The sequence below is a fragment of the Neopelma chrysocephalum genome, unplaced genomic scaffold, assembly GCF_003984885.1.
Source record: "Neopelma chrysocephalum unplaced genomic scaffold, ASM398488v2 Primary Assembly neopelma1_68, whole genome shotgun sequence".
Taxonomy (NCBI): Eukaryota; Metazoa; Chordata; class Aves; order Passeriformes; family Pipridae; genus Neopelma; species Neopelma chrysocephalum.
The window spans coordinates 9,527,261-9,640,874 of NW_020897727.1; the positions used below are offsets into that span (position 1 = coordinate 9,527,261).

At 41.8% G+C, this 113,614-nt stretch overlaps 6 protein-coding genes across 13 annotated transcripts; 3 read left to right on the top strand and 3 right to left on the bottom strand.

The window, feature by feature from the left end:
- The first annotated feature begins 5,170 nt into the window (after positions 1-5,170).
- PKD1L2 (polycystin 1 like 2) lies at positions 5,171-44,360 on the top strand. Its single transcript, XM_027684913.1, has 43 exons — positions 5,171-6,355; positions 6,917-7,081; positions 10,192-10,377; positions 11,158-11,268; positions 11,681-11,828; positions 13,293-13,522; positions 14,180-14,584; positions 15,685-15,861; positions 16,487-16,536; positions 17,629-17,746; positions 18,334-18,541; positions 19,117-19,237; positions 19,504-19,645; positions 20,148-20,348; positions 20,562-20,707; positions 21,183-21,377; positions 22,214-22,339; positions 23,703-23,885; positions 24,866-24,990; positions 25,801-25,927; positions 26,811-26,945; positions 27,361-27,586; positions 27,879-28,072; positions 28,495-28,725; positions 28,945-29,046; positions 29,256-29,434; positions 29,750-29,896; positions 30,387-30,586; positions 30,742-30,968; positions 31,493-31,706; positions 32,639-32,840; positions 33,631-33,862; positions 34,263-34,359; positions 34,782-34,922; positions 35,614-35,799; positions 36,630-36,957; positions 37,056-37,189; positions 38,097-38,224; positions 38,556-38,716; positions 40,061-40,271; positions 41,678-41,779; positions 42,925-43,056; positions 43,870-44,360. The coding sequence occupies exons 1-43, from the start codon at positions 5,809-5,811 to the stop codon at positions 43,993-43,995; spliced, it is 7,746 nt and encodes a 2,581-aa protein (XP_027540714.1). The 5' UTR covers positions 5,171-5,808; the 3' UTR covers positions 43,996-44,360.
- Positions 44,361-44,762: 402 nt separating this feature from the next.
- GCSH (glycine cleavage system protein H) lies at positions 44,763-51,792 on the top strand. The gene is made up of 5 exons (XM_027685007.1): positions 44,763-44,905; positions 48,125-48,204; positions 49,347-49,410; positions 50,946-51,077; positions 51,663-51,792. Exons 1-5 carry the CDS (start codon positions 44,779-44,781, stop codon positions 51,758-51,760), a joined length of 501 nt encoding a protein of 166 aa, XP_027540808.1. The 5' UTR covers positions 44,763-44,778; the 3' UTR covers positions 51,761-51,792.
- LOC113968434 (protein phosphatase 1 regulatory subunit 3E-like) lies at positions 46,381-64,770 on the bottom strand. 3 transcript variants are annotated; one of them, XM_027685006.1, is made up of 3 exons: positions 61,399-64,770; positions 61,148-61,149; positions 46,381-46,393 (listed from the first exon to the last, which is right to left on the bottom strand). In XM_027685006.1, the coding sequence occupies exon 1, from the start codon at positions 64,681-64,683 to the stop codon at positions 63,301-63,303; it is 1,383 nt and encodes a 460-aa protein (XP_027540807.1). In that variant the 5' UTR covers positions 64,684-64,770; the 3' UTR covers positions 46,381-46,393; positions 61,148-61,149; positions 61,399-63,300. The 3 variants fall into 3 exon arrangements, with proteins under 3 accessions (XP_027540807.1, XP_027540806.1, XP_027540804.1); XM_027685005.1 differs by having other exon boundaries at positions 60,985-64,770; XM_027685003.1 differs by having other exon boundaries at positions 60,917-64,770.
- A 7,216-nt stretch (positions 64,771-71,986) lies between these two features.
- Positions 71,987-88,812, bottom strand: ATMIN (ATM interactor). 3 transcript variants are annotated; one of them, XR_003534531.1, is made up of 6 exons: positions 88,586-88,812; positions 83,029-83,154; positions 81,898-82,097; positions 74,157-80,973; positions 72,834-73,023; positions 71,987-72,280 (listed from the first exon to the last, which is right to left on the bottom strand). XR_003534531.1 is itself a non-coding variant. In XM_027685053.1 (4 exons), exons 1-4 carry the CDS (start codon positions 88,799-88,801, stop codon positions 79,143-79,145), a joined length of 2,373 nt encoding a protein of 790 aa, XP_027540854.1. In that variant the 5' UTR covers positions 88,802-88,812; the 3' UTR covers positions 73,572-79,142. The 3 variants fall into 3 exon arrangements, 1 of the variants encoding a protein (XP_027540854.1); XR_003534532.1 differs by having other exon boundaries at positions 71,987-72,614; XM_027685053.1 differs by lacking the exons at positions 71,987-72,280; positions 72,834-73,023 and having other exon boundaries at positions 73,572-80,973.
- Positions 88,813-90,373: 1,561 nt separating this feature from the next.
- On the bottom strand, positions 90,374-99,505 carry CENPN (centromere protein N). The gene is made up of 11 exons (XM_027685221.1): positions 99,370-99,505; positions 98,587-98,776; positions 97,442-97,487; positions 96,661-96,717; positions 96,154-96,230; positions 94,480-94,656; positions 93,682-93,783; positions 93,068-93,125; positions 92,577-92,689; positions 91,855-91,978; positions 90,374-91,555 (listed from the first exon to the last, which is right to left on the bottom strand). Exons 2-11 carry the CDS (start codon positions 98,755-98,757, stop codon positions 91,440-91,442), a joined length of 1,041 nt encoding a protein of 346 aa, XP_027541022.1. The 5' UTR covers positions 98,758-98,776; positions 99,370-99,505; the 3' UTR covers positions 90,374-91,439.
- A 153-nt stretch (positions 99,506-99,658) lies between these two features.
- CMC2 (C-X9-C motif containing 2) lies at positions 99,659-113,608 on the top strand. 4 transcript variants are annotated; one of them, XM_027685236.1, is made up of 5 exons: positions 99,771-100,018; positions 102,122-102,287; positions 105,544-105,681; positions 109,628-109,699; positions 111,623-113,608. In XM_027685236.1, exons 3-5 carry the CDS (start codon positions 105,601-105,603, stop codon positions 111,695-111,697), a joined length of 228 nt encoding a protein of 75 aa, XP_027541037.1. In that variant the 5' UTR covers positions 99,771-100,018; positions 102,122-102,287; positions 105,544-105,600; the 3' UTR covers positions 111,698-113,608. The 4 variants fall into 4 exon arrangements, with proteins under 4 accessions (XP_027541035.1, XP_027541037.1, XP_027541036.1 ...); XM_027685234.1 differs by lacking the exons at positions 99,771-100,018; positions 102,122-102,287 and adding an exon at positions 99,659-99,763; XM_027685235.1 differs by lacking the exon at positions 102,122-102,287.
- The last annotated feature ends 6 nt before the right edge of the window (positions 113,609-113,614 follow it).

Genomic DNA, 113,614 nt, shown 5'->3' on the forward strand with positions numbered 1-113,614 from the left:
AAAAATATAATGTAACTTAGTGTTAAAACTCTTTAAGTGCTTAGGCACAGAACTACTGGCCTACTCAGATTTCAACCAAGCTGAGCCTGCCTAGTGATCATAATGCCCAAATACTTAAACACTAGAGAGTAAAACAAATGAACAGCCACATAAGCTTCCTCACTGTAAGGCTTCTATAACCTTATCTGCATCTTTCAACATCCCAAGACGATTTACATGATTTAATATGTGATATTATACAGTTCAGTCGTGTGTTCTCAAGTGGGCAGAATGACAGCGTGAAGGTTGGCAGTCACTTCCAGGACTGAAGGTGTAGAAATGGGGTCACAGGCGTGTGCAGGGACAGAATTAATGTTGCTACACACTGTCCGACCTTGTAGCCTCCTGTACAACTTCAGGGGAACATAAATTATAACTTAAAAGAGTTTCTTTCTGGTTTTAGTCAAGTGGCAGCTGAGTGTAGAGGGCTTAACACAAACATGGTGAAGCTGCTGGACCTCCAGTCTTCTCATTATGGGGATTGTGAAGCTCATCTCCTTTGTAAGGTGTTGGATGTCTACTGATAAGAGATATTATTAATAAGTACTTGAAATACAGCTTTTTTCTTTCTGTTTTCATGTCCTGTAAGCTCAGAAATAGCTCACAACAAGCAGAAGAAAAATGTGTAACAAAATTAAATAAAACAAAGAAGAGGTGGAAGCTGGAATGGCTTACAAATCTTGTGGAAAAGGGAGGTTTCCAATCTTATGGAAATATGGAGAGTCAGCAGATGACACCAGTGAAAGTTGTGATGCCTGTAGACTCAGATCCAAGCAAATTCTTTTTGCCTGTCTGTGTGTCCTAGGCAAAGTTCAGTCTATTTGTATCCAGCAGTTAATGTTTTACTCAAAGAGGGCACCTTTAATGGTTTGAACAGTTCTCTAATTAAGATATTAAGGCAATGGCGCATCTAATTAGTGCCATTTAGTCAAACATGATCACAAGGACACAGGAGGTGTCATCAGGTTCTTCACGTAGTTCTGCTCCTTTCTGCTGAACTCAGGGCTAACCTTGGCCATCAATAACTCCAGCTCACTCCAGGGCAAACTTAACCCCCTTCTCCTACTAGTCAAAGTTCTGCTGTGGAAAGCAAGAACAAATGGGAACTAGCTGGGAAAGAGGTAGTTATTGAGGCATCAACTGTATGGCAGGTGAGGAAAGTCCAGAGACAGACCAAAGGCAGTACTGGATGTTTCCAAAGGGACAGTTGCTAGGAAAAGATCCTCAGGGACTTATCCAGGGGACATTTGTGCCAGAAGGTAACCATACACATCCTATAAACAGAAATTATGTCCAACCCAACAGCTCCTGAATGTAATCCTGCTTATCTTTATCTTGACCCCATCCTGCCAGGCATGAGCGTCTAATTTAATTATTGCACCCTATATGAGATAAGAATTGTTTTCCCTGTTTTTATAAACAAGATACCATCAAAATTGCAACTTGGCACTGCTCACTGGTAAGTTCAGTGTGTTGCCTCATGGAAAATTAAACAGTGGAAGCAACAACAAGGCCAAACCCTTTTCAGTCAGCAAATAACCAGGTCTCCCCATCAGGACAAGAAGCACAGGAGAGCAGCAAGGAAGGAAGGGTGATTGTGACCCACCTTCTTAAACTAATTGGCAGATGGGCATTTTTAAAGCCAGCTGAGGAGAGAGAAGGTGTAGGTCTACCCAGGGGCTTTTCTCCATCCCTTTCTGGACAGTCTGCTCAGGAGTCAGTTATTACCTATTCAGGTAATAACGTTCTTCACCCTGAAGAACTTTACCTGACACAGTAAAATGGACTACTCATGATTTTAACTCAATGATATACCTGAAAATAGTCTTTTTTCTACCTTAAAGCCAAAGCAATGTAAATCAGTTTTCCATTCTTATGTTTATGCAATTAATAGAACAAAGATATATTTCTATTCCTGATAAAATCTATACATTACATTCAGTAATACTCAGGAATGTAAAGATGGTAATATCCACTTACAGAGAGTAAATTTACTTGCTCTTCCTCAAGGCAAATGAACAACAGCCAAAATGGATGGGGGTGTGATTTATTCCTTCCCATTGGCAGCTCTTCACTTCCTTAATTCTTCAGTCCTGTACTTTCTGGCCTCTATTATGGGTTGTGGAGCTCTTCTGCAGTGCTGCAGTGCCCTTTGGAATCACAGGAGGTTCTCAGGCTGTCATGGTGCAGATAATCTGCACTAGGGTACAGAACAGGACCACCCTAGAGCCAGTGGGGGCACCATACCTGTCCCCCTTGTGTGCACACCCAGCTCTCTGGTAGCCCAGTGAAACTCCAGAACTGATTTTTCCTCAGGTCTGGGACACCGAAGTTCGGAAACAGAAACATCTTATGAGCGAGGCGTGTTGTCCTGACAGCTTCAGTTGTCGTGGAGAAATGTGCAGCTGGATTCAGAGTGCCCTGAACTGTGGAGCTATTGATTGTGTTGAACAAGAATTCAGGCTTGTACTTTTCAAAAATTGCAATTAGGCTCGATGCCTCGTTTGGGGCATGAAAGGCTGATTTGAGGAGGTGTCAAGGTAATCCTACTGCACCTACATGTGTTAGATAAGTGTTGTGTGTGCTCATCTCCCGGGTCCTAAGAATTTCGGCTTATAGCTAAACTTTCCAAATGGCATGTAAGTTATATATATAAACTTAGATTAAAAAGAAATAAATTGAGGATTAGGAGTACTTTGAGACTGGGACATCAAAACTGAGCTGGTTTTAAGGGGCTCAGTTTCAGGAGCGTTGAACAGCACCTAGAAGGCTCCTTTAGAGAATCTCAGTGTAGGCCACCATTATTTTTTTAACACCTAATAACTTTTACAGCATTGCAAAGAAAATATGCTTTGGATTTCTTTCACCTCGACAGCTTCTACTTGAAACAACAACAAAAATTTAATAAACCTCAAAGGATCCATTTGCAAACCAGGAGTAAATCATTCATCATTGTCAATTGTGATGTTTTATATAGCACAATGCTTTTCTGAAGAAACTTTCCCTCCATGGCCACCATCTGGTGCAACTCCTGAGGGCAAGTTAAGGCTGTGTAAGAGATCTGCAGGGCCCCCTAAAACACTTCTGAGAAAAAATGAAAGTCCTATTCCAACAGACTCAAGAGAGCTCACAAACAAAGGAGTCATTCAAAGCTTTATCGCAGCTTGGAGTGAGGGTGTGAAGATATTGAGAAAACTATTTAAAAAAGAAAGTCTTTCTGTTGAGGAAGAATGCAAAAGGCAGGTTTCCCACAAAAAGGTAAGTTCAAGGAGCACTGTCTACTTGACATCCAGTCATTTTTCACTTATGAGTGAAAAGGCTTTCAGAATTTTCTCTCCTCCTGAAGACCCTAATTTTGATGCCTAAAAGTGGTATTTTCTTTTCGTGTAAATGCTTCTCTCTTTCCTGTGGTAAACAGAATAAACTGACAGACTGCTCTACTGGCACTAAAATATATGAAGTCAACAAACTGCAAAAGGAGGGAAATTGTCTTTCTTCCATTCTCCATCTGCTGCAGGCAGCTGAAGAGTTACTTATAGCAACCGTAGATTAGGAAAAAAATGCACATTGCTATAGAAATTGCCAACAGTAGACTCACTTGGAGAGCTTGGCTTTATTTGTAGACGTTTCCAAACATTATTTGTTCTTTTTCAGGGCCTGTTTCAAAATCCGTCGAAGCCAGAGACAAGACTTCCATTAATTTCAATGGCTTTGGAGCAGATTCCCAGAGGACAGCCTGTGGCACCCCCAGCTCTGGCATTTTTAGCAGTATGTCCATGTAGTCACACTTCCAGTTGCAGAGAGAGAGCTGGATGATGCTAGAGAACACATTCCTCACAAAAGTGAGCCAAAGGCACCCACTGGGAATGCTCAGGCTGTGTCACTAAGCCTGATACGTTTAAGTCAAGTCTCCTCCATCACACCTGTGCTTGCAGGAACGGGCTGTGTTTCTCATATCTCGAAGGCCAAAGTGGGTGTGGGGGCTGGCTGCCAGCTTCTGCAAAGCCTGGCAAGCCAGCAGGGCCCCAGAAGAAGCAAAGACTCTGAAGAAAATGTCATGCAAATATACAGTGGCCAACTGACTGAAGAGCAGGTGCCCCCAGCTCTGCCTGCTGCAGCAGCTTGGATGTAAAACAGTGGGGTTGGGGGTTCCCAAACTGATGCCTGTGAAGTTTTGTATGTGGCCCAAAAGGGATTCCTAAATTGTAGACATTCCCAACAGAACCAGGTGATAATCATAGTTACATGGTCTCTTCCAGGAAGGGGATGGGTGTCTGGCCCAGATCCGTCAGATAATTTAATTATGGGTTGGCCTTCTCCTGAGCAGAGAAACCCAGTCAGAATATTCACATCTCAGCTCCTCCATAAGCTCTCCCTATTAATCAGTCAGAAATTCATGTGGGATCTGCTCCAATGGTTCCACAGCTGAAGTCTTGATTTGCAGGTGTGGTGAGAAAGAAAACATCCAGCACAGTGTCTATGGAGGCATCATAGTGCATTTTCTTCTCCTTTCCTCTCATCCCCCACAATTGTTCTACCCATTAAACACTTTCCCATGAACTTTATCTTGAAAACCCTCTTCATAGTCCTGCTTTATCCAGCTGAGCAAGACAGCCACGAACTGGAGGTCCAGAAAGGTCTTGGGATTGAAGACCACTCTTAAATGTTTGACTGGATGCAGTGCACATACTTGACTTTGGCAGGAAGCTTTAAAGCTGGGGCTGCACTGGCACAGTGCAGGTGTGGGCACTGCCCTCAGCTCCCCGGTGCAACAATGCAGGAGGCATTTCTGCAATGCAGGAATCCATCCAACATCTCAGATTCCTGCACCTCTGGGATGCAGGAACTGGCTCACTGATCCATGGCTAAATATAAGTGCATGTTCTTTCAGTTTTGGGTTATGGTGCCATAAATTAGTAATAATGGCATCAAATCCAATGGAGTTCATGCCAAGGGCAGGAGGATCACAATAGCTACAGATCCTTCTTTGTGCTGTGTTTCTACTGAGGCTTTGTGAACCTGATGGGTATCTTTCTTAAGGAAGCTGAGGTGCTCTTAGGGATTTCCTTCAGGCTTGCTTCCTGAAGTCCATCAGCAGCCTTTGGAATATGCACATAGGGCTCCCAAGTAGTTCTGATGATTAAGGCAATATTTTCATCTTTTCTAAATCATTATTTTAACTTCAGGTCTTCTCCTCCACCTCCCAGCAGGTATAAATACTGTAGCTCTATGAAGCTGAGCAACTTAGCTTTTAAGGGATGACAGGAGCATTTCACTTGGGGTGTGGAATTCTAAGACACAACAGTTCAAAATGAAACTTTCTTGGAACAGCTGAGATTAACCTGCATATGTGTAAACAGGTGGGCAGGATGAATACGATTCAATAATGATAGACATTGCATTAGCATCCAAAAGAAGCACCTCAAACAACAATTGTTAAAAATAAAGCAATGCAAAACCATTAAATAGTTTTAAAATTTTTAAATTGTATCTAGAGGAGCAGTATGTGTTTTCTCATCTCATAACTCCTTGCTTTGCTCACTTTCCTCATTCTCCTCTCATTCCTATTATTGTATCTCTTTGTTGTTGTTAGAAAGACCTCCAGCTTTAACGTTTGCACAATGATGCCTTTGATGGAGGAGCTTTATCTCACTTTCCCATGTGTCCAACAGCAGCATACATCAACTTTATCTTGTCTGCTCGTGAGGAAAGCAATGCTTTAATGTGTTCCCTTCAAACTGATCCCGCCTGGGATGTGACATTTGCACAATGGGTCTCACAAGGCCCTTGCAGTGGCTCAGCACCAGCACCTGTTGTGTGTCTCCTCAGACACAATCACCATTATATATTGCAAGCAACCTGTTCCACGCTCAGTTGCTGCTGCTGTGGGAAGCAGCAAAGAGGAGAAATGCTGGTGACGTGACGGGGATGACATCTCAAGCTTTTGAAGAAGGCAGCAAAAGGAGTGGTGGTGTGGTAAGCAGGACGAGGGCCACACAGGGCACTGAGCTGGGAATGTGGCTGGGGATTGCAGTTCTGGTTTCTCTTGCTGGATGCTTGGCTGGGGAGGAAGCAACTGATGATGAAGGAACCCCCTGCTCAAAGTACCAGCAAGCTTTCAACCGTTCCTGCTACGAGTTTGTGAGACTCCAGCAAACCTTTACAAGTGCCCAGAGCTGGTGTGAGAGAGGAGGAGGGCACCTTGTCTTTATTCAAAATGAGGAAACTCAAGAGTTTTTGCAAAAACATATTGCTGAGGATCAGGAGTGGTGGATAGGACTGATCTCAAACTCCTTGCAGAATGAAACTACTGACGGTAGGTGGTTTTAGAATCTCATCTTTAAATCTGTACCAGCCCGTGATGCTTTCTTAACATGGTAGAAAATGCAATCAGTCCCTCTGTAGATATCTGCTGAGAAGCCTCTGTCTTTTGTTGCTGTATCTTCAGATCTATAGTAAGATGTTTTTAATTGCCTGCTTCACTTCCCAATTGCATATTATCTCCCTTTCCACTGGGTCTTGTGGTTGTGTGAACACATGATTTATTAGATCAGCTGCTGACCCAGTGAAACAAATATGCTGGGTTAGGTCTCCAGTGGAAGAGCAGGCTGAGCCAATTCATCCCACGAGGAAGTGCTGCAAGGTCTGATGCAAGCAAAAGGGTGGAATCTTGAGGCTGGGATCACAGGACAAAGGGGCAGTGTCTCTTTTAATGATTGTATCAGGTTCAATATAAAATGTAATTGAAGATCCTTACCCAGACTAAACCACCTCTGCTTCAGTAGGAGCAGGGCTACAATCCTGCTCTGCAGGCTCTGACTCTTAATTGAATTACTGTAGAAAATAAACATTCAGGACACAATTTCTTTGTTCACAGGGTCGATGATTTGGCTGGACACTTCAAATATAAGCTACACTAACTGGTACAAGGATCAACCATCTTCCATCTCATCCACATGTGGGTACATCCTGAAGAATGCCAAGTATCAGTGGGGTGTGACTGAAAATTGCAGCCAGGAATTTGACTTCATTTGTGAGTTTGGTAAGATACACAAGAGCTGGAGCAGCAAAGTGAGTGTGCCGTGATCACAACTGGGCATAAATTGCCTTGTTGCTTTCAAAGTAGCTGGGCAATAACTTCATCAATCTTATTAAATGGAAACAAGCAAAATATAACCCCAGCAGTTGCTCTTTTTCCAGTGTGCTGTTGTAAGACCTGATCTGAAGAAGGAAGAACCCAGAAATCATTAGGAGATACAGGTGTTCAGCAACCCACTGTTGAGGTCCAGGGTGCCAGCAGAGGGCTAGTGAAGCAGAGATGGGTCTGAGAGTGAATCTCATGTGTAGCTGTCCATGACCACAGTGGACATCAGCTGGCTACTTTAAAGCATGGTTGCAAGAATAAACTCCCACATCCCCATAGCACCTGAGCGAGGTGGGACCTATATGACTGCCCTGTGAAGACATTCTTGATCATAAACACATGCCAAAATAATTTCCATTTGTAACTGAAGCAAAAATACAGCCAGGCTTTCAGAGAAACCACTCCTGGCAGCCTGGAGTGAGCAAAAGCGAGAGCGAGTTTTTCCTGTTTCTTCCTAGACCCCTCCATCAGGTAAAGTTCAAGGGCATCCCCGGGTTAAGGAACCAGACAGGAACCTGTGCTTCCTGATGGCATTTTAGTGCTCAGGCAGAAAATCTACAGACATTGTGTCCCTTAGATTGTGACTTGGAACAAACAGTCCTGGAAAGGAATGCCTGCAATATCATCCCATTCAACATATAGATATGAGGGGAATTTGTGTTCCTCGCACTTTGCACATCAGTGCTTTAAACTGTAACTAGAACTGAGGTCATAAGCACTGGAAGGATAGTCTGGCTGTGGGCTCACTAACATAAAAAGACTTTGAATCAAGTATGCAAGTACAGGTTTCCACAAGCCCTAGAAGTGCTGCTGCCCTGGTCCAGCACTCTTCTACTTCTGATATTAATACCAAGCTGTTCTGCAATAAGCAAAGCTAATAATGTTTTATTTCCTCTCCTGATTTTCTGTTCCACATCCCCTCCCTACCCTCCTCCTCAACACTCCCAGTTCACTCCCAAATCCCCAGCACGTCCCACCTCTGCAAATATTTTTCATTCCCTCAGCTCCCTCCCCTGCAGCTCTGCAGCTGCTCCAGAGCTCCAGCTGTATGGGTTGGCCAGTGGAATCCCACATCTTGGAGCAGATAAACAGGATTATAATCCCTAGTCCTAATTAGAGGCAGTGATGTAGCTCTTTCTCTTCTCCCTAGCAATTGCTTTTCATGAAATTTTAGGGTGTTTTGAGGTTTATATCAAATTTGGCTGAAGATGACTAACATTAAAAATGATTGGGGGAGAGGAAATTGGCAGACAGCACAATCCCTTAAGCTTATTTTCCTTGCAAAAACAGACTAAAATTATTTTTCCATTACAGCCACAGTAGACAACTGTCTGCTTGCAAGGAAACTATCATTTGTTACCATAGGATCTGACTTAGAGCCCATTAAATTCAAAGAGAGTTTGCATTATTGGGCAACAATATCCTACACTACATCCATCATTCCACTACACAGGAAACCAGATTGTTGAGACAATTATAGCCTTGTTTTCAGTATCTACAGCCCACGTGCATTCACACATGAGTAAAAGAGTCCTCTTTTACCAGCTTTGCATGCAAGGAATTAGATCCAATATCCCAAAGAAATGGGAAATATTTTCATTAGCTTCTCTGGGTGATAAATGTTTGGAAATTCCCACAACTTGACAGTGCCACGGTTTTTCTGTAAAATGGATGTAGTGGTACTTCACAGCTTCATACATGGCTACTGTGAGCTTGGTGCTCACCAACACTGAAATGAATAGTGGCTCCATATAGTACCAATATTTGTATTTAATCTCTCTGATGCCTGGTAACTTGTCTACTTGATCATCTGAGCTAGGAATATGTGCACAATCAACTGACCAGACAATGTTCTGTCTTCATCCTTCCTTTGCCCATCTACCCGAGCATTATTTGTGTTTCTTATTATTTAGTTCTACTATTTGGTGCTCTGTGGGTTAGCAATTTATTGTAGTAAATATGTGTGTATTGAACCAGGGTCTGTACATAGGAATGCAAATCAGGTTTTGAGCACCTTTCCATGTAAAAGTTGCTGAGACAGCAAAGACTGCAGGAAATCTTTATATAAAGTAAAGAACCAAAAAAATGCACGAGATAATAGTCTGGACTAGAATTCAACAGCAAGTTATTTTTCAAGCTTATTTAGAGAGCTCTAATCTGTAAACTGATCATGTTGCTATAGTTACAGCCAGGCTTAGCCTTAGCCTTTAAATAACAATAGCACACAATTATTGCAGTGTGCACACACTGGCACAGTTCATAGAGGGACCTGAGGGGAATGATCCAAACAGCAACTGGAGGACAACGTCTTTAAACCTGGGACAGCTGAAACAAAAACATTCTTTTGCAACACTCCCATATGGGAGCAGTCTTTCACATCCTCCTCTTCAGGGTATTAAGTATCCTGATTACTACAGGATACTAAGAATTCTGACAGATAATTAACTGTCCTAGATTAATCAAAGAATGAGGTGTATGCATTGAGAGCTATGACCTTACTCTTCCGAGCAGTCCTGCTGAATGAAGTCAGGACTGAATATCACACAGGAACAAAGGTGTCTCTGTAGCAGAAATGAGATCAGGTCCCACACTTAATATGCAAACTCTTCTCCTCAGCAATTACCTGAAGATTATGCAAATCACACACCGCCACGAGGCTCTTTTGGAAGTAAAGAGTAACTTTAAACCTTCCAGTATTGCAAGTCAAACAAATGCTAAGACTTTTCCCCAAAAAAAAGGTTGACTTTTTAGATTAAAATAGTTTTGTTTTCTGAAAATGTCCTCAATGTTTTGTTTCAGGCAGTAAAAACATAAATCTATTAATTTTGATTTTTTAAAAATAAAATTATTTATTATTTGAGTGGGGGTTTTTTTCATTTTCTTAATTTTTTAGCTTAGAAGGGAGGAAAGGAAAGAAAGAGAAACAAAAAAAGGGGACATGCAGTAGAACTGTCGCAGGATTTTTCAGAAATGCAAAAAGTTAGATTTTTTTTTTTTTTTGCTACTAGAATCTGGCCAGAGCATTGCATGTGATAATTACAATGCCACCGTGCAGTGTGGATCTGGAGAAGTTATTCAAATTGGAGAGAGCTTCTATGGACGGAAGACCCCTCATTACTGTGTGTCTGAGACTCCTCTCCAGGAGGATACAGATGAAGGCTGCAGCTGGATCAGTGTCAAAGATGAAGTAGCAGGTAATTTATGGCATTGCTTGTCAGAAACAGAGAGTATGTGCCAAAGTTCCTGGTCCCTGAAGTACTTTATCTTGTATTTCAGTGGAGTTTGTTAATGGGAAAGTGGATTATTCCTAAAATGAAGGGGATTACAGAGAACTTCTGACAGGGAGGAGGTTCCTACAGGAGGCTGGATAGAAAGGAGGGACTTTGGAGGAAGAAGAGTCTGAGAAGGGGAGGAGGAGCAAAAGGAGGGACTTTGTGAGGAGCAAAGATTCAGAGAAGGAGAGGAGGAGCAATTGGAGAACAAGGGTGTACCTGGCTCCTCTCGCTGCGTGAAGAAAGTATGTGGGCACATTACTCCCTGACAAACTCAATGGGAGATGCCAGGTTTGGCAGAGATGGGAGAGGACACATCCAGACAAACCCAACTCCAACCCAGCAGGGTTGACACCCACAGGAACACGAGGGCAGGAGGGACCTGCTGCTCCCTTCTGTGTGTGGAGCACTCAGCCCCCTGGGGCCAAGGGCTCTGCTGCTTCCCAGACTAAACAGTGACTGTGACCCATCCCTGTGGGGATTCTTTGGGCTTTTCTACCCGCTCTGACTCAGCTTTATTCCAAAAAAATGAAATGGTGCTAAGAAATACCAGGCATTAAGCAACACACTACAGCCAAAGTGATGTGGAAGTTTGTCTGGAAATCAGTGACATGGTATTGCTTCTCCTCTGCTTTTTGTTCCTCTGTTGTGACAGTCAAAGACAAAACCCACCATTTGATATAAAGCTCTCCTTCTTTCCAGGCCAGTGTCACGGTCTCCAGGCCTGCCAGGTGACAGCAGATGGCACTTTCTTTGGAGATCCTTGTCCAGCTTGGGGAAGCTATTTGTCTATTCAATACCACTGCAAGGAAGGTAAGAGGGAGGGGGCTGGCAACACCAAACCCCTGCCCTGCTTTTTGCTCTTTGCTCTGTGACCATTGATATTTATCTTAAAAATCACTGCTCCATCCTCAGGGAAGAAACTGCAATAGCAGTGACCACTAAAAATAAGCATGAAAACGTAGATTACCTGCCCTAACTGAAGGGTTTGGGTAGAATACAAAGCTTGGAAATCCAGACACATAAACCACACTGGAATAAAATTATGTCCAACAGGAATCTTGACCAGTAGGTATGGAAAAGAATCAGCTCCCTGTCACACCACCAACGCACACAAATCAACTCTGTTTTGGAGCAGGCTGGCTCTCAATGCATGAAAATGAATTGAATTATGTAAGAAATGCAGGCAAACACTGGCATGGAGTTCTGTCATTGTGTTTTACAGGTCTGCAGCTGGTTGTGACAGATTCATGTTTTGTCTTTGAAAATATCACGGTCAGTCTGAACTGGCTGCTCTCACCATACTCTGGCAACCTGTCCTGTACCATCAGCACTGGAGATGGTCACACTATCGATCCTTACTACCCTCCAACGTAAGATATATCCTTCCTGTATCATCAGACAAACACTACATTTCATTGCTTGCACTTTATTGAATGTTCCCAGTCTCATAAATGATATGTTAAAAATTATGTAGATTAATAATAGACCATAACTACAAGACACTTGGATCTGCAGAACCCTCTTTTGAAACTACTACAGAATTTTATGTCAAGCTGCCAACCACAATATTTCTTCTGTTTATTGTAACAAGTGTTTCCTAGTTCTAAGAGAATTTATTACAGATCCTAAGGCTCAAAATTACTGAAAACATGTCAGTAATTGCCAAGGAATATGCAAACATTATTTTCTTAACTTTAAAGAGTATTTTTTATAACATTTAAAATGTAACAAGGACATTCTGGACTTTTTATTTTTTTTTCATTTGCATAAAAATTCTATCTTTAGGAGATCAAACATTTTTCTGTTGGATTTAAAAATCAAATTTTGTCCAAGTGCTGGGAATGACAGAGAAGGGCTCTAGAAATTTATTTATCTACTGATGGAATCCTACTTGAGTGAACTAGGAAAACAAAGAGTACAAGAATGAAAACCAAAAAGAATTAATGTACTAGAAATAGTAAACTTCCTTTCAGAGCTACAGACACAGGCCTGTAGCTGTAAAGAACTTGAGAAAAAAATCTTTAATAGTGAGCCTTAATGTAAAATATATTTGCCAGCTGTAAGCAGAGGCTTGCTGGTTTTATGGGAAGCACTTAATTTACTAAATAGCTCACAGATATGCTCACCTGTGTTCTGTGTCCAGTCTGATACCCACTCTTACAGGAATTGCCTTTTCTGGTCTGATCTTGTCTTTGGCATGTTCTGGAAGTCCAGCTAGAGTGAAAACTGTTTCTTCATTCAAACACCTAATGAAAAATATACATTATCAGGGGTGATATGTCCTGGTCTTTGCCTTTGCTGGGTGATACCATGGTAAGAATCTAAGGAGTTCAGAGAGAAGAGTGTCAGGAATATTGCTGATTTGCCTTCCATGGTGTTTATAATTCAGGAAGGATATCCTGAGGCTCTTTGCACCATCTCCCTTTGTGTGTTAGTGATAACAGCAACCCCCACAGCCATTCATCTCCCACTGTTATCCTGACTGGAGCTGCACCAGACCCAGGAGTGAAGAGACATTTTTGCTGGCACGGGCGAGGACAGAAGCAGCTGCACCCAAAACCTGTCATCTCCCTACTTGACAGCAAAATGTCCCCACCCTTATAGATGTGCTTTGGGAATGACCACCCTGATATACAGCCCTAATAACACCATAGATGGAAGAAGGGGACAATCTTCAACCCCACAAATTCTATGCAAATAAACAAGGGATTACAGTGATTGCAGGATTGCTGAGCCAGGTCAGAAATTTGGGAATGTGACCATGTTACCACGTAGGGTGAAGGACTTCCCAGGACAGTCTTCCACAACAAGCAGCTGTTCTCTTTCTATTGCAGGCTGGTCAGCAACATCACACACAGATACTCCTCTCCTGGAGAGTTCACTGTTTTTGTGGAATGCACCACTAGCGAATGGCACGTGATGGCACAGAGGCAGGTGACTGTCCAAGATAAGATGGATCAACTGAGCATTACTGGGTGCTACAGCCAGTATGGAACTGGGAACAGCTCTCACTGCCGTGCACTGTATGGGGAGGTGTTGTGGATTCAGGTGGAACTCAATGGAGGTGAGGGTAATTTCTCTGCATAATTTCAAGGGCAGGATAAATATTATGCCACCCACGGGACAGAAGCAAGATTTTCATTATGCAAAGCAATCCTTCTTTTTAGAGAAGGCTTTCCCTCTCATTCCTGCTGCTGAATGCTCTCAGGTGCATTGGAGGGCTTCTTTCTCAGAGGTATTTCACCACGTAAAACATAAGTACAAATGATTTTTTCCTATTCACAAAACTGATAGAGCATGAGCTCTGTCAGAGCATGAACTCTAACTTTAGTCACATAAATCCACAGGATACCAGTCAGAATGTTTCTGTATTTGAAGTTAGAAATTCACAGCAATGCTTCTCTGATTGAGGGTAAGAGGATTCCACACTGAGCTGGGCACATTTGCTGGTGTACATTTCTCACTTCAAGTTTCTGGAAGCCATATTTATGCGGAAAAAATAAAATTCAGTAGTGTATGAATTCTCTTGGCTGCCCAAATAGTACCAGCAGGAAACCCATGATAGACTTCCATAAAATCACCTAAAGTGACTTTATTAAAAAAGACTGCATTGCTGCAGTTCTTGTGACTCCTGCATAAATACTGGAGTGCTGCACAAAGCAGCTGGAATTGGTTGGCCTATTACACAAGCTGTGAGAAATGTCGGTGTGTGTTTTTGCAGGCAATGGAGTGACCTACATTATGTCAGCAGATAACATAACCCTGGCTGAATCCAGTGCAAAGGAAGGAATTGCCCCTCATAACCTGACACTGGACAGTGCCTCTCAAGAGCTGCTAGGCCCAGGGATACATCAGCTGGAAATCCGAGCATCCAGCAACACGACAGCGTCAGAGATCTCCCAGACTTTTGCTGTTCACTTAGTTGAGCCAATCTCTGGGCTTCAGGCTGCACTGGCTTCCCACACTCTGCAGCTGGGGGAGAATTTGGAGGTGAATGTCTCTGTGTCTCATGGTGCCCCAGATGAGGTGACATTTGAGGTGATGGGATCCAACGGAACTCACTCTCACACGGAAGATGGTCCTCGTGGGGAACCTCAGACATACGTGGTTCCTGTGCCCTCAGAAGGTACAGCACTGACACCTCCTGTGCTTCCCAAACACTCACAGCTGAGTTCACAGAAAGACTCACAGCATCCTGGGCTGGGGGACAAACATGTACAGCTGAATTTGGTGGCTTTTCTGACTGCTAAACTTGGTGTGCAGAGCAGTGTGAGCAGCACGGTTGTAGTGACTTGTAAGGGAGCTAAAAACTTTGACCTGACAAATGGGCCTCCCCCTGAGACTGAAAGCAAGGCTTCACCTGAGCCTTGCAATGGAAAAAACACAGTAAAAAGACATAGGGTTTATTTTTTTATGACACAATCTGATTCAAGTACAAATGAGGACATTTTCCTGAATCACAAAGTGTTTTCCTCCTGTTTGTTCATATGTATGACATTTCAAGTTTAGACTCCTCTGCATTTTACACTGAAGTAATTAACCATCTGAGGAGTTCTCAGTAGAGATGATAAACAAAAGGGGAGCTTTTCTGTGTGCCCATTTCTAACACGTAGTTTTTGTTGGACTCAATTATGAATAAGCTTTTAAGTAATATTTTCTTTCCATTACTAAGCAATCAAGGCCTTTAGAATGTGAAATTAAGGAGTTTGTACTAAGGAGTTAATTCAGTGGCAGAAGATAAAAAAATTCCATCCTCCAGTGAACTATTCCAATCCTATGCCAAGGCTGGAACAGTAGAAGCTAATTATAATTTCATTTGATGTTTTAAAATTATTCAATATTAAAAGTTTTATTAGGTCTTCCTGTACCCATCTGAACATCTCATTCTTTGAGGCAGAAATTTTCAAATGAGGCAGCTGCTCTCTCAAGATGCCTGAACTCCTTTGGACTTCAATATTTTTACACCTCTAGTTTACTGTGTGATAATACAAACAGCTGGCAAAGAACAGCATGGCAAGGGCTAGGACAGAGGCAGATGGCTTATCAGAAGTTGAGATAAAGAGGAATATTCCTTGAAAAACCTTCCAGTAGAGGACACCTATTAGAAAAACCCCTGAAAACTCTTAACAGAAAAGAATAGGATTTTCTATACAAATGGGATGTTATTCCCCAAACCTGATAGACTGGTCCCACTGCTACTCTTAACTGGCCATTTGTCTTCTCTAGGTATTTTCCTAGTGAAAGTGGTGGCCAAGAATGCCTTCTCAAACATGACTCTGGATCTTGGATTCATCACTGTGTTGGCAAACACTTCCCATAAAAAAGGTAATGGCATTAATCTGACAGTGCTGGTTTTGACCACACTTTTTGCAATCAGAGCCCTTAATGGAATATTTATGGTTTGCATCTAGTAATTGCTTTCCTTCCAGCAACAGTGCTGAAAACTTTTGTGGAGGCTTCTTCCTGATGAAGGCAGATTCCCTGACTTTGAAGTAGTCATAAATTAGCATCACCCTTTATATGCTACACATTGCTCATTTGCTGTTTGTCCTAGAAATAATTAGGGGAGTTTATGGCTCAGGACACAGCTTTGAAACCAGAAAATATTTGCATCACAGCAGTCTCATAATTGCTGTCAGTAAATGCTTCTGGATGGCTCATCCTTACACTTAACAAAATCAGATTATACCAGGAATAAAGTAACCCTAGTTCTAATTGTATTGAAATTTCCCAGTGCTTCCCCCCAATTTTTCTTTGTACATCAATGAAACTCCATCACCTTCTGTGAATATATTTTGATTTACACCATTATGTTTGAAGAATCGGGATCATCTTCTTTACAGTCTGTGATGAGCTTGTTGTTACAATTTTACCTATTTAACTTGACTGCTCTAGAGTCTGATTCTTACAGCCCTGTCTTTCACACTGTCAGTAGTCAAACCCTGTGGATTTAAGTCATATTCACTGAGGATGTCTGAAAGCTTTACAGGTAGCACTAAAATATTCTGCTCTTTTTGGCATTAAACAGATTCTGCTAAGGAAGAAGGCAGCTACAAAACAAATATCCAAAAGGGAAATGTAAGTATTATTGAAGGATCTTTCTTTAAAATTGAAATACATATAAATTTTTCTTACCATTGAAAGTGCTGCATAAGGCATTGGAGAGAAGTATTCATGCCTTAGTAGATTAGGGACTAGGTGTTCTGTGCCCCAAATGGTTTAACACAAAACCTACACCAAAAGTCTTGGAGGCAAATGTGTTTGCAGGCATTCAATCTACAATTCATAAAAAAATATTAGAGAAAATGAACTTTTCCCAGCAATTCAGTTTTGGAAGCTGAAATTTGTTTAGATTAATTTTTAATTAATCTACTTGGATATTGCAAACCTCTCCCTGAAGGGTGATCCCTCAAGCAGAATTTAATATATTTTTATATTGTTTCCAAGTGTTTTCCACTTCTATATTGGAATATATAAATTACTTTGCAATGAAAAAAAATCCAGTTTATGGCAAACTAAGAAGTTAAGGATACATCAATCGCTAGCAGCTGTCCAAATTGAAAGAATAAAAATGCCAGATAGAATATTTTATCATCTTAGAGGTCTAGTTTGTAACTCTGGCAGACAGACATCTGCTACAGGAGATATGATGCTTCACAAGAAGGCACCATGCTTTACAGATTGCCTGTAGGAATATATTGCATCAGAGGAATATAAATCTAATTCTAAACCAAGTTTATTACAGTTTGTTGCCCAGAAAGACAAACTCAGCTACCTCCCTCTTCTCTTTATCTGTAGCTGTAATGTATCCAGTTCAGATAAAAGAGAGATGTACTAGAAGGTGCACCAGAAAACAAGTGGTTGTCCAAGGGTTAGAAGTCTTGCTCCAGATGTCAAGAATTAATAGGAATTAGTTTCCTGGGACCTGCCCTCCCAAGCCATTTCTGCATTCAGGAGAATTTTGCCACACGATTTGTCTGTGCCATCTGTTTCTGTTCCCACAGCTTCTACTTCCACACTACCTCTGATCAGGGAAAGACCATTTAAACTACAGATCTGCATCCAGTCATTTGGGGTCTAAACTTTCAGTTCTTCTTCATTATAAAGAAGCAAGGTTTGTGTGTGTTTACACACGCTCCTGTCCTAACTGATACATTTATTATTATTTAGGATCACAAAAGAGAACCCAAAATCTACATTAAACCAAGTCGCCACGTGGATCCTTTCACAACTGTTACACTTGGCTGGCCAGACAACAACAGTAATTCCAGTTTTCTCTGGTCCTGTGGTATGTGACTTTCCTGAACTTTTTTCACCAACTTCTATTTGATGAGTAACAAACTCACTGTCGTGAAAATCTGACTGAGGGATAGTTTGTTTTCTGGCTTTAAAGTTTGCCACTCACTGTACATGAAGAATGTCCTTGTACCTTACCCTGGTGTTAACACCAAACTGGTCATGGTATCTAATATGGCATGATACTCAGCTTTGCCTTCTCCCAAAGGTTTCAATTTTTCAAGGTCTGCCTTCTCTAAGCTTTCACCCTCATAGTCAAGGATTAGACCCAAGTGATTTACATGGTTAGGCATTTGCAAGGTACATGTGTCTCAATAAAACAGCAATAATTAGTATTAAACATGATGCAAAAACATTTCTGGCTGAAAATTGGATTCAGGACATCTGTGTTCTGTCCCCATAATTATCCTTGACCTCATACATTACTTTGAAGAAGTCAGCCTATACTCTGAACCCAGATTACCAACTCTTTAAATTGGGTTCAGGAAACTTTTTTTGTTCTATCAAGCTCTTTAAAACCCATGGCAGGAAAGTCCTTTATAAGGGACTATTCTAATTATAAGGGAAATGTTTGTGCAGGAGCTTGCTGGCCTGCATGGAATGAATGTGTGCTGCAACAGATAATCCTAACTAACCAATCTGAGGTGCAAATCCCACCTTCCTGCCTTCCTCCTCCGAAATCGGCGGTGACTGTCAGGATTACAGTCCGAAACCACGGCAGTGAAGAGAGGCAGGACGAGCAGTGTCTCTATGTGACTGCAAAACAAGAACTGCAACTGCAAATCAGGTCTGTTTTTAAACCCCAGTATTCACTGGTGAATGTGATTACTGCACAAATACAGTGCAAGGCCACAGTTACCAATAATAGTGATGATAAAGTGATAATGTACTTTTAGAGTCATAGAATCACAGAATGGTTTGAGTTGGAAGGGATTTTAAAGATCATCTTGTTCCACCTCTCTGGCATGGGCAGGGACACCTTCCACTAGACCAGGTTGCTCCAAGCTCCATCCAACCTGGCCTTGAACACATCCATGGATGGGACAGCCACAGCTTCTCTGGGCAACCTGTGCCAGGGCCTCACTGCCCTTATGGTAAAGAAAACTTATTGTTGTAAATCCATTTACAGCTGTAAAAATACTGTCTTGCTGAGTTTTCCAGTCCACATTTCTGAACATAATCCTTTTATTAAGTGAGTAATATTCTTCCCAAAACACTTTGACCCCCCAACATCCTTTCAGTGTTGGAGATTTCCATATGCAAACCTCATTGAAACTATGGGCATAAATGCCATATGTCTGACATTTCTACTAGACATCTCATACAGTTCCTACATGTAACTCCCCTCTTACTTCCTTGCAGGTGTGAGGCAAACTGCAAACCAGTGAATATTAGCAATGAAGTTGTTTTGAGTGTCTCTGGACAGAAGGACTCCCAGGCCATACATTATAACTGGTATTTGGATAACACATCCCAAATCAAGGTGAGAGCACCAGATTGGTCAGAAATACTGCACACACAAAGATAAATGTCCACCCCGAGGGAAAGCCACAGAGGGAAACTTTGTCAAGTGGACGCTTTGAAAATATGAGTGAAGATTGAGAAAGAGTGTGCCTGGTTTGGGAAGGGTTATAATGAAGGGCACCAAACTGCCACCCTGCTCCTGATAAATCACAACAGAAAGCACAGCAAAGAGCCTTTTTGCTGTCCAGAAAACTGCCATGTTTTCTTTTCTGTCTGATTTTCCAGTCTACAACCCTCCCTCTGGCCTGTGCCCTGACTGGTTTCCGGCAGAACTCTTTGAATTTGCTTCAAAGCAACACATCCGTGTTGAGAATGAACAGCTCCTTCTTGCAGACACAGGGAGAAGCTTTTCAGATTAAAGTAACAGGTAGGGACAAGCAGGGTTTTAGGGCTTTTCAGACTCCTTTGAGATAATCTCTGCCGTCATGACATCACACTGACGTTACACACACATAGTCTCGCTGACAAACATGAAGGGAAATTAGTCCACAGGTTGAAAGCTGTTACTTTATATATATGGGTTCTTTAAAATAATGCAGAGATGAGTTTTTTCTGGGCTGTTGCACAGCAGGACAGAATCAGTTATCTTACTCCAAACTGTCAATAACTTTCTTAAGGTTCATCCAAAATGAAGCTGTATTAACACTTGATCAAATAACACAGCTTTGCTTTATAATGCAAGCATTACCATATTTTTAATAGTTCTTTTCCTCTTATGGTTTGTTCAGTAGCAGGATTTCATTCCTAATTAGGCCCAGCCTGATGTTTGTGGTGCCTGGAGGAGCAGCACCGTTGCTCAGTAGGCACAGTGAGTGCCCGGTGCTGCTGGGGCACGATCATTGCTGACGTTCTGCTCCCTCCGCTCCCAGCAGTGACTCAGCGCCGCTACGGAGAGGGGATGTACCTTGTGAGCACCGTGCCCCCGCCCGGCATCCCCGGCTGTGCCGTGTCTCCCGAGCAGGGATCCGTGCTCACCACCTTCAGAATCTCCTGCAGCGCTCCCGGCGCGGTGGGTTCATCCCAACCCAGTCCCAACAGGCAGCTCACGTACTGCTTCTACCTGAAACCAAGTAAGTCCCCAGGGGAACTGTTTGGCTCCTGCACGGTTCCAGCAAGCTCTGCTGCTTCACCAGCAAAAGCAAAGGTGTAACCTGCCCTCTCCATGGGGAGACTGACCCCGAGTCAGCCAGGCCTGCCCAGAGCAAGGCCAGATTCCCCTGTTTGCAGAGAGCAGGAGGTGTCTGGCTGCTGTCTGGTAGGTCACCCCCTCTTTCCTCTTTCAGATTCTCTCCTGGACTGCAGCCCGGATCCTGAACTCTTCCCAGTCTATCTTCCACTTGGAGAAGAGGAAAATAATTTTATTGTACATGTGACAATCACTGTTAGCAACAGCTTTGGTGATACAGTTCAAACGAATGCTTCAGTGAAGGTACATGGTGGAATTACTTTTTTCAAGAACTCTCAAGATGATACCTAACCCATGATTCACTTTTGGAGCTTGTTCCTATTTTTGACATATCACTTCCTTCTGAATGTGCCATAATCATCATTTTCCTATCTAACAAAGACTATTCTCTGTGTGCTCAAGGTAGTCAAAAGTATCTTCCACTGTCCTTTTTCTAGGACAGAAGTTTAAAAGATGATCTCTTTGGACATTGGGCAGTATAAGATGTATTTGGTGAATCTGAAGTTACTCTGTAGGCCCCAAAAAACTCCTGCTTCTTCCCCAGTGCCCCAGGAAGAAAATCCTTATCAGGCCATTAAAAATAAAACATTTAAAACTGGGAACATGAGGTTTTATGTCCCACTGTGGCTAGGCTGTCATCAAGATGATCGTGGAAGCTGTTCCAAGGTAATTATCACAGTGTTGGCAATGTTGAGAGCATATCTGATTTCTTCATCAGGTTGGACCTGCAGATGGGATGGATGGGAACCTGACCCTGCAGGGCATGGTGTCTGAGAAGGCAAACACCATCCTAAAAGATGGGAACAACAGCATGAGCCTTTTCCAGCTGTACAAATCAGTGACATCTGTCCTTAACCAGCAGACCCAAGAGGAAAGCTTTAACATGTCTTTGCAGACAAATACACGAAAAGAGGTCAGCCAGACACTTGTTTTCTTCCAGTACAATGTCATATAATGGACTCTTCATATTCTTTGACAACTCTTAAGTAATAAAAAGCTCACATATCACCACCTGAAATCAATGGAGGTTTCAAGTTTCTAGCATCTGTCTCAGTGTTTGGCACAGCTTTCAGCTATTTTCACTATTTGCCTATATAAATAATTTGTCTTACCACCCACCAGTAAAACAATTAATTCTCAATTGTTATTGCATTAATTTAAAGTAGTTAACTTAAATCCAATTTTCCACAAGCAATTTCAATATCATTAAAATGGCCTCTCCTGTGGGATAAATACCCTATCCAATTTTCCCCAAAAGCACTAGATAGCAGGTAATTTTCTCTTGCCCATTTCAGCTACCAGTTGACATTTCAGTTGTAAGCTGATATTTGTACAGTGCTTTGAGTGCCTCAGATGAGAAGATCGAGAGAAATGTGATGTATCCTTCAATTATGATTCATTATTTGAATAACATCAATCACACATGGCTCTGCTTTCTCTGCAAGTGGCATTTACACAGTCATTCACATACATTAGTACAAATTCTCACAAGTAACTCTCCGTGCTCTTAATGGATGTGAAGCATATGAATTCTCTGTGCTGGGAGGTAACATAAAACTCATGATTATACAATTACTAAGGCAAGTGGCATCTTGTCACTAGGCCTAATATCAGTTCAAATGATCCTTGTTGTGGAGTCTTACTCTACTTCATAATTTACAGCAAGCCTGGCTGTCAATATATAGCACTACTTGCACAGTCCTAATTAGTATCTTGTTCCTTTGCCTAATTATCCCTTTTCATCCCAAGCTCCGAGGGCTGATGCTGACAACTCTCTCTGCTGTTAATGTAACATCAATGCAGGCTGCTCTTAAGATGTCAGAGGTGTTGAAAGAAATCACTTACAGGAGTGAAGAGCTGTCTGTCTCAGCACAGGTAAGACCCAATTCATCTTCCATCTCCTCACACTAACAGCAGAGACTCTGCTGCATCCCACTGACCTTGGAGGAGATTCAGTGCCTTACAGTTTTCTGTTCTTACCCATATTTTCAACTCTACCAGCATGTGTATTTTGACCAGGAGGGAATATATTTTGCTGTTTAGAGTAAGTAAATTCCACTCTCAGATGTTGTCTCAGCAACCTCTGCAATCCAGGCTATGACCATTATATTTATCATATATTTTTTAGATAGAAACCTTAACTTTTAGTCAGAAACATGTTAGGATGTATGCTTTATCTTGTAAAGCACTTTTAGAACATTAAAGAAAAACTGTCCAGGAGGGGTTTTTCTAGAATTTCCCGCATTCATTTGTCCCTGATCCAGGCACTGCCCAAAATGCACCCAGTCAGTGAGGCAGGAACAGGGCAGCACCCAGAGCAACTGGGCACAAATGTGCAGATGGGTCTCACAAAAGTATCTCTTGAATCTTATCTGGCAACATGACATTATTAGTTGATGATGCTATTTATGCTTAAGGTGTGAGCAATGGGAGGACAGAACAAACTGTCACTAGGGAAGTTTCCCAAACATGCAGGCAATAAAAAGAGCTATTCTGATTTCTGATCTATTGTAGGGTTGGAGCCAGGCAACGGCTTGGGAGCATTTCAGCAGTATGTGGTTGACTTTGGCAAGACAAGAGCATAGCTCAGGTTCAGCCCTCACCCTGCAGTGAGGCTGCTTGGAGTTTGCAGGCTGTGGGAATGGATGTGTCCAAGCTTGCAATGAACTTGCCTGGCTCCCTCACCATCCTGGGCTAAAAGCTGGCCACTGCTTTCACACTGACAAAGCAACCACTGGCTGCATTCAGGCACAAAATAAAAATTGTACAACTCATTCTGCTTTGGCACTTAGCACAAGGCCAAGGGTATCACTTGCTGGCAACTCAATAGGGTTTGTGGGAACTAAGATTGAAACACGGCTGTGCTTGGCAATATGGTGGTATTTTTTAGACAGACCACCCAAAAGTATAATTTACTACATTACTGTCCATCCTAGCAGTATCCTTCCCCAGTGTTTGACGGACAAGCTTCCTTCAGATTTTTTTTTTACAGATGAAATCTGTAGAAACAGGCTGCATTTCTCAGGTCTGTATTTCATTTTAGTATAGCATCTAGTACATCATCTTTATTAGCATCGGAGGTATTACCCCAGCACAAATAATTAGAGTAAAAACAGCCTTAGCCAGTAATAGTGCCATGAGATTGCTGCTGTTGCAATATTCAGTAAATGACAGAAGTGTCTTCCCTGTCAGTTGTGGTACCAGCACATCTAAACTGCTGCCTGTGTTTTTCATGCAGGTGGAAGCCAGCAACACTCTGAAAGATGTCAGTGCTTCCTTGCTTGCTGTAAACCCAGAGGACAGCAGAGATGATCAGAACTTAAAGGAAGCAGCCAACCATCTATTTAATGCAGTCAGCAATGTCCTGAAAGCTTCTGTAGAAATCAGAGCTGCAAACTCTTCGGTGCCAGAGGCAGAACAGGTAATTTTGGCTTGGCCCAGTTTGTACTGGACTGTGTGTGAACATGTTTGCTTTTGAGAGGAGCTCTGCTGCCTCTTGTGTTTTTAAATTGGCACTGGGAAGGGTTCATTGAGACACCATGAGGGACTTCAATATGAGAAAAAACATCTCCACAGTTAGACCTGTTACACTGAACGTTTGCTAACAAAGGGGATAGAAGCCTCTTAAGATTTGTTACATTTAAAGCTGGACAGGACAGGGCACTGGAGCATCAGTGTATGACCTCTAATGGATGACAAGCACGTGAAGATTTTTTTTCAGCTTTGGTTCTATCCCCTCTTTTGCCCCTTAACTCAAGGAAGCCACAGGTATTCAATATTCATGATTGCCACCACTGGAATCAACTCTGGGTCCTGCTTTCACTTTTCCAGAAAGCCCACTCTGATGCAACATGTTTATTTTGTCCTACCCTTTCCTATCTAGATGTGAATTGATCTGAGTGCTTCCTGGGCTGAACATACTGTAATTTCATCACTGCAAGGGAATAGGGCATGAAATAAATCTAACCTGAGAGAAAAGGTTATAAACTGGTCAAGCTCCCCCAAGATAACACACTACTAACACACAATTGATACGTAATTAGGTCTTGCTTTTCCAAGTACCTAAACACTAAAGTGTGCGGCTAAAGAGCATTAATGCACAGAAGTGCACAAATATATTGATTTATGTCATGTTTGTAGTGCTTCAAACATCAATGTGTAGAAGTTATAAATAATAAAATATAAAAGTAAAATCTGTAAGACATTTATTTGCTGTCTGCAGTGTTTCAACTGAGAAACTGAATTGCTGATAGAATAACTTTTTCTGAGATTAAGAAGCACATCACCAAGTTTGTCAGCTTTGGAAGACCCTGAAATTTAAAGGAAGCAAAGACAAATGATGTGCAGCTTGATGATTCCAACTACCTTTGCTGCAATTTTCCTCCTCTAATCCTTTCCCAGATTTCGGTGTCACACCAGCTCCTGAGTACAGTGGAAAATCTCCAGAGTGCCCTCCTGTTTGGGAAAGCCCCAGATGATGAACCCACAGTGCTCACCACTCCTTCTGCCACAATGTACATGCACAGGTAACAGCTGCAGTGTCTTCCCCCAAGGCTCCTGAGAGTTAATCAAATTTGCTCCAAGTATTAATTCCACTGTGCTTAAATGGAAGCACCCAACTAAATATTGTAGCATAATGCCAACTTCAACAGTGCAATGAGGCTTCATTACTGCCTGATAGTGAGAACAGCTTGGGTTCCAGTAACATCACCTTAGAATTTCTCATGCTGTGTCTTCTTTAACCAGCAGAGATTTTACTACTATTTCCTGGGAGAGGCAGTAGTCACCTACCTTTGAAATGATGTAGAAAACTCATGTCATGCCAGTTAAGGGTTTCTTTTCTTTTCTGACATGTTATATAGAACTTTAACCAGCTTGGCAGAAGCAAATGTAATTCTGAGGAGCCTGACAAGCATTCTCCATTTCCAATAATCATCTCTAAATTGTTCCCCAAGAGCTTGGTTTTCATCCACCTCACACTGTGCATTCAAACCAAGAGCATGTTCACACAGAAACCACGTATGTCTCTCACAGAAGCACACCTTGGGCACAAATTCCTCTCCAGATATGCCAATTCCACCCCTTTTTTGATGATTCCATGGTAGTGTTATGTGCAGTACTACGTCAGGGACAGATCATTTTACAAAGTATTTACTGGCAGAGTTGGAAATAGTTTTGCAACTAAGATATACTTGTGAAAAGAGAAAGCTTTTTCTCTAGTTATGAAGTCCATGTTATTAATGTTTGGTCTTTTTTTGATTTTTTTCCCTTTATTTTCTATTTCTTTTCTTATTTCTGTTTAATCTGCTTTGTTGTGTCCAACCCTAACTGGACAGATTACAAACAGAAAACATGGATGGCACATCCATTAACATCTCCAATTCCAGCTCTGCCAGCTTTACTCTCCCACCTGCTTCCTCTCTGAGTGTTTCAGGACTTGATGATGAAACAGTGGATATAAGGGCAAGTAAACAGCTTTTATCTGACTCAGTCTGATATTCAACTTACACTCCCAACATAATGGTTTTAGAATATTTTCTCCTTTTAAAATGAGCACACAAGTCATCCCTCCTGTCATGACAATAATTTGAAATATTTTTGGTCAAAGAAATCTTCATTTATCTTAATTGCATGAGGTTGTTTCAGCAAGCTAAGGAGGACTGAAAGCTGAACTTCCCCATCCCATCATCCCCTCACATACACTTACATGGCCAGAGAAGGCAATGGAATGAATCAATACCTATACATCTATTTGCTGTTTGTTTACATCTTATGCTCTGAGGAGGATGGAACGGCTGAGGCCATGTCACATTCAAACTAAAGTGCAGCAGCCCTCCTTCATCCCAGCTAGAAACACACGAGGCACTCAGATCCTGCAGGAGACAAATGTCCTGTAATAACACATCCCCTATTCTGAATTAGGACATGGTGGTTTTTTCCCCTCAGAACAATAGATAGCATGTAATTGTCATATTTTTATAATAAATTTTCTAAAGGCCTCTCTGCTTGATTTGACCCTCTCAGGAGAACTCCATAATACCTGCAATAATTTTTTTTTTCATTGCATCTTTTCCAACTCTGCTAAAAAAGGGTTACAGAGTATGGAAAAAGGAAAGATTGTTGAACACGTCAGTTTTCAGAATCAAAATCACTTTCAAGGTTTGTGTTGATCGACCTTAGGGATAAGGTAGATTCTTATTTAGATCTAAATGCAGACAAATCTTCTTGAAAGTTGAGTCCTGTTTGGGTCTGAGCTCAACCTTTCACTCTTCAGCAATTTAGCATAGGAGTATAATGAAATATTGACAATATCTCAGTTGTCTGATTGTTAATGTTTTGCTAACAGATGGTGAGCTTTGCTGTGAGCCCCTTTTTCTCCAGTGACACCAGTTTTGACATCAGTGGAACAGTGGGGGGTCTAAGTCTTACTGGTCTGGATGGCTTGATCATACCAGTCAGCAACCTCAAAGAGAACATTGAAGTAAATCCACTATTTTCTATCCCTCTCCCTCTTTTCCCATTTTTTCCTTTCTCCATTAATGAACTGTAATTTGTGTTATCATCTTCTGTAAGGTGAAAACAAATGCTGCAGTGTTGATTACCTTAGATAATGGGATGATGTTGTCTGCATTTGTGATGAGGGGATTTGTGTGATGTGATGAATGAAATAACAAATATTTCTGTCTTTTCTTAAAAAGGAGGTATCTTATCCTTCATTTAAATGGATGTGAGAATGAATGTTTTCAGAGGTTAGCTGACATTAGCAAGAAAATTACTTTGAAGCTGGTATTTTTGCTTTCCTGATGTTATGAACAAAGATAATCTAGCACGTGGTTGCATGCTAGGAGCAAAGTGCTTTGCTGTATTTAAACCTCTATCTTTCTGTTTAAAAACAGATCATGTTACCAAGGCTTTCATCGACTCAGGAAGATAAGATTCTGTTGAATCTGGGCAATTACAGCACTTTCCAAGTCAATGTTACCTCAGAAAACACATCTATAGTGATCCACCTGGAATCTGAACACGACATTCCACTAATACTCTACCTGGGGTACGGTTATCACCCAAATGAGACTAATTATGATATGAAAAAACATCTGTTCTCTAAGAAAGCTGCTGGAGGTAAGATAATGTTTAGTGACCCATGAACTTGCAGAGTGAGCCTTGCCCATGGGTTCAGGTGTCCAGCTGGAAAGAAACCTCTCACAGGAGTTTCAGTCTGTCGTGCTTCAGGGTTCCAGTCTCTAGTGCACAGTGTTCACCAACAGGAGCAAAGAGTGGGCTGCTTTGAATGATGAGTTGCTAAGAATTATTTCATACCTGTTTCTTTGGTTTATTTATTATATGCAATAGAGCTGCATACTTCTGAATTAGCATTTCTCCATGCATTGAAACTAAAATGTTTCTCTTCAAGGTGAGACAAACACCTGGGTTCTTAGCCCGGAAGAACTCATTTTTGGAGAAGGAACCTACTATTTCATGGTTTTGCAAGATATGGGAATGGATTCCAAAGTCTATGCTGGGCTAACTATAGGTGTCACTTGCTTTGCATCCCGCTGTGTATTTTGGGATGAGCGCCAGGGGAGCTGGAACAGCTATGGATGTCATGTAAGTCGAGCAAAACAAAACAGTGTTTCTGTTACACACTTCAAAGCCAGCCCTTATAACCACCACCTTGCAGTAAAATGAGAGCACTGAACTTGCACCTCAAAACAAGATCATTCTGAGATGTTTTAATAAACTGAAGAAGTTTAGTCATACTGAACTAAGCTTCAAATGACATTTCCATTTCTATTTCTTGGGATGAACTTCCAAGAAGAAATGAAAAATTTTGACAAGGCCAAATGCTATAATGCTTGTTACTGGCTACATATTAATGTTCCTTATTGGAATTTGAACTATTCTTTTGTGTACAGCAGTTCTCTGCACTAACTCACCAATCTCAGCACTATCTTTTCATTTGCTTGGTAAGTCATCTAATACTTTAAAGCCAAATGTTTTATCAGGATTCTTTTTTTTGTGGGTTTCAGGTAGGACCAAAAACAAATCCTAGAAGCACACAGTGCCTGTGCAATCATCTGACTTTCTTTGGGAGCTCCTTCCTTGTCATTCCCAATGCCATAGATGTCAGCAAAACTGCACAGCTATTTGGTACATTTGTGGACAATCCCGTGGTGGTGACAACTGTAGGATGCATCTTTCTGATTTATGTGCTTGTAGTTATTTGGGCTCGAAGGAAAGACATCCAGGATGATGCCAAAGTAAGTCTTCAGCTAATAAAGACAATGTATTTAGGCCAATTCCCACCATGCCAAGGCTGTGTTAATAGGAAGTCTTTAACTTATTCTACTCCCTTCCCTGTAACTCTGTTTACTGGGAAGTAAACGTTGTTCACAGGATGACAAATTCCTGCTCACAGCTTTCAGGAATCCACGCTTCCAGACCAGCTGACACACTGCTTGTGTTGTGTTGCTCTGCAGGTGAAAATCACAGTCCTGGAAGACAATGACCCCTTTGCTCAGTATCGGTACCTGGTGACAGTTTTTACAGGACACCGCCGTGGTGCAGCCACAACCTCCAAGGTATTCATGGCACTGTGAGGGGAAACAGTTTGTGCACCCATTTAGGGAACTGCATGAACAATGGAGTGCCTGAGGCTGTTAAACAGGACAGCTCAAATGCACCATCTAAGCCAGAAAGTCCTTAGGTTTGATGGAAGCTGGAGGAATATGCCAGAGGAATAATTGTACGTAGGACCGGGATGTCTTCATTGTGCCATCTTATTTTCCAGGTGACTCTCACCCTCTATGGAATGGAAGGAGAGAGTGAGCCCCACCATCTAATTGATCCTGATACACCTGTGTTTGAACGTGGAGGAGTGGATGTTTTCCTTCTCTGTACCTTCTTCCCTCTTGGGGAACTGCAGAGTATTAGACTGTGGCATGATAACTCAGGGGACAGCCCGTCCTGGTAAGTGGAGATCTGAAGATTCACAAATTTTTCTTTATAATGATAACAGTTTTCTAGCTCTTGAGAATTATCCTTCCTAAAGTTCTAGAAAGAAGTGTTAGTTTCTCATTTTTGCAGGTGAATAGGTCAAATCATAATCTAAACTGCAGGACCAGGAGTGCTTCCCATATCCCATGTCCAGTACAGGATGGGATGTGTTCTGTGCCTTACAGTTTAGACACACCCTAAGAAGCCAAAGGCCAGAGTTTGTCCTCCATAAGTGCTGTCCAGTTCTGAATTTCACATGTGATTGTGCCATGTATGTTTTTCCAACAGGTATGTGAATCGAGTGTTAGTCCATGATCTGGCATGGGATCAGAAATGGTACTTCCTCTGTAACTCCTGGCTAGCCATTGATATTGGAGAATGTGTCCTAGATAAAGTGTTCCCAGTAGCTACAGAACGGGACATGAAGCAGTTCAGGTACCTTCTATTTTATGCACGTTTTTAATCTTGATAGCAATCAATCTAGAAGAGCAAGCATGAAAAAGAAAGACCAAACCCCCAGACAAAAATGAAAACAAGGAATGTCTTTCCAGTGCTCTGAAAGGGCTCTGAACAAGGAAAAGAGGAAGGATACAGTAATACCACACTGGAAATATTGGTGTTTAAGAAGGATAGCCTGACAAGACCTACAGAAACCCAAGCATCTTCTCTTATGTGTAATTTCCTTAACAATTTAAATAGAAACTGCTCATGGTTCACTTTCCCTCCATGGTGTGGCCAAAAGGAAAGGATATAAGTAGCTATGACCACTCTGTGCAAATCAAACCACAATATTTGGTAATTTCTCACCGTTATTATTCCTTCTGACAGTACCTGCAAGCATGATCAGGTCAGGACACTGAACTACAGTTTTAGTCTTTCCTCTCCTTTCTAAGCATCCATTTGATTTCCCTCTCCTCCTTTCCAGCAATCTGTTTTTCATGAAGACCTCCAGGGATTTCCAGGACGGGCACATCTGGTACTCGGTTTTCAGCCGCTCCCCACGAAGCTCCTTCACGCGCGCCCAGCGCGTGTCGTGTTGCTTCTCCCTGCTGCTGTGCACCATGCTGACCAGCATCATGTTCTGGGGTGTGCCAAAGGACCCAGCCGAGCAGAAAATGGATCTGGGTAACAAACCTCACCATTGCTTGGGCAGGGAAATAGAGAGGCAGCAGAATGTAGAAGCAGGAGAGTTGAACAAATGGGCTTTTTCACAAGATAAACCTGATGGTTTATTTTTCCTGGGGTTGTTTTTCCTCCTCCCCTCTGTTTGACCTTGACAGGTAAGATCGAGTTCACATGGCAGGAAGTGATGATTGGCTTTGAGAGCTCCCTCCTCATGTTCCCCATCAACCTGCTCATTGTGCAGATCTTCAGGAACACACGACCCCGGCCAGCCAAGGAGGGGGGACAGAGGAAGCCGGGGAAGAATGGCCGAGTGTCCCCAAGCGTACCCCTCACCTCAGAGGTCACCCAGGCTGCCTCGCTCACTCCAGAGGCTGTGACAAAGGCAAGTCCCTGCGAGTCCTGCACTGCCCTCTGGTGCCACGCACAACCAGCTTCCCTGGCTCCACAGCACAAACGTTCCCTACCAGATGCCCTTCAGCCAGTCTGAAGAGAAAAGCCAATTGCCACGGGTGCAAAGCTCTCATTTGCCCACCTAAATGCCATCCACAACTTTGTTAAGAGCTGCCTCTGTACGTCCCAGCCCTTGCACAATTACTGTGCAACCAAATCACTGTGTTCAGGGGTAAAGGAAACACTAAGCAAGACAGTGAAGATTAAAGGTATCATAGACCCAACCTTTCTCAGCTTAGGTCCCCAGGCAGGTAAGCTGTCCTTTTGAACCCTGAAAGCTGTCTTGCTGAACTCACTGAAATCTGCTCATCACATCCAGCAGTGTAAGATGTGCTATTCTTATCCATTCTGGAGACTTTAGCAATTGGTGCAGCTCCCAGCCAGTGGTGCTGTCAGATCACATCAGCTTAAGCCACTGCAGCCAGAGTCACTGCTGTGTTGCTCTGTCTTTCCTAGGATATAAGAAGAATTGCCAACTCACTCTTGAAAGTCCTGAAGACTCCACCTCTCACCTCAGCATCAGATCTTGGAAAAGCAACAAACATCAACTCCCTTCTGTCATTGGTTGAGGACATCATCTGCCAGCAGAACAGAGCTGGGCAAGGGTTTTATGACGGGAGCAAAAAGGATGGCCCTGTAATTGTCACTTTAGGTTCTATGGATATGCAAGGTACACAACAGACTGTGAAATGCCCTCTGAAGCCTTTGCAGTGCAAATGATGACAGCACTGGATGGGATGACCCAAGCTCTTCTTACATTCTGACACAGAGGCAATTGCAGAATTACAGAGCAGCTGAGGTTAGAAGGGATCTCTGGATCCCACCACTCTGCTCAGAGCAGGGTCAGCTGGGGAAGGATTGCCCAAGATCAGATCCAGTCAGAGTTTGAATGATTCCAAGGGCAGAGATTCAGCAAATTCTCTGATCAACCTACTCCAGTGTCCAACAGTCCTCACAATACTCTCCTGTTCAGAAAGAATTTCCTGTGTTTTAATTTGTGCCCATTGCCTCTTGTCCTTTCACTGTGCACAACGGAGCGCCCAACTGAGTAAAGACAACTGTGAAATCTCTATTTCTTACACTGTAGAATTAAATATTTGCTACCAGTCTGACTTGGGAGCAGGATCAGTATCTACCAGCACAAAGACTCATGAATATCAGTTGTTTCACAGTTTTTTAACCTGTCTTTTTTTTTCCTCTTGGTCTTGTGCTGTTGTTCCTTTCAGTTTGACTCTCAACTCAGGCATTTATTTATCTTCAATTAAACAAGAATATATGAGTAAACAATCTAACTGATTTCATTGATACTCATAGTTGTCTTTTCCAATGAGTCTACCAATTGCACAGGGAAACTATGAACAAATTAACAGTTGATCTGATCTGACTTCTCTATTAAGGTTTTAGGACCTGTTTAACTAATTCCAGCAGAAGAGTATTAAGCTCTAGTACTAAAGCTGGTTTTACACACCCCTTGACATGTTGCTCTTCACTTTGTCACATTCATAATCCTTAGCTCCAGTTCTACTACCCTTTGTACTGAACAGTATTTTAATCTGGACATAGTTTTTCTCAATAGGTAAATAAATAATTCTTCGCCTGCAGAAAAAACAAGAAGCCCAAGTCCAGGGAAGAGAATTTGTGAGCGACTGAAATACAGTGATTACAATTACTGCTTGTACACACAACTCCAGCATGTGGAGATGGAGCTGGAATTACTGGGGCCCCATAAATTCCAGCTGCCTCAGAGTTACACACAAGCTGTTCATCAGGTTCAGCACATGAAGAACCTCCTGGAGCCCCGAATGTGCTCGTCAGCATCCATCAGTGAGGGGTAACCTGGTTCTCATCTCACTCTCAGTATAAGTAAATTCATGAATTCAAAATTGGTCAGGATGACAGAGCCCAAATAATTACTGCTTAATATGTGCTAGATGACTATTATTATAGCTGTAAAAATAAGTCTTACTATTATACCATTGTAGAAAAGAAATTTCCACGCACTGTGAACTGCACACAAAGGCAATAATGACAGATCATTGCTCTTTGTTATTTTGGCCTCCAAAATGGGAAGTTACAACACAATGCCACATGATAGTAAAGGGCTGGGATAATCACCAAGCTCCAAAGCCACAGAAGTCTCTTTAAATGTATGGATAAAGAAAAATTAATAAGCAGACAAAAATAGTGCAGTGAAATATGATAATTAAATTGGAAGAATCGAAAACAATTGCTCTAATTATCTCTCTGGCCTTTATGCTGATCACAAGAGACACATCCAGCAGCTTAAATACACTCATGGTTTTCTTTGTCAATAATTCTACTGGAGGTTCAATTATGCATAAACTGGGGAGTAAATAAGTCCATCATATTTATTTGGATTTTAGCTGATCTCTGCACACTTCCTCGCATTTTTGCTACCCATACTTTTTGCTATCCATATATCCTACATAACTGCATTAGTTAAAAGAAGTCAGAATATTTTGATTGAGGTTTTAAATCATAAGATGTTGCCTGTTCCCAGTGAACTTGATGGTTGTGATTTTGGCTCCTGTTCCACCACAGACTGATATTTTCTCTTCTGGTTGACTCTCAAGGTGGTCCCTTACTCCAAACTTCTCCGGTGATGACAAGAAGAGTGTTTCTTCCAAAGGACTGCCCTGGTGGTTTGTGTTCATCGGGTGGTTCCTGGTGGCAGCCACCAGTGGTGTGTCCGGGTTCTTTACCATGCTCTATGGGCTGCACTACGGCAAGGAGAACTCCATCAAGTGGCTGATCTCCATGGTCATCTCCTTCTTGGAAAGTCTTTTCATCACACAGCCCTTAAAGGTGAGATCCTCAGAAATACAACCACTGGGCAAGATCAACTCATCTATTACCATAGCAGGAAGACAGTGTAGCACGTTCTAAAGAACCACAGGATCTAAGATATAAAATGAGAAGCCTTTGCCCTTAACACAAGGTGGTTTGTAGAGTTCTGTTGTCTTTTGCTGACATTAACTCCATTAGTTTCATCTCCATTTTTTCATCAGGGTTTAATAGGAGATGAGGTTTCTGAGCAGGGAAGATGCGTCACCGTGCACTGTTCTCTTGTTTAAGGGCTTCAGCTGCAGGAGCTCAACAGTCAGAGAGCAGTTGTTCTCTGCAGTGCCTGGATCCAAAGGGATCAGTGGCCTGCACTTCTTTATATGAAATGGGCATATGGTGACTTATAGCTGATTCTTTCCAGGTGCTGGGATTTGCTGCTTTTTTTGCTCTGGTTCTGAAGAAGGTGGAACATGAGGATGTAGAAAACCCAGCTATTGATGGGCCTTTATCTGCACCAGGTAAGTGCCGGTAAAGTGAGATATTATTAAAGAAAGTGCAGCATTCTCAAGCTTCTGGAGTGCTTTATGCATAAATGTGTGACTCAGCTCAGCTGAGAACTTCACTGGTTATCTTTACATACCTGAATCTTAGCTGTCAATGTCAGCAGAAATCACTTAATCCACAGGCATTATGACTACCTGCCTACCCATCAGCATTCCCAAGATCAAGTGGAAGTGAAAACAAACCTAAATAACTGGTTTTGTGTCAGCTGCAGAAAAAAATAAAGACCACTGTACGTATAGGTTGGATAAATCCTGCAGAACTGTTTCCTAAGGGAAAGCAATAAATAGAAATGTTTCCTTTGAACGTCCAAAGAAACAAAAAGCAGGACATGGATGATCTGTTTACTAATCCCAGGGTTTACTGCTCTCCCTCTCAGGTGATTCACACCCTGTCTTTGGAGCCCGAAGGGACAGCAGAAGCAACATTTACCGGCCACCTCCTGCAGCTGATGTGGAAAAAATGAAAATCAGCTGCATGAAGGAGCAGAAAGCATTTGCCCTCATCCGAGAAATCCTGGGTATCCATGCCTAGATTCTCTTGCTTTATTCAGTAGTACTCATCAGTGCTTTTACAGCAGTGAAAATATTGTTCTCTTGGGTGACAAAGTTTTGGCATATCTTCAGCTTTCTGCCAGCCATTGTGATGTAGAGACAGGCTGTTCTGTGGCAGCTGGAGCTGCAAGGAGGTGGAAATGTCAGCTGGAGGTAGACGTGTGGCTAAGTCTTGATTTTATGGTAAAGAAACATGTCAGAGACACATAAAAGGTTAAAATAAAAATAGGAAGGATGGAATGAGGAGGTCAACAGTAAAATGAAGCTGAAGTCAAAGAGCAGAGGGAGGACATCTTTCTAAAAGCAGTGGTATCTATATAGATAATGATTTATACTCTTGTTTTACTTCCTCTGAAATCAATGGGAAAATTACCTCAACTTCACTGGGAACAAAGTTAGACTACTCATTTTATTTAGAGCTGTTGAACTGCTGTTCAGCCTTCCCACTTGTTTTCTTGACTGCTGCTCACATTCCAGCTGTGAAACAGTTAAACTGCAGCAGGTTGTGCACATTCACCAGCACTGGTCACTCAGAGTCTACAAAGCACCTCCTTGGCCTGATGGGTGCTGACAGCAGTAACCATTCCTGCAGTGTATTTTGAACAGCATTGTTAATTCAGATCTCACATGTGCTGTCTCTTCCTGTTTTTTTCCCAGCCTATATTGGGTTTTTATGGATGCTGTTACTGGTTGCCTATGGGCAGAGAGATCCCAATTCCTACTATTTGAACAAACACATTGAGGAAAGCTTTACAGCTGGATTCCACGATGTCTACAGTTACCAGGATTTCTTCACGTGGGCAAACACAACCTTACTCAAAAACCTGTACGGATCATATAAAGGTGCAGAGTCACATTGTTTCCCATCAGCTTGCCAGATTCTGAAGCATAATCTTTTATACATATCCCTAACTTTTACATGCATATTTGAATGGAGAAAGAGATGTGAGAGTACAAGGCTAGCATGAATTCTTATAATATGAATACCCTCACAGCTTGATCACAGGTCAAATGTGCCCTGATATTTTCCTTGTATTTTATATAAACCAGAAGATCTGCACTATAATGCTACATTTTTCACATTTTACATTAGGTACTGCAGATGTTCAGATTTATGCCTCAGTTCTACTCAAGCTTCTTTCCATAACCCAGAAAAGAGAATGGCAGACAGGTGGCACCATAAAGCTTTTCTCAGGAGAGTTGTTTGCATCAGGGCTTGGGTCAATGTGAAGGCAAATTATGCAATATCACCGTGTTCTCTCTATGTAGCCACATGCAGAAAAATCTGACCCATTTTCCAGCTCACATTTAAGGGTAAATACTGAAATACATTAGCAGAGTTGTTCTTTGGCCATGACAGGCCACACGAACACTGCATAAAGCTACTCTGCTGTGGGAGTCAAAGTGAGTCACTTTTCTCCCTCCAGCCTCATTTTCCTTCTGTATAAAATACAGATGGGTAGTGATACTGAACTCTGGTTTTATGAATGTTCTTTAAGAACTCAGTTCCAATCAACATAAGGGTTTCATTTCCATGACTATTTTGCTTACAGTGTTTCTGAGAAAAGAATATATGGCAAAATATTAAGGCATCAGTGAATCATAAATGAAATGAAGAAATATTATTTGTTCTGTCATGTTGCCAGTGCTGCTCTTTTCCATCTCCTGTTTAGGATTCATTACAGATGGCAATTCCAAGCTGGTGGGGAGTGCTCGAATTCGCCAAGTAAGAGTGAAAGGAGACACCTGCCCTATTTCTCCCAAACTCCAGCATGTAGTTGAGGAATGCCACGCTCCATACTCCCTACAGACAGAAGATACAGCAGTTTATGGGGAACACTGGAATACTTCGGTCTTTGATAACTCCTCTGAGCTGAGCTCAGCGTGGCAGTATCAGAGTCAGTCCAAACTGAGAGGGCAGCCCAGCTGGGGTAAACTGGCCACCTACAGTGGAGGGGGATACGTGATTCACCTGGGAACCGATCCTGGGAATGCCTCCAGGTACCACTTGTATTCCTGTAAGTTATCAGTGTCTCCTCCCTGTGATACTGTCTCTATCCTGGATGAGTTGGATCACTGGCTTTACATTGTTTTGGCAGAATTCTCCAATACCTTTTCAACAATGTCTGGCTGGACACCTTCACCAGAGCAGTGTTTGTTGAATTTACAGTCTACAATGCCAATGTGAACCTGTTCTGCATTATAAGCCTGATGTTTGAGAGCAATGCTTTGGGTGAGTACATTTTTTAAGTTACACATTTGTGAAGAGAGCAAGCAGTGCACCTATAGAAGGTGGATTTACATGTTGTCAGTGTTTTCCTAGTTCTTTATTCAGTAAACAGAAGGGTTTTAATAAATCTAATCATGGCAGAATCAATGCAAATTATATAAATCATTAAGGAAAAATGCAGCATCACAGTAATACTGACCAAAATGGAATATCTTATGTTTGCTTATGCTGTGGTCATCTGCTGATGAAGGAAACATGGCACTGAAACTTAACCTCCAGAATTTATACAAGAACAAGAAAAAATTATGTTTCCTAATCTCTTCAGCTAATCAATACAATATTAAGACAAAAAGTACAAATAACAGTCTGTCTTCTTTGTTCCAGATGACTTCCAGTATATTGCTGTGTAATCATATAATACATAACCTGGATACAACAAAGAGAATAGAGAAACCATATTCTGGTTTAAAGGCCATAAAAAAAAAAAACATTTGGTCTGGGAGCAGCCTCCCTCAGGTCTGGCCCGGTGCTGGAAAATGCCAAAACTGACTGCAAAACTGAGCTCACGTTCCTTTTAGAATGAGATTCAGCTTTACATCTCCAAGTCCTCCTGCTACAGTCCTGCATTTGCAGTCCAATCCAAACCTGCTGGGATTAGTGTTGTGCTATGACACAAGACAGCACCAGCACTCTGAAAGCCATCGACTGCCTGAAATGCCTGTTTGAGGAAAATGTCAAAGAACACTTACAAGGCTACATAATCCAGTCTAAATCTCAGTTTGATGGTTGGAGTCAGGCTCACATTGATGTGAAAGCAAGTACAGAAGTCTGACTGGTGAACTGAGTGTTGGAATGAGAACAGAGAGGTGTGACTATCAGAGCCCTGAGGTGACCCCTGTTTGTGTTTTAGGTGCCTTCTTCACCAGTGCAGAGCTGCAGAGTGTCCGGCTTTACCCCTACACCAACAGCCTCCACATCTTTGTGGTTGCAGCAGAAGGGATTTATTTCCTCTTTATTGTGTACTACATGATAGTACAGGTGAGCTCAGTGGAAAGTTCAGCATCACCTTGTGTCTGAGGTGGATTTCATTCACGAAAACTTTGTGACTGTACTTGATTTCAGAAGCACTGATGTTGCTACACCAATGAAAGATTAAATCCCATACAGTATCAGTATAAAATAATGGGAAGGCAACACTTGATTTGGCTGGAATGCTTCTTTTGAGAAAGATAATGAGAAATTAGTGCAAGCTGTAGTTTTGTTGATGCACAGTAGTCTGTTTTATTGCAGAGGGGATTGCCCTAATCTTTAGAGGTATTATATGATCTGGAGTCATGAGACTGAGACAGTAAAACTCCTCTTTTCACAGGGGAAGCTGATGAAGAGTCTGAGATGGAGATATTTCCACAGCAAGTGGAATCTCCTGGAGATGGCCATTATATTGATTAGCTGGAGTGCTCTGTCAGTGTTTGTGAAGAGGACAATCCTTGGGACCCGAGACATCAGTTACTACCAGGAACACAAAGAGAAGTATGTACTAATGCTATTTCATGCATCCTTTATTGTTGCTACTTATGCAGAAATAAATCTATTTTTCCCCTTCCAGACAGCAGCTTGTCTGTGCTAGAAACTGCTATCCTATATGGGTATATTCATGAAGCCTGTAAGTGTTTCAGGGCTTAGATTTGTGTCAGCAATAGGATTTTCTTCTGATACCTCTCTAATAAAATCCAGCAGACTTGAGCACTAAGTTTCCCTTTCTAGCTGCTAATTTCCTGTCTGCATCACCCTCTTTTGAACCAACAAGCCTTTCTGCTACAGGACCTCCACCCAGAAAGCACATAATCTGCCTTGTTCTTTGTTGTAAAAAGCCATTGGTTACAGGACAATAATGGCTTATTTAGTACAGAATGGGAAATTATAACATCTGTTAAAATACAGTCACACAGGAAAGAAGTGACAGGGTCACAGGATGATTTAGGAAGGAAAGGATCTCTGAAGGCTTCTGTTCCAACCCCCTCTTTTGGTGTTAGATCAGGTTGCTCGGGGTCTTGTTTGCTTGAGTTTTGAGTATCTCCAAGGACAGAGGTTCCACAGCCTCTCTGGAGCCCTGTCCCAGTGCTGAACTACTCTCATTGTAGAGGAAAAAACCCTGTTTTTTCCATGTCCATCTGGAATTCCTCTTGCTGCAGCTTGTGGCTATTACCTCTTGTCATTTCATTGTGCACCTCCAGGAAGTGTCTTACTGCACCCTCTCCATAACCACTGACTATACAGCTGGAGGCAGCAACTGGAGGCCTCCTTAGCTTTCTTTGCTCCAGACTGAACAAACCAAACTCCCACACCCTTCTCTCCTGTGTCCTGTGCCCCCACTGCCAACCATCTCAGTGCCCTTCATTGGACTCAAAGGCTCCTGGCACTGGGGAGCCCAAAACTGGGCTCAGAATCCCAGATGCAGCCTCACATATGCTGACAGAGCAGAAAGAACAAGCACTTCTTTAACCTGACAGCTACATTCTTGCTAATGCAGCACTCGTTTATCACACAGGAATATGTCATGTGCTCCATTTGTGCACACAACTCATAAAAGCTGCATTAGCTGCCTTTAAACTATGACTTGATAAAAATAAGCAGCATTTAGGCTACAGCTAAAATGCTGTAAAAAATCATTAAAAAAACCCAACTCTGCCCTGCACAACTGAGCTTTTTGTGTGTGCACAGCAGGAAGTACAGGTGGGAAGACTCCAGCAGGAACTCATTAGGTCTCCAGTGAAACCAGGACAGAGTCACTGGCCTTTCCAACACACCCATTTATATGCTCTTCAAAGGACTCTGTGTGCATGGCCTGTTACACATTTCCCTTTCCTCCAACAGCTCTGTGAGCTTCAGTGAGACAGCGAGAGCTGATGCAGTTCTTGGTTACCTGATCGCGTTCCTGGTGCTCCTCTCCACAGTGAAACTGTGGCACCTCCTCAGGCTCAACCCTAAGCTAAACATGATCACCTCAACACTGAGGAGGGCATGGGGTGACATCTCTGGATTCATCACTGTGATTGCAATCATGTTCCTTGCCTATTCCATTGCTGTGAGTACCCCTGTGCTTTCTGTTGTCTGCAGGCTGCACCCAGGGACTGTCAGGTTAAATGATTTATTTCTGGATGCTGAAAGCAACACGGCTTTGCCTTGTACAGTGGAATAAAGCTGTCTGTCCAAATCTTAGGTTAGCAGCTTGTATGTGTGAAAGAGAAGTTAAAATACCCACTCGTCTGTTCTTTGTAAACCAAAATTTAGTAAAAAATAAATGCTGAGATGAAAAAAAAAAGGATTATCTACGTGTAATAGATATGACAAAGAACAAAGTACAGGAAAAATAATTTATGCAGAAATAAATCTATTTTCCCCCTTTCCAGACAGCAGCTTCTCTGTGCTAGGAACTGCTATCCTATTTGGGTATAAAATTATTATGTGGAGAGTGCAGCAAGTGTCATTTTCTGTTTGGTTAGTTTATAAGTGGGAAATAATTATTTTTCTGTCTATTGCAGGAATACTTATTATACAAATACAATTATATTTTCATCCTAATGGGGTTAAATAATTCTTGGACTGCAACTATTTATGTACATTTGTTGTTTAACTGAGATGTTTTGTGTAAATCTTCTGGCAGGGCAATTCGGGAAATTCAGCAAATTAATTCCAGAGTCACTAAAAAAGTAGAAACCATCTGAGCCAAATCCAAGTTGTCCATAAAGGACAGTCCTGTGACAAACAGGACCTGCTGCAGACTCACACTGCCTGATTTCATGTCCCTCATCCCTCCCTCCAGCGCTGACACTCAGGCAACTGAGTAGATTTAGGCACTGGTGTGGTCACAAACTTACCAGGTAAAATAAGTGATCAGATCAGTTCCATGACCCAGCCTGCTGTCCCATCATGAGAGTGATGAAGCTGGGAAAGAAAGAAGCAGAGGGATGAGAAAAAGGTGAGCCCGCAGCAGCCTTCATTTAAATCAGACACAGCAGGCCCACAAGGTATAAATGAACAAATCAGCATCTTGGTTACTGAGGGCAAACAAGGAGGTTGCCTGTTTGGAAGGATCTGTGTTTGTGCCTATGAATTATTTGGACAGGGATAAATTTGCTCCTTGAAGATGAGCTAAATTACTTTCATGATTTTTGTCATGTATTTGCAGATTTTTTCACATATCTAGTGGCAAGCTGAGCCGATATAAAACATTCTCATATCCATGATAAAAGGTCTTAAAGCTAAACACACTCAGAAAGTGTGAATCCAGTTTTAGCTCTAGGTTAGGCTTCTTCTGTGACCTCATCTCATGTTTCCCCTGCTTGTAAATAAAAGAAAAACCCAAACCACAAAAAGCTTCATGGCTCTAATGACAAGCTGGGAGGGTTTTCTCTGAATACAGAAGTCACCAGCTGATTTTGCAGCAAGGACTCTGATCATGACACAAGATGTGACTTCTGTCCTCTGCAGGCAAACCTGATATTTGGCTGGAAGCTCTGCTCTTACAAAACTCTCTTTGATTCAGCAGAGACCATGGTCAGTCTTCAGCTGGGAATTTTCAACTATGAAGAGGTACCACTTTTAATTTTGGGAAGTTTATCACCATACAATTAGCATCTCAGCTACCAAATATGCTTTGACCCAGCAAATAGAAATACTTGCAATTAGTGTTAAACATTAATATAATTTTGCAAGCTCCACGGCTTCCTAAAGCAGCTGCCTTTTCTCATCAAGGAAAAGGCACCAAGTGAAATCTCTCTCACATCCCATTTTGACCATGAGGAGACTCATAATGAACCTTTCATTGAGAAACCTGCCCACATTTCAACTAGAGAGATGTTACTAATTCATTACAGAAAGTTTGGAGCAATTTCCTTAGAAAGCTAAAGACAGAAATGTGAGTGATGCCTTGTGTTTGTTCTGAACAAACCCTCCAGCTTCCCAAGAAAGGCAAGAGGAACTTTGTGCTACATTTGTTTTTATTGCTCTCGACTTTTTCACTAAGTTCTTTCAAATACTGCAATTTCCTTTGAACACTCTTTTTGTGGAGCAAGCTAGTTCTTGGACATCTCTGACTGTGAAGTCCTCCTTGGTGGATGTTTTTAGACCATGGGTCCAATAGGATATGGGTGGCTTTGAAGATCAGTAACTGGGCACAAAGTTTTTCACCTCTACATCCCACTCATGTTAATCATGGAAATATGTTCCTGTGTTGTAGCTTACTTAAAAATTAGGGGTTTGGATTTTTCACAACCCTTGGTTTGTAAGTGTCTAAGCACGTCTGACTGGGCTTCTCTGTAAAACATACAATAAAATAAAATAAATGCATAAAGAGATTTCATGTGTACTTTGAAAGCTGAGGTGTGAGGGAGCTTCAGTTGTTCTGTGGATAAACAGATCTCCAGGCTTCTCAACTGTCATGTGAAAGTTTCATACCATTACAATCAAATTCAAATATTTAAAAAACCCCAAAGATTGTCCATCTTATATATATACACATATATATATAATATTCTATCATATTTTTACTATATCATATTAACACATGACAGTGGCTAAAGGAGAAAATGTATATATATGTATAATACATATGGTATAATTGATTAGGCACAGGATTTTCAGAAAGACAAACTTTTTGGGTCTTAACTGCTTGTATGTGTGGATGTCTGTTTGTGGTTACAATCACAACATGATGTCTTACCTTATGAATTGTACAGGTCTTGGACTACAATCCAATTTTAGGCTCCTTCTTAATTGGATCCTGCATCGTTTTTATGACATTTGTGGTACTGAATCTGTTCATTTCGGTGATTCTGGTTGCTTTTAGTGAGGAGCAGAAGCACTACCAGGTGTGTCCATCTAAACTCTCCTGTTTTTAATATTTATTGTTCAGTGCTTACTCATGATTTAAGTATTCAACCACGGATGAAAACCATGTAAATTCAATCCAACTCTTAAGAAGTCAACATTTGCTGAGAAAGCACACTTCAGATTTTCCAGATTGACACTGTCTTTTCCTGGCCAGACAACTTGCTGTTCAGATGCAGTACGGGATCTGATTTGTAGCCTTCTCTTCACATACTAAACCCAGCAAAAAGTCTTAGGCTTGTGCTGGGCTATTTTGAAATCAGTGCCAAAACTGCTACTGAAGTGCATGAGGACTTTCCAGCTCCTTTCAAAACTCTCATTGTGAGTGCCTGACCCATTCAAGCTATTGATAACATGGTGTGAAATCCAGCTTAGTACTCCAGTGCTAATGCCCAGAATTCCTCTATGTTTTAAAAAAAGTCAAAGGAGATGAAAACAAAGGATGTGGTTGGTAGAAAACGAGAGATATTCAGTTTTTCTCATTTACTTCATCTAGAAACGGTGGGTGGCTCATTGTACATACCACTGGCTGCATAGGAGCTGGCAAGTGAACTCCAGGCTCCTGTAGAAAGATTTCCATGGGCTTTGACAGAGCCAAAATTTCTGTGGTGCCCATGCTCATCTGGGGCTTTTGTCTGGATAAAAATATTGGCAAGTTTTGCTTTGGCAGTCACTCATGCCTTGCTGGGAATGAAAAGTTGGCTTATTTCAACTCAAGCAGAGATTTTGTCTTGCAACTGAATCCACTTCTGGTCTGTGCATCCGAGTAACTTTGCTGCTTGTTGTTATTTCAGGCTTCAGAAGAAGAGGAGATTGTTGATCTGATGCTAATGAAACTCTTCAGTTTCTTCGGGATTAAATGCAAGAAGGAAGAGAAGCCAGTCACTGACGGGCAGCTGGAGCAACCTGTCAGCGAGTGAACGACCACCACATTGAAAAGTCACTTTGCTTGTGGTCATAATATTTACTTGTTCGCTATCAGCTGCAGTGGTTAGGGTTAGGTTAGGTTTTAGGCTTAGGTTATCGCAGCTTCTCACTAGAACGGGCTTACCCAAGGGAATGGCGTGAAGCTGTGACAGGGGAGGTTTAGGTTGGATATAAAGAAAAGGTTAAAGAGGGTGGTCGGGCACTGAACAGGCTCCCAGGACAGTGCTCGTGGTCCCAAGCCTGAGGGAGTTCAAGGAGCCTTTGGACAATGCTCTCAGGCACATAGTGGGATTCTTGGGGGTGCCCTGTGCAGGGCCAGGAGCTGGACTTGGATCATCCGTGTGGGTCCCTCCAAACTGAGAATATTTCGTCGTTCTGGGAGAATGACGCGGTGTCCACCAGCGAGCCGTTCTCAGCGTGTTATTTTGGAGTAACAGCTAAGAAGTAACGCTAAACCTAAGCCGAAACGTCCCACGTGCACTTGCTGTAGATTCGACATCTGTATTTATTTAATAAACAATGAGCGTCTGTTGCAGTCCGGCTAAAACCTCTCGCTCTCCCTCACGGGAAGATGGCGGCTCCCTCACGCCGGCCCCGGCCCCGCTGCCGGCGCGGCGGGGGCTCGGAGCTGTATCCAGGCGGCTCCTCACGGCCCGGCGAGTCCCCTCCCGCTCCCGCCGCCGTGAGGGACCCGCTGAGGGCCGGCACGGGCCCGTCCCCGCCCCGCCGCCATCACCGCCTCCCGCCGGCGCCGCCCTCGCCCGCCCGCGGCAAAGATGGCGTGGCGAGGGCTCTGGCGGGTCGGGCCGGTGCTGGCGCTGGCGCCGCGCTGCCCGCGCCTCTCGCCGCCACCGCGGGTGCCCGCGGCCCGCGGGCTGCGCACCGGGGCGCTGCTGCTGTCCGGTGAGTGCCGGCCGGGGGAGCGGGGCGAGCGCGGCACAGCGGCCCGGCGCCGCGGGGAGGCTGCGGGCAGGGTGGGCTGCGGGACCTCGCCCGCCGGTGCAGTGTGCGCGGGGCAGCCGGGGCGCGGGTCCCGCCGGGCGGCAGCCGGCCTGTATCCCTCCTTCCCTCCCTCTGTCCCTCTTTCTATCCCTGCATCTTTCCCTCATTCCCTCCCTCCCGCCCAGCCGTGTGTCCTGGCGGCCCCTCGGAGGGTACCGGGAGAGCCCCGCAATAGCGCTGAGGCCGCGCAGGGCTCGTCCCTGCCCCTTGTCCCGCTCCTGACACTCTCCCCACTCCCACCGGGAGCAGGTTCGCCTCCCTCAGTTGCCAAGAAACTTTTCACCTCCGCTCCTCTGAGCGCAGAGGCTCAGTCTCCCCCAGCCAGCAGCTTTGAGGAGCGGGGCCGAGCGCGGAGAGCACCAGCTTGACCAACACAGCATGTATTTTCCTGGGATTGTCGCCCCCAAACAGCTCCAAGGAGCGCCAGCAGCACAGGAAAGGGGCAGGAGTGGGTGTCTGGCGGGGGCAGAGCCAGGGCCAGGGAGCCCCAGCCAGGTTTTCAGGGCCTTGAGCCTGTTTGGGATGAAGAAGTTTTGCTCTGGCAGCCAGAGCTGCACCAGTGGCAAGGCAGGAGATGGACTCGCACATCAGTGCCTGGGGTGGTTTTGCTCTGTGTACTTAATTCTGAAGGCATCTGCATCTGCTGCTGTCGCAGCTCTCTTTGAATGGAAGTTGCCCACAGAAGTCTGAAGAACAGAATCTGTGGTACTCTAGCAAACAGAAATGTTGAAAAGGTCGGTGAGGAGGCAAATATGCTATAAAAGTAACGCAGCCACTAAGAAGAGCTCATCAGTTTTCTTCCAGACAGTCTTAAACCTACCTGCTTAACTGCCTTCTGCTGCAAGTGAAAGGAATAACGTTTGTTACTCATTATTTGCAAATTCAGTCTGAGCTTTTCACTATTCTGATTAAGGTACCCATTGTTTTTCTATACATATCACTTGAAGGAATAACAAGTTGTGCTTTTGTTTTAGGCAGAGAGGAAAAAGTTTGTATGCCTCTTGGTGGGAGTGTGAGTTCACTCTTCAGATGTATATTTATGAAGTATTTAATAGAAGCAGGTTACGCTGAATGAAGGGTTGAGTTCAGAATGTGTTAGTTAAGCTGAAACCAAAGTCCTGTTGAAATGAGTGAAGCTGGAAGAAATTCAGCTGCTCTTCTGAAAAAGAATGCAGGGGAGAGATTTGGTATGCTTTGACAATTCATATTCATCTGAGTTGATTTATTTAACGGGATGATCACATAAGATCAAAGTTCAAATTTTGAGCTTACTGATTAACTGTTTTTAATTTGACCTTTACTTTAGCTACCGTGTTTTTTGTTGTATGCTTAGATTTCCTAATTTGTCACTTTTTTTTTATCCTGAAAGAAACTTATGTGCTCTTCCAACTGTTCAGAGCATTTTAGTGCTGTATTCCACTGATGTGAAAGTGTTCTGGTTTTTTATTAGCCTTGCTTTATAAACAGATATTGTATAATATTATTATCCAAAATAAAAATGTATTTGTTGGTTTCTGTGTGAAGTTTGTAACATCACAAGTGTTCAACTTGGGTTTGAGATTCTGTGTCATTCTCCATTCTTATGGTTCATTACTCATTTCCAATAGAATTCCTGTGGGTTTAATGTCTTGGCCTAAAATGATTTAAGACATTTGATTTATTCTGTTCATTAGAGTGTGTCAGGAGATGTTTTTGTAGGTCTAAATAATGCTATCTGAAATTCTCTGGGGTTTTTGAGTGATAATTCATGGAAAAATACTTCATATTTACACCTTACTCAATTTTTTTGTGTACTCCACTTGCAAAATATGTATTGCTGTATTGAGGGCTATAAAATTTAGGCCCTACTGAAAGACAAACCATTTTATCTGAGACTTGCTTCTGTTGAACAAATAAAAGGATGCCTGCAATTGAAGCAGCTTAAAATTTGACAGACTTATAGTGGAAAGATTTTAGCAGGTCTACAGTGAGAACTTCTGTTTTCCTCCATGTGCAAGTTTAGAAAATATAAAAGGATTTGCCAAAATGTAATTGGGATTTGCATGAGTGTAATTTCTCTGGTGGGTGCTGTAAAGAGGAAGAGCCTGAGAGGAGAATTTTGAGCTCAAAGGGAAGTCCAGCGGCACTACTCTGGCACTAATCACACAGGGAGCTCTGTTTCAGAAGTTATCCAGCTTCTGCAACGTCCCTTGCCTGGTTGGATGGGTGCTGCAAGTGAAAATTAAAAATAAATTAGTTAAAATTAAAAATAAGTAAGGAGGTATTTATGGGGAAACTATATGGAAGTGAGAAAACAGACAAGGCAGCTGAAAATGCTGAGTAAAAAAAGTTCCAGGTAAAATGTTAGCAAGAAAAACGTTGCCTGATTCAGTTACTTCTTTTGAAGTCTCTCCATGTGACTTTATGAAAACAACTGCCTCTAATAAAGGTATCTTGAATATTGCAGATGTAAAATGTATGGAGAGTTGTAACATTGCTGTGAAATGACTTAACAAGGTTTTAAACGGGCTTATTTTAAAATGATACAGAATAACTAAAGTGTTCTTCTCAGAGTCACTGTATTAACAGAGAGCTAAATCTCTTAAGTACCAGTTGTCAGCATGATTTGACTGATTTTGTCCTTTATTAATTTGGCTTAATTTTACACAGATCTGTGACAACTTTGAATGAGATGCTGTAAGACTGACACTGTTTCTCGAGTCATTAACATTGGCCTTCCCAGCTGTAATGAAGTGGTTGTCAGAAAGAAACACTAAATATGTTTGAAAAGCCGCTATGCTATAGTAGAAATGTGTAACTGAGTAAAATACACATATATGCTTCAGATTTACACTTTTGTTGGAAGTAGAGCTGCTCCTTTTGCTCCTGTCCTGTATCAGCCTCCAGATGAATGCACAGGAACTGGTAACGCTCTCAGGGGGACACCCAGTGAGCTTCTGCTGTGTCACTGAGCAGAACAAGAGGCTTCTGTAAATTGTATGTGCTGTGTAAGATATTTCCCAAGAACAATGAACAGAGCTGTAGTAGAAAGCCCCCCAGTTTAAGCCTGCAGATGTGTTACTGTATTTAACCCAGCAACATTCCACTTCTTTCTGAAATGTCAAATTTGTTTCCTTTCAGCCCGCAAGTTCACAGACAAGCACGAATGGATATCTGTGGAAAACGGCATTGGAACAGTAGGAATCAGTGATTTTGCCCAGGTATTGATCCCTCCCTCCTCCCCCAGGCCTGCAATATTTATTTGGGCACATCTGCTCCTGGCCTTGCTCTTTGGACACCTGCGGTTTCTTTATTTTTTTAACTGTGTGTGTTACACACCGAGCGTGATTTTTGGGCTTGGATCTGTCACAGTGTTGGTGATATTTGTGCTGCTTCAGCATTCTGATAAGTTCTTAATTGCCTGTGGAGAGCTGAACTTGATGAGGGACTTTATTCCTTCAGTTCTTCTAGGCCTGAGCCGTTCGTGGCTGTGTGAAGGGGACATCATGTGCTTTTTTAGGTCAGATTTCCCATGGTGAAATCCCTCTGGCTAAAGAACAGTTGTGAATCGAGGTACAACATGGCACATATCTTAGGACACATCCTAGGACAGGAGTTCCTTTGGATTTTTTGTTTTGTTCTGGTGCAGGTGATTGATTTGGAATGGTCACAGGCAAATCCAGGACAGAGATTCGCTGGGTGTGAAACGTGAGAAAAATGAACGGGACAAGCTGTCAATAGGTGGAATTAATGTTTCTTGGGACAAGCAGCATTTCCTGTGATCTCAGTTCTCTGTGGATAACACTTTGAGATCCCTGGTCTTTGGTGAGATAGGGTACCTGTGTCAGGGAAGAGCTGAGCCAATTCTTATGGTGATGAGGGTCCCAATTAAGCCATTAAGGGCAAACTGTGTGGTAACAGCTCTCCAGTCGTCCCTGTCTCTGCCAAGGAATCACTGAACCTTCTTTCAGATGGCACTGGAAGTAAATCCTCTGTGCTTTGTAACAAAAAGATAATTCCCTCAAAACATTGGGAACTTTGTCCTTTGAAACAGTTGTTACTGTAACTGATGCTAAGAAGGTCAGCAGATGTTATTCCTCATTCTGCCAGAAGAAATCTGCATATAAACCGAGCCTGGGGGTTATTAGCACCGTAATAGAGAAACAGTAATTTGGCACTTGGGGCATGATAAAACAATCCAGTTTTTTCATGTTAAGTGTTTAAAAAGAAAAAGTGAAAAACATGTAATGCTTAAAGATGAGAACTAAATCTAGAGAGTACTTATACACACCTTCCAGAGTTACTGTATCAGCTCTCTGCTATGTATACTTTCCTTAAGGTATGCTTTTGTTTTTCTTTTAAGGAAGCATTAGGAGACGTTGTTTACTGTAGTCTTCCAGAAATTGGGACAAAATTGAGTAAACACGGTGAGTTTCAGCTCTAGTTGCTAATGAAGTAATTATTCTACTCATCCCACCCTTCCTTTGCAAAGATGAATTATATGAATTAATATTTGTGGTCATTAATACCATTATAAAGCTTCTGGATGCAAAATAAATTCCAGTATTTTTACAAGAGGCTGCCTTAATGTCAAATTCTGTCAGACAGTGCTTGGTAGCAGAAAATACCTGCTGCTTGAACTGTGAAGAAATTTATTAAAAAATAAAATATTTGAAATATTTCGTTTAATAATTTTATGTGTAATCTGTTTTTAAGATGTTTATGCTTTGATTTGGACTTGCAAGTATTTATTTGTACTTCTCCAGTTAACACATTTGTGAGTTGCACAACGTGAAACATTTAATTGATGTCAAACCCTAATTTTTCCACAAATATCCAGACTCAGTAATTTTGGGGTATCAAATGTAGTCACAGGGTTTTGCTCCTTAGCAATGTACAAATTGTTACATTCTTCACCATTCAGTTCTGTAATTTTGCATGTTAAAGAAGAGGGAGCATTAACAGGTAGAAAGGAAAAGCCTTTTCCTGTGTTGCACAGGGAGCTGTCTCACTGGGATATGAAGGAAGGATTGTCACGAGCTTCAGACACTGCAAAAAAGGAATGTAGATTGTGAGGTAAAGTAAGGAGGCCTTTCTTCTGCCATCCTTCCTGTGGAATAGGTTGTATCAGACTGTTTTGGCCAAATCACATTGAATGGTGACTTAGACAAAAAGTCCTTCTGTTTAGGATTTTAATTAACCAACTTGTAGTTTTGCTTTATCTGAAGGAATTCCGTTTCCTTTGAAGTTCTCCTCTTTTCTCCTCGTTCTGGCCTTAGTCTAATTCCAAGCTTTCCCAGAACAAGCTGTTCTCAGATCCCTTGTGCTGATGCCTATCTACTCTTCTGACAGCTCCTTCAGCCTCTGTCTTGTTTGCTTGTGGCTTGGAGCTGCTCTGGGCTGACATTGCTCCAGGCACCCTTTCCTACAAAACAGGAGAAAGGGAAGAGCTGCTGGGTGCTCCCAGTGTGGGGCTTCTCAATACTAATGTGTGTGTTCCAGGGAGTGCAGATCCAACACTTGATAGCGTTTCTGAGGGAAAAGTGGGATTCCTGAAATTGTGGCTGTGTCTGTTTTGTAACCAAGTTATGTACAGAAAGGTTTAAATTGTAGATAAAAGGCAGATTTAGGTCTCATGCAGCAAGGGCTGGATGTTGTTCCTTCTAACCTGATATCCTACCACGTGCTGTGGGGCTTTAGCCAAAGGATTCACCAAGTGTAGGGATTTCTGTCCCTTCTGTAGTAGCCAGTGATGGGCACATTCCCCAAAATAATTCAGGGGCATAAACATCAAATTTAATACTGCTGATCATTGTCATAAAGTGGGTGACTTCAATCTGTTTGACAGATTTTCTTGCTCAAGATCAAGACATTTCAGTGGTTGGATCATCATCAGAACATCTGACTAAAAGAACTGAAGTGTTTTCCTCTTAAAAACATTCAACCCTATTCTCTGTTTCAGATGAGTTTGGGGCTTTGGAAAGTGTGAAAGCTGCTAGTGAACTCTACTCTCCTCTCTCAGGAGAAGTAACTGAGATTAACGGTGCCCTTGCAGATAATCCAGGGCTTGTCAATAAATCTTGTTATCAAGATGGTAAGATGTCATTTTTATCTTCCAATAACGAATACCTTCAGATTATTGCTGTCATAAATGGCTCTGCAATTCCTGTTCTTCCAGTTTAATGGTGTGGAGACTTAAATGGAATATATTGACTTGAATGTAGTTCAAGCCCAGTGAAATTTAACATGAAAGCATTATCACAGCCTTGTCTCTGACAAGCTGTTTTACAAGGGGTTCTTTTCAGACACAGACCGTGGTTGAATTTAAATGTATTTCCCTTGACTGCATTTCTGTTTCTTGGATCTTGTACCAGCTCATGATCCTGAGGGGTCAAGCTCCTCTATTCTTTCCAGACAGTGTCTCCTTAATGCCACTGTCAGAGCCAGCACTAAATTAGACAATTGGTCTGACTCAAAAGGCCATTTCTTATGACAGGTTGGTTGGTTGTTGATTTTTTTTAAAATATTGAAATGTTATTTTGCCTGCACAAAAATCCAGTTGATTCTCTGGTGATCCAAGGCTGATATGCTGCTGGGAGTGCTTTCCTAAGACAGGAACAGGAATGAATCTTCCTTGTAGGATATTAGCAACTCTTTCTTTTTAATTTCCTAACCACAGGTTGGCTTATCAAGATGACTGTGGCAAACCCTGCTGAACTTGATGAACTGATGACTGAGGATGCCTATGAGAAATACATAAAATCCATTGAGGACTGAGGTGGAATAATGAAATAAATTCATATAAAATATTTCAGTGTAGTTTGTCATCACTTGAGGAAATACAGAATACCCAGACTTGGCAACCTGAAAAATACCACTTATGATCACATACACAAGACCATAAATCATTGCAGTGATAAAGATGTTCCACCTCTGTGTACTTGAGAGGGTTTTTATTCTCTTGTCTGATTCATGTAACTTCAGAATGTTCTGGGGAAACAAAATTGGCTAAAATATATACTTCCCAAGATTCATTTGACATCAAATTTAGTAACAACAGCCTTAATATGGTAATTCTTTGGCAGGAACACGACTCTTCCTGTAACCTGGACTACAGCTTTCCCTGAAATACTTTTTTATTGTTCCCAAGCTGTGGAAAAGCAGTGTCTCCATAATCTCCTCGTATTCTTCCTACTTAGAGTTGCAAAGATGATACCAAAAAAAAGGAGAAGCCGTATCAGCTACCTCTCTGCGTGATTTTTACTTCTTTACAGAGTCTATTAATCCTCTATTTTCACTTCTTGTTTTACTACAGAATCAACTGTTATGTAGTTGATTATGCCTGGGAGGCAGCAGGTCTGGGCCTTGTCTTCCCATTTCTGTGCTTTCTTAGTATGCAAAGCTCATGCAATGATAGTTTTTCAAGGTTCTAGGGTGGATTATTTAGGCTGTATTTTTGCCCAGCGAACACTCCGTAGACACAAATAATTAAGGAATTGATTCTACATCTTGTGGCGATTTCAGAAGAGCAGAGACTTGTGTAAATTGTGTGATTAGCAATAGGTTGACATGTTTCCATGTGTGTCTGTAGCAAGTAGGCAACTGAAACCAAAACTCCCTTTGCACCAGTAAACCAAATATTTAACAACCCCACACCTGTGCACTCAAAGTTGATGTGACATTTGAGGGTGAGGTTGAGTTGCACACACCTGCACTTCAGGAAAACATGATAATACCTCAGAGTTTTGGTCTAAAACTTCTTTCCACAACTTTAAAATGGTTGTAAGCAGCTAAGCACAAAACTAAGTTTATCTAAGAGGAAGCAGGGGAATGCTTAATTTTTATCAGATGACTAAGGCAAAATCCATATTCCTTTGAAAGTTCCTTCTAAAAGGATGTGAATCACAGCCCTTCTAAAAGGCAGAAATACACTGCTGGTCATACAGAAACTTCTCTAATGTGTAAAAAGAGGGTTTCTTTTATGATCTGAAGGGATGTCAAAGTAATTGGTTTGGTGGGGGTTTTTTTGCTTTAAATCCTAGGAGAAGATTTTCCCTACACAAGTCACAGATCAAAGCCCTGCCAAGAGAGAATCAACTGTGTCTTTAATACAGTTTCATCATCACCCCAGGAGTTGAACTGCCCAGTGACTAAGGGGGAGAGGGGTTTTGACTGGTCCATAAGAATTCTGACTTGGCAGTGGTGGATTAAACAAAAGGCTCTTGTAAACCCAATGTAAATGTTTTAAAAACCCTCAGTACTTATCCATTATTCACACTACCATGCAGTATTTATTGTGATAACATCCAGGGCCCAGAGAGCTGGAAGCTTGATCCCAACCTCTTACAGACTCCCTGCATCAGTTGGGATCTTCCACCCCCTGGGCACTTTGGAAGGGAAAGTTTGTTTCTAACACAGCGAGTTCAGGCAAATGGAGGTGGGAATACAGGAAAATGTTCCTATTTGATACTATTTCTTCCACCTTTTTTTCCCAGCTTTAGAGAGCAACAGGCCCATCATTTATTGCCATGTGATACATGACCCTTGTGGATCTCCCTTTAAAGGTTACTCCACAGCATTATAATGCATTTTTATACCATTTTCCCTTAAAAAAATGTTTGTATTCTTTCATTTTGATCAGTAAAACAGTAATTTCTGTAATGCTTTAAGGGACCTGGAGAACAGTAAAAACAGTAAAAACTCTTCCTTAAACTTTGCCCATTTAAACTGTATTAGCAGTTTAAGTACATGAGTGTGGGTAAATGACAACTGTCTGAAAAAAAATCTGAAATTCAACTTTTCGTGGTGTACAGCTGGAGAATGGATGTTCTTTTGCTTAAAGCTGGGATGTGGGGAGATCACACAGCAAGAGGCAAAGGAACTTGCACCCCCTGCACTAGATATTTGGGAGAGGAGAAAGAAACTCCAGGAATATCGCAAAATCAATAAATAACAGGCTGTCACCCGTGGGTGGAACGCTTCAGGTCATGAACGGGTGACCTGTGCTGATCCAAATAACCGCGATTAAAAATGGAAATCATCGCATGAATTCACCACACGGTGGCACTCAAATCGTTACAGACGGGGCAAGGAAGGCCCAGCCTGGTGCCCAGGTCACAGGGGCTGCGGTGACACCTCAGCCTCGGGGTCACTCCCTTGCCCGGGGCGACTGCAAGGGCAGGAAAAATATTAAGCACATCTCTCTTCACTGAAAACGTTTAAAACGCGCTTCTCGCAGCGCTACATGTAACAGAGGAATTAACTTAAACCTCGTTTTATTGCACCCATCATCATGCGGCTGAACTAATGGAAAAGAACATCCTTTGGCAAGCTATTCCCGGGGAACGGGACCTCATGGATGCGAGAGGAGAGTAAAAGACTCTCAAGCAATATCCATCAGCATGAATTACCAGCAAGATATGCTGCAGATGGCACAGACAAATTTTGAGAGCAGCTCAGGAGTGTCCTTAATGTAATTTTCTCCACTCTGCCCACACTACTTCAGACACAGTCTAAGAACAGTCCTTGGCAGAGAACTGAGCCTGTGGTATCTGGATGGGTCAGAGTTTGCCTCACAATATCGATGTTTCTCTCTTCCTGACAAAGCATAATTCAGCCACTTCAGACCTGATCTATTTTAATGCAGCACAAGCACCCTACATCCTTTGCTATTAGGCTGTTTTATTTGTCATTTGGTTATAGCATTCAATTATTTATGCTGTTGAATGTATTTTGCTTCGAGATGCATTTTAGTGGAAGTGCAGCACTTATACCTTTCTCTGACCATGAAGGTCGATCCACAAGGCAGGAGGATGAGTCTGCACTTCTTAGACCCAAGAGTACTTCTGTTATGCAGCCATCACTCACCTCCCTTCCTCACTGCACGGGTCTGGATCAAGAGAAAACAACAGAAATAAGTGTTCTTGGCAACTCCTGGCTGTTCTGAGAAGCCCTCCCTTGTGCCACAAGTGGTAAGGCAAAGCCAGTGATAAAACTGGTGATAATATCACCATTGCACATCATTTTTTTTCCTGCAATACATCACCCCAATCTACCACTGAAACAGTTCTGCAGCTTTCTGTTAGGTCAAGGGGCATTTCTTGCACCAGCTTGCCCTGATAAATGTGTTAAATATAAAAGAGAATTCAGCTGTTCAAAGCCTTGATAGGAGTGTTTTGTTGTTAACTTCCCTCATCTTCCCTAGGTTTAAAGAGTAACTGAAGGACAATGTGGTGCTTTAATATATTCCTGCTTCTGTCTGATCTGCAGTTGTATTTCTGCTGGGGAATCTTGCAGAGGGACACGCTTCAGAGGCAGCACAGCCAACCCATTTCTCCTCCCTACCTGCCCCTGGATACATGGAGTGTTCCAAAGAAGAAGAGACATTCATCCAGAGGTCAGGGAGGGGTTGGGACTGCAGCTCTCAGTCATGACACAGCCCAAGCTCCTGGGATGAGGTTGCAGGAGAACCTGAGCTGATCTCAGAGCTCCCTGAGGCTGAAAAGACCAGGCCCTTGCTCCCTGTTCCTCCTCTCTGGCCTTGCCCTCTGTCCCTGATCCTCCTCACTCTTGCTGCCTCTGTTGGTGCCAAGCCCTCACTGGAGAGAGCCCTGGAATTCCACACATCCCCTGAGCCAGTTCAACTCATTGGTCACACCAAAAACTGTTGGTGGACTCCAAGAAACACCCAGAGAGAGACATTAGGAAATAGAGTTTGTTATCAACAGTAAAACTGCCTGAACACTGCACACATTTCAACATTTGTTATTAATAAGACTATCTACAGTAATTCTGATTAATCATCAGATGAATTACCATAGTCATATTTTGTCCCATTCAAGAGTGAAAAAAATGAAAAATTAATCCAAGACTAAAGAACAATGTAAAACTATTCCTTTTCTTATTTTTTTTTAGGCCACCATGACTTCATTACAATTTCACTCTGAACTGTAATCTCATTACTTCAAGGTCGCTGAAGCATAACAGCAGTTTTAAATTCAAAGCATCTGCCTCACCAAACAAAAGGGAAATTACACTCTATTATTCTAACTATTACAGTCTAATATTTATATTATGGCACCTTAAGAAAACAATTCTAGATTCTGTCATTTATGTGGGCTAAGAGTTCATTTTTACTTGAACAGAAAGATAAGGTAGATGTTAAATCAGAAAACATTCCCTCTGGGGAAGGAAAAAATTAAAAAGGAAAAAAGAAATCTAGGGCTAATTTTAATTAGTTTGCCCTTCCAAAGAAACACATGCAAAAAAAATATTATTAATGAGACAGCCGAGCAGGTGTTTCTAAAAGAGGATAGAAAAATAAGTTGTACGAATTACATGAGAACAAACACAAAACATTTTTTTCTCCTCGTGGCCATGTGGCTCTTACCCATATTATAAAAAAGGCTTTAAAAGTACTGGTTAAAGAAAAGCAGCCACATTACATTTACACTGATAATCCCGCCCTGCCTCCTTCAAACATGGTAATATTCCTGCAAGACCAGTTAACAACAGAACTCGAAGTGCAGCTCCCACTGAGAACCCTCCTAAGACAGGTTGGCAGAAAACCTGGCCCAAATATCAGATTTTTGCTTCAGATGTGCAGGTACATCCCAACATGTCTTCACACAAGCCCAGCAGATGCACTGGAACACAATTGTTTCAGATCCCCAACAAAAAAAGACATTATGGTTTGTCAGCTCTAAAAAAAAAAAAAATGAGGTTTGTAGTCACCACGTGCTCGTGATTTGTATCATTAATCTTTAATGGCAGCTAGAAGCTACAGGTTTATAAATATATATATATTTTTCATAATTGTGACAACCAGTGACTAGATGCGGTTTTGGTGGAAAATTGTCTGAAATACTGTAAGGCTGGGTAAGTTACAAGGCATTATTAGAAAACATTGATTTTTGACTTCTGGTGATATTACATTTTTTTTTTTTACAAACATTAGAAACAAACATTGTTTGGTGAGATAAAAACATTGCAGGAGACACTACAACCAAAAGTAATTTACCAGTCAAGTAACATTTTTCTTTTTTAAACAAAGTTAAATCAAAGAAACAGTATTAAAAACTTGCATGTCAAAGAACACTCCCCTCAGCAGGACAGAAACTCCATTACAGAGAGAAATCATTGGTGGAACACTACAAGGGAGGAGTTGGGTTTGTGCAAACCATTCCAAGAACTCTAATTCTCTGTCCCAGCAGAATTTTCCTGGGTTACAACATGGATTCACGTCCAGATGTTGGCAGGTTTTGCACCCAGGCAGAGCTCAGCTTGGATCAACCTTAAAATGCCTGAACTTCTCATCTGGGTGCACCCCCATGGAGTCAGGACAGGTTGTGCCACAGTTTAGAAACTGGATTTATGAGTAATCCCAACCAAGTTCAGTTTTACTGCTTTTGATCAACTTTAAAAACCTACACATGAGCTCCTTGAGTTTAAAAGGATAATACAATTTGGCTTTTTTTAAGATACAGAAATACAAAAAAAGTTTAAAACTCACAACAGTAGCACAACATTTTGTCCTAGAAGGTGGTTTAAAGTGTAACACGTGAGCCTTGGTTATGCAGTTTGATGAATTATTGTCTTGGTACTTTTACTCAGAGGAACATTATTATGATTTAGAGAAGTCAGATAGGACAAAAAAAAAAAGAGCCTAGAGTTATAACACCATTTAAGACACACAATTTCCTTAATGACACTTTTAACAGAATATTCTATACACGACACACTGATAACATCAACTACACCAGTCAAGTTAACCCCTAAAAAAACCAGGTGCACCATAGAATTGCATAGAAAGAAATCCCTGGCATTAATACACTTGCACTGGAGACTAGGACTTTCTCCCTGCCTTACTAGACCAAAGCACATATGTTTTTTAAAAAAGCACATCTCACACTGGACATTTCTCTATATTCTTTGGAATCACTAGTGCATATGTTATTTCAAGCAATTTTCAGGCTGCATGCTACTGTTTCATGTTATAAAACTAAAACTGCAAGGAAAACAGTTTTCCCGCCTTCCCCTCCAAAAATATAATGGAAAATAATCTTCTTACGTGGCATAAAATTAAAATCAGACCTCTCTCAACAGCAGAGCTGAATGAAGAGGATATTCCCGTGAGATGGGGAAACTCAGGGTCAAAACTCCTCTCTGTAAAGTAAAAAGTCATATTTATAGGTTGGATAAAGAAAGAATCCATGCAACAGCCAATGGTTTTATAGCTCAGCATCCACTCTGATCATGGAAGACCTACATTCAAGCCCATACAGGGATGTAGGGAAGTAATCTTATTTATTTTGGGGCAATTCTCTCATAATAAGCTGAACCTGAGAAAACCTTCCTTCGAAACAGGTGTGTTTCCCTGAACATGTTTCATTTTGAAATATGCCACCACCTTCCATTTTAAACAAAACACTGACCACATAAGGCTGAGGGATTCATTTTACAACAACATTGACTACATTTACTTCTTGCCTTAAACTATTTATGATGGGAAAACCTTCATTTCAGTGCTCAAAAAGACTTTCATCCATTCAATAACCCTTCCATCCTCTCCAAACACGTGCACTGAGGATTTCCCAAAAAGCCATGCAGTGGAACTGGAAGGTAAAAGTAATTTTCTTCAGCTCCTCCCTGCAGTGAGCATTTTAGTGTCATGATATGACCTCTGCAGACAGACAAAATCCATCCCAAATTTTAATGATATGCATTATGCAGCATCAGATAAATAACAGTAAAAGCTGAAGAGACCACGTCTCCACCAACAGATTTCATAAAAAACTAGAACTTCTGCTTTCAGACAGAATATATATTTAGAATATCTGTGCAAGAGGTGAATATATACAATAAATATATTTTGTTATATCAACTATAGTCACAGATTTATTATTTTTTTTAATTAACTACACAACTGTAGAGGTGTATCAGGAAGACATATTTCTGACTGACATTTCTTTCACTGTAATATGAGAAAACATAATCAAATCCTTCCTGCTCCTACAGCTTCAGGATGTCTGGCACAGCTGAGAATGTGTCAGGAATTAGAACAGATTATTATATTTTAGTATAAATTTCATTTTAATGACAAAGTTATTGGACTTCTGGTGGGAGAGCTAAGGAACACGGGAGATTTCTTCCTAGGAAATGCTGAAAGGCACATAAAAATTTTAATATATACTCAATAATATGTTAAATATCAGATTCTGAGTATTTCTGTAGGGCTACTTTTTATTAAAATAGCAGCTGCTTGCCTGTTGGCTCTATGGAAAAACATTTCATGTCTCTGTAAAGGGGTGATGCTTCTGCATGAGCAGACATTTGTTCATTCAAGTGATACATTTTCCCCTCCCATCTGCTGAAACAACAAAGAGTGTGCACTTATTCTGTTGGTTTCTGAGGCACACACATTCACAGCAAAAAGTTGCTTGCAAGTGGTAACTGGTTAAAAGAAAATTAATTTACCTGAAATTATGTATACTGATTGAAAATAAGTAGGAGAGTTTCAGTTTTATGCTCATAAGTAATATGCTTAGCTAGCTGAAATTCCATTTACAGCCAATAGTTCTGATTCCTTTTAGGCTCTCTAATAATTAGGGTAAATTTCCAAAATAGTGCCACGAAAGGCACGGACTCACATGCAAAAACCTGCCAGTTCAAGTGGGAAGCATCAAACATCCCTGTCAGACACACAGTACAACCTGACTGGCTGTATAAATTAAGATTATAGTGCACATACAATAACATGGCACGTCCCATAAAGCTACAGCTTTGCACCAGAAATGCCAGACACACTTTTCCATCTGCAGAGATATGAGCAGTGAATAATTCACCTCAGAGTGAAGCACAGGACCCAAGGATCATGGCCTTGCCTAAACCACCCTGGAATCACTTGGAAAGGGAGGTGCCATGCAAATAAAAGTACAAAGAGGTGACATGTTTCCAGCAGAAGGTTGGCTTGAAAATCTTCCAATATTTTACTTTGCTTGTGGAAGTTCTTTCTGCTGAATAACATCCTTCAGAAATATGATTTTAAAAAGCAGTTTTGTTCGTGCTCCCATTAAAAGGATGGGTGTCCTGCCAAATTAAAAATGGTTAAAAATGTGGGGTTTCCTCCTCAAAGTTTATGTAAATATTATATAAATATAATTTGATATTTTCATTTCATCTCCATTTATCACAGTGCTTCCAACAAGCCACACATAGATGGCATCAGGTTGAAATCTAATGGACTGGAAGGTACAGGAATGCTGCCAAGGGACAAAACACTCATGGCCACTGCAACCAAACATGTGGTTGGAAATCTGAGCAAGTCTTGCTTGGAAATAAATTCATGTGATAGAACAGCAAATGTGTAATTGAAGAGGTGCAACTGTGGCATATACCACTGATAATTTCTATTAAAACACCTCAATCTTCTTCCACAGAGCTCATCAAGAGCATCCTCCAGTCAAAGCTGCTGGTGCAGCCTCACCTTTCCAGCTTGGAAAAGGAGCTGTTCCTAAATGCTTCTGTTACTGGGCTTGCATGTATGTTATCCATAATCTGGGATCAAGTCCAAGCCCCTGAAGTTACTCACAAAATTCAGGTTTAGGTCAGGCTGAACTGCTTGAAAGCTCAGGAGAACTGTTTTACAGGACATTCTTCTGGTGTTCTACGGCCCCAAAAGTTTTAATATTCAGATTTGTCTGTGGCAAAGGCAGCCATAAATAAAAGAACAGTAACATCTGAACAGTATTGTAAAGCCATAGCCCAATTCTGACTGCAAAATTTCAACCAAGAGCAACAGTAATTTCACCTAAATCATGATAAAAAATAAAGGGTAGCACAACAACCTCCCGGTGTACTTGGTGCATGTAAACCACTTGGGTATCCCAAACTGAAAGAGTTTAGCCACAGATGTTAGAAGGAGTTTTTTAAAACTTTTCAGAGACCTTTAGAGAATTTTGAGAGACCTGCAGATGCTGCATAAACCAAATGACAGTGAAAACTCCCATTCACTGGAAAATAATTTTGGAGTTCTGGAATCATTCACTGTTAAAAGTGGTTTTAGCCCTGTTTGTGTTTCTAAAGCCATTGAAACAGAAAACAGGAATCTTGTTAAAACTTCATAAACAAAGTTGCAGCATCAGTTGATCTAAAATGCACAGAAACTCCTTTTTTCTCCAAGCATTTTAGTCCGTCCAACCATCCAGCTGTTGGTTCACTCTTTGGGTGAAAAAGGCCAAGCAAAAAGTGCTTTGGAAAGCTCTAACACATAAATAAAAGATGTTTTGCTGTATTTCTACAGATTTCAAAGTGCTTTCAAATGGAGACAAGTCCTTTTCCTTCTCTCCAGTATTAAGGCTCTTATAAAAAAATATAATTTCAACTAAAAGACACTTGGGCTTTTTTAAATCAAATACCCCACTTAATATGCTTTAATCATGAGCATTTTAAGATCCTAGTTGTGCAATTCTAGCTTTATATACACGTTCTAGCAACTTATAGGATTACTGTATTACAAGATGGGGACCTTAATATTCTAAAATGTGAAATCCTCAGGAGATGCTGACAGTACATTTCTCTTAAATTCTGTTTCATTAAAAACACAGGGATTAGAAAACTGCCTGGGAAATTAAAACCAAGTTACCAGTACTACAGAAAGCAGTCTTGCTATTACTTCCATTAAATCAGAGACAGTGATCCAGAGAAATTAAATTAAATACTCTTTTCCCATCAACTTTCCAGACCTCTTTTTCCCCCAGAATTTAGAAGTTTAATTATTCTGACTGAACCAAACCCTCAGGAGACAGAAGTGCTCTCAATTCCCACTGAAGTCAAAAGGTTCTGTGAGAACTCATTACTCCAGACATTACTCAAGCTGCTTGGGACACTTAACTCTTTCAAGGAACATAAAAATGAAGTTAAAAATCACATTTCATTCATTAACAACGTAGAGAAGGTCCAAAACCTCAAAGGCCTGACCTGACAGCCCTTCATAACCAGCAGATCACGCTGACATTGGTTTTGCCACTCTCAGAAGTTGTTATTTGCAGAGGTCCCTCTCCTGCAAACACACACACATACCCCTCAATTCTGGAAAATTAGCACCCAGATTTGGCACCAGCACAACCTGTACTCAGCTGAACTCCCAAAAATCCGAGTTTTAAAAGGAAAATGCTATGTTTACTGCTAATATAATTTAAAAACATATTTAAAACATACCTTTGAAGGCAGAAGTCAGCATACTCTGTGATTTTTATTGATATATTTTCATATGGCAAGGTGCAACTTTCTTTGACTTGTCTGACTAAACTTTGCCAGATTTGTGAAACCTGTCACTTACTGAAATTATTATGAAAAATTTGGAGCACTTAATTTTTCAGAAAGGAGGTTCCTGCCCTGACACACCTTAAGAAATTAAGTTAAACCGTCAACAGGAATAAAAATGGAAGTGTTGCTTGTGATGCAGACCAGAATTATGGATTTAACTCTTGCTGTCTCTAGTTCCCTCAGTGCAATCCCACGACTTTCCTGCTGACCTGAACACAAGCAGCTTTACAGGCCCAATCCTACAGAAACAAATACCAGACCCTGCCAAACCTTTCCACCAACACACCACACGAATCCTAAACCAAAACACTTTCTTTTTAAAATCTTTCCATGAGTTACATTTCAATTAGGCTGTGACGTTATTTTTTCTTTCTAAGTATGTTTAAATACACGAAACAGGGTTCAAAATATATATATAAAAAAATCTTTGCTTTAAACGAAACGTTTTTACAGCATGATGAAACACAGCTACGCCTCGGGGCATCTCTGCTCTTGTCCTTTTGGGTTGCAAACTAATCTGTCCCTCAGCCCTCCACTCTGAGGCCCTTAACCCCAAATTGACACGAGAGGGTGAGCGCGGATCCAGCCCCTCGCCGGAGCCGGGCTTTGCTTGAGCAGGATTAGGCAAATGGGCCGGCTGGAGGGATGCCCTGTGACCCTGCCCTCCGTGTCACCTGCTGAGGCGACAGCAGCCCCTCCGGCACCTGGAAGCGTGTGCATCCATGGATCCCGGTCCTGGCCGGCCAATCCCGCCCATCCCCCGAGCCCCCCCCGGCAGATGCTGCTTTGGTGGCCGCCACAGCGCTCGGCGGACTGAGGGGAACCCGCGCCCGACCCCGCCGTGAGGCGAGCGAGGGTCCCCCGGCATCGCCGGTGACCCCGGAAAGCCAAATCACCCCGCTGGGAACAGAACTAGGGAAAAGCCCTCCCGGCGGCTCTCGGGGAGGCGGCGGGGCAGCCCCCGGGCGGGGGGATCCCCCCGGCCCCCCGGCTCAGATGAAGTGGATCCAGGCGGAGCTGTCGGGGTCCTGCGGGAGGCCGGTGCCGGGCGGGACGCGCTGCCGGGCCCGCAGCCGGTAGTTCTTGCCCTCGTTGTTGTCCCAGTACTCGGCGCCGGCCACGCGGTACCGGACGGCGAACTCGAGCGTGGCCTCGGCGGCGGCAGCGCCCAGGGGCAGCAGGAAGGCGAAGCGGTCGGTGATGCCGTCGGGCGGCCCGGGCGGCTGGTACGCGGCGGGAGCCTCCGCGCAGCTGGCCCAGCCATTGAGCGTGTACCGCACCGACACCACCTTCTCGTAGGCGAGGTTGAGGACGCGCACGGCTCCGCGCAGCCCCGCGGGCTCTGCCCGCACCCACTCCAGCCTCACCTTGTGCTGCCGCACCCGCTCCACGAAGCCCGGGCTGGCTCCGGGCTGCGGCGGGAACAGCGGCTCCAGCAGCGGCGGCGGCGGCCCGAACAGCACCGGCTCCAGGTCGCCCAGCGCCGGCGGCTTCCTGGTCTTGAGCAGGTCTGCGGGGCGCGGCGTGGGCGGCGCGGGCAGCGGCACCCGCGGCAGGTCGGCCTCGCAGAAGAGGTGCACGGAGGTGAGCTCCAGCCCCAGGGAGTCGGCGAACCGCACGGTCTTGCGGCGCGACGGGCTGTGCTGCAGCGCGGGGCGCAGGCTGCGGTCGCCGGGCGTGGGCAGCGACTTGGCGCGGCGGCGCTGCGTGGGGCTGGGGGGCACGGCGGGCAGCGTGGGCTCCCGGCCCCGCGCCTGCGGCGGCTTCTCGCCCGCCGCCTCCCGCACCACGGGCGTGGGCGCGGCGTCGCCGTCGGGGCTGCAGCCCGCCCTGCACTGCTCGGCCAGGCTGCCATAGAGGCAGGCGCTGCAGCTGAAGTTGCGCGGCAGGTAGAGCCGGGGCGGCGGCGCGGGCACCGAGCTGTGCAGCGAGCCCGCCTTATCCATGGGGCGCCGGCGGGAGCGGCGGCGGGGCCGGCGGCTGGCGCGGCACCCGCGGCTCCTCCTCTCGTGCGGGGGGCGAGGCGGCTTCAGCGCCCGGTCCGCGGGCTCTGCCGGTCGCCCGGAGCCGGCGGGATCGCCTCGGCGCTGTGCAGGTCGCGGCCGGCCCCGGGGGATGCCGGCGGGTGCATCTGTGCGGGGGCGGCGGCGGGGCCGCGCTGCTCCGGCTGCTGCCGCTGCTGCCGTGCCGCGGTCAGGCAGCGACACACGCCCCGAGCCATCCTTCCCTGCCCATGGCTCCCACCCCTGCCCGCCTCGCCGCGGCCCCTGATCACACCCCGCGGCTCCCCCCAGTACCGCGGCTACGCCGTCCCTCTCCTCCTCTTCCTCCTCCGCCTCCTCGCTGCGTTCTGGGTCTTTCCTCGAGGATCTCATCCAAAAAGAGGAGGCGGGAGGGATTCCCCGGTGGAAACATTAAAATTCATAGCGGCGCTCTCGCTCGCCCGACCCGCTACAGAAATAGCCGCGGGAGAAAGAGGCAAAGCCGGGCTCGGGGAGATTACACGGGCCGATAAGAAACAGCTGGCTGGCAACTTGGATCTCGCAGTGTACATTTAAAGGAAGAAATCCAGCTAATCTGCTGTAATGCGTTTACTGTACATCTGCCGAATAAAATACACCTGCCGCAGTCCTGCCGCTCATCGCCCCCGGCGCTCGAACAGCTCCGGCCGAAACACTGGGGGACGATTGTGACACAGAAACCCCGGGGGTTCTTGTCGGAAGAGCGTTTGGCAATTGCCGAGCAATATTGCGCTGAATTACAGTTTAATGACGAGCAGACTCTGGTGTAGCCAGTTCAAGGCGCTAAACCACCATTTTAGTAAGCCGCTTCATTCCAGACTTTCCGTAATCTGGGACTCATTTTTAATTAGTAAATTGCATTAAAAACAATGATCCAACCATCCTGCCAGAGCCTGAGCCTGAACTGTGTTGACATGTGATTCTGATTTAGCTTCTGAGCAGGAGCTTTTTACACCTCGAGCATTTTATCTGCAGCACTTGGTGTTCCTTTGACAGTCTGGACAGTGGAAATGCGGCTGATGAGATTAAGAACGGGACAAGTAAACCCGATAAGGACCAAGTGCTAAAAAGCCACTAGAACACAGGGAAGAGTTATTTGCTGCCTCCTATTAGAACTATCAGCTTTAATTCCTTTACTAATAAGTATGAAAATAAGTCCTAGATTATTGCTGCTGGGTTCCAAATCTTTTTAATGACAGATGGTTCATAAGCAGGGAATAAAAAACTCTGCTCATCAGTGTTAAATTTGACACCATTAAGCTTTGTCGTGCCATTGTCTCACATTCACAGGCTGATCATAGGTTTTGAAAAATCAAATACGAATAACATAAATAATTACATCTGAATGCATTAGCCCAGGATCTTAAAATTGTCTCATTTGTCCTTTAACACCATCCCTCACAGAAATTAGTATTTCAGGAAAACAACAGAAACTCATGTTTGGTTTTCATCTACTCACATGAATTTGGGGGAGAAAAAGAACTGACCCAAATAATTGTTCAAGCAGGTTTTCAGGTTACATCCTTTTGAATCATTTTTAGAGTAATTTCTCTCTGTCATAACATTTGCTAAGGAATTACCACTTGTTTGTGCTGATTTCACTTTAAAACAAGTAAAGAGCAAGAACATTCTTTTTTACATTAATATGCAAAGTCTTGGCATTTTTAAACCATTGTGAAACTATTGGAACTAATACACTAAATTGGTTTAAACCCAATTACACATTCAGTCAGGTTTGGGTGTCTTTGTGGTACGGACGGGGAACAAAACTTCAGAATAATTTAGTTTTCACTGTGCTTTACACAACTGAGGTGCCTTAGTAAAGTTTCACTTCCCTCTTCTGGTAATGGTAGTTGCCTAACTTCTTCTTATCAGAAACTTGTGTAATACTCCTGCTTTTTGGCTTTCCCAGGCCTTCTCTTTCCTCCCACAACCCTGGTACTATTTCACGGAACAAAAAAAACCCACTGGTGATTGCAGGTGATGTAGTTCACGTGACCAAGTTTAAAATACAGATTCCTCAAGGGTCACAAAGGAAATAGTAGCATAAAAAAAAGAGAAAATACAGTAAAAAGAAAGAAAAAAAACCCCAAAGCAACACAACAAGCTTTGGACTAGCCAGGTCAAGCCAACATGAGATGCAGATGGACAGTCATATAAACTGACTGACAGCATGAGAGCACAGTTCAGAAATGTCACATGAGTTCTGCTCTTGTCATAGTCGGGTAAAAAACAACAGTTCTTTAACCTTGCAAGAGAATGAGAGAACTCTGTGTGTGTGTGAATAGTGGGGAAAAGGGTAGAAAGAGACTTGATATAAATGCATGTCTGCTGTGAATAATTTCACTGGTGACCCTTATGGAGTAAGAGTGGAACAAAGCCATTTACAGCTTTTAAAAATCAGAAAGAACATCAACTCACCACTAGTCCTGGGGGTGCTCACATTTTCACCTGCTGCTTCCTGCAGACACCTCAAGTTCTGGCACACACAGGGACACCCCAGCCTTGTCTCTGTTGAGCACTGTCACTGTGTAAATGCCACCAGAATCTGTAACAAAGGTATTTCTCACTTTTTTTTCCTCTTCATCTGAACATTCCCAGCATGTCTCACTGAATCAGAGGATGCTGCTGCTTTCTTTTTACTCCTGCTCACTTGCCAAGGGTGAAGCTGTTGGAACTCTTACCCACATCTTTCACTTCCGAGGGTGTCCTTACTACCAGGCTGCTCTTTCCCCTCTGATGAATTTAAGACAGACACAGTAAATGAAAGTTTTGAGCACTGAAATTTAACAAATACACACACAGATGTATTCCCTCAAATACCCTGTAGCCTTGTGCATCCTTCTGTGATGTGGAAACTGTGGTACAAGTTGACAGTGGGAAGCATCAGACCCCATTTGTAAAAGGAAGTCCTTTTGGGTTTGCCTACTGTAAATAACTGTCCACAGCAAAAGCTTCAATCCACAGAAGCGAGCAAGCAGCACCACACACAGAGACTCTGCTTTAATATATGCAGTGGTAGCAGCCTTACACCACCCCCTCTCCATCCTAACTGAGTTCCCAAAATTTTGAACATGTTAAGTTTCAAAGTCTAATCCATCTCTGCATTTACAGTGCTGTGTTAAGGACACCATCCAAGGCTCTTTTCTAAATACCACTGTCAGTAACAAAGCTGACACAGAAGTCATCAGTGCCGACCTGGCTACCCCCTTTAAAGAAATACCTCTTATCTTCTCGCTGGAAAATAGTATTTTCACGACAAGATAATTTTGAAGGTGCCAGCAGGAATAGAGACCTCATCATTTAAATTCTAGAGCTCGTGTTGCTCTATTGTAGGGTAAGAAGAGCAGAAGGTCTTAAATTACAATTAACGTTGACAGGCTTAGGAAATGGTGCTCAGGCATTGTTTTCATTCCGGCGGATTCCTCTCCCTTGGCAGATTCGAACAGCAGGGTCACAGGATAAAGGTTTGTCCTAATTAACATTGTCCTAATAACATTTTGTTGATCTGTCTCTGCATCTTCCAGCTGACGTCAAAAATGTGAGAGGCAGCCTCTCGTTTGCCTCCGTAGACCGAGTGCCCCTGACATTTCTGCCGTGCCAAACGGCAGCGAAAAATCCGCCTGATGCCTGAGATTTTCCAGCTAACTGAGCTGAGACGTTTGGTCCCCTCTTCTGCTGAGATTTAAATTGTTTGAAAGGAAAAGGCAGAACTGCAGCAGGCAGTGAACCAGGAGCTTTTTTTTTTTTCCTGCTGCATTTATTGATTGTCTGGAGGCCAGGTAATCCAGGAGAAAGCAAACACGGGCGCTGGGGAGCATTAGGCACAACCACGGTGGAACCATTAATAGGGCAGAGTGTCTGAGTGCTGGGGCTTATCCAAAGTGGCCCCTGTCACATGTCCACTTTAACTTTCCAGAACAGGTTTATATTTAGTAATGAGCATTGCAGGCAGATAAAATGGATGTAAAGGCGAAGTGCATTACGGTTACATCAGCTCTGGAGGTGAACTGGTGACTCAGTGCGTGGACTGGAAAGGTCAACTTCTACTCTCATTTGTATCTGTGCAGCTCCCCTGAAGCTGATGTACTGTGTAGGTGTTACATGAGAATATCACCCCCAAGTTTAATAATCTTATGTGACTGCACGAATCTGACAATGGTATTTACGCTGACAATCTGTGAGCCTTGCGTGAGACAGTTGCTCTGCACACTTATAATTTAAAAATACCTTCCCACACCATTTCACACTGAAGATTAACTCAGACTTTACTTATTTCCCCAAGAAAGTATCTTAGTCACATCTCTAGAAGTGCCGTATTAGAATTAGGTAATATGCCTGAGGTGTATATATATATAAAAAAAATAACTATTCTGTTGAAGAACAATGGTATTGATTTCTGTATCAAATATTATCTTCACTTAACCAGGTTATACAGTCTTTATCTATTAAGATTAAAGTTGTGTGATACACAGAGTTGTATCAAGGACATTTGATGTCAAACAAAGATCAGTGATTAATTTCCAAAGGGCTTCAAGTTCTGCTAAACTGAGATGTGACCCTTGGAAAAGGTGCTTTGTGGTTGGGTTTTTGGTTTTGTTTTGTTGTTCTTTGTTTATTTTTGGTTTTAAATACCGGGATCCAAATGAAGATACATTATCAACAAGAAAATAGAATTGTAAGAGTTCACCTCTGTTCATGACCTTGTGAATCTGCCTTTACACTATGATGAAGCTCACACACAATTTATTGGTTAAGCATTAACTGTCTCTCTTGGCTCTTAAGTGATTGGCTTAAGACTTCTGGAGACCATGAGCTAAAAAAACCAAACCCACAGAACAATTAACACAGTGGAAAAGAAAAATACCCAAACAGATACATCTCCTTTTTGCGAAGAAATTTATAAAGAACATTTAAAGTATTTTTCTTATATAGTTAGTTCTGCTCTTTTTTAGAAGGATTGAATTTTTTAACAAGGATTAAGTAACAGTCCTAGAACTTTTAACTTTTAACACAGCTTTTCATGCAAATATCTGAATAAATGCACTTGAGGATGTCCCCAGATCCCATCTTCTGATAAGAGTCCTTGTGACTCAGTCTTCATGCCATGTTAGAAAATAACCACAGGGCTTTCTATCAACTGCAAATGGTCTCAGTAGTGCTAGTAAATTATTTTAGACATAAAAATATGCTCGTTGCATATTTGATTTTAATATTTTTTCATTGTTAAGTTCTGTTGGTCAGGCAGTGATTCACTGTGATTATTTAGATTCCTTATATTTAAAGAGCAAATTGTCTTCTCAGGTTTTTTTAATTTGTTCCTTTCTTCACCTTTCTGACAGTTTTTTATTCCTTTCTACGTGGTCATTTCACATCCATTTTTCCATATGCACGACTCTCTTCTTATTCATTAAATTCATTCTTATTTTTAAACCCCTGCACAGACTCTCTCTTTCCTCCAGCCCCTTTCCGCTCTCTCCTCATTTTTGCCTCCAAGCTCTTGGTTCTGTCCTTTCTCCCAGTTCCCAGAGCTCCCTCACAGCCCTTCCTTCCCCACCTCCTCAGCCCAGTGGCTGCTCCTGGATAGGAGGCTCTGCCCTATCCATGGAAACTGGATGTGGATAATCCGAGGTCGGTGATCGGTCGAGCGTCACGTCCGACCTCCCCAAAATCCTTCACATCTGGGGATGTTTTCCCCCATCACTTTTACACCCCTGGTGAAGAGAAGATGTGAAGGGCAGCGTCCTTCCTGAGGGTGGGAGCAGTGTCCATGAGTGAGCACACCAGAGGTCAGATTAACCTGATTATCTCGGGATAAAACCGATCCACTTGCCAGCTTCCAGCTGCAAAAACAAGCGGAGCAGCGCCAGACAAATGGAGCTCCCAACAAGGGCCACTTTTGCTTAGACAACCACACAGGTCAAGGAGCCAAGAACACAAGAAATCAATCAAAATCAGGTGGCAAGTAAAGTGCAGGTGTCAGAGCTGACACAGCTCCAGACAAGGAAGAGATTTTAACCCCGTCTAGGAAGTCTAAATGTTATCCTACAACATACGGCACTAAAAGGGGAATAAGTAACAAGTTGCATTGTTCAAACATTCCAAGGGGAAATAAGGAATGCACCAATAAAAAGAACACTGTATGTGGAATCTTCAAGATGTGAAAAATCCAGCAGCTGTAAGGCATAAAGAAATGAATGTGCTTGATCCGTTTGGTCCAAACTACTCTGAAACTTTAAGTCTTCACGAAGTGCTCCCACCTGTGGAAAATGCCACTCCCAAGGATACTTCAAACCCTTCCTGGAGGAACACAAAAGCTGTTCTCTCTCAGAAGATGCTCAATGGTACTTCAGCTGAGATTGCTTCCTGTACTCAATGCTAGAGCAGCAGAGCAGAAGAGTGAAAAAGGAGCTGGCATTGGGAATGATGAAGTGAAGGGACACAAAATCGAAATTCCTGAGTCGCCGTTTCTCTCATGCCACACAAAGGTCTCGCTCCTGCAGGAAGGTCCTGAGCAGTGTCACTGGCACTGTGCTCCCCCAGCAGATTGAGGTAGTGCAACTGTTTCTAATTGCTTTTAAAAAGAACAGTCCTCATGCCTGGGTGCAGATTCTACATATAAATCAAAAAAACAATCTACAAAACACGATGATATCCAGGGCTTTTTAACTGATAATGTCAGGAATGAATGAAAAATGTGGGAGGTTCCACTGCTCTCTGGACCTTACCAGTCAGCCACGCTGGGGAGCTGCAGTGCTGTCTAGACTGACCTAACATTTCTATATTTAATTTCATGCTGGTTTAAAGCTTGTTAGACTGTGAGAGCACCAGTAAAATTTCCTTGTGAGCACCGGGGATATTTGTGGTTTTGTAGATGCTATTAATAGAATTATAAGCTGATGAATGCCAACTACTTACATGTAGGTTTAGTTTCTTCCTGACCACAAGAAAGATTCATTAGAGCTTTAAATAGCTTGTTCTGGGGATGAAGTGTAACCTCTTCCCTCAGATTCACTCTATCTGGTTGGCCTTGCACAGTAATTCAGTGTTTGATGCTGCTGAGCACTGAAGCAATGCCTAACTTTAGGAATATTCTTAAATCCATGCCTACTCTGCAAGGCATTTAATAATATTATAAACTTTAAGACTGCTAAGTCCTATTGAGCTTCAGATAAACATTTGCATGCATTCCTTGCTCATTTGTCACCTAAAAGAAATGGAAATGACCTGGAAATCAGACAGTGGTGGCACTGACACAATCATTTTTTCTTACTCATTCTAAGTAGATTCTTTTCTTAAATCCTGTTAATGTGTTCTTTGCTTGTTTCTGTATAATATGTATTCTGTGCATTCTGGTGGCCACTTATTCTTGTTTCAGCTCATACTAAATAAGGGACTTTCAGATCAAGTTCTCTTTTGCTTTTGTGTTAAACAAAATACAAAATAAAACAGCACTTCCCACAGATACACAGGTAACTGCAATTCAGCTCAGCATTCAGAACAGGGATTCATTGCAACTGACTCTTCCCTTCTTTTGATGCTTTGATAAAAACTTGGGATAGGGAAAGATAATACCTGTGCAAAGCTCCTGATGGCACATGATTTCCACTTAAAAACAGATAGAGGAATTCAATGTCTTTTTAGATTTTTTTTTTTGCCAATAAATGTGTGCATCAATGTAGTTTTTCAATGTCAAATCAGACAGATTAGACAGAGGTTTTACCACAAAAATGGAAGATAACATTCCTATGAACCACAGTCACAGATTATTGCTACAGGACCTGGAGCAAAAGGCCAGAAAAGCTGCTGAGTAAAGGCCTAGAACACAAAGAAACAAACCCACAACACTTCAGCCATCAAGTGATGTGCCCTTGAACACACTGGGTTCCTCTAGCACAGGAAACAGCAGCTTCTTGTTTTTGTGTGAGTCCTCTCAAGAAAAACACCATTCCTGTTCAAGGAAAGGAAATCAAGTTGAGGGCTGGACCAGCCAGAAGTGCTTCCTGCATCCAAGGTGCCAAAACACAACAAGTGAACTGTTGACAACAATTACAAATACAATGATGGAACACCTGAAAGTTAAATCAACATTTTTCTCCTATTGTTTTAGGTCCAAACTTTCAAAGGACTAAATCCAGAGGACTCGCTGTCAAATCCTGGAGCCAGAAGGAAAATGTGCCTCTAATTCCATTGTTCTGAGAGAAAACAATCAGCTTGCCAGCATGCAATTCCTTCAAGTGAAGGAAATCCAGGAACTGAACCCAAACCAGGCAGGGACACTCTCACTGCCAACAGAATAAATAATTCTCAGCAGCAGCAGTTCATAAACACAAACTGAAGCAGAATCATCCCTATGAGGGGAATAGGGCTGTTAGTCCTAAAAGGATCTTATACATCTGACTGTTCCATAATTTCAAATGCTCTGAATAGGAATTCAGTTTCTAGATATTTATGCCATACTGCCCTCTGGAAACACCTGACTGCTGCTGTGTGTAAATGCTTACCTTGGGGCAGGACAGGACTGAACACAGCCTGCTGTTGTCCACCTGGGAATGCTTCACTCATGGCTACAGCTGATGGAGCTCAGTCACCTCCTCTGACTCACACACACAAGATTTACAGGGAACAATAGAAATCAGCATTTTGTATCCTCCAACTAACAGAAAATGGTGGGGTCGTTGCTAAGCATGGCAACTGTACAGGAAGAAAAGGGACAAAGTATCATCCATGTTCAAACCAAACAATATTTTCTTATATAAAATATATTTTAAAATAATATAAGCTGTTAATGAGGACTGTAATTTGATAGGATACTTTGAAAACTAATCATCCCAATACAGCTGAATTTCTACTTGATGCTGTGACACTGGAGATCTTAAAAATTACAGGAGGGGTGGACAGTAAGGCTGAGGAAGAAGGCAAAGGATTCCTGTCCTGAGAGTCTGTTGTAGAGGTGAGGCACCTGTCAGAGAGCTGAAACTGCAGAGGTTTTCATTCCACTGCACATACAAGGTAATTAAAGATTACATTTTGCACATGCTGATGAGAGGTTTGAGATGGAGAACCTTTTTGCCACCTCTAGAGATCAAGGACTGACATTGTAATCGTTTTAATTTACAGAACCTCTACCAATGCAAAAGGTAAGATGTCAAGGAGCAGTGGGTGCTACTTGCCAATAGGCACTGAACCCCCCCAGGCCTCTGCAGGCAGGAGACCATGGCCATTAAAACAGAAGGCAAAACTTGATTGAAGTTAACTTTATTCCAAAATATGTATCATTTACAGGACTAAATAAGTGCTTCATTTGTGAACAAAACGTTTCAATACTTGTGAATAACTTAACTCGTAGCTTTGTGTAACACTTCAGTTTCCAACAGAGGGAAATATGAAACAGTATTTTGGCACAAGGTTTTCTCTGCATGCAATAATATACTTAAAAGTTTCACAGTTACTAGGACAACATTCCTTCTTTGGGATTGTCACTTGTAAAATAGGTCTGAGAAATGAATGCTTGATTTTGTTTGCTCATTGCAAGTCTACTGGCTTAAACAGCAAGAATTAAACATGAACATCCTTTGGAAACTAAATTTGTCCACTAAATAAAAAAATCCCACCGGTGAAGAAAAGAAAAATTATTTAAGGACATTTCTCAGCCTTGCTGAGATTAACTCACACATGCTCTGGGAAGGACTCACCCGTGAGATTTATTACTCATCCATTCAAAATAATCACACGTTTCAATGAGATCCTAATCAGGTGTTGAATTCTTTAAGCTGTAGAAATATGGCTTTCATATCTAGCTTTATCACAGATGCACTTGCAAGTACCTGTAGATAGAAGTGCTGTCACTCTAGCTCTGCATGCAGGTGCTTGAAGCAGGCATGTAAAGCACTGGCTGTTGTGAAATGCACAGTTTGCATCACCACAAGTCATCTATTATATTGTTGAAGGTTCTGTAAAGCCAAAAAGGGTCACAAATAAAGGGACTTCTGTCATTCCACTCAGCAGTTCCTTCAGGAGCTTCCCCCGACCCGGGCTGTCCGTGACATCTGAAGGGAAGTGGAAGAGCCACACACAAGAACCCAAACATTCCCTCACAAAAACACAAACGTTCCCTCACACAAACCCCAACCCCGACTGCAGAGCTCAGGGCTGGCTTCTGTTCATTGCATAGCAATGGCATTTTAAACAGGAGAATTCAGTCGTGCCCTAAGCAGCAAGTCCTTCCAGCACACCTTGAAAATCACATCAACTCTTCAAAAACAACAAAAGAAACAGAGGATGCACGTTTGCACCTCGCACTGAAGTTTGCTACCATTAAACATCCTCTTAGTGTTCATAGTTACTAAATGCAGGTCCATTCTACCAGGACACGTCATAGCAGCATCTTAAACCAAAAAGGAATGAAAAAAAGCTTGCAAGGCCCAGAATGTTACCAACATTTTGGTGTGAATGTATTTGGAACAGTAAATTGTACATTAAGATCATGTTTAAAAAACCAGCACATGTCAGAAATATATTAAAGCAAAGGAAGCTGTACAACCTTAACAACAAAGGCAAGTACATTTGGTTCACCTCTGAGCTGTCATTTCAGGAACGTGTTCTTTTGCAAGTTGAGCACCCTAAGTTGATTCAGTATCAGTTCTACTGACTTACCCTACATTTGAAAGGATATTAAAAAAAAAAAATCTCCTAACCCCTTAAGACCCCAATCCTGCCAACACTTACATTTCTACCCAGCCTCTTAAGAAAATCAATTCAGCCCATGAGCACGTGCCAGCAGCACAAGGACTGAGAACAGTGGAAGGCATTCTTTGTTCTGCTGCCCCTACACAATCAAGGTCCGTGTGACAAACAGGGAAATTCAGCCTCTTGTTTTCAACAGAAAAAATTGACTGTGTATGAGCCTTGGAATAAAAATCTGTGAGGAGTTAGTTACATACATTAATTACAGACACTGATTGGATTGTTAAAACTAGATGAGGTCTCACAAGACTTGGTTTACAGCTGTTTAATTTACAGCTGCAGGTATATACACGTTTTTTTTAATGCTTTCATATCCTTTGGAAGTTAAAATTTTCTAGACACAAGCAGCTTTGCATAGCTAAGAATGTGTAGCATTAGCAAACTCTGACTTAAAACTACCAATTTCTCTAGGCCAACACAAAGAGTTGGGGGGGACTCCCTCCCTACCCCCAGCAGGAAGTATTTAAAAGTGTATTAGCAGAAAGAGATGCAAATAAAGCCACAAGTAGAAGAAACATCTACTGTCATACAAACCTTTAGCATTGTGACAAACAAATATGGGAGGCAAAAAGACAGACGTTTCATTTTTCAGCTTGTTTGTGCTTATGCTCTCATAGAATGCAAGTCCCAAATTTGCTGTTTCCTTTGTTTGAATCTTTATATACTAAAGAAAAGCTCAAATCAAACTACAAAACTACTAATTCAGTTTTAGAATAGCATTACACAGGCACCCAGATCAAGATCCAGCAATCACAGCATAATGGAATTAAGCAGAAAATGCACAGAGTAAGCACAAGTAACATTAGTATCACTTCCAGATACACAATTGTGCTAAAAGGCTGTGGAGAATCTGATGTTACTTTCTGAAGAGCAGCTCTAATGGCAGCAGAGGATACAGAAGGGAGTAAGCAAAGGAGTCAGTCACTGACCAATACTTACAATAAGACAGTGCCTTGCAAACCAAATCAGAGACAAACTGCAGAAAAAGGGAGATAAGTATCATTTTAGTTCTACCAAGAAATAGTTCTGACTGAAGTTTATTTTGAAAATCATGGTGAAAATAGAAAATTAGCCTTTTCCAAGAACTTGTTCAGATGTGAAAAAATTGCAATATTCAGCCCCAGTATTTCAGATCAGGTTTCATGATGTTTACTGTGGGATTCACCAGACTGTGAAGTCTGGTTGCAGTCTCCACATTTTCACAAAAATACTTAATAAATGCAAACTGAGTGACTTAAGCCAGCAACACAGGATCCAGACCCGTTTCTGACTTCTGTGAATAATTTACAGAGAACCAAATTTGCGAAGAAAAACGTTAATGAGTCACTTCCCTAAGACAGTGCACACATATTTAATTACTTTTTACTACTGCACTTTCAGTAAATGATTTCATGTTGTAGTACTGTGTTCACTGAATTAAAGTTCAAACTATTTTAAACCCACAGGATGAGCGAAATGATTCTGATGTGCACATTCTAGTAAAGCAAACAAAGCTCACAAATACTTTTAATTACAAAGTACAATAACTGGGCAATGATTACATTGTAAAGTTGTCCACACAAACCTGTGGGGTTTTTTTCTGGAGGTCCCCAATGTTAAGAATTAAGAACTGTGGCAATTCTCACTCTAATTTGTAAATTAGTTTCAAAGCACTTTAAATGCCAGCTGGTCTCTCAGATGGCTACAACTCAAACCTCTCTGCAATTCTGCTCTTCAGCACCTAAGATTCCTTCTCTTGCAGAAAAAAAGACTGACTTTCTACATTCAGAGGTAAAGGAGTTTCTCATTTCTGCCACTTGAGGAAAATACCCTTTTCCCCAACTAGATTCACAGTAACACCTTCTCTTTCAGGCATTTCTGTGGGAAACACAGAAGCCTGGGTATGAAGAAGTGTTCTCTGGTATTCCATCCAGGGGAAGAAAGGAGAAGGAAAAACATTTTGAAATGTAAAGATGCAACGTTGCTAGAAAAACACAGAATAAATTAATTTTGTTATCTTATTTTCCAACTTCAGAGGAGGCTGGTAAATATAAAATAGTCATATCTTCAGAAGAAACAAAATTTACAAGTGATGCCTTCCTTTTTTTACTATATCCCACCTTTCAGATCAGAACTCTAGACACTGTGAAACCCGGGGGGACTTTCCCCACAGCAGAATTACTGTGCTCCTGGGGAACTGAAGATTCCTTTCTGCAGTTTCTTCAGCCAAAGACTGGAAGTGTCTGAACTCCTACCTAGAAACGCTGAAAAATTAAACAGGCAACACAGCTGGGATTTCAGGAGGAAAATGGGAGTTTCAGGGTTAATCTAAAGAAATTATTTCCAGTAAAGGTCGAGATGCTCACCATATCAGCATGTTAACTATGGCAAGTTAAAGAGTGTTAGGAAGAGACAAAAAATAGGAAAGAAGAAATGTACTGCTCATTTTCAACCAAAACAAGCTGCCTGCAATGGATGAGTAACTTAACTCCCACATCCTTGAGTTGAGAATGTGCAGCACAAAGCATGGTGAGTCCTCAAAACCTAAGGCTTGGACATCCCTCTGCTGCTGGGCTGCACAGTAAATCCACAGCCAGCACTTCTCCTCTGACAACAGAGGAGTAAAGTCTGTTACAGGCCCAGGAGTTTGACACGAAGAGGTTTCTCCTTCCTTTAAGGTTACAGAAGCTAAAACCTGTCCAGGACCAAACCAGAGGCCTACATTTCACAGATATTATAGCAAGAGATAAAAAATTACTTAAGGCCAAATTCCAACATACATTCACAACTTACGTCTTCTCACGCAAATGAAAAAATACCACAAACAGTGGCAGGAGGGGCAACATAAACATTAAAAAAAAAGATTCCAAGAGGTCATGTGTTTCTTCTCTGAAAAATCAAGTTGTGTGAATTTGACTGCACTCAGGGAAACTCCAAAAGCTGCAGGAACTGAGGGCTGCGAATCAACGTGCAAAAGCAAGATAGAGGTGTTGTGAAAGGGCCTCTGTGAGCTGATTTCCCAGCTCTGCTGTATGGATTCCAGTTGGTTTTGGAAGCAGGAAGTCCAAAAGCAGGAGTCGAGGTGAGCGGGTGTTTTAAGGAATTTAATTTCCCATTTTTAAAGATTTCTGTTAAGGTAATAGAGGTATAAACCACTGTAACATTTCTCAACTTGTATCTCAATAAAGCTAGGAGAACTTCAGCAAAAACAAATGATTCCAGTCTCTGAGGCACACACATTGTAACATTTGTATCTTACAGACAGAAATAATTTAAGCAAATCCCCCCTGGAGACTCTAAAAACGTTAGTCCCATTTATTACCTTAGCTAAAAGGACTACATACTAATTTTCCCTAGAACAATGAACTCCAAGTTCTTTTCCTACCCTTCAAAGGGCATCAGTGCCACTCAGGGAGAGAAAAAAAAAAGGTACTGCTTTCTAGATATTTTTAATAATAAATATGTTCAACAATTCGAGAATCTCTATGTGTCTAGTGTGTAGGACAGGTATTTGGGAAGTGCCAGCTTATGCAGGAGAAAGAGCTGTGAAGGCAGAAAGTAAAAGAAGACAATACGGCTTATTATGTTCATGCCGGATTTAAAATACAAGCTACTAAAAAAAGTAAACAGAAGTAGCTTACACTAAAAATAGAATCCTCCCCCATAAGTTCAGGGAAGCATCTCAACTGAACAGGTCAGGGTTTTGGTCCAGCACATGGGAACCCTGCATGGAAGCCAGGAATAGAGAGAGAGAGAGAGAGAACAACTTCAAAAAGTTCTTCCATTTAAATGAAAGCAGTAACAGCTTTGTAAAGAAGTTTGAGGAAAAAACATAGGCACCACATAATTTTTAAGGTTCAAATGTACATCGACATGTTACAGCCCCCTCCCTTCCCCCCCATTTATACACACATAGTTTATGTCAAGTTACATATTCAAGAGAGTACCTTCAGCATGAAAAGTCTCTTAGGTCAACTGCTCATGACAACTACATTCAATGATGCAAAGTGGATCACTTGGTAAAGCCATTACCTCCCACCCCAATAAGTTAAATTCAAACCACAGGGAACAGTTAAATCACGTAGCACTCAGTGGCTGGGCTTGTCAGAGCTCTGGAACAAGGAGCACAGCTCTTCACAGGTCTGTGTTTCCACTGAGCTGAACTGGGACTCCATCGTATTCCAGGCTAAGTCAGCCAGAAGGAAATCATCCATTGCTGTCTGTGTCTCATTGCTGGTGAGGAATAAACTGCCCAGGTTCTCAAAGCAGCTGTCCATAGTCTGTGTCTCAGCACTGCTGAGCTGGACTTTGCTTTCAATATTCTGAGTAGGTGTGGTTTTAGTAGCCACGTACACTTCTGTCTGGGTTTCTGTATCAGATGAGTCAGTGCTCATGGAGAAACTGGACTGCTTCAGAATGCTTCCTAAAGGCAGGTGGGTAGTACTGTCCAAAAAGAAATTCAGGTCTGTCTGTGTCTGTGTATCAAACATCTCCAAACCTAAGAAGTTAGAATTGCCCCGGCAGTTATAGGATTGAGTGGCACTATCTGAGAATAAGAAATCAGTCTGAGTTTCAATGTCCAGTGACTCCAAAACTGGCTCAGAGTTCAGGGTACCAAGCTCACTCTCTTCAGTCTGAGTTTGGATATTGGATGCTGAAAAGAACTCTTCAATGTCAAAGTCTATCCCTGTGCTCTGGGAGGGCCCAGATGGCAGATGTGTGTCAGCATTAGAACTCGTCTCGGACAAAAGGCCACGATTATCCAGTGTCTGGCCAGACATGTTTCCTGAAAAGATGTTTTCCAGATCACTTAGCAGGTCCATTGTCTGGGTTTGATTATCTGTTGTATTTTGAGGTGGAAGTATATTAGTCTGTGTGGTGAAGCTGATCAGGGATTCAGACTTCACCGAGTCCTGATTCAGGCTCTTGCAGTTAGTTCTTTGCAGCAAGGTTTGATCTATATTTGCAGGCATTAAATTGTTTTCTGGAAGATCAATGTGAGTAGAAACATTATACGATGAAGGAACATTGTCAAAGATGTCACTGCACATGACAGCCTGGTCCATCTGAACTCTTCCATCAATACAGTCCTGTGTCCTACTGGTTTGAGTCTCTCTAGAAACTCCACATGTTGGGAAACACCCCTGACTGAAAGCATCAGTCTGAGCAGCAATGGATGAAGTCAGTTTGGAAGCAGGCAGCAGTGTCTGTGTCTGGACACTGATGGGCAAGGAAACCTGGGAGCTGAAGGACAGATCTGTCTGAGAGCAAGAGGACACACAAGAGTTGGGAGTCCAGGCTGCAGCTGGGACAAAGTTCTGTGAAATATAAGATAAGTCAGTCTGTATATTTATAGAAGAAATTTTGTTCTTGTGACAAACAGTGCCCATCTCTTGCCCTGTGTTAGTCGGTGTGACCTTGTCCAGCTCCACTTGCACACCAGTGCTCACAGGCTCTCGATCACCAGCACTTGTCACTTTTGACACAGGCATACTGTCCTTAAACACAAGGGTCTCTGCCTCCAGGGCTGGAATCAGAATTCCTATGGACTGAGGCAACAAATGAACAGTACTTACAACTGAGCCTTGATTATCAACAGCCACTACAGCAGGTTTGACAGAAGGGTCTGTTGCAGACACATAAACAGGCAAGTGAGCAACCTGCATCACCGGGACTTTAACCAAAGCCACCTTGGGCTTGGGCAAAAGCATCTTGGGGGTGCATTTGGGCTGCATTTGGTTTGTGAAGTTAGAGCTGTGGGAGCCTTCAAGAGAGGCCACTGCTTTCACTTCAGAGGACTCCAGTTCCTGAGTGCCAGGAGCATTACTGTGGGTACTGATGAACGCTTCGTTTGCTTTCTCTGCCAGCTGCTGATTGTGTGCAGAGGTTTCCATTTTCCTTTTCTTACTGGGAGGATCCCTGTGAACATGAGATCAATAATTTATACTTCTTTCAAGCACAGAACATCTGCCTTCCATTCTTTTGCATCACTGCCTTGAAAATACAAACTGAAGTCACAGGTGAGGGTGGATATGAGAAGACAACCATAAAGTTCAGTTTTGTTAAATGTCATTCCTCACTCATTTAAAAAAAAGAAAAAAGGCTACCATTTTTATGGAGACCTATTTTTAAATGGAGGTGGAGGTTTAGATGGTTTCTTGCCTCTTGCACATGAAGCACTCTGATTTGAAGATGTTTAATGTGTTACTTTGATGCTAACTCAGACTGAGCACTGAAAGCACAGGGCTCTTAAAATCAGTGTACAGGTAAAGGTCTAGAAACTGGACAGATAATTAGCATTCTTTCACTCAAAACTTAATTTAGCAGCAGCTGAACCTCCAAGAAAGACAGTCTGGGCCTCAGAAAGCAGAGTGCCCTTTATGAAATATAGGCACATGTTAAAACAACTGTGAAACTAAACATACAAAGATAGGTGGTAAAAAAAGAATCCACTAATAATTGCAAAGACAACTAAACTATAAAAGAAAATAACCTGAACTGTATTCCACACCTCAGTGACCAGCTATAAACACCTACAAATCATCTCTACTCTCAAGGAACTGTAAAAGCAGATGCAACAAGAACCATCAGCACTCATGCCAGGCAGTGCAGTGTCATCAGTGCTTTTTGTTTTATACACAGTGAAACCTGATCTGACTGATTGGACAAATCCCCACTGCCTTCAACAAAACACAAACTCCTAAAAGCACCAGAACAAAGAAACTGCCAAGTGGTCCCCAGCTAAACCAACGTGAGCCATTTTCAATGTAACCAACAGGAAGGAGACAAAAAGGCAGCACAGGGGAGACACAGCACTTGGTGACTGAACTGCTTCACTTTTACCTGTGTTCTGCAGGGATTTCATGGCCAGTTCTGTAAATGTGAGACAGCAGTGCTGTTCTGCTGGCATAGGGGCACCCACAAGTACACTGGAAAGTCTTGCCACAGACCTCTATATGCCGTTTCAAATACCATTCTGTACCGTAGGAGTTACTACATTTATCACATTTGTGCTTCTTTTCGGCATGCATTTTCATAAAGTGCTAGAACACACAAGGGAAAGGAAACATTAGCTGCAGTGAAGATAAAAGAAAGAAAATCATGTTTAGGGGAGACATAAATATTTGCAATTTTTTAGTTGTTAAGTAGCACTGAAGAACAGCAATTTTCTCTAAAGTCTTACTACTAATAAGTTACAAGTTTAAAGAAAACTACAGAAAGAATTGAAAGTTGGCAAATCTGCTTGTGCTAAATGTATCTTAAACCACAGAGAAATATTTAACTCTCTTAAAGCCATTGAAACAGATTAATGGAAACAGATTAATACATCTATAGATCAATCTTGCTACAGAGCACAGTAAGTCTATGTAGCAACATGTGCACACTCCTGAAGATCTACAACTGAGCAAATAATCTCAAGTCATACAGGTCAACCCCAGAGCAAACACCAAGATTTTTCCTTTTCATTTATGGCACAAAGTGCCAGCCACTCCAATCCTACAGTCTCCTCACCAGCAGCACCAGCTCTTTGTGCTCACTCACTCAGAAAACAAGTCTTACATGTTTTCTTAAACAAGTAACTAATAAACAAATGCATTTTGATAATAAAGCAGAGAGAAACTCTTCATTCTTGACCACTTGAAAAAGCAGTTAAAAGCATCAGTCACATTTTAAACCTTTATTGGTTGCTACTGTGATTCCTCCCCCATGCTTTGATCTGTCTCCATCTATTTTATTTGTGGAGAGGGGCTGTATTCCAGTTCAGCAGAACATACTGATCAAAAGGTTCAAGTCCTCTAATATCAACATGCAAACATGCAAATTCATTAACCACATGCACATCAGGAGTTTCTGCCCACAGTTCTTTAACTTCTGAAGATATGCTGAGAAGCTTTGATGATATCTGAGTGCAAAAGCGGAGTAGAGACAGTCAGGACTAAACCAGCGTGAAAATACTTCAGGAAACAGGAATACCTGTTTTACAAGAGAAAATTGGGAAAATGGTCTGTTTGGTCCTCTAGGGCAGCCTTCAATAGGACAGCAGTAGAATTTCTGTGAAGTTTTCAACCCCTTCCTTATTGGTGCATTAAGTTTTCCATCCTGAAAAAGAACCAGGTGAGAAGTTGACGATTCTACGGGTTTGCATTTTAAAGACTATATTCAGAATACACATCAACTCTGGCTGAGTTCACACACCTCGATGAGTTGAAGGCACTTTCCTAAGCTATTTGGAAGTCCACATGGAGCTTTTCCCCCAAATCCCATTAAAAGTACCAAGTGCAATTATAACAAGCTCTATGGAGTAGTGGTACTGTACTACTCACTTTAATCAAGATACTCACTGCTCCAAGCTAATTAAATCCACATTTTGTATTTTTTTGATCCAAATAAAGTTTTCCATACAGATAATACACTAGACTGCTGATTCCATGGGTTTTACTGGTTAGTAGCACAGTAGTTGTGGCTCCACTGTGTAACAAAACACTTCTGTGATGCTGGAATTCTGTTGCCACTGCTCAGAGTTTACATGTAATAAAATGAAAAATGCCAAGTATGCTCTGCCATTTAATTTACATCATAAACCAAATCTCACTTACACCTATGAAACAACTGGTATGCAAACTCTGAACCTCCCAACACTAAGGGAACACTCCACCTGGACTTTCCATGGGATCTGTCTCACTCACCCTCACATGCACACAATAGAAGAAAGCAACATAACTTGCTCAGAGGACCTCAAAAATACATATAAACAGGATACATTAGTGGGATTGTCCAGACTGTTCAACCACATAGAACCTCTTGCTGTGGAAACCAGCTATGGAAACCAGACAAGGTGTGTACATCTAGACATATCCTATCTGAAAGAGTCTCAGGGGAAGCATCAGGTACCTGTGTCTAAGCAAAAAATTAAAAGTGAACTATTAAAAATCTGATGCTCAGAGCAGCTGTGAGTCTCCTCACATCCCAAGACTGAACAGGAGGCCAACCAAATCCCCAGAGCCAGTTACAGTAGTCCATGATGGCATCCCCAAGATGATTATTCAGGGAAGAATCTACCAGACCGTGCCCTGTTTGAACTCTGCACCTGATTTCCCTCAGCAGGAGGACAGTGGCAGTGAGCACAGGCAGTGCAAGGTCACTCCCCAACCACCTCCTTGGGCAGATCTCCAGCTTTGTTGTGTTTACACAGTCACACCGAACATGGAGAACCCACAGAGCACAACAGTCCTCCCATGGGAAGCAAACCAAGGCTGTAGCTCAGCTGCCAGGACACAAAGGGGGTCACTGCTCACCCTCAGATTAACCCATCAGAGTTAATCAAAACCCAACAGCTCTGTTCTGAGCTCCTCATGCCTTGCTTTGGTGGTCGTTTCATTTACATTCCAAAAGCTGAGGAGGGGGATATTTCAAAGATTATTTTGTTTTCCCTCAAATCACCTCTCAGGCCAAGGCACTCTGTGTAAAATGTAATCCCTTCCAGCAGTATTTCAGTGATGTTTCCACACACCCAACACTGCTCCTTGCTGACACTGCTGCACGTTCATTTTTGTTAGTGACAGACCATACTCAAAGAAGCAACATTTAGAGCCTCTTGACCAAAATAATCATAATTTCACCATGAAAACGTGGAATAAGCCTCCCTTTCTGGAGTTTTCATGTAACATTTTAACCATGTAACATTTTAATCTTCTGAGCATCTTTATGCACAGCAGTTTTCCCCATGGACAGCCCATTCATAAACAGGCCTGTTTTATCTCTGCTGAATCATCATTGTGATTATTGTTGTACCTCCTACAGCCACTGCCCAAAACAGGAACATGACTCAAACAAATCTAGTTGTTCCAGCCCCAATTATATTTTTTAACCCTGAGTTCACCCAGAAACATTTTGATTTGAAGTCAGCCTTGAAGTCTTGAGGAGAAAAAAAAGATTTGCTTTTAAGTCAAAGCTATGTTTGGCCTCTCCCACTGCAGATGAAATCAATACACTAAGTGGCAATTGGAGTTACTTATTCCTAAGTAAAAAGTTATTAAGTGTGTTATATTTAATGCCACAACCCAACAAATGACAGGGCAATATGGGAAACATGTTCAGGCACTGAACAGGTAAACCACAATCAGGTTATTTAAAACTACTGAAATACCAAGGTATAGAATAACAACTGTTTAAAAGCTTTAGAAACATCAGTGAGATGCTTTTTTAACAGTTGAAACATAGACTTTGGTGGCACAGACCACAACAAATTTGTGGTGGCAAGTTGAGAGATACTCTACATATATAAGAAACCCTATATGGACAGTAATCTTGTTTTCACCTCTTCCAAATCCTCCTGATGATTAATCTTGCACCTTCTCAAACCCCACCTGGCCAGTTATATTTCAGACATTCTCACAAGTCCCTTCCTTGCATATCTGATTTTATGTTCCATGTTTCTACAATATCCACTCACCACAATTATCAGCAGATACTGGTTCAATTAACTCCTCCCAGTGCAGGTACTTGCACTGTCAGGAATGCTGACATGGCTTGTGGCAACACCACAGAAAATGGGAATTAACAGTCCTGGCCACTGACTTAGCCAAGGTGAACTCAGTGATATCTTGCCTTCCTGCCACAGCAAGGCTCACTCCAAAGGATGCATTTAAAATTATGTTGCAGTGGACTGTAACCAACTATTTAAAACATATTTTTTCGCAGCAGAAGCCCCTGCATTTCTTTACTAAATAGGACATGGAGAGAAGTGCATTTATTTTTATTATAAAAACTATTGTGGCAGTGCAGTAGTGGGTAACCTACCCCCAGGGTATGCTACTCTTTCCAGTTCACCACTGACTACAGCCTTCCTGCTGTCCCAGGAATCCACAGAATCCTTACCTTTACATGAACTATTCCAGCTTCATTTAAACTACACAGAAGTCTTCCCCTTCTCCCCATAAAATAATACAGACAAAAGACCAACAAATTAAAATGAAAAATTCAAGTCTAAGATATTATGTCATTTTATACCCAGTGTTCTCATTTTTTTTATTATTGGCTTAATTAAGTGAAGGAACCAGAAAATAGAAACTTATATATCAACAGTTCATCATATCTTCTTTTGTTAGGCCAAATAAGCCAAATTCTTCTAATTCCCCTTTGTCAGACACACTTGCCATTCATCACCCTTAGCAGTTCTTTTCTACAGCTCTTCTGGGTTCATTTTGACTTATTTAAACCAGATTTTTGCTTTACAGCACTGACAGAGAACATCCTTCTGTGATGTTTTAGGACTGCCCTTCTCACAGCAGCATTACTCCAAATGCTCATCCCTGTATGACCAAATTGCTTTTGCCAGTGTTCCCCATCACAAGTTAGTCCTGGTTTGTTATAGAAATAATCAATTTGTTTGTTATCACCTCACAAGACTATAACCTTGTACTGCTGCACTTGACTCTGTTTTTACAGGGTAATCTTACCTTCCTACATAAATATCCTTCCCCTGCCATGGCAATCCCTCATGGTTTTGGTGTCAAAAAAATCCTACTGGTGCTGCTTTTATTCATGAAAATTAACCAAGCCAGCCTCCCTTCTCCTCAGCAGTACCACCTTCTCTCCTTCCCCAAGAGCTTCTTAGCCTCTCATTTGCCAAGTTGCCTCTTCACTAATTTCATGTGTCACTAACAAATGCAATCTACTGAATTCTTTTTGTCTGGGGAATCAGTTCTCTCTTAAAAGGAAATACCAATACTAAAATATTTAGCCTCCCTTAAACATCAGCAACATTTTTACTCTTAATTACGATGCCCTTGGAACAAGCCAAGAAGTTCCTGTGAATCTGCATCCATCCACGTTTCAGTATTTATTCCAAGCTACCCCAAGATGCAGTAATTAGGTGTTTGAAGCAGGCTATAATTCCCCAAGGCACAGGAGCTGGTTAACAGAGGCTGGGTGAGAAAGCAGCATCTCCTCACCCGTCATACCCTGGGTTATGTAACCCACCAGCTGCACTGCACTCCCAGAGCATCAGCTCACAACCAAAATGCCTCTGCTGACCTCAGAGAACACTTTCAACTCCTGCTGTACCTCCTCTCACACCAGCACTCGAGATCTAACACACAACCCACACTAAAATTGTCAGTATATGTCAGTAAAAGAAATGAAAACATCCCAGAGATAGCAGACAGCAAGTGCCCCAACACTGCTGCCTTTTGTTCATCACCAACGAGCACGTGGAACCCACACTTGACTCTTGAATTAACCATTTCACACAACAAAGGTGTTTATTGTGTGGCTGCTGAGGCTGCACTTTCAGAACGCAGCTACAAACGCCGCAGTCGAAGTTTTCCAGGAATAGGATTTGTCTTGGCACGCTTGGCACAATGATTTTGGGAAGAGCAAGGATATCTTTCTGGAAAGGCCACACTCAGCCGTGTGCCTGATGAACTGTGGCTCTCCTCCCCCACCAGCACATGCTGTGTTTTCTCAGGAGTACTATGGAAATGAGGGCTTGTTTCCAAAATGGCATCCATCTGGTTTTTTTTTTTTGACTCAGCTATTTTTAAAAAAAACAAACAAAAACTCCACCTAAGAGCCCTCGGCGCTGGGATGAAGGCGGATTGACAGCTGATAAGGGTAGGAAATGCTGCCTGTTTGCACAGCACCTCACAAGTGGTGCTGTAAAGTCCCACTGCAGAAAGATAAGGGATAAGCGAGTGAAACAACAGAAGCTGAGCCCCGAAGAACTTTTGTTTGCCTGGGGTATGTTCATAAAAATGCTTAAAATTCGTTAGTTTCTGTAAGTAATTTTAGAGGAATCCTCAACATGACTGGTCAGCCTGTGCACACACACACACCTGCAGGGGCCTTTCCCACGGGGGAGATTTAAACAAGAGACAAGGAGAAACACTCTGTTATTCCCGTTTGGAATCACAGAATGGTTTGGTTTGGAAGGGACCTCAAAGCCCATCTCATTCCACCCCAGCCATGGGCAGGGACACCTTCCACTAGCCCAGGTTGCTCCAAGACCTGTCCAACCTGGCCTTGAACACTTCCAGGGATGGGGATGCCACAGCTTCTCTGGGCAACCTGTGCCAGGGCCTCACCACCCTCACAGGTAAGAATTTTTTTCTGATATTTAATCTAAACCTACTCTTTTTAAGTTTGAACCCACTCCCCTTGTCCTGTCACTCCACGCTCCTGTAAACAGTCGTGCCCCATCTTTCCTGTAAGTTCCCTCCAGGTACTGGAAGGCCCAATTAGGTCACCCCAAAACCTCCTGTTTTCCAGGCTGAACAATCCCAGTTCTCTCAGATTCTCTCCGAAGAATCCCAATTCTCCTCAGGGTGGGGAATCACACCCCCCGAGTCTCACTGCGAACCAAACCCCGGCACAGCCACCGCCGCAGCCGCCCCCCGGACCCGCACCCGGGCCGGCCGCAGGCCCCGGGGCCGCCCCCTGCGCTGAGGGAGCCCCGCAGCCAGGCCGAGGGGCGGCCCCGCGGGGACGAGCGGGCGGGGGCGGCGGGGCCGGCGCGGCCTCCCGGCGGTACCTGCAGCGGGTGCGCCTTGCTGAGGTGCATGTTGAGGGCCGGACTGTTGGGCAGCACCTTCCCGCAGCCGGGCACGGTGCACAGGATGTTGGTCCGCACTTGGGACAGCTCGGTGACCGAGGGCCGCACCAGCTCGGCGGCGGGCGGCCCGTCCCGCCCGGGCGCGGGGGGCCGCCCCAAGCCCCCGCCACGCCGCCCGGCCGCCGCCGCCGCCATGTTGCTGTCACTGCTCGGCCCCCCGCGCCCCTTCCGGGGCCCGCGGCCAATCGGCGCCGCCGATGGCGAATATTCATGAGGCACGTGTCGCGGCCCCGCCCCCCGCTCTCAGCGCCCCCCAGCGGCGGCCGCTGGCAATGCGGGGGGGGCCGAGGGAAAAACAGCCCGAGCTGCGGACCGGGAACACAGGGAGACACATGGAAAACAGGGAGACACATGGAAAACCGCGCGTGCCGGCCCTCGGAACGGCACAGCCCCTCAGCACACCCGGCTGGGGCCTCCCCGCTGCACCACGGAGGGGCTGCGGGTATTGGGTTGCACCGGGAAGCGGAGGGACAGGCACTGATCTCCTCTCTGGCGATAGGATCCGAGGGAACGCCCTGGAGTTGTGTCAGGGGAGGTTTAGGTGGATATTAGAAAACGTTCTTCCTCCAGAGGTTGGTCGGGCACTGAACAGGCTCCCCAGGGCAGTGGGCACAGCACCAAGGCTGACAGAGTTCAAGGAGAGCTCGGACAATGCTCTGAGGCACATGGTGGGATTCCTGGGGATGTCCTGTGCAGGGCCAGGAGTTGGACTTTGATCCTGGTGGGTCCCCTCCCACTCCGAGTATTCTGTGATTCACTGATGTTGGAACCAATGACACAACACTGTGGTTTTTCCCCTATAATTTGTCAAGTTAAAGGACAATATGTGCACCATTTATCGGGGAAGGGTTATGCCATACACGGAGCTCCCAGGCTGTGCGTCCATCCCACAGCCCCTGTTCCCACAGCTGCATGTGGTTCTGCTGCTTGGGATCATCAAAGAACAGAGGTCACCTAGTCCAACCCCAAACTTCCAACTTATTGGAAGAGACCAGCTGGAGTGAGGAAGACAAGTTTGGTCTCCACATTCCCCCTTTGCCTTACCTCCTCCATGGGGACACTTGCTCAGCAAGAAGGAACCCAGCAGTTGCAGATGTGTTTTCTGACAAATTAATAAATGCACACCTGCTTGCCTGGAAGTGCTGCACAGTTCCTGTAATATCCCTGCTTACAGGAAGTTAGAGATGAAACATATCTCTGGAAACCAGAGATATCAATGTTCTGGTTGTTAAAAAGGGGATGGAGCCTGCCTTTCCCAGAAACAAGAGGCAAGCACAGGCAGTAGTCCAGGCACTCACAGTGTTTTAGAGCATTTGGGAACTTTACCTTTATGGTAAATCATTGTCATCTCAGGCATTTAAGTTATTTGGGAGAGAGCATTAGGAAGAACAAGTTGCAGAGAGTGAAATGCACACTGGAATCTTAATGGACCTGAATCCTGGAAGGCTCTGTGAGGGTGAACGAGACATGTGTAAGAGCCAACTCAATGTCTATCACACAAAACCTGGAATTCTTTCAGAATCCTAACATGAAGGATTTTGTCCAACTAAGATTTAAATCAGGTGGAATTCCTAAAAACCATATCACTAGCACATAGTCCTAAACTAACCTCTTTTAAAGTGTGAGTTATAGAGAAAAAAACCAAACCAAACATCAGTATATGATAAGTCATATTTCTAAGTCAGGCCAAACAAACTTTTATGAGAAGACTTAATTTACACGTTTATTTACAGTTTGAAAACAAAAACATGCTCATACAACCTCTCAAAACAAGGCTGCCTCTGAGCACTGAGGTATCCAAAGTGAATTGGAAATTCCACATTACACAAAGTACACACAAAACTGTCCAGGTAACAGAATTAAAGACAAACACTTGTACTCAAGAACTGAATCTTGGGATCAAATCCATCTCAAAAAACCAATGCAGCAACTATCTATACATTCCCAATTCTTTCCCAACTCCAAAGAACTCCAATGCAAAGCTGTTTGCATTAGTGACTGTTGCCATCTTGATCCTGCAATCCTTGTCCCCAAGCACAGAAAAGTGGCAACGTGCAAGGATTTCAGAAGGATCCAATATTAATTGAAATAGCCTAAAGAAAATATTGCCTGTTTCACTGTACTCCTCCAAGATAAAGTTTCATAAGACATCAATACCAAAGATAGATTTTTCCTTCTTAAGTATTTGTTATTTGCTGTTGCCCTTGGTGAGAAGGTCTTTGAAACTGAGTTAATATCCCCTGAAGCTGGATGGAAGCTTCTTACTGGCATTAATATTCCAAGAGTCCCTTTTTCCCTGTGCCCTGTAATGCTCTTTGAATACAAACTTTACCTATTTAGATAAAAACTTGCCTGACCTGCAGACAGGGAGTCCCACCCATCTGAACTGGAGCCACAATAAGAAGGGCCACCAACAATATGAGTGTCACCTGCAGCTCTGAGAGCAAACTGAGCAGCTACAGCTCTGTCATTGCACCTTCATTAAGCTTTAACTTCCCAAATACTATTAAAAATACAGTTAAGAGCAGTCATTACATTTAGATTTAAAATAACCACAATCTCTGTTTAAACTTTGCAATTGACTTTTTTTATTAGTCAAGGAAAGGGCTGATTTCTGTTAAAGAATAATTCAAAGAAGCCATAAGTTGGAAAAAAATTTAAGGTATTACCAAAGAATAAGTTGTTTTCTTAAAGTCTGTTTTAAAGTTTATGATGATTTAGATTAATATCAGGAAAAAACAAATGACATTTTTCTCTATGGCCCAGTTTAAAATTAAGGGCTTACAAAACTTTCTGGAAATAAACCTTTTTTCTCTCTTATTCTAAAATAATTCCTAGCTTTCTGTGTTATACATGTAAGGAGTGGAGAAAGTGGTGCATCAGCCATACCTGGAGAGAGAGATACAAATAATTACAGCTGTACTCAACCATTATTTACCTTTCATAAGTGTTATAAAACTAAACCACAAAACTAAACCCACAGCTTGAGTATCCATATACAAACTAGTAATTTTAAGAACAAAGTGTTATGCAGTTAGATATAAGTTTTTAAAGTGGTAACGTTTTTATTCTACCACACTCCTGTTTCTAAACAAACTATGAGGTTTCTCCCTTATGCAAGATATTTAAATTAAAAAAAAATTTTAAACAGGATTTTCCCCTCCATTTTATAGAGTTGGAACACTTACCTGCTGGTCCCAAGGATTTCAGTGATTCTAAAAGATGTGGACTAGAAAACTTGACCAGGCATCTGAATGGTTCTTTTTTATCCAAAACAGCCATTTCGGGACTACTTTTAAACATTGTCTCAAGCTGTTAAACACAAAATTGAACCAGGGAGTATAAGCAATGAATATATTTCCTTTATATGTTATTGTTTAAATGTAATATGCAATAAGACTGTTTCTCATTTGTAATGAATGTGATTCCAGCTGGAGGAATGTTGTAATAAAATCAGAGGGTGCCACCACGTGGCAGTTTTCTGCTGAAAGGAAGAGGCAGCTTGTTCAGTAATATTGTGAAACATTAAATATCTTTTAAAATTGCCAATATATCTGATCATCAGCTAAAATCTGTGCATCACTCAAGTTAATTATGGTGTTATATAGAGAATGAGCTTTGCACGTGCTTTAAATAACCCTCATTGCTCCTGCTCCAACACACTGCTGGTCCAAGTCTACCTTTATTACAAAAACAAGTCAAAATGCTGAGTTCATGAGGCTGAAATGTGACCTAAGACTGACCAAATCTCAATGCAAATCTGATTCTTAGAGAGCCTTTTAACTAATTTATGTTAAAATGTCCTCCTTAAAGTTTAAAAAAGCATAGTATTTCTTCAATTTGAAATTTAGCTTCACTACCGCTACATGAAAATCATTAAAAAAAAACCCAAATTGGTTGCTTTTATTACCTTATATTGTGCAAATTGGAGTATTGGTTGGGGACCATTACCAAAAGCTTCCTCGTTCAGTCTCTGGATTCTTTCTTTCTCACTTTTGTTTTCATGAATTATCCTTAAATCCACTGCAGGGCAAAAAAGTAGGGAAGAGAAAACAGAAAGACAACTTTGGCAGCTGCTGCAATGCTGTTCTTCTGATCAGATTATTCCAGTGAAAATTTGAAACTAATAATTTTAACAAATTCATCACCATCTTTTTTTCATAAGGTGGTTGTTTCTCTCACATTTTCAGTGCTTACCAAGAGAAAAACACAAACTAATGTGAGATACTGGGCATTGAGTGGTTTTGGTTTCCCAGTCAAGGGGAAATACTGACCTCTCCCAGTGCAGCCAGAATTATGGAACAAGGAATGGATAATGGAGTGGGAATGTAACATATGTAAACTTCCTATTATGAATCTCATTTCCCAAGGCAGCAGTAATGACATTTCAAATATACATACCACTTTCTGGTTCCACAGTCCTTCCTTGTAGAGGTTTTGGACAATAAGTTTGGAAGTTCTAAATGGAGAGAGAAAAAAAAATATTTTAGTTCACTTCCACTTTTAGAAGCTGTAGCTGAAAAGAACTTTATAGATTTCTTTTTACTTCTCAAAGTGAGTATTCTTCCAATTTTTGACCAGTACTAGAAGTCAGAAAGCCAATGTAATTTTGAGGAAAAAAAATGCCAGTCCTATGATATTTGTTAACAGTTCTCTATTTAAAAGTTTTACATGGACAAAGCAGACTAAGTACCCATTTTAACAGCCTTCAACTCATGGCTCTCAGAAGCCTAGGGAATGGTGCCAAAAAATCCTAGAACTGAATTGCTCATATAATTTTTAGCCTGAGTTTAGCCATCAGGAATAACAATAATAAAGAGTAGGTGGGATACCAAGTGATCTCATCCCCATGGTAATGTTACCTTCAAGAAAGGCTGTCCACCTCAGTAGTTCAATATTATTTTAACTTGATGGTCTCTTGGAAAAGGTGAATTTTCCCCCCTTCTAAGGGGTGAGAACTAGGCCTGAAACAAAAAGCAAGACTTATCTTAGGATTTACTTGTGAAGTGGCTCACCTGGCTATATCTCTTAAACACAATATCTTTAAGGGAGTTTAAACAATGACTTCGAAGCTCCATTTCACGGATCTCATGGTAATTGGAAGCAACAATCAGGGCCTTTAAATAAAAATTGAAATTGTTTTAACATCATTCTTAATCACCACTGTGCTTATAATATGTCAAAAATATAGTATTTCTAGACATTGTGATGTTTTTGTTTCAAGGTAAGCAACTGCCCTTTAACCAGAAGGATTCTCATATCCGAAAAAATGTTGCATAGTCTGTTATTAAACTCAGGTTAATATTTAAAAGCATTCACAGGATTAACAAGACAAACCCCATAGCCTTATCAGATGAAAAATAAACAAGCAGAACAATAAAATATTTAAATTACTACTGCAGAAGTTTGCTAAATAGAGAAAAAAAAAGACTACCAACACTGATCACAAGTTACCAGAAAATGTGTTTTAAAACTAATGAAGAGCATTCCCTGATGAGCTCAGGTGTTTAGTTCTTCAACTTAACCCTGTTGATGAAATATTCTTCAACTTCTATGAGACAATTTAATCAAATACTGCCTTACACTGTGCTAAGGAATTAGGACAATTCAGGATCAGTAAAAATCCCAGTGAACTGAATTTATTCGTGATGCACCGATCCAAAGATTTGGCTTTTGCCCCATTTTTATTACGAGGGAGAAAAAAAAAGAGAAGTAATTTAGTAAATTGTGTTAAGTGAGGAATCTGTACCCATCCTTTTGAAAGTTGTACATGGCTGTGGTGAAGGCAGGGTCAGAGCAGCTTTATTGTGTACCTGGCACAGCAGAGGCAAGTTGCTCTTGAGCACCGAGGCCGCAATGAAGACGTAGGGAGTCTGGGAATGGTACACGACATAGCTGGGCTTGTACTGGTTGGGTTGTCTGTAAGGGGTTCCCCAGGCAACTCTAATCCAGATGGCATTATCCTCATATTCCCTGAAGGTGATGGTGACCTGAGAGGAAAAGAAAAGCTTTGATTTACCAACATATTTCGGTGTCCGTAAAGATTTTCTTCTCTCTTAGCCCCAAATATCATTTAGTAAAGCGCTGCTTGAATAAGAAACAAAACCCACTGAGTGTGGTCAGGGTTGTATTTAAATCAAATTTCCACTGAAAAACAATAACCTCACCAACTGGGATAAAAAGAAGAATCACCTTTGGAACTCTAATATTACTTTTCTTCCCGTCAATATACATTTTCTTGGGAAGGGTGAAAATAAAAGCAGCTTATTACAAAACCCTTGATTTCTCCTTTGGGAAAATAACACCACACAAAGATGTCTCTTTAGATGGAGGGTTAGTGGCAATAATTCCAATATGTCCATTTTTGGAGAAACTAAACTTTTGGTCAACTTGTGATTTTAGACCCCAATATAATATTTATCACTGCTCAAGAATACACAATCAGAAGTCTGAAGATTCCCTTTCCTATTCTTGTAGATATGCTCCTTGTTTACTTCTTTCTACCTTGACTCAATCTGGGTGACTTTGGAGTGGAAAAACTTCCTTTAAAAACAAACCAACCAAACAACAACTCACTTTTTGACTGAGGCACAACTAGGGCATCAACTGTTGAAATTGCTGGGCCAACAACACTTCTCGAAGGTTTTGAGAAACTTTCTTTTTTAAAAACAAAAATATTGGAAGCTTTTCTTATAAGAGAGTGATGTGAACTGCAGACGATTGGCTGTGAGCCTGATTTGTGTTTGTTGACACAGGGAATGCACCAGGTGAGGGGGAGTGACACTGGGAATTAGCCAGAGGCATTTTCTATTACGTTGCCTAAATGAAACTGGTGAACTAAAGGAAGAAAAGGCTTCTGCAAATTGCTTAGTAAAAAAGTGAAATGAGAGTATTCCCTTCCGATTTTGTCCTTAGCACGCTCATTTCTGCAGTTTAGAAACTGCTTCTTGCTATTAACAGTACTTTTTCAGTCATTTTGTACAGAAATTCCAGAGCCAAGTTCTCACAGCCATCACAAAATGCCATTTCGAAACCACAACTAAAGGGAAATGAATACAATGTTGTTACTAATCTAAATTATAACTGAACTCTTTTGTCCTGCTTAATGGCTACTTCAAACTCCCTCTACACTGTTTGATAAGATTTTTATTGTGTGTTGTTGCTGAGTAACAGGCAAAGAAATATCAACTTACTGAGGCAACCTGTGCACTCAAACACAGCAAAGATTTGACAAGAAGACACCACCAATGCTGCTTTCCTTGAATTAGTCCCATTTTCAGACAAATTCACATTTTATTTCCCTCCAGCATAACTGTGAAGTTGCTAGAACAGACATGCAACACATTTTTCCTATTTCACATGCAGTTCTATCATTCCCAAATGAATAATTCCAGTTAATTTTTGACACAAACTGTGAGGAAAGGTTATGAAAACAACATAGTGACACCAGAGCTGTGTAACAAAACTCAGAATGGATTTATTCTTACGTTTTTCAAGGCTGACCGAAGTCTCCTTTTAAATTTCTTTTTGAAATCTGTTAAGTCAAAATATTCCAATTCTTCTCCTGTTACATGAGGAAAAAAGTCAACCCAGAAATAAGAATTGTCTGTAAAAGAACTAGTTCAGAGATGGTTTTAGTTTTGCTAAAAGAAAATTAAGGAGAAAAAGCTGAAGTTGCATAACTTTATACAAAACGTGTGTTAAGTCTGACCTTCATTATTGCTGTATAGAGAAAAGGTTAATATTTAATTAGTAGTCACTAATTTCTAATAATTGCTTGAGAAGTTAACAGAAAGTATTCTAAAAACATTAAAGATGTTGAAAAAACATTGAAAAATCCATACTAGACTGCAGTAAAATGGTCAAAATATCTCTACAGAAGAAATCCATACGAGACTATATTTATATTTAAAATGTAGGATACGAGGCAGCACAGCACTAAGTTGCTGAGAACTGTGGGAAGGAAGGAAAGAAAGCAAGGAAAGAGATTTTACCTGTTTTTCTCATCTGGTAAACACTCCACATTCTTTTGTTTTGGTAGATGTGGTTGTCTAAGAAAGATAGGAATTGCTCAATAACATAATGTATTGTCAAAAAGTAATTGGAGGAACAAAGAATTTTACAATACTCTTACAGGCAGGTTACTTTAAAAAAGATTACTTCTGATAATGGAATATAATTTAGTCAGTGTTCTTAAATTACCATTCACAGCAAACATAAAACAGTTTTTTTATTAAAAGAGATGGGAAGTTCTTTTGTCTCTCAATGAGCAGCCAATAAAAGGCATCTCTGAGGGTCAATGTTTAAGGAAAGGTTCACCCAAAGTGACCAAACTCAAATGTGTAGACTGTTAAAAGAAACCCTGAGATTTAAACTATTATATAAATAAGCTGTGAATTAATATTGGAGTGAAGAGTTCCAACTGAGGTATTTGCTGATAGTTTTGCCTCTGTCATTTCCTGTTGGGGCATGGAATTACTGGCTTTAGGGTTTGGTGCACACTAGAGACAAACCTGGATCTCTGCATTTATAACTGTGTGCTGGATGTGGGTTACAACAGTTTACATCTATTGGGACCTCAGAAGAAGCAAAAATGCTTCTGTTGATTTTGAGCTTTTTTTAAACAAGGTCACCTCCAATAAGATTCATCTAAAATGTGATCTGCTTACACCAAGTGCATCTGTGCTGCCCCACAGCAATCACTATGTAATTAAGGGCATTATCAAGTTACTAAAAAAAAAAAAAAAAAGCTATTTTAATTAATTTATTACTTACAAATGATGTCTAGAACAGCTGCTTGTTTTATGTCTGCAGAATTTTCCTAGAAAGAACCACAGTGCATGGTGAACTGCAGGTCCAGAATGCTCAATCACACTGCTTAGCATGTGAAAAATTTCAATATTGGTAGTTTAAATTACATTGCACTGGAGCCCCCAGCTCGTGCACTCTCCTCAAAGACACCACACCTGGTCCCAGGGTGCACACAACAGAATTTTGAGAAATCAAGAATGAAAACTGTTTCAGCAAGGTTAAAGTGTTCCTCTGCAGAAGCAGCAAGAACATGGCATGATGTACAAGCAATTAAAAAAATAATTAATGGGCATTTGTGACATAATGCAACACTGACTAGTATTTCACTGAATTTTAACATACTTGGTTTCTCCTTATTTAACCTTTACAGCGTGAAAAGATTTTTAAGAAACTTCATGACACAACTTGTTACAGATACAAATGTTTTAGAAACAAATGCTATTTTAAAATATGACATTTGCTATCTCAGGAGAATAACTTAATAGTTTCTCTCCTTTAATTTGATCTACGCTCCAGGTAATTAACCTTTGAGGATGAAATTCAAAAGGAAGGATTCAAAAAGTTATAGAATTCAAGAGATATTAGTAATAACTGTATCTGAGTTATGATATTATATATAAAGACTCCTGGTATATATAAAGATTCTTGGTGCACCAAAATCAGAGTTAGATCAGATAATTTTTTTTGCTTACAGTACACTGAATGGAAGTAATTCTAGCCAAGGAAATTTTTCAAACAAATCTGAGAAGTCTAAATAATATAAAGTACTGCTGTCATTACCCATATAAAATAGATTTAAATCAGGCCAGTGCAATGAGCCTTTATTTTACAACTTAGAAATACACCCATTTTTTAAAGATGCAACACACTGAGCTTTTATCTAACTTGTGTAATTTAGAGCTCGAAACATGTATTTTCATACTTAGTATGGGGCAGTTCTACACTCCTGTAAACCAGACAAAACTGATGATATTACCAGCTCAGGTTTGCATTTTACAGACTACAAACTGCCATTTGATGCTGTTTTAGGGCCAAAGATTAATTTTTTTTGATGGTGCTTCAATATGCATCCTGTCTGTCACTGACAGTCGCCAAAGGAGAGGATTTACCTCACAGAGTTGAACAACTTCTTGAGAAATGTTATCCTTTATCTGATGGAAGTTGAGAGTCTGCAGCTGTGCCTCTGAAAGAAAGTCCCATTTCTGCAGCATCATCTTGATTTCATCCCGTGGGATTTTTAGCACAGTTCTGCGGATATACTCAGCCACAGTTTCATCCATGATGGAGCCACCTGGAAAGCTGAAAGGTCAAGGAAGTTGAGACCGAGGCACGGGCAGGCTCAGGGGATTTGCTCCCTTTGAAGGTGCACAAAGCTGCACCTCGGCATGACTGGCAACACTTTGGTGTCAGTCCTAAACGTGGCACTACCAGAGACTTAGACACCAACAACAGCGAATTAAAACGCTTCTGCAATAACTTTCATAGAATCACTGAAGCGTAGAATATTCTGAGTTGGAAAGGACCCACAAAGCTCATCGAGTCCAACTCGTACCGAGTGGCCGAGAGCGTTGTCCAAGCTGTCCTTGAGCTCTGTCAGGGTTGGTGCTGTGCCCACTGTCCTGGGGAGCCTGTTCAGCGCCCGACCACCCTCTGGGGGAAGAACCTTTCCTTATATCCAGCCTAAACATCTCCTGACACAGCTCCAGCCATTCCCTCGGGTCTGTCACTGGTCCCCACAGAGCAGAGATCAGTGCCTGCCCCTCATGAGGAAGCTGCAAACCGCGATGAGTTTCCCCCTCTGAGCAAACCAAGTGCCCTCACTCCCGCCCTCAGAAGTTCCCCTCCCTGCCCGAGGCCTGGTGCCAGTCGAGGGACGGGCCGTTGGGTCTCACCCAGGGCTGTTCCTTCCTGTCCGGTCCGATAAGTGCCCTCAGACAGCGGGCACGGGCGCGCAGAGTGTCCCAGAACCAGCGGAGCAGCGGAACCGAGCGGCCCAACGCAGCCGCCCCTCAGCGCTCCCGCCCTGCCGGTCCGGGCCCCGCCGCGCACCGCCCGCCTTTCGAACCGGCTAATCAGACGCCGCGCCGGCCCCCGGCCGCCCAATCACAGCGCCGCCGGCCCCGGCTGCCCAATCACAGCGCCGCCCGCCCCGGCGCCGCGCGCGCCCTCCCGGCTGAGGCGGCTTCCGGCCGGGGCCGCCCGAGACACCGCGCCCGCCCCGCGCCGCGGCCAGTGAGTGAGGGGCGGCCTCGGGCGGGGCCTCAGGGAACCCTGAGGGAAAAGAAGGTGTGTAGGGAAACCTTCCTTCCTCTTCCCGTTGCGTTCTTCCTTCCCCACCGCCTGACCTTGGGGGTCCGGGTTCTGGGACCCTCCGCGCGCCGCGCGTCTTCCCGCGGGGCTCAGGGAGAGCTCTGGAAGGGCAGCTCTGAGAGGAGCGCGGGTCTCGCCGCTGTGGCTGCCGTCAGCTGCTGTCCGTGTGTCCGTGTGTGTCCCGCCGCTGTGTGAAGGCCTGCGAGCCGTGAGGAGCTGCGGACAGCGCGGGTTCGGGGGGACCCCCCGCCTTACCCTGGTAACAGAGCGGGTGCCCCGGCCCCTCGCACCCACCCCTTGGCACAGCCGTGTCACTTGGACAGTGTTTACTTTCTTTCTGCCTTTCGTCAGGGGCTCTGACTGCTCGAGAGAGGTCAGAGCCTGTGTTTTCCAGCAGGGAAGTGTGATCCTCCTGCTCTCTTTTCTTCCCTAGCTGTTTTACAGTAAGCTAGGAGATTCTGCTGGCAGCATTAGGGTTATACTGTTCTTTGGGGAATTCGTGAAATAGAGATGAAACGAAGCCTGGTCTGGTGGATGCAGCCAAAGTACAAGACCAACTGGCAAAACAGGAATTGGGTGACAGCACCTCGTCCTTATAGAATCATGGAATGGTTTGTGAGGGAAGGGACCTTAGAGATCATCTCATTCCAAGCCCCTGCCATGGACAGGGATACGTCCCACTGGATAATGCTTTACTTTTATGCTGCCTGGGTCTTGTCATTCTTGACTGCATATTGTTGTCCTCATAGGCATAGCAGGAATAGGAAGAGACAGCTTCAGTAATCTTTGATACAGTGTTATATTGTGCAGTGGTACTGGCTGTATGTCGTAATAAAAATATTCCACTAATTGTCCTGTAACTATGCTGATGTTTGTTGTGTGAATACAACCTTAAATAATTGCCAGGAAATGAAAATGCCTTCTTGTGCTTTACTCAGTCCTTTGTATTAGAAATAAAACTGTAGAAATTAGTTGATATTCAAGTTGGTGTTCAACCTGCTTTATTCATTAGGACTAACACCTTATTGCTTTACTAGGTGTGAAATCAGGTATGGTGTAGTTTTATCAGATAACTTATTACTAAAAGTAGCAGGTGAGCTCATTCTGCTGCTCTCAGGGATGTTGAAATGTTGGCAGAAAGTGGTATGAACCTCATTTATCAAAGTTTTTAAAAAATACTGGTTTTTAGGTTCAGGGAAAGTAAATGCAATCTACATAATTAAAAATATCTAAAAGTAAATATAATTGGCCCCTTTTGTATTTCCTTGCTATTTACAAGTCTTGATAGGTATGTTTCTAAATTACTTACCAGAATGGGGGAAATAATGTTGGAAAACAAGTGTGTAGTTTTAGAGACTGAAATTCAAGAGGTTATGACTAATTTTTGTAAGACTTGGCTAAAAGTGGTTTATTAAAGAGTTCCCTTGTGTTTTGAGATTGTGTGCATCAACTGTGATTTCTCATTTCTCTGAATGACTGATCCAAGTATTGGAAACTTGTCACCAAAAATACTTTGTGTATAAAAGGTAACAGTGGGAATGCAGAAGTTCTGCTGAAGTGACATGAATGATACCGTTGGGTGCGAAGCTGAATCCTTTTTTTATGCTAAAACTTTGTACAATCTCACAGAAAACACTAATGATTTGAGTAAACAGAGTTGTTTGGATTGTAAGTATTTCTTTCCAATGCCAAACAGAACAATACTATATAACTGAGAATTTAAGACCCCGAATGTTCGGTCTTACTCAAGTTAAACAGTGACATGAAGTGCAAAAGTAAATGTTAAACGTGGAGAGCGGCTCTTTAGAGGAATTAATTTGCTCACCCTTCCCTGCCGCGAGTCCATGTTCTGCTTTGCTCGGTTCTGCTGCCGCCTGGTGGGTGTTATTTGAGTGTTTGCAGCAAATGTTTGTGTTCTGTGGCACCGGGGAAAGCGAAGTTCTGCGTTTCTGGTTAAGGAGCTTCATGATCAGCAATGGAGGTGCTCAGGTGCAATTTTTCATCATCGGGGTCGGTAAACAAGGATTTGTGTTTTGCCTTAAGTCATTTTTCTGGGCAATATGTGAATTCGTGGTGGTTTATTTTTAACATTGACATTAGAAAGTTAAAAAAAAGTGACTGTTGTGTTCTTTTTAAGTGGTAAAATAACCAAAACTTGGTTTAAAAAGTAGTCTTGAAGACATGTTTAAGTGAAATATGAAAAAAACATCATATGGAAACAGTTGCCTAGATTTAAACCTTTTTTTCATGGTGATCCCTCAAGCATGGAAATATTAAGCATTAGGCTAATCAGCAACACTAAGGCAACCTAATTTAGTTTTCCTTCTGCATCAGGGAACTGGTTAGTTCACATTTATGGGAGATTCCAAGAAAAGCAAGGAACTTCTGTGGATTCCTGACGTGCTGACCTCCTAATTCATTTTGGGAAGTAGGGGGAATGTACCAAATCCCTTCTTTCAGCATATGGCCGGGTCCTTTTGCTGCTCTTTGCCTTAAGGAGGTCAGGAGGAGAAACTGCCACATGGAGAGAAATAAGCACTTGATCCTCAATTTTGGTGTCTAACAAGAGTGTGAATGAAATGCCTCCAGAGTTCTTTGCCTGTTCCTTTGGGACAGCCTTTGGTTTCTGCCCACTTGCTTGGCCTTTGTGGTTTTAATTTAACTTTGTAATATGTGTAGGTTCCTTTTGCACATTAATATTAAACATTTAATGTATTGAACATGTGTATAGATCAACTTTTGGATTAGGGATGAGTATCACTTCTTGATAATTTATGTGTTGATTCCTATTAGGAAATCTTAAGCAATTTGATATGCTTAGTGTCCAAGATTATTTATGCAAGGAATTATCTCATAATTTTTCAGAACAAAAATATTAGTATTGGCAGTTCAGTGTCATTGTCAGAGAATTGCTAGGTTTAGGCTTTTGATTTTTTGAGAAAGGATCTGGTTTATGTTGGAATATTATTAAAAAGAAGCTCAAGAAAGCAATAGCTTATCCTGTCCTTTCCTCATACACATTGTTTTTTTTCTTGAAACTCTTTGGTTTGTCAGAGTCATTCCCCTCCAGCAAAAAGATTTGAGCCTTCTGTGATCACCTACAGATCACTGTCTAATGTGACATTCCTAAACATCAACTTAGTATTGAGCACTGATGACACTGCTCTGTCTTAACTTTAGAAGTACTTAAAGGCTCCAGGGAAGGCTTCCATGAGCACCATAAAATGTTTTGTTACTTTATTCCATCGTAGCCTCCATGACCTGAGTGCCATGTCTGGTAATGGAACTCGAAAGATTCTAATACTGAATGTTATTTGAAAATTTCAGGAATGCTGATCTATGAACTGGTGTGGCAGTTGGGACCTTTGATTTGTAGCATCTGTCCTACAAGAGGTGCCATTGGAAAATGCTTTTGAGTTGTCAGAAGGTTTTAATTGCTGAAGTGGACACCTCACCATGTTTGTGACATGGATGGCTTTCACCCATGGTCTGAGAACAGTTTAGTAAATGATGGCAGTGATTATTCACCTTAGTTCAGAAATAATGAGTCTTTCCTTGAAGTGCCCCGTTTGACTTCCTGGCCTGTGCTGATGGGCATATTCCCTGTTTCTCTGGGACGCTGCTCCTGCTCCCTCCCTCCCGGACAGCCCCCTCGGGTGGCACTTTCAGGAAGCGCAGTCAGAGGCTGAATGATGAAGAGTTTTAATAATCATCTGGGTTCACACACGTTACAGTAAAGCACAGCCACTGAGCAGGTCACCCTCCCAAAGGAGCACTAACTCCAGTGCTATCAAAAACCTCCACTGATAAATTTAAAACATATTGACTTTGTGTGGCATGCAATCAAAAGCTGGTGGCAATAACACAGCAGGGTTCTTAATCACTTTGCTGTTCCAGTCGTGCTCCTGCTGTCATATTTCCAAAGGTTCATTTGTTAATTTGTCAGATAGAACTTGTACAGTCTCCAACAACTTCTGTGCTAAGAGTAAGTATGGTTTAATATTAAACTTCCAGATAGTATGGGGGAAGATTTTTGGAAGAAATCACTACATGTGTTCACAACATTATGTGGAACATATTCTCGTGGTTCTCAAGAGGCTTTTAAATTGTTTGGAATTTTAAAATTTAGTTTGCTTGTGGGAATCTAACTCTTGTTAAGCTGAGCACACGATGGGAAGTACTGGGTACCTTAGTGTATGTACCTCTTCAAACTGACTATATTCCTTGAGCATCCTAAAAATAGCAGTGTGGATTTTTGCTGCCAGCACTGCAGCTGAATGAGGAGATTTTGCAATTGTAAAATCTGACCACTGGCTACTTGTATTTGTCTGGTCTGTTCAGCTGGAGCTTTAAGACAGTGATGGCTGTTTAATACAAGCTGTAGTGGTGTTTGCCTGATGTATTGCAGCTGCAAAGGTGATTTCCTTGGGAGAAGAGGGAATGACAAAATACTAAGTAAACAAACAAACAAACAGGCATCTCTTTAATTCAGTGGCAGTATGGACCATACAAGTAGAATTTTGCCCATTTGCCCTGGTATGAACTGGACTTTCCTCCTCCCCTCCCTGGTGCAGTGATTTTCCACAGCAAAGATGTCACTTTATTTCAGCAGCTACCATGTGACACCTTCATCCTCTTCAACAAAAGAACTTTAACGTTACGTCTGGGGATATTTTTTTTCCTCAGTGGGAGGTAATACAAAATTTTATTTCTAGTATGAAATTTGCTCCTGCACCACAGAATCCTGCAGGAAAGGACCTGGGGGTCCTGGTTGATGTGAAGTTAAAACCTGACTTAGCAGTGCAGCCTTGCAGCAGCCAAGGCTGGTGGCTCCCTGGGCTGGGGTAGAAGCATCGCTGGCACATCAAGGGAAGTTATTATTCCCCTCTCCTTGGCAGTGTTGAGGCCATGTCTGAAACACTGTGTTCTCTCTGGTTCTGCAGTCTAAGAGAGATGATAAAACCCAAATCCAGCAAAGGGGAAGCTAAGAGGGTCAGGAGTGTGGAGCAGCTGATGGATGGGATGAGGTTCAAGGAGCGAGGCTGCTTTGGTGTTCCAGAGAGAAGACTTGAGGGCAACCTAAATGCTTCCTTCCACTGGCTGAAGGAGTTGGGATTCATGTAGAAGCCAAATCCAGTTGCTTTTCAAAGGAGAACAGTGAAAGAGCAAGAGGCAACAACATGGAGTTGCAAGAAGGGACATTCCAATAGTGCATAATTAAAAAAAAGAATCATTACTCTTTTGGTGAAGTGATTAAGTATTGGTTTTTAAAGCATCACCAATGTTTGGTTAGGACTTATTAAAAAGCCTGTGAATAACTAAAAAAGGTGCCAGTTCTCAGAGTGCTGTAATGAAATTGCATTGTGCTTCCTGTTCTTCAACTTTGTAGAAGGTAGAAAGAAAATCCCATACACTTCACTTTGTTAAAGTGAGAAATCAGAAAATTGAAGTAGGAAAGTGAAAATATAATCTGCAATTCAAGAAAGATTAATGCTGCTAGAGAGTCCCTGAAAATGAAAATCCCAACAGTGTGCTTGTGTCCATGATAACCAAGATGATAAACTTCTAGTTGACTTTTAAAATTTGGGCTGTGTAGAAGATCAGACATGTGCTGGGTTTAATAACTTTAACCGTGTAATATAAATTATACATATTAAGCTGCATTTTGATCTAAAATATATTTTGTTTGAATACTGCTGATAATATGTGTTAAAATCAAGCTTTCTGGTTATACTTTCACATTTTAATGTTGGCAGGTGGAAATTTTTCTCGGATTCTTGTCCTTGTGCTGCTAAAATCATCCCTAACTAAAGATGCATCCAGACCTGTCTCCTCATCTGCACACTGAAGAGTGTAACCTAATTATCAGTCTGCTCAAGAAGTGTCACAGGGAGGTAAGGAGTGCTGAGCAGAGAAAAGAGTGGGTGGGTTGGGGAAATGAGTGTCAGATAAATTAGTGAGAATATTACATGATCACAAAGAGCAAACCCTTCCCTAGGCAGAACAGCCATGAAATGGAGCTGGTGTGTTTTCACTGAAGAGGTATCTGATGACTGTGTGTAAAATCTTGCCAGTGATTTCTTTAGGAAATACAACATGCCTTAAAATTTCCTGTGCTCCAGCTTGATACACAGGGACCTATTTTAAGGACTGAAATAACTTCTGCACCTTTTAGTACTGTGTGCCCCTCAAAAAAACAATAATAAAAGCAACTTCAAATGTCCTCTTTTTGTGTGGTCATGGCATTTTCATATTCCAGCTGTCCCTGGGGCAGATGTTCCAGTCTGTTGTGAGCAGATGTGTTGCTGGGGATCCCAACATGCCTGGAGAGCTAATTGGGAATTACTGTTTGACTTCATCTTCTTCATAGGCACCTTCAATACCCAAGGATTGGAAATGCTAAATTGTCTTCAAGGCTCTTCATCGCTTCAAGGTGATGGAATCTTCATCTCACTTGTTTAAAAGCCTCTTCTTTTAAGATCTGCTCTGTAGTAAATCTGTAGATGTAGAAGACTCATCCCCACCAATGAAAGCTTTATTGCAGTGGTGTTGCAGTGGTGTTGGTTATTTTCCCAGTACACTCTAAATGGATGTCTGGGCAGATACCTTGTTGTATTATTGCATGCAAAAGTTAAATTTCATAGTTGCTACTGAGACAAAACTATATTTAAGTGGTTGCTACTGAGACAAAAGTATATTTAAGTGTTGACTATGAATGTGAAAAGTGATTTACACACAATCTAAAATATTTTCACCTCTGTGTTCAGATACGATGTTGATAATTTTTTCTAATGCAGTTATCCATAAATTCTAAGACAATACATATGTTAGCTTTACTGTTTTGAGCAGAACGGTAATTTTTTCTTTTCAAAAGTCATTACAGAATGAAAACCAAGGCTGATAATACACAAAATGTGAGAGATCTTTTACGTGAAAGAGGCATAACAACATCGTTGCAAGATTTTATAGTAGCTAAAGTAACATATTAAAAAGCTTTTCCAGTACCACACTTTATGATTCCTAAATCACAACAATGAAGGGAGCAGAGCAACTAAAATTGCAGTGAGTGTGGTGGGGTGGCTTTCAGTAATTTGAGACATTGTATAGACTTTCTTTCCTTTTTTAGTTGATTTTTTTTTTTTTTTAGGTACCAACATTAATGTTGTAGTGTAGTAAAAGTGTAGTAAAAGCTGGAATTCAGTGAGAAGACTCTTCTTGTACATTAACCACTATAGGATCAAAAACGGTGCCAAATAAAATGATCATCAGTCAAGAGGAGGCAGTAAATAATATAAATAATAGCCAGTATATAAAATTAAAATGTTGTAATTATTTTTTCATCATTGTCAAAAATCCAACCAGGAAAGAAAATACATTCACATTTATCCTGCTTTTTGGTATCTACTTAGTTGGGCTTTCTGTGCCTTGACTAGGAGAGCAGCAATATTGATTTACTACTTGAAAAGTAATGGTTGACTGTTTTGTTGTTTGGGGTTTGGGTTTTTTTGCTTTAAATGCATGTCAAGATACAAGTGTCGTGGGCTTGTTGTATAATGTAGCTTATTAGACTGCCTTGAGAACAGAACTAATAGGTGCACTTGAATTCCTTGGCAGCAAGTGTTTCCAAAGAATCTATGGCAAATTTGACTTATGAAGGGACCAGGAGCAGCAATAATAGCCATGCACAGGATTATATTCTCTTGGGTTTGTTTGAAGTTGGTCTTTACATGAAGAGAAATGACTTTTGTCAGTCTTGTGCTCAGCTGTGAGAGGATATTTGTGCTGGCAGTCTCAGAACAGGAAGGGTGAGGATGGCTCCTTTCACACTCACTTGAAAGGAAGCAATACTTTTTCATCTGAAATTCAAGGGGAATGTACTGAAATATTCTTTTTAAATTGAAGTCACTGAAATCTGAACTCGGTGATCTTAATGAGTAATTGGTGACTACTTCTGTTTTCTGACAATGCCAACATGTCCTAGGGACCTTCATCTACAATTTAAATTACTATTCCTCAGGGATGAAAAGCATTATTTTTTTAATTGGGTGTCCTGTATGTGTATTTTCACAACAGTCAATTTGATTTACTTTATTCCTAATCTAGAACCTGCCCTGTATATCAGGTTTTGCATCTAGTGAGGAGAGGTTAATGGGATTCCTATTTGATGTCACTATTTTGATTTTTTAATAACTCCACTCTGTTGCCAAGTATGTGCTTTATATAGACTTAATTTTTACAGGTGGGAGCTGAAAGAAATGCATATTGTCTTGCAATTGTATCACTTTAATAGGTGTAATAACTATTTTTGAGAAACTGATTCTTTTTTTCCCCTCATAATCTGAGCCAAGAAGTGACATCTTAGGAATCTGGTTAAATAAACATAAATGAAACTGCTGCATAGTCAGAGTGGAGTTGGCTTGAAATGTGAGCATTCACCTTGAGATTTAACATGCAGGTATGGGAGCAGAATACAGAATTAAATCTGTATTAGCTGAAATGAAAATGTTGTAAAAGCCAGATCAGTGTGCAGTGAAGTGACCATTTATTTCACTCAACTGCTTCAGAGTCACCTGATGCCCTTTATAAAGCAGAGAGGTGTAAACAAGCTAATTATAGCACTGCTAGAGTTAAGTGTTTGTCATAATCTTTATTAACCCACTCCTGCTTCCAGTCATGTTCTATTGGCTGAAATCTTGGCCCCTGTTTGAATCCTTACCAGTGTTCCTGTAGCCCCTGTATAAATCCACAGCTCCTCAGCTGTGGAAATGCTTGGAGGTCTCCCCTGAAATATAGAAGTGATTTCATTCTCATCTGTTTTGTTCTTCCTGGTCTTTTTTAAAATTCATTACTTGTGTACAAGATTGGCTGAGTTGTCTCCACTGATTGTGTAGCTGCAAATATCTACTGAAACCTCCACTCCTTCAGATCTTCTAAATCACTTGGCTGCTCTGCTGCCAAATTCCATCATGAGATTCTGTGGCATGGCAGGAAGCATCCCTCTGAAGGAGCAGTCCTAGAAGCAGGAATTCTGGGAGTGATTTGATGGCTGATAATATGGAATTGCTTCAGGAAATCCTTCCTAGTAGGACAGATTTTTATGGTGGATATCATCAGGATAGCTGGGAATGCCCAGGAGGACAAGGCCTGCAGTTTTTCAGAAGCTAAGGAACACTTAAATATGTGTAAGGCCCACAGTAGAGCTGTGTCATAAAGGTGGTAATTGCATCTTATTTATTAACCTCATGATCTGGAGAAATTTAATCCCCCATTTTTTTATACTGATTCTAATGTTTCAGTCAATTAAGCCCAATGCCTACAATTTCTGCAGTCAATTAAGCCCAATGTCTGCAATTTCTGGAATAACAACACATCCCTCATGTGGTTGGGATGATGGAGCAGGAAGTCCTTTGACTCCCTAATCATGAAGAAATAATAAAAACCAAAGCAGGGAGGACGTTGCATTTTTATCACAACCTGGAGTTCAGAATATTTATTTTTGGTCCATTATTCAAGGCAGTGTGAGTGAGAGTTGTAAGACTGACTTCTAGATCCATAAAATGTATGTTCTACATTTAGACTTAATAACTTGAGCCCTTGTTTAGTCTGGTTGTACAACATGGGCAGTACCTTCAACCTTTACCAAGGTGGGGCTGGCTCAAGTGAGGGTCAGGATTAGCTCTGAATTTCTGGCTACTCAGGGAAAAAGTTACCAAGCATCACTTTTCACAAAAAAAAGGAAAGCAAAAGAAGACCAGGATACGTTGAAAAATGCAAGAAATTTAGAGCTTCAGAAGAAGAAACCTTTGAACTGTCATTTTGTTTTTCTCCCTAACTCATCAGCACAACATCTTGAAATTTTTTGGCCACTGCAACGACATCGACCGTGAGATGAGGAAGTGCTTAAGAAAAGAGGTAAGAAATAAATATACAGTGAGTTTAATGTTTAATAAAAAACAGGACAGGACTTGAGTTGCTTTTTACAAAGTAGCACAAATCAATAAAAGTAACCACGTTCTGCTGTGGGCATTTCAGACCAAATTTAAACTTCTTTTGATAAATTTGTCAAGTAAAATCTGGCTTTGACAAATGGAGTGGTGTATTTTTTGATACACGAAAATAGGCAAACACATGTTTTACCAAAACAAATGCTGCAGACAGGAACTGCCACTTCACAGATTGCTTCTGAGCTTTTTCTGAATTTTTTTTTTTAGTAGTGGTATTTGCACAGAGTAGGATATGAAGCAGTAATGGTCACTTCTGTATGAGTAACGTTTGCAACTGAAGTCACTTGTATTGACTGAAAATACTTAATGAGTTGCTGAGTTAGACCCTGGATGAAAATACTGCTGTACTACGTCTGCAGATATGAAAAAATGAAGATTCCAGGAGTTTAAGTGGATTTACTGTCTCAATGGGCAGGTTTTCAGAAGAGTGTCAACTGATCTTTACATTCATGGTTGTCAGGCCTACATGACAGAAGGCAGAAATGAACTTTTCACACACCTCTTCACTTGAAATTGCACTTTCTGATTTTGACATAAATTTCACAATTGTAAAAAGTTTCTTTCCGTGTAATCTTATTAATCTTATTTTTCTTCCATTGAAACCTTTACATTAAAGGGGTTCTTGATGAGTGTATTTGTCTGCCTTCTTAAAATGTGGCTACATTGATATGCCATTACTAGGAAGCCCCTGAAAGGCTGTTCACGAGTATTGAATGTAGCTTTGTAAATGTAGCTTTTAAAGATCCATTGTTCTCATTCTACATAAAATCATGGGTGAGTTATTGAAAAATTAAATATTGGCATGGGAAAAAGTTAAGCATTCTGTAAATGTTAAGTAATGTTTCAGGTCATTATCTCAGTTATAGACCAATCAGTATAATGGATGAAAAACTGCAAATCCTTTCCAAAATCAATTTCCTTAGTAGTTTATTACATTATATAGAGAATTGGGCATTTGTGGGTTTCTTGGGTTTTAGTCATGATACTGGTTATTAAAAAATTGAACAAATATATGCTCTAACTTAAGGACAAGAATAATTTGCTTCTCATGAAATATATATCAAGTCGTGCATTGATTTTTAATTTTTCATTTCTTTTAGCCATGAAAATGTTTCCTTTTTGGTTGCAATGAAAGAAAGGCTCTTCCAAGCTTCTGCTAGTGCAGGGGCAGACTTGAAAGCATGGTGGTCTTACACATATATCTAAACTGTGAAAGCTTTCTTGATTCCATTTTACATTTTAAGTGGAATCCTGGAGCCCTGTCTCTGTTGTGCTTCTTGTTTAAACCATTAAAAAAAACCCCTCAAATGCCTTCCCTCGTTCAACCCAAATTTGCCTTTGTTCCTTTCATCTTGGTATACTCTTTATCTGTGTGTTTAATTGATGTCCAGGATCAAAAGTAGCCCAAGTCTGATGACAAATCCATGCTTCAGAAGGCAGACACACATTAATCAGTATTTTAAGAGGAAAAGAGCCTGACCTGTGCTCTAAAGTAGCACCAGGGCAACTTTTTGCCCAGTGCACGTGTGAAGTGTCAGATGTAAAATCGCTGTATAATTAAGTTCCTTCTTAAGATTAACTGAATCTTCTTTATTAAAATATTCTAATACTCTTTAGGTTAATAACCTCAAACTTGGAAACGTGTATTTTAATGGAGTAAATGTAAATTTCAAAGTAAAAATGAACCTATATGTAGATATTACCAAGAGCTGTCTGTCTAATGCATCAGTTGAATATATTATTTCTGTTCCTGGGTAATAAACACTTTTATATTTGACACATCTGTCTAATGATGGCAGCTGATCTATTAATTTCCTTCTCTGTCTTGCAGTATGAAGAAAACAGGGCCATGAACCGGGTGAAACGACAGAGTGTAATTAATGCTCACAGGAGCCCAGAGAATTGAGCTGGGCTGGGGCTGGGCAGCTGCAGCTCCTCAGGGACATTCACTTGGAAGTTGACAGAACACTTCTGTTCCATCACCAGTGGTTTGGGAAAGGGTTAAAAATATGATTGCACCTGCTACACACTCATTCCCAGCAGGCAACCAGTGTGGAAATAAATAAATATAATAGATCGCTCACAACTTAATTTTTGACCTCTAAAAGAAAACTATTGTGGCAAGTCTTTGTTCTGACGTAGTTTTATGATTGTTAATGAGAAATTGGTGTGTGTGAAGTGCTATGTGTTCAAGGCTGCTGTGTTCCCCAATTTGTGCTGAATTGCATTTATTTCCTTGTGTTTAGCAGTTTCTCCTTCATTCCTTGGGTTTTGTGTGGGTTTTTTTGTTTGTTTTTCATTGCAAAACACTGAATGACTTTTTCCGTCGCTCTTTGTAGCGTTGTGATAACAGTTCTTGAATGGATTAGGAAAAAGAAATTTTAAACAGATGTGGCTTGAAATTGGAAATTTCCTATCAAGGAATAATTGGAGTTCTAGTATTTTTATTGGAGCTAAAAGGATGCAACCACTGTCTTCAGCTGAGGAGATTAAAAACCCTCCCTGCCAACCGTGTGCACAGCGTAGGCTGTTGTAAGACAATTTGTTCATCATTCCCAAAGCAAGCGGCTTTAGAGACTCCGAGTGGAACATTTCCAGGGATTTACAAAGCTTCGCCTTGATTTTTGTTGAGCGCAATCAATGTGTGCTGAGTGATTTTTTTTGAAGAGGAGCACTGCCAAAAATACAAGCTAAACAGCTCTTCCATATTCCCCGGGACAAAGGGGAAGTTACGACTCTTGCAGTCGAAGAAAGCCGAGACTGGAGTGAAAGGAAGTGTAACTTTGCCTTTCAGGTGGGCAGGAAAACTCATATTGTGTTCCCAAGTTGCCTCTTAAGCTGTTTATTTGCCATCAGACTGCATCAACAAGTCACTGAATTCAGATTTCACGTCAAAACATTCACTGACTTGTCCTGTGATGGAGCTGCTGCTTCTCTGTGTGTCTGCTGCATTCACCTTGCTTTTAAATAACGCCTCTGTTCTGCCAAGCAACAAAAGACTGTTTTAAAAAAAATTAATTTTATTCAGGCAAATATACAAAGTGTCTGGAAACCTTTTGAAAAAAGGGTGCCTGTTCTACAGTGAGCTGTATGGTTTGTTGTAAGAACCATTGTTGATACTCAATCTTGAAAGTGGTACATGCCCCTAGTTTTGGAAGAAAACTATATTTTGTGATCTCTTTTGAAATGTGAATTATTGTATTTATTTTTCAATACCTGGATGGACCCAGTTAAATTGGTAAAACATAACCACAACTGTTTTCAGTGAAAGTTCCAAGAAAAGCTGAAGGAATGGTTTCTGCAACTTCATGTGCTTTTTGCTTTCTTAGAACAAGTAAATGATGCACTGTTTGATTTAATAGGTGAATGGCTGGAAGTGCTGCAGCCTTTATTGGTATTTTTCTGAGTATTTTCAAAGAATATTTTATAGAGACCCCCCCCATTTGGGAACTCTGCATCCCTGATTCTTCTTCCATTTGAGATGACACAACCTACTTCAGGCAAGCTCTTAAATAGGATTTGTAGTCTTTAAGTAAATAAATAAACGGAGAATTGTTCCAGAGATTAGGTTGAGAGGCTGACATCTGAGTGCAGAAGCACTGAAGCTTTTGTTTCTTTCATCAGCTTCTGTGAGCCCCGATCTTTCACACAGCAACAAAACAAAAATCCAAGAGCCACTTAACACAGCTCATTAGTCAGAATCATGCTTTCAAAGATCAATGTGCTTAGTGAATGAAAGACCAAATGGAACACACAATTTCTATTGATACTTTGAACTACATTTAGCAATAATTCTATTTTACAGATAAGCTTTGTTTACTTA

Coding starts and splice junctions, on each gene's coding strand:
- PKD1L2 (XM_027684913.1), top strand. CDS start 5,809: ATGGGTCTCACAAGGCCCTTGCAGTGGCTCAGCACCAGCACCTGTTGT. Junction 20,349..20,561: donor CTGCTTCTACCTGAAACCAA/GTAAGTCCCCAG, acceptor TTCCTCTTTCAG/ATTCTCTCCTGGACTGCAGC. Junction 28,726..28,944: donor ACATCCAGGATGATGCCAAA/GTAAGTCTTCAG, acceptor GTTGCTCTGCAG/GTGAAAATCACAGTCCTGGA.
- CMC2 (XM_027685234.1), top strand. CDS start 105,601: ATGCATCCAGACCTGTCTCCTCATCTGCACACTGAAGAGTGTAACCTA. Junction 105,682..109,627: donor TCAAGAAGTGTCACAGGGAG/GTAAGGAGTGCT, acceptor CTAACTCATCAG/CACAACATCTTGAAATTTTT. Junction 109,700..111,622: donor GGAAGTGCTTAAGAAAAGAG/GTAAGAAATAAA, acceptor TCTGTCTTGCAG/TATGAAGAAAACAGGGCCAT.
- LOC113968434 (XM_027685006.1), bottom strand. CDS start 64,683: ATGAGATCCTCGAGGAAAGACCCAGAACGCAGCGAGGAGGCGGAGGAG.
- GCSH (XM_027685007.1), top strand. CDS start 44,779: ATGGCGTGGCGAGGGCTCTGGCGGGTCGGGCCGGTGCTGGCGCTGGCG. Junction 48,205..49,346: donor GAATCAGTGATTTTGCCCAG/GTATTGATCCCT, acceptor TTTTCTTTTAAG/GAAGCATTAGGAGACGTTGT. Junction 51,078..51,662: donor TAAATCTTGTTATCAAGATG/GTAAGATGTCAT, acceptor TCCTAACCACAG/GTTGGCTTATCAAGATGACT.
- CENPN (XM_027685221.1), bottom strand. CDS start 98,757: ATGGATGAAACTGTGGCTGAGTATATCCGCAGAACTGTGCTAAAAATC. Junction 96,718..97,441: donor AGCTGTTCTAGACATCATTT/GTAAGTAATAAA, acceptor TATCTTTCTTAG/ACAACCACATCTACCAAAAC. Junction 93,126..93,681: donor TGTTTAAGAGATATAGCCAG/GTGAGCCACTTC, acceptor CTCTCCATTTAG/AACTTCCAAACTTATTGTCC.
- ATMIN (XM_027685053.1), bottom strand. CDS start 88,801: ATGGCGGCGGCGGCGGCCGGGCGGCGTGGCGGGGGCTTGGGGCGGCCC. Junction 83,155..88,585: donor GCAAGGCGCACCCGCTGCAG/GTACCGCCGGGA, acceptor GTTCTTTTTCAG/GATGGAAAACTTAATGCACC. Junction 80,974..81,897: donor GAAATCCCTGCAGAACACAG/GTAAAAGTGAAG, acceptor TCATGTTCACAG/GGATCCTCCCAGTAAGAAAA.